This window comes from Mchenga conophoros, linkage group LG12 (assembly GCF_057382185.1).
Source record: "Mchenga conophoros isolate Kocher_MC1m ecotype Shallow Benthic linkage group LG12, M_conophoros_male_GT1.1, whole genome shotgun sequence".
Taxonomy (NCBI): domain Eukaryota; kingdom Metazoa; phylum Chordata; class Actinopteri; order Cichliformes; family Cichlidae; genus Mchenga; species Mchenga conophoros.
The window spans coordinates 25,475,435-25,597,330 of NC_140537.1; the positions used below are offsets into that span (position 1 = coordinate 25,475,435).

At 38.8% G+C, this 121,896-nt stretch overlaps 7 protein-coding genes across 9 annotated transcripts; 4 read left to right on the forward strand and 3 right to left on the reverse strand.

The window, feature by feature from the left end:
• The first annotated feature begins 1,768 nt into the window (after positions 1 to 1,768).
• Positions 1,769 to 8,429, forward strand: rnf180a (ring finger protein 180a). 2 transcript variants are annotated; one of them, XM_085294750.1, is made up of 4 exons: positions 1,769 to 2,929; positions 6,515 to 6,752; positions 7,654 to 7,779; positions 8,170 to 8,429. In XM_085294750.1, exons 1-4 carry the CDS (start codon positions 2,252 to 2,254, stop codon positions 8,373 to 8,375), a joined length of 1,248 nt encoding a protein of 415 aa, XP_085150876.1. In that variant the 5' UTR covers positions 1,769 to 2,251; the 3' UTR covers positions 8,376 to 8,429. The 2 variants fall into 2 exon arrangements, with proteins under 2 accessions (XP_085150876.1, XP_085150875.1); XM_085294749.1 differs by having other exon boundaries at positions 1,770 to 3,208.
• A 2,741-nt stretch (positions 8,430 to 11,170) lies between these two features.
• rgs7bpa (regulator of G protein signaling 7 binding protein a) lies at positions 11,171 to 18,382 on the forward strand. The gene is made up of 6 exons (XM_085294753.1): positions 11,171 to 12,078; positions 13,019 to 13,185; positions 15,955 to 16,085; positions 16,326 to 16,470; positions 17,122 to 17,192; positions 17,337 to 18,382. The coding sequence occupies exons 1-6, from the start codon at positions 11,929 to 11,931 to the stop codon at positions 17,426 to 17,428; spliced, it is 756 nt and encodes a 251-aa protein (XP_085150879.1). The 5' UTR covers positions 11,171 to 11,928; the 3' UTR covers positions 17,429 to 18,382.
• A 795-nt stretch (positions 18,383 to 19,177) lies between these two features.
• c7a (complement component 7a) lies at positions 19,178 to 26,039 on the reverse strand. The gene is made up of 18 exons (XM_085294752.1): positions 25,957 to 26,039; positions 25,693 to 25,754; positions 25,505 to 25,583; positions 25,137 to 25,278; positions 24,910 to 25,054; positions 24,700 to 24,838; positions 23,894 to 24,037; positions 23,562 to 23,805; positions 22,575 to 22,688; positions 22,305 to 22,471; positions 21,944 to 22,172; positions 21,398 to 21,569; positions 21,130 to 21,217; positions 20,476 to 20,608; positions 20,205 to 20,393; positions 19,946 to 20,045; positions 19,658 to 19,842; positions 19,178 to 19,568 (listed from the first exon to the last, which is right to left on the reverse strand). Exons 1-18 carry the CDS (start codon positions 25,960 to 25,962, stop codon positions 19,384 to 19,386), a joined length of 2,523 nt encoding a protein of 840 aa, XP_085150878.1. The 5' UTR covers positions 25,963 to 26,039; the 3' UTR covers positions 19,178 to 19,383.
• Positions 26,040 to 34,585: 8,546 nt separating this feature from the next.
• Positions 34,586 to 49,937, reverse strand: plcxd3 (phosphatidylinositol-specific phospholipase C, X domain containing 3). The gene is made up of 6 exons (XM_085294754.1): positions 49,649 to 49,937; positions 39,584 to 39,840; positions 39,152 to 39,325; positions 37,470 to 37,645; positions 36,903 to 37,004; positions 34,586 to 35,914 (listed from the first exon to the last, which is right to left on the reverse strand). The coding sequence occupies exons 1-6, from the start codon at positions 49,749 to 49,751 to the stop codon at positions 35,758 to 35,760; spliced, it is 969 nt and encodes a 322-aa protein (XP_085150880.1). The 5' UTR covers positions 49,752 to 49,937; the 3' UTR covers positions 34,586 to 35,757.
• A 3,020-nt stretch (positions 49,938 to 52,957) lies between these two features.
• oxct1a (3-oxoacid CoA transferase 1a) lies at positions 52,958 to 107,807 on the reverse strand. Its single transcript, XM_085294758.1, has 17 exons — positions 107,621 to 107,807; positions 106,498 to 106,606; positions 104,462 to 104,552; positions 101,645 to 101,780; positions 101,368 to 101,517; positions 100,782 to 100,888; positions 100,169 to 100,229; positions 87,983 to 88,090; positions 87,605 to 87,719; positions 87,073 to 87,167; positions 86,422 to 86,470; positions 85,951 to 86,023; positions 82,576 to 82,651; positions 70,127 to 70,216; positions 68,722 to 68,802; positions 54,228 to 54,329; positions 52,958 to 54,125 (listed from the first exon to the last, which is right to left on the reverse strand). Exons 1-17 carry the CDS (start codon positions 107,714 to 107,716, stop codon positions 54,090 to 54,092), a joined length of 1,575 nt encoding a protein of 524 aa, XP_085150884.1. The 5' UTR covers positions 107,717 to 107,807; the 3' UTR covers positions 52,958 to 54,089.
• Positions 107,808 to 109,729: 1,922 nt separating this feature from the next.
• Positions 109,730 to 116,126, forward strand: rimoc1 (rab7a interacting mon1-ccz1 complex subunit 1). Of its 2 annotated transcripts, none has more exons than XM_085294761.1 (6): positions 109,730 to 110,065; positions 110,770 to 110,879; positions 113,294 to 113,440; positions 113,848 to 113,979; positions 114,108 to 114,222; positions 114,324 to 115,036. In XM_085294761.1, exons 1-6 carry the CDS (start codon positions 109,972 to 109,974, stop codon positions 114,398 to 114,400), a joined length of 675 nt encoding a protein of 224 aa, XP_085150887.1. In that variant the 5' UTR covers positions 109,730 to 109,971; the 3' UTR covers positions 114,401 to 115,036. The 2 variants fall into 2 exon arrangements, with proteins under 2 accessions (XP_085150887.1, XP_085150886.1); XM_085294760.1 differs by lacking the exon at positions 114,324 to 115,036 and adding an exon at positions 115,043 to 116,126 and having other exon boundaries at positions 109,736 to 110,065.
• A 100-nt stretch (positions 116,127 to 116,226) lies between these two features.
• On the forward strand, positions 116,227 to 119,961 carry fbxo4 (F-box protein 4). The gene is made up of 7 exons (XM_085294759.1): positions 116,227 to 116,470; positions 117,222 to 117,493; positions 117,570 to 117,790; positions 118,130 to 118,205; positions 118,292 to 118,464; positions 118,572 to 118,777; positions 118,869 to 119,961. Exons 1-7 carry the CDS (start codon positions 116,315 to 116,317, stop codon positions 118,953 to 118,955), a joined length of 1,191 nt encoding a protein of 396 aa, XP_085150885.1. The 5' UTR covers positions 116,227 to 116,314; the 3' UTR covers positions 118,956 to 119,961.
• Positions 119,962 to 121,896: the final 1,935 nt, after the last annotated feature.

The window sequence follows — 121,896 nt, forward strand, 5'->3', positions numbered from 1 at the left end:
GGAGGCTGTGGGTGAGTGTCTGTTATGAGGTGATTGTATGAAAGATGAGTGAGTCTAAAAAACGTATTTAAAAAAATCTTAAAAGTTCTCATTGGAATTCCACACAGAGGCCCTAAGGCCAGGTGATAATTAAAAATTGAAAAAGAAAAGATATTTAGATGCAAAATGTCAATTTAGGAAAAGGGCCATGAAGTGAAAATTGCAAAAGCTAGAAATGACAAAAGCTTAAATGGACAACAAAATGTGTACAAACAGAGCACATAGTGGGCAATTTATATTTTCTCTATTTGTTGAAATACGTTTTTTCCTACAAATTACAATTACAATCCTAATTTGGGATAAGACTCATCCAACATCCCAGCCTGTGCCTCCAGGTGCCCCCCTCCTCCCCACCAAAGATAATACTCAACATGTTTGAAAAAACTCCAAAGTTCTGTTTTAAAAAAAACCTTGTTCTGCATTCTTTTTGTTGGATGGTTTCAGTTTTTAGACACTTAACTTTGACTTTAACTGCGAGAATCTGCTGTGTTGGTTATACTGGAGTTTAAAATCAAAATGGATGTATTGTTTTCCCATCCCTCTGAAGCTTCTGAAATACCAGTACAATGATTAGATTAGAAAGTCTCATGCTCTTTCTGTATAGTACTTCCAGTGTGTGTGGAAATCAGCTGACACGACACAGGTAAATATAGCCTTGTGTTAAATTTGAAGGGGGAGGGTATGCAAGGATGTTTTAAAACATATTACCACTTTCAACCAAAGAGTGGTGAATCAGAAAGAACAAAAAAGTAAATCAAACTAAAATTTGGGGTTGTCACTGTGCCATAAATGGCACTTGTTCTCTTCCTTTTTCAAGGTACTTGGCAGGTAGGTTGTACAAAGCATCTTTGAGTGCTTGCCGCTGTTCTTTTGTATAACATCTGACTTTTATTTGTCTCTTGATGTAATTCCAGATTGACTGCTTGGCATTGAGGGAGCCACTCAATTTTCTCAGAATGTCAGCGAAACCAAAATCTAAGTAACAGAAGTACTTATTAAAATGACAATTTTATCACAGACAGACACCTTTAAAGGGATAAACAATTAGACATGACAGTCACTGCAAAAATGATAAAAGCATGTAATAAAAGCTAAGTGCTGAAAAAAAACGAGGATAAATTTAGTGCTTTCATTTAACTGCTCTATAAGTGATGGATAAAAGATCAGATTGCCAGGAAATGATAAATACATTAAAGAGACAAGACACTAGACTGACGCAACAAACTGACAAAACAACTTGGCAAAAGATGAGAGGAAATGTCAAGAATACAATGAGAATGAAGGAATAGAAAACAGGTGAGGGAGGTGTGAAGAGCCACCTTCACAATGGGAAAGGGTGGAAAGGATGATTATTTTGATAAATACTAATATAAAACTTCATGTAATAACCTTTTTAATAGAACCTCAGTTATAAAGCAGGCTCTTTAAATTCCAGTAACCAAGAACTGATAAATTGTTGGGATTTTGTCTGATTGTTGGATTTTCCTCTGTATTATTGTCACATCTTTACCCTACAGTATAAAGCACCTTCAGGCAACTGTTGTTGTGATTTTTGCCTATATAAATAAAAATGCATTTAATTGAATGTTTTTCATGCAGATCTTTTTTGGATTCAGGAAAAATAAATTCTGCTATGCTAGACCACTGAAATGCTTTAACAAGGAAGCAGCAGCAGCAACACACACACACACACACACACACACACACACACACACACACACACACACACACACACACACACACACACACACACACACACACACACACACACTGTGCTGTGCTTATCAACCAGTAAGTGAAAAAAGCTGACACCACGGTTGTGGGCATGAGGGGAAAAAAGGTGGCTCTGGCTATTTCACTTGGTTTTTGTGAGTCTGCTGGTTCCATAGTGGTGTGCTTTCTATAGGTCATGAAGGACAATAGCAAGGCTGTTAACAGTGCACCTATTGCAGTGGGGCACACTATGGGGACTTTGTCTTTGTTAACAGAGTGGAATGCCCCAGTGGGCTAACAGGGGCAGGATAGAGAGCACCACTGCTCACCGCCTCTGCACTCGAACAGTCCCTGTAGCTCTTAAAAAGAGCTTCAATCTATACATCCAGAAGAAGTGGGAAAGAAGAGCAGGAAAAGGATGACAGGGGAAAAACCAGGCTAACTGGGTGAAGTTGCTTCAGATGTCTTCCACTGGTGGGCGAGGTGCTTCGAATGAGCCATGATGAGCTCCCATGTGGGAGCTTCTAGTGTAAATGTCTCGAACAGAGTTGGATGTAGCGAAGCTGAGGATGCTGGTGAGGAAACCAGTACTAATGAGACTCACACACCAAAAGTGGAGAGATCTAGGCAAAGGAGTGTAAATCCAGCAGGCGAGGGAAGGTCAAGCAATGTGCTGGTGAGACCTGCGCTGTCAGGTGGAAAAGCACGCAAAAAGACCTGCAGTGAGGACAACAAAGGAAGCTGGAGAGAGCAAAACCAAGACAGGGGCGAGGAGACAATAACTGCTGGAGATTTGGAAGGCAGAGAAAGAGGGAAAAGTATGGAAAGAAGAATGGCGGAAAGAGATGAAACACATGGAGATGAAGCACAGTATAGACAGAGAAGAGAAAGCATTGGAAGTTTGTCAAGTAATAATTCTGATCATCAGTTAAACAACATTTTGGAACTTGGAGAAGGATCGAGCAACTTGCAGAGAGGACACACCTGCTCTCGACTCCAGAGCACTGGCTGCAACTGGACCTTCACTTCCAGTTCAAACGCACTGTCCCGTCGGCCTGCTGCTCATACCAGGTCCATACCCCAGTCACCTCAGAGACCTTTATCCAGACCAGCAGCAGGAGACTTGCACCTCTACTCACTAAGTTCATTCAGGGAGCCAGATCCATTCTGGGTGGAGGTGAGACCAGGGTCAGCACCTGGGCGATCTTTGACCTTCTATGAGCTAAGAGGGGAGGGAGAGGATGAGGGTGATGAAGAGAACGTGGAGGATGGTGATGAAGGAGGCAGCGGGGTGGTAAGGGTGATGAGTCAAAGCGTGACCTCAGCAGTGGCACAACCTTGTGTTCCTTGTGAGAGGAGGATGAGTAAAAGGGAGAGGAACAGGATTAAAAGTCTGAGGAGGAGACAGCGAAGAAGGGAGAAATGGAGACAAAATCAACAGCAAGAGAGCAGACAGGTGACTGGCACTGCACACTGACATCACAGAGGTTTAAGTATCACCACGAGATGAGTCACAGAGGCAGTTATTAGATCACTAAATGATTTAGTAATTACTAGATCCAGTAATTAATACCCAGGATAATTTATTTTTTTTAATATGTAGTCTCTATGGACTTTAAGGATTAAAGACACACCAAATAACAAATGTTTTTAACTGAGTAAGTCCTGAGATTTATACTCAGGACTTACTCTTACTAAAGAAGTATTTATAGCACAACATGGCAGGTATATGTAGTAAAGAAAGAAAGAAACAGAGGCTGCATGCACATAATCACGTGGTACAAAACAACAGGTACAAACATTAGGCCTGTTTCTGTTTTGTTGTTGTTGGGGCTTTGTTTGTTTGGTTTTTTTGCACTGCATCTATTTTTCACTGTTTTTACTCATGGTACTTTATATTACAGCATACACGTGTGTGTGTGTGTCTGTTTGTTTCATCTAGACTCTGGCTCTCGAAAGCTATATCAGCAACCAGCTCATTTCAATAGCCATTGTGTGCGTGGTTTAAAGTGGGGTTACATCTGAATTAGTTGCATGATGAGGCTTGGGCAGAGAGCCCTTCAAAACCAACCAGACAAAAGAGCAGATTCCATTTTGATTGGCTGCTGCAGAGCTGCAGTCACGTTGGCAGACTGAAATTACTCTGACTGCTCTGTTACCAAAAGTCAAATTAGTTTCTTCGACACTTTCGTATGATCGATTTCCTAATCCTTTGTCCTCCTACAGACTGTGCTGTTTTTAGTTAAGATATTCCTATCTGTTATTCATTGGACTTGGTGTGTAAATAAACTGGGTCATGCAACAGGACCTTAGCACACCAGCAAATCTGCTAGCATGGCTGAAAAAGAAAGGAAGAAAGTCCAGACCTACTCCCAAATAAAATGCTGTCGTGGGACCTGTGCATGAACAAATGCCTGCAAATCTGAGTGAACTGTAGCAACGCTGTAAAAAAGAATGGCTCAGATTTCCCCCACAATGATCTGAGAGACTGATAAAATCATACAGAAAGCCATTATTTAAACTTACTGCCGCTAATAATAGTTCTGCAAACTACTGAATGATAGGGTATGCTTGGTTTTTCATACGCTGTGTCTCCATTGCTGTATAGGCTTGATAAATAGATAACGATACTGTAGCATATAATGTGTTGTCGTTCATCTGAAGCTGATAGACTCTAGCAAAAACCAAATGATTTCTTCTTTTTTTTTTATTATGTCCTAATAATAAAAAAAAATAACGGATTTTCAAATAGGTTTGAAGGCGGGTGCATTTTGGTGTACACTGGATGAAGCCAGCTAGCTTCTTCCTTCTGCTTCCATTTATCCTAAGCTAAGCCAATCATCACCTTGCTCCTGCTCCACACCTAGCACACCCTTATATATTGATGTTCTCAGCTAACTTTCAGGAAAAAGGCATTTTTTCCTTAGACTGATAAAGACATTGAAAACCCAACATATATTCAATATGTTTTTAAACAATTACTTTTGTTACCCAGTACCCATTTCTTGCTCATTTATCATGTTGAAGCTTTATTTCCATTTATCAGCTCTGTGAAAATTGAATTTCAGAAATTTTGCACTTATTCTCGATTGGGAGAATATAAAAACCTAGAACACACGCTGCTATTGGGCACACTGGTCAAATACCCTGGTTTAGATTTTGGATTTTCACAATAAGTTTTATCAATATTTTGTACAATACAGAATGTTTTACATTTTTTTAATCCCCTTTTTAAACTGTCTTAACTTACTGCATTCATGTTGCTGCCTTCTTGGTTTGTGCTGGCTTGTTTGAATTTGTTTGTGAGAAAAGTGTCGTAGGACAAAGCTAGAGGAGATGCTGTTGTATAAAAACAAACCACAGGATGTGATTTCATCCTGAGTAATGCAGAGACGTTTAGTGTTGGCTTGTTTCCAGCTGCTGGAAAAAAGCTAAAATGTGGTTTTAGCTGCTGTTCTGCAGAAACGCATTTTGTGAAGGAAATGCAAATTGTTTGTGGTGCAGCAGCGCTATCAAATAGAGCTTCACTCAGTTATAGGTTTATCTATAAATTAGCAGTTTTTTTTAGTCTAAACTTTGGTTCTGTATGTCATAGAGCACACTCTTATTCATTTATATACCAGTATATGATTGTAACCTAGACAAAACTGGCATGTCACCATACATGTTGCCAGGAGAGCCTCAGCATCTATGCTTACTTAGACACCCTGTGCTCTGTGTTCTCTCCTCTCTTTAATGACACACCTTGGGAGGATGGGCTGATGTGACTGGGAAGTCCCTGGAGCTCCCCCAGGGTGAGAAAATAGTAATTACTTTGGAAACACCCCCAGGATTCTTTTTAAACAGTGAAGCTTCAATTCTCAGGGGTCTGCCAACACAACACGTGTTTGAGGAGGCGGTGGGTGACTTGGAAAGCCCTAGCTACTATTTTAAAAAAAGAGCTTTTGTTACATCATGGAGTTATAGCTGGAATTTGGAACCATAAAAAGTGAGTGATGAGGATAAATTAACTGTTGAGGAGAAAAGAGGAAGTAAGGAAAGAGTGTAGCAGATGCTCTGCATGATGAAAGAGAATACTAACCAGATCCAAAACCCACCTTCTGTTTTTATCCAATAGAGGTTAAGAGGGCTCATAGTAGGGCTTAACTGACAAACTGCAACAGATATAAAGTGACACATCCTAAGATGCACCTCTATTGGTTTTCCATGAAGTAATAGGAGTTTGAACTAATGCCTATGATGGGTCAGAATGCTCTCTCTAACAAACAATGTTTATGCTTTACAGTAAGATGTGTGAAAATGTAGGTAGGCAGACATTTCACTTGACTGAACTCACACCTGACACCCTCATGTCCTCACACATATTATTATGCTGTTTGGATGGGTGTCAAAGAGGGTTACATTCATCAAAAGAGAAAAGAAATTCAAATAGAAGAGAACTGTGAAAGAGGACATTTTCACTTATATTTAATGCTAACTGGTAGCATCTTGTAGTGATAATTTATACTTAACATCTCATACGTGAAGGGTCAAATCTCTGGATTGCTCTCTCTTATTGCTGTTATCCAATCCTAGGCAAGATACTAATATAACTGTCTCAGAGGTTAGTCCATATAGCCAAAACTGTGCAAAAATGGCTTTTATCATTCTAATATTGGAGCTTTAAATATGCACACATGCAAACATAAGCAGGTTTGTGGTCACACAAGAAAAGATATTTTTAACAATTAAAATGTTCTTTTCTACTTCTGTTTTTTCCCAGAGTTCAACAGGAAACCCATCCAGCAGCAGCAGTGAGGACGATGAGGCCCTGACTACCGGGGACAGAGAGGGCTACATCTGCGCTGTCTGCTTGGATGTGTACTTCAGTCCTTACATGTGCCACCCGTGCAATCACATCTTCTGTGAGCCCTGTCTTAGGACGCTGGCTAAGAACAGCCCCACTAATACCCCCTGCCCCCTGTGCAGAACAATCATCACACATGTTTTCTTCCAAAAAGGTGAGATGATGAGCAAGGACCACTTACTGTATAATCACTTAATCAAACTTCCTCAGCACTAAAGACTGAATAAAGCAAAAAACAACTTCATGTAAAAATCTGACATTAAGGACAAACGATTTCAGCTATATTTTTATTCCTGTGTTGGCTGCTACACAACATCTAAGCTGCAGATTGTTCAGAGGGCCCAGCTGCAGATGTCCCACAGGGAGCAGAGTAGACCTAAGTTCAGCTTTGACCAGATGAGTCACTTAGACTGAGAAGACAAAATCAAACACAGTCTGAGCACTTTGATTCCGTGCTTTCTAATGGAAATAAGAAGTAGTATTCCCCGTGGGTGGAAATGAACTGTAATAATAGGAGCAGATGTTTTAGGGTTTCTTTAAACCAGTAAAAAGTGGAACCCTAAAGCTGTAGGGAAACCTTTTCACCACAATGTTAAGCAGTATAATAGTAGTTATTACTGTAATAATATATGTATTGTGTATATTTCTGTGGTGTGTGCTAACAAATGTATTTTGTCACCTTGGGATAATTTATTAGATACAATTTTGGTTTGATTTTGGTCAAATTTATGAATCACTGAAAAACTTTTATTATTCATCCCAGCCTATTTCTAGATGTCTATAGTAGCATGGATTAGATGGTGAGGAGGACTGTAGAAACACTGAGGGCTCTTGTTAATGATTAGATGACAAGATTAGACTGTCGTGTTGATTACCAGAGCCAAGGTCACAGAACAAGGAGATAATCAGAGAAGCAAGTGACGCTATATGTGCTGTTAGTGAATGTGTTGAGTAAATCAAACATATCTAGCCAAGCTATGAAGAAGTGATTAAAATGGTCTGGTTTTTTTTATTGCATTAACTTTGTGTCTTTTTTAAAATATGTATTTATATAGAGCTAAACCAAACAGCAAGAACATTCTTTCCAAAGGAATACCTTTCCCGGAAACAGAACTTTCAGAAAGCAAGCTGTGCAAAGTGGCCTCTCCCGAGCTGCAGAAAACTCTTCCGCATCTTTGGAGGCAAGTTTTTAATTCCCTCTAAAGTGGGGTCATATTTAAGCAACGTCATCTGCAACAACAGCAAAACTATATAAAGATAAAGCATAGCTAGTATTTTATGAAGCTGCACTTAAAGAGCGCTGTTGTTTTGTGACTTTTGACAATATGACGCGTGTATGCTGTGCTACCTATTTATCGTAATTGTACCTCAAGGCCTCACAGAAGACTAAAAATAATCCTGTGCACTTTTCATTTGTATGAATTTGTAAATGTCTTCAATAGCAGCTCTAGTTGTATCAAAATCTGTCGTCTAACATTTATCAAAACACTGAGGTTATGTGTGTTAATTACCCCAGAGGAAATTGTTGCTTTTTTAACTACACAAAATGACTTATTTCTCATTTAAACCAGGCTTCCAGAGGCAGTCGAGTCCTATTGCTAGACGCCAGTTCCCCCACGGAGAAGGCTACCCTCTGGACACCATGGATTTCGAGGATGACACTCGTGGCTGGCGATTTGACATGGACATGGTCATCATCTACATCTACTCAGTGAACTGGGTTATTGGGTTCTTCATATTCTGCTTTCTTTGCTATTTCTTCTTCCCCTCTTTTTGATGCCCTGGCAGCAATTTTGGGGTAACATAGAAATAAGGTAAGGCTGAAGATAAATTTGGGGTGGGTGGGGGTAAAGGGGAGTGAGGACATAACATAAACATGATGCAGCGAGCATGCAAAGGGGGGTCAACTTAAGTTGTAAGGTTTAATGAAAACGCAGTGAGTGAATTTCAAGCAGGTGAGGAGGTGTAGTAGAGGAAAACCATCAGTGTGCTAGCTTCACATCTCTAATAAATCACTGAAATAAGGAAAATCCAGTGTTCTCAGTTTTGTGTCTCAACAACACGAACAGCATGTTAATATAACATGTTAGGCTGCAGTGTTTCAACATGATCCCATTACACTTTTCAATGCCTAAACTTTTGTTTAACAGCACAGCCACTTGAACTGTTCCCAGTGTGATTACTTTTCTAATGTCCAAGGACATATTAATTTCAATGTGAAATTTTTAATTACCAACTTCCATCCACTGCAGACACTTCATTTTTAAGATGTGTTACTGTTGATTAAACATATTGTAATGCAGCAAACACTCAATGCAAAATAAGTTTAAATTGCATCCTTGTTGTATTCCTGTAAGTGGAATTAACCAAAATAATGAGCAGATCTTAGTTAAAAGAAAACAGACTGATGAGGGTCTAATAAGACTGTAGAGGTTGGATATCGCAATAAGAAAAACGAAACGAAACGTTAGAAAAACACACAAAAAAAAATGTGCTTTAAGGTATGGGAACATTCATTTGTGGTTTCATGAATGCTTTCCCCAACATATTACTAATGCTAATAATGCTTATACCTGATGGGGGCACCATGATGGTGGTGCAGTGCTCAGTACTGCTGGTTCTGGTTTTAAATGGTCTGGTCAGGTGAGGACTTTCTGTTTAGTTTGCATGTTTTTCCTGTTTCCCTTCATGCTCCCTCCCTTCTCTCTGGTTTTCCTTCCACAGATTTGGATGTTAGGTTACTGGTGAGTCTATATTGGCTACATGCATGTTTAGTTTAACTTATTACAATTTATATGAAATAACATTTAAACTTCATACAGGTTTGTAGATGCAACAAATTTTTATTTAAGACATTTTAGGTCATTTTTATTTTTTGCCAAAGAATTCACACATCTCACACATCTTACACATTTCAAACTTTTAGTTTGGGATATAAAAAACTCCTTTATTTGAACTTTTTCTACAAGTTTCCATTATTTCTATAGCAGCTTCATATAAAGTATGCCCCAGGCTTTTAATCTCAGTGTGGATGCATTGCTCACAGCTCTAAAACTAGACATTAGTCAGTGCCGCTTAGCTTGCTGTAAATGATGGTTTAAGAAAATCTGTGTTTATTACATACTTCTGGTCCACTTTCCCCATACATTTCAATTTTAAATTATTTAGATCAACTTACATTGCATAAGGCTCAGAGACAAGTGTTTTTAGCTGGTTTCAGAGCTGCTAAGAAGTTGATTGCCACAAGATGGAAACTTCAAATGCTCATTTGGCAGCAATGGCTGCTCACTTTCATGGATGTGCTTATCTTAAACTCTCCATAGCCTAAATCTGTGGAGCTAAAGAAGGTGTAGTTAAACTTTGGGCCCAAGCTGTGGAGAATCTTAAATCTTTACTGAACTGATTGCTTCATTGGTCTCTGCTCTCTAGCCGTTCATCTCCCATTTTTTGTCTTGCCTCCTTTTGGACAAGTTTTTTTTTTTTTTTTTTTTTTTTTTTTTTTTTTACATTTTTTGTGTGTGGCTGTTATGGTTCTCTTTGGTTGTTTGTTTTTTGCTGAACTTTTACTGTAGTTGTTCATACTACTGATATGTTTATGGGTTTTTGTTTGTCTGAAAACATTGATCACAAAAACTTACTTTAAACTAATTGTCACTATACAGTAAATATCACAAACTAATTCTCTGCCTTGCCTTTTTTGTGCCACTAATATATGTGATTGCGTCTTCAACTCCACACGCAAGTCTTCCTTTGTGTTCATGGTAATGCATGTCAGGAAGAGCACTCCATACACATTCACTGATTTATTCACAATATCTGCTGCAAACTTTTCTATTTGTGGTTGTGAAAAGCAAGGAGAGAAAAGCACTCATCAACAGCCAGTAATTGATTCTGGCACTCTTATAGTAAAGCGGTGCCCATGCTGAAATAACGTATTTCCTGGATGATCTTTTGTGGTGTAATCAGACACACACACACACAAAACGTTTATTGATCAGTTACACATCTATATACTCATAATATATATAGTAAAAAAATAGTTTGTCTTTGTGCATTTTTAACTTTAATGTATATCTCAACCCCAACTGTGTTTTAGGGTCTGATGATAAAACTGCATTTTTATTAGTCGAAACGAAGCTAAATCTTGAACTATCCAAAATGTAAAATAAACGATACACTATCTACAAGCTGAACGTGCACTTTTTTCCAGTTAAGTAACGGTAATATAGCTATAGCCCACCCTTTTCATTCTTTATGTTAATTATATTCTTGTAAAGGTAGACGGACACACATGTAACAACAGAAACTTAAGCACTTGTTAAGTTAACCTGCATGTGAGTATAAACGCAGTAATAATTTGTGATATTAAAAACTAAAGAGAATCACTTTAGGCTCATTTTTAACGGAAGTGTTCAATTCATTCTTTTTTGTCTCCACTCGGTACTTGTGGTGGAGGTAAAGTGGCCAGTGACCTCAATTTCATACGTACAGGAGTTGATATGTCAGCATGGGGGAGGAGGGGGGTTGAGTTGATGGGCCCTATTAGTATTCGCGTCCTTTGGGTGCGCAGTGTTGCCAGCCACGTCAGGCCTGTAGCAACTGTTCTTCTACTGCCTCTCCAAGGTTAGATATAGGCCCTTCCTAATAGCTGGAAACACTCAAGGAAACAGACTGGGAGCCGACTTGAGACCGCGAGAGCAGGAATTAAGTTTTTCGACGTTTTCCGGCACAGTTGTACGCTGTGAAATTGTCGCCGTGGACACTGGCCGTGTTATTTCGTCTTAATAGGAGGTTGTATAGCTAAGAAAAGACTGTTACCGTCCGTCTTATTGGTGCTTAATGGAAACGCGCAATCATAAAAAATGGTTGCATTTGGAGAATATCCGTGAATGCGATCGTTCCCTCTTGACATCGGTGCGTCAGAAAAGACACCTCAGCTAGCTGGAGTCCGGGTTGGGTGTGAAGTCTTCACTGTGCACCGTGTGCTGCTGGAGTGAAGGTGACTTGCGCCCCGTCGCAGTCAAGGCAATGCGGAGAGGAGTCACGGGCTCTCATCCGGTACTTTACCTGCGCTCTAGGGCTCTTCTTGGGAAAAAATTGCTACCTTTCCCACATTAGGGGGAAAGAACGTAAGACATAGAGCAATAATAGCGTTCGAGTTTCAACACAGCCAATAGCTGGCGAAGGTGAGCTGAGCGTAAATCGAGGAGAGAATAAGGTGAACAGTAAGGTGCAGGGTGGTAAGGCAGGAAGAGAGAAAGTGGTGGAGTTTGGGGGGATAAGACCAAATCGTTCTGTCTTAGGGCTGTTTTAATAGTGGATGTGTATGCATGAGTTCTGCATCGAATGGGCGCAAAAATCGCCCCAGATCCGCCGGGAACATCTTCCAGATCGGCAAGCCTCCTTATCGAGACTCACAAAGGAGGGAGAGCACCGAAAGTACCCGCAAAGCCCAGCGCGCCGTGGCCGACTGCAGAATGGTAGGTTTGCGGCACGTTAGTGCCTGCATGGTGCCTCTGATAAGGAGTGCTGTGCTATTATCGCAACCTTTCTTTGTTTAAGGATGTTCCAATACCCCGTGCATGCACGCCGCACAGGCGACAGCTCTTAATAGCTGCAAAAAAAAAGAAAAAAAAAAGATTCTAACCCGGTCTAGCAGCCTAAAAATAGCTTTATGCATTTGCATTGCTTTGTCGGCAGTGAAGCCAAACAGAACACCTCGGCGTGCAGATTGACTGTGTGATTTGCATTTAAAGTGTGGAAAGCTGCTGGTGATTTGGAATGATTTCAGCATTGCCCGAATGACAAGATTACCCATGGTGGAGTGCATGATCTTGGCACATATGTGCTTTGACAGAAGCTGACAGGAATGATAAAGCCTACTTCACCCTTTCATACATCAGTGATCGTCATGGAGCCTCGCTGTTCGTTTACAGGACTACAGCAGGATGCTATGCAGGAGGTGCACAAAAAGAGCAGAATACTTGTGCCCCAAGCTCAAATTTCGTGGTTGTGCAGACAACCAAATTTAGCATGATGGAAAACCAACCAATTCAACAATCAGCTGGTTTATCGTGCAGTCTTACTTTGCGGGCTGTGCTTCACTTTCCGCGTTTTTCGCAAGGATCGGTGACTGCACATGTGCAAGGCTGCAATTTTCGAAATGAAGCACATGACAGTCTAACTGCACATGGAGCATTATTTGTCCCCATTAGTCTTTTTTTTTTGGCGGGGGGGGGGGGGGGGGGGGGCTGTAAAATGCTGCTCAGCATTTCCTTCTTGGCTGACGCGTTTTCATGTTGACAGGTCGGACTGAGGATAAAGACTATCCTGCAATTTATTTGTGTGATGCTTACTTGTCTGGTTCGTTAGGTAATAACTTTTTGTGTCTGTGTGACTTATTATCTCACTGTAATGCAGATCGTCCAAGAATTCAATACACTTGTGGCTCTGTACCGTGAGCTGGTCATCTCAATTGGCGAGATCACTGTCGACTGTCCTTCGTTACGGGCCGAAATGCTGAGGACCCGAACCAAAGGCTGCGAAATGGCGCGAGCGGCACACCATAGTCTCTCCTTGATATCGGGGTGAGTTGGCACAGACGCTGTCCGTGGTCCTGAAAATGAAGAGCCATCAGTGGCTGAACGCTCTGCAACACTGCAGCGCCGGAAGTTAAAAAAAAGTAGCTAATTTTACCAAAGTAAACCTGCACAAGTATCAACATTTGAGCTGCTGAATATTTTTTTTGTGTGTGTTTTTATAAGAATGTTCTTTCGATAGGCCATCTAATGCTTGTCCCATTAAAGGACTGATTTTTTTTTTTCGTGGTGGGCAAAGTATGTGGGAAAACAGAACATGAGATCAGCTTTTAAAAATCATGACATTTCTAATTTGTTAGAAGGAGAGCTTTACCAGGAAGCAATCACAACAACATACTGTAACTGATCACTTCCCATTAGCTGACCTAAAACGTTAATGCACAAAGTGGAGGGAAAGTGGAATGCTTCCCGGGACTAATATCTGAGATAATAGTATCAATAATGTGGAGCCAATGACGTTTTTTTTTTCTTCTTTTTCTTGTAATTTATTGAGAGAATGGCTTCTTCAGTACAGATTTTTTTTAAGAATCGGAATCCTTGGGAGTTTTTTTTCTTTTGCTCATCAAAAACAAATGATATCACAATGAAACAGTAAATTAAAGTGGTTGGATCCAAAGTTTGTTCACTGTTTAGTGATTCTGAGTAGATTTTCATGTTAAATTAGATTTCAAGTGGTTTGTTTGTGATGAAAGCTTTGATTCAAGATACAGGAAAACAGCTGTTTTAGGAGCCTAAAAGGACTGCTGTTTTGGCCCACAATATCTCCTCTACAATAGCGCCAGTAGAAGAAGGGCAAAGGGAGGCTTGGGATTTTAACATCCTCAGTGAGGCTAAGATGCCAGCCAACTTGGCACACTCAAACTTACTTAAATAACAATCGGACAGACTGAAGCCAGTGGTGAGAGAGATTTGGAGGACGTCTGCAGTGCCAGCTGCTTGCCAAAGCCTGGGTGCTGCTGGAACAATAACAGCATCATGATTTATCTTGCAGAAGGGGCATATTCCTACCACTGGACATACTGTATATTTAAACCACGAGAGATCCTTTTCTATTAGAAATTATTTGTCACCATATTTTTTACAAGGTCCAGTTTTAAAAAGTGTTAAGCTGAATTCTTTTCTATTTTAATTCACTCTAGTGGGGTTTTAAAACTACATGTTTGATGCGTGACACTGAATATGTTCAGTGCACATCTCCCATCGTGCACATGCATGAATCATGAATGTAACTTTATTTGAATAGGAGCATTTAGTTGCTTTAAATAATAATATACCTTAATGCAGCAGGGCAGTGGTGGAAAATGAACCATTTCACTGTTGTTTTTCAACTGCATGGCTCATAATTATACACCTAAATACAGTTATACCTGTATCTGCAGAAAAAAGACTATTAGCCATTGAAACTGTGCTCTTAAATGTTCCAGCTTCTGCTGCTAAATGGAGATGGTGCAGTAGCTTTAGAGAGAACTCTTAAATTCTCACTGATAACAGCATCTGCATCATTGCCATTATTATCACCAGCACATATTCTAAAAACTCCTTCCCTAAAAGCTCTCTCGGCCATCTAAGTGTCTGTCTCCGCTACTAGAGACAGAGCTTGAATTAAACCAGTTCATTCCCCTTTAATAAAATAAACCCAGTGTGTCAGAATGGTTTGAATGATGCGAGGTCCCTCCGATGTGCAGGGGGAAAGCTGATTAGAGGGATAGCACTGGTGACAGCTGTGCTTGAGCAACAGTAAAGCGGCACTGTGACAAAACGGTGATGGCAAGGAGAAGCTTGCTGTTGGAAGAGGTGAATTCTAGAGCATGATTTGTGTGAGAAAGATTTGTACCAAGTTTCACGCCTTTTATCGCTGTCACTTTCCCATGTGATATTACACCCACTGGATATCACCTGCTGTTTCCCTTTGAAAACCCGATTAATATAGTTGTGAAGCTACTGCGATGTCTCATAAAAGCTAATGATCAGCTCCGGTTGAATGAAAAATATTGTGACGGGCTTTTGTGTTGCTTGAATCTCTTCAGTGCATTTTATTTATATATTCTCAGGGAGTTAAGTAAGCACTACATATAGACGCTTGCACAATCACAGAGACAGCAGCAATTTGAACTTTGCTGTAAAAAACATGGATAAGAAGCACAGTATGTTTATTATCATTGCAGACTCTATAGGCTTACTTTAAGCTTTGATTAGGAAACACTCTGCTCAAACATTTTAATGCATATTTGAGTTCATAAACCTCTCTGGCCTTAAAACCTGGTATTAAGAATTTGCTGTTATTCTTCAGGTTACAGATTTTCTGTAATCACGCACAGAAAATACCACGAGTATCACCAGGTCCAGCCCTCATTTATTCACTTAAGTAAAGATATTTCCAAGTAAAAGCATGTGACTCGCATTTGTCACAGATGTGACACAGATGTGCACCCTCAAATTACAAGAACAGGCAGTGCATAAGTTACCAATGTAGGTGATCATATTTCTTCAACAGATATTGCATTTACAGTTTAAATGAGTCAAACAAATTAGACATGTCAGTAACACATCCTTAGAGTGGAATATATTTTTCTTCGTTTTAACTTTTTGGTTTAGTACTAATATTTATTTAAGCTGCTGCTGGTTTCAGACTCAAGATTAGCACATACACGGATGAATTAACAACTACTGTAATGCTCATAGAGACTTGCAGAGACTATTTTGTCTACCAAGTTCCACCTGGCTGGTAAGCTTTGTTCTCTTCATGTGCCATTTCAGGCCAGAGGACGGGGAAATCCACCCTGAGATCTGTAGGCTCTTCATCCAGCTGCAGTGCTGTCTGGAGATGTACATCACAGAGATGCTCAAATCTGTGTGCTTGCTGGGATCGCTGCAGCTCCACAGGAAAGGTTAATACACAGACAAGCCTCATGGATAGTTTATAGATAGTATGCTTTGTTTTGTTTTTAATTTTTTTTAAAGAAACATGTGGACAAATGGGATTTTGTATCTCTAACGTCACCGTCATTCCAGTAATGCCATCACTAAACCGATCAGTAAACTCAAATAACTGTGTACAAATGACATAAATAATTTAGGTCAGTATCTAGTGAGGAAACACGATTAAGGGATTTCTCTGTGTGCTTTAGGTAACGACTCGTGTGGCCCTCCCGGCTTAGATGGTAAAACGGAGGAAAGCTCAGACATCCCCATTCTGGAGGACACCTCTTCCTCCCCCACTGACTGTCCTCAGCTCTGCTGGCTGGTGGCCACTGACATAGAAAACATAGAAAAGTAGGTAAACAAAGTGTGTTCTGTTGTGTCCTTCGGGATGTACGTAGGTGCTGTGTCTGCACTTGCGTTTTTATTATGATTTAACAAATATTTCACATATATTTTGGTGGGTAATCTGTTACATTTCCTATAAGAACATAATGCAAAGTATCGTATCACATTAAATTGCATTTTAATACACTGGGAATACATGTTGTATTATAAGATTCATTGGGATGTTTATATTTTTTTATCAGCTAAGGCTTTCTTGAAATTACATTTATGTAGTTTGTGTGGGTCTATAGTTTTACCTCACAGTTGGATTTAAGATTTGAGTTTACAAAACAATAGAAGTATACCAAAAATAATCAGATATTTGTGTCAAAGCTTCAACATTTCAAAACAAAAAGTATACACACTTATTTTACTACTACTACTTATTTTTCTAGACACCGTGTGTGTTTACGACTCCTGCTATGAAATACATTATGAAATAAATTGAAATACAGTCCCTAGGTTAACATTAAGTTAAGAGTTCGAGTTAGGGAGGAAAGTCTCCAGAAAATCCAATAATGGAAACCTGATTTTGTGCTTTTCTGAATGCGAGTATGTACTGCATATATTATGGATACTTTATGTACACAACATAAAAAGCCATTTGCCTTACTGCAGGGATATGAGGGAGATGAAGAACCTTCTCAGTAAACTCAGGGAGACAATGCCTTTACCACTGAAGAACCAAGGTGAGAAAGAAAATGCAAAAAGCAGTAACACTTTCAGAATTATTCATTGTGAAGCAGAGGTACTGGTTTAAGTGGACTGCATCGTAGCTCAAATGAGGAAAAATGCATGACTTGGCTGTGGTGTCTGTGTGTTCTTTCGCCCAGATGACAGCAGTTTGCTGAACCTGACTCCCTACCCACTAGTCCGACAGAGGAAGAGGCGGTTCTTTGGGCTCTGTTGCCTGGTAACCAGCTAAGGGCCCCGCCTTTGTGGGTAGGAGGCGGCAACAAAGACACCATTACCCACTGTCCTTCACCACTTGTGTCTCCCACCAATCTATTACTGCCATTTTCAAATAAATTGTCTCTTTCTCTTTTTTTTAACGGCTGCCCATTTTATAATTTTATTTTGTAATACGAAGAAGAATTGTAACTGCAGTGTAATGAAAACAAAAGTCATGAACATATATTTTAAGATATTTTGCAACAGATTTTCCCCTTTTTTGGTAAACGAAGTGCGATATCTGCTTGTCTGATGTAAAAGGGAATGAGAGTTTGTCTGAAATGATAATATCAATGTTCTGTTACTTCCACAAGCCTGAGTGAATGATGTGGATTTATGTTTTTATTTTTTTTAAAAAAAGGGAATCTAAATGTCCATTTTGTCAGAAATAATGTGATAAATTATGAACAGATGCCATTCACACATCTGAGGACGGCTCTTGCAATGACAAAGTTTTACTGTCGTTTGTCTAAGCTGAAATGACAGGTTTGTGAAGAATACGTTTGTGTATTACAGTCTCCGTTTTCTGTTCCTTGCTGTTTTTCTTCTCAATGTACTTAATTTAGTCTTCCATAAAACAAGAACCTGTACCCAACTTAAACTTTCCAGCTTCAAAATGGAATAGAAGATACAATAGTCAAAAGAAAACTTCTTTGCACACAATATCTATCTATAAATCGAGACATTAGACTTGTATATACACATACTCTTTACGCAATGCTCTCTGAATTATTTTCAAGGTTGCAGGTGGTTAGTAAAGAAGCTGTTGGTATAAGCAGAGAGCATCTCTCTCTCTTGGGCAGTCAAGCAGACAGAGCGCAGCTTATTAAATATAGTGATCACTGTTTATGGCAAGCTGAAGGTACAGTAGTCAAAGCTGATATAGGTCATTTTACATTGTTAATAAAACTTTTGTTATTGAAACTCATCCACCAGTGTTTGTCATTGTCTTGCATGAACTGAAATGTCCACCGGGTGGAGACAAACAATCAACAGAGACAAACTTGTCTAGCACGTTCTGGTAAAGCTCAAACAGTAAAATTACACTGAATTAATTAGATAAATTGACTGTGTTAAATGCAAATTAGGTGGTTTGCATTCAAAGAACAAACATGTATGCCATTATTTGTGCTTTTTTTTCTCTGTCCTTCTTTCATAGATAGATAGATAGATAGATAGATAGATAGATAGATAGATAGATAGATAGATAGATAGGAATTTTTTTTTTTTACCACATCTCACCCAAAAACCATCAATTTGTATGCATTATCCCTTCAAGAATGGCAGCTCAGATGCACTTTTAACACCTTTCCCCCACCTATCAGTCTTTGTGATCAACATCTCAAACCTAGAAAATCATTCTGCTGACCATAAGTATTTCTTGAATTGATGATAAAACATTAAGTAGTTGGTGTCTTCACAGCTATTCACGGACAGGTTCAGACACACATGCAGACGTGCATTCACACTGTGCGAGGGCTGCAAGCCAGAGGCAGGAATAGACTGTCAGCAGGGGTTTGCTTCGCAGGATGAGCTTTGTCGGGTTTAGTAAGCACAAGACATCTTTTGTGAGAAGCCCTACACTTTCTCGAGCCTGAAAAACAGATTTCCAAACATTACCTCTCAAACCCAACCAACAGTCCATTATGCTATGTTTGTCTGTGAGAATATTACATATCTCTTGGTCTCAATATTAGTAATACAAAAGAAGAAAGATCAAACATGACTGATGTGCTTTTTATTTATTGTTAATACAGTATTGTTCTATTTTTACGCATGCAAAAAATGTGCCTTTAAAGTGTGCTAAATCTTAGCATAAAAAAAACAAAAAACATTGGCTACACAAAAAAATTTGTGGAATATTTCAAAGTGGGATAATAAAAGAAGACCAATAAGAGAGGTCAGTCAATCAGCTCCTGCCCTGAATGCTCAGGAGGTGCAGGGCTGGATACTGACAACAAACACTTTTTCTCCCTTACATCGCCGAAGTCCTGCTTCACATTCACTCATGGTCTGTGTGGCCGCAGTCTCATCCTCTCCAACACGGACACACACGTTATACCCAGGGTTCGCACAATCTGCAGAGTCCTTACAGCGACAGTCATTGGCTTGATCTGAGAAAATCGTGTGAAGACAAACAGCATGAATTACTACAAACTGCTGTACATTATAATAGATCATTTGTCACTTCACATGTTCATACCATCGCAGTTCTCCCACATGTGGCAGCCGGTGCAACCTGTTGTATCACGCTGTGGCCAAATGCAGGTGCTGTCCTCTGCTGTCATATATTTCTTCCCCATACATTGCAATGCATTCATTTTGCACACATCCAGAAGGACCGATTTTCTACCTACAGCAGCTGTGGCACACAACTTCAAAGATGAACTGGCCGGTGGGCACAAAGCACAAAAAACACAGTAAATCAGTATCATTAGCCAGTTTGCCAAAACTGACATGACCAAATTATTTATTAGCAGAATAAACATACCCACACTCAATAGGCATTTTGCAAACACATTTTCCTCTGGAAGGCTTCTCCCACAGTTTACACTGCACTCCAGGAGCAATGCTTGGTTCTGGTGCGCTGTCTGTGGAATACACAGAAATCACTGTTCCACATTGTCTACTGATTCTCTACACTGAATGACTAAATATAGAGCTCATCATATTTCATTTTGTTACATAGCAGTCCAGGACAGTCCTTTAGCAGAGAGCTAAAGGATTATAAAGCTTGATGTAAAATTTACCTTGGATGCACCTGACGTCTGCTGGGTTTGGTGAAAAATCCAGACTGGGATTGCAAATAGCCGTGGCTTCGCCTGTTAGCCGTTTACCCGCTGGGCAGGAGAATGTTACTAACTCTCCTATGCCATAGGTCTCCTTTAAAGGAGAGGCTATGACACCATCTGCAAGGAGTCCAATCTGGCAACTTGTAACTTGAAGAAAATGTGTAATTTTACAATGTGACACAGCAATTCATCATTATGATACACTAAATGTTAAACTTTATTTACTCACCTGTGCACAATCCAGGCCGGGCAGACCAGGTTTGATCAGCAGTGCACTCTATGGTGCTGTGACCAACAAGATAAAAACCTTCAGTGCAGGTGTATTCAACTTTACTACCCACAAGATAAATGTCCTTTGGATCCTGTGACACATGTAATAAAGATAAGATCATCAAGTTCAACTTCTTAGCTTTGATGTGGGTATGTAACTCAGCTCGGTTCAGTTTTATTTATGTTCACAACAAGGGTTGCCTCAAGGCACTTTATAAGACAGTACCACTTGTAGTTCCCCTATGAGGAACAAGTGGCAGCAGGAAGAGCAGCCATTTGCCAAAAATGGTTGGAGGATGAGCACAGAGGAGAACATAGAGACACAAGGACAAAACACATCTCTATTATGGGGAAGAGAAGATATAAAATTCAGCAAAATATTTAAAGATAACTAATAAACTCAGTAACATTGAGGCAGACTCTCTTTCACTTAGATAGGAGATACTAGAGCTTCAGTTTCAAGTCTCTTCCCGTAACTCTTTTTCTAACACTGTACTGTGACTTTGTGCAAAACACTGTTCAAGCACTACAAAAGTAGCAGTTAGTCTGGTTAATAAATACTAAATGTTTGTAATCATTTGTTCCACACCATGGTGAAAATTTCTATTTTTACCAGAATGTAGCCATTGATCAGAGCAGGTGGGGTTCCACACTTCTGACTTGCTGGGAGAGTATAGTCGAAGCACTGAGGCTCCATAGTTCTGTAGAAAAAGTATGTGTTGCATAACTACATATTGATGAAAATCAGTTTGACACTTTCTCTTACTGGTAACTCAATGCAATGAACACAGTGCTTGTTACAAATATGTCACTAAATTCACGCAGCACAAACAAACAAACAAAAAACTCATAAAACCCACAAAACAAACTTAAGCTCTCACCTTAAGTATTGCAGCTCTTCATCTTCGCAGTCGGACGTCTCAGCTGGTTCTCCGATACAGTGCTGTCCCCCATTCTGAGGGTAGGGGTTAGAGCAGGAACGACTACGAGACCTTCGGCCCCCAGAGCACGATGACCAGGCAGACCAACAGGTCCAGCTACCATGGATCACTCCTTAATGACCAGAAATGGAAAATAAGAAATAGAAAGAAATTAAGGACAATAATAAAGTCTGTCTGATATTAGCCTCGATTAAATCCTACCCCCACCCATGATAGTGACTTAACCCAATTTAACAGTTTGTTAATTTCCTTGTTTTCATCCTGAAAGTAAGCCTGACACCAATCTCACATCTGCCAGCCCCACAGGGCTATTTTGGCATTTCTAAGCATAATCACAACACAAAAGCTAAAAGCTAAAAGGAAAAAGAACACTTGTTTTTTAAAGGGGGTTTTCACTGCAATGTGCCCCTTTTAGACTTTAAAAGTAACATTGGTGAGCTTAAAAAACTACAGTAATAAAGATCCTGTATGAAAGACAATACACACCCTGCTGCCCTTCTGCTTCAGTTCCTTGCTCACAGGCTGGTCCTGACGTGTTAGGCTTGCAGATGCACTTACATTCATCTCCATCCATGACAACCATTCCATTGTTCCTGCATGGCCGGCAGTGGCAAGGGGCACTTTCAGCAAGGTACTGATCTATGGCCCTGCGAAGGTAGAGCTTCTTCAAACCAGGACACTGAACCTCCTTCACCAGCTCTGACAGCGGCCGCAGCTGGAGAAACAATAGTAAAATAAAAGCGATGCAAGGTTGCATTAAGTGATAAGATGAAATCCATATAAGATTCATTAAACATTATGATCTTGCTTTTTAACATACAAATAGCTTATTTTACGTTCTCTTTACCTTTTGTTTTATGACCTTTGGAAACGACCTAACAGACTCTGCCCAGTTTGAGTACATTTCCCAGTTTCTCTCTGGATTATCTAGGTTCATCATATTCAGCGCTGCAATATGTGAGACACCTCCTCCCTCCACATCCACTTTTTTCAGATTATTGCTCCTCCTGGTTCCTATTTTTAAAGGTTTGAAGAGATAGTGGATGGCAGAAAAACTTATAGAGGTAAAGTGCTTTTATAGGTACTGGTATCTGTAAAATTATCATCCAAATTGTACCTGTGCCTGATGAGTGAGTGCTCTGGCCTCGCTTACACTTCACTGTGGTGATGGGGAATATGAGAATCCAGCGTTTAGTCCTTGAACATTCGTCATACTGCTCACTTTCGCTGACTTGAAAACAAAGGAAAACGTAAAGTCAGTGTCAGAAAAGTGAGGCAGGACTAAAGCAGGGCTTTATGGCAGCATTTTTATCAGCCAGATGTTTTACTTGGCATTGGAAAAATACTACCACTACAGCTGTGTGATATAGTTAAATCCAGCTGCAATTACAACTTGGATTTTTTTAAAAATAATATCGGACCACCTTATGTTATAAGGAAAATACATATTAATACATACATACATACATACATACATACATACATATATATACATACATACATACATATATATATATATATACATATATATATATATATATACATACATACATACATATATATATATATACACATATATATATATATATATATATATATATATATATATATATATATATATATATATATATATATATATATATATGTAAATTATATATACATATATATATATGTAAATTATATATACATATATATATGTAAATTATATATACATATATATATATGTAAATTATATATACATATATATATATGTAAATTATATATAATTTACATATATATATGTATTATATATATATATATATATATATATATATATATATATATATATATATATATATATATATATATATATATATATGTAAATTATATATATATTATAAATAATTTAATTACATTACAAACTGATTACATTTAAAAACACATTTTAGAAATTTTTGAGCATTTTTAGTCAAATGCATTTTTAAAAAATGTATATTACAACTATTACAAGCAATAGACACATGCAGTGGCTTGTTGTTTAGCACCTTAAAATACTGGGTAGAATTAACCACTAAGACCATATTTTTAAATTCTTCCATTACACTAGTGTTTTATGAATCCTTACCCATATTGTTTTCAGTTTCTTCATCAATTGTGGCAATAACTTTGAAGGAGCCTCCTAAGCTTCCAGCAGACAGGTAGTGCGTTCCAAACCTTTCCAAAATCTTCCTGTAGGCCGAGTAGTCATAGACAGATGGCAGTTTGACCAGTGCCTTCCAAAACGCCTCGGATATCGGGATGTACCGAGGAGCGTTAGTCTGGAACTGAGCTACCTCGATGTCATTCTTTAAAACTAAAAGCTTTTTGGTCTGTAAGAAGAGGAAAAAAAGGTTCCGTTTCAACATGAGATGACTTGTCAAAGGCATTTTTTATTTAAAGTGTTAGGTTTCTACTCACTTGAGTCTTGTCGTGTTGTTCATGAAAATCATAGTTGCGATATCCCGTGGTAGTCCCGGTTACTGTCTGCCTCTTGACAATATCCTTTGCATAGTGCCATTTGCTGGTGTACATCTCATCACTGAAGTCATTCTGGACTTTAACCTGGAATCGGGACAGGGGTTACAATGTCTGGTTTCCTCTAGTTTAGAGATATGAAATGCTCACCTGGACAACTTAACTAGATTTAGGGGAAGACCCTACAGGTGAATAAGATGAAACAGGTGAATTTTTTGTGTTTACAGAAATCTTATGTTAAAATGAGTCATACAAATGAGTCACTGTATGTCTAAAAATGAGCATAAATCTGAACTTTGAATAAAAACAGGTTTAAAATTATTGTTTCAATGTGTTGACATATATATTTACACTTTGTTAGTTTGTTTTTCCAGAGAGGACTTTGGACATCTCTTTTCAATCCACAAATCAGAAAACACCATCAGCAGCAAGACAAACTCTAACGAGCTGATTAACTTTATAAAGAGAAGATGATGAGATGTTGCAGATGATGTGAATGTATGTCAAGTTGAGGGCACCAAATGTGAGTCAATGGCCAAATGCCTAATGCAACAAAAAAAAGAGCAAAAGGCAGCAAGCCAATGGTAATAATGTGTGATTGAATAGATTAAAAAAGTAGAATAGGTAGAAAATATTGCTATATTCACTCCTTAACTCTAGAATACAAATCCAAGGGGTACTTTAAAAGAAATTGTGACCAAAGAAGTATCAGTATGAACTACAGTTCAAGTTCTTCCACAGGTACCAACCAAAAAGCTGTACTGAAGAGTACTAAGGGGCAGTCGATAAACAGAATTGTGAACGCCGCTGAAGATGGTGCGGCACTGGCCACCAAAGCTCTTAGTATTGATGACACTTTCTCTGCTCTTTCCTGACACAGCGTCAACCCTACAGAAACATAGATTAATGTCTCAATGAATCATAAAAAATAAACATCTAGATCAAGACTTTTCTTTTACCCGAGTCCTAGGATCTCAATGTTCGGCGGAGGAACTGAGTTTGAACAAACAATGTATTCTGAAATGTCGCAGTTACTCTCATCAAGTCCATCTTCCTCACAGTCCTGATCTCCGTTACACACCAGAGACTGGCTAACACACTTCCCTGCAAGTCAAAAGACAGATAGATAGTTATTGTTTAACCACTTCAGTAGGATTAAGGAAGTGCGGGCAGTTTCGATTCCTACCCGATCGACAGCGAAACCTGTTTCCACATCCGTCCTCTATAGGGCAGCCTTGTGTGGTTTCACAGGGCCTCGTCTCGCTTCGCTCTCCATAGCAACGGTTTCCACCGAACTGAGCGTAGACAACCATGGATCGGGTTCTTGTCTGTAGCATCCACAGGATGACAAAGAAATATTTATATAAAGTAATAATAATTTAATTAATGGCAAAATATCTTCACAAGTTTTAAAAATAACATAATCTTGAGTATTTCTGATGGTGAAAAATCTTTATTATGAATACACTTTCTTGTACTGTACTGTATACAGTACGTGAAAATGCATGCAAATTTGTATGGGTAAGAAATTAGTTACCAATGAATCTCCCTGACCTGTAATTTGGTGCAGCTATCACATTCTGACCAACTGCCAAAAGGACCCCACTGGCAATGAACTTCCTGGTTACACATTCTTGAAAATGACGTTTAAATCAACATAACACGATATAAATGACAACGTATAAAGTTCAACAAGCACAATATATTTATGCTTTAAAGCACAAAACGAAAACCAGATTTACCCCTTGGCAGTGAACAGGAAGAGGAGCCATGGTAAGACTCTTGCACAGAGTTGTGCAACTTTCTGAGGAGGAAAATGAAAACACAAAAAAGCACAGCAAAGAAAAGAAAGTTAAAGAAAGCAAAACAAAAGAAAAGCTTTGGTAATAGCAGTCACCCACGGAAATATCACAGCAATGACAATACAAACTTACTCTTACTGAAATCACATCAGTGACATATTTTACAGAAAACTGAAAAATGTATCCATGCAAAAATCTACTTGCCTTCATGTTGAGAGAAGCACAGCAACAGATGGATAATGAGCAAGATTTCTATGTTTCGTTCTTCCTAGGGAGTCCAGCTGTTGTAAATACAACACATGGAGCTTATCAGATTTCAAGGGAAAATTTATGAGCATGTGTGTGTTTGAGAGAGAGAGAGAGGAATGTCTTCCTGTCCATATTGTGAAAGAGGCAAGAAAATAATATGTTGGAAGTTCATGCCAAAAAGTTCTTCCAGAGAAGTCATTTTGAAACTGAACAAAGCTTCCTCTACTAAGAATGACCTTTCTCACAACAGATGCTTTTACTCATCAGTGGAGGAAAAACAAGGGTTTAATACAAACCGTCTTCAGAAAACCACCAAGTTACATAATAGTTCCACATTACCACAAGATTAATTAACCATTGCTTAGTCTTCCTTTAAGAAAATGCTTCATTACTTAAGGCAACACATATTAATTAATGAAACAATGATGAATTACAGTTTTGTGCCATTCAGAATTATTTAGTCATTAATCGTTTAATTAATGCCTGAGAATTTAGATTTATTCGTTGATATTTATGAAACACTGATTGACCAGTCACCCAATAATATAGCATCACCCTTTTGTGTTGTATTACGATTTACAGCAGCATTGATTAATGACTTATTGATTTATTTATCAACTGTTCCTTAGTTACTAACCACGCTTCAGTGTTTCTCCTTGTAAACTGTTATCTAAATGACTACTATCATTTTTAACTTATTCAGATGAGTGATTTTTTTGCATCTACAGCTCTGAAACAGTAAAAACAGACATACAGTAGTGATGCATACTGAGATGTGATTTATCCCACCAAACACTGGAGGGCAACAGAGATTTAAGAACTGTTTCCTCTTGGGTTAAATTTGATTCAAGCAAATTTGTGACTGTTTCTGATCTCCACAGTATTTATCACCTTTGAGGAAAACTGCAACACAGCCATTCTGCTTGAGCTCGATTATATCTTATATCTTCATATCTTAATATTCCTGGCATATATGCATGGTAAGGGAGACAGAGAGAGGTTGGGTGATGTCCATCACAGTCAGCTCTGCAGCTTCAAGGAGACATATCTCACGGCCAAACTTGAGATTTTCTGCTGTTTATGAAAAGCTGTTCCTATATGTGTCAAGGTTCTCACTAATGATGAATATATATTTGCTGTCTCAGGCAATCACGGCTTCATATTCATCACATAGTGGCAGCTCAATAGCAAAAACTGAGTGCTGCATCGAAATGCTTTTTAGCAGTCGCAGGGCAGGCGAGGTTGTGTTGCTGTGCATTGATTCCTGCTGCCTATCAATTCTAGCAATAACCAACCCACATTACAATTTAAGGTTGTCAAATGAACGCATAGTGTGATTGAAACTGAGGTAAAATGACAGGAAAGGGAAAGACATGTTGGAGATGAGAATATAGCAATAGCAGAGGAATAAAGCAGAAAAAAAAAGCTTGAGCAAACACTTAGTGCCCAAAATCTCAGCCCTTTATCCACTCAAAAGCTCCCCCAAGGTAACCTCCTTATTTAGAAGTCATTTTCCAGGTGCAGCAATTTTAGAACAAAGTAGAAATTGTGTGATATTTACCTACTGAAGTCAGGACCACTAAGTCCTGATTGCTGTTTCTCTGTTGTGAGGCCTCCCTGCATTTCCACGTGCATACTGCAAAGCCACAGGCAGGGAGAGCAGCAGCAACAGGACAAAGCAGAGCAGGCAGCGGTGACACAGATGATATGTTTTACGGAGCCTTGTATTACTTTATCTGCAATAGCATTACAGATTATTAGCCATGTGTAATAATGCCCGATCATTAGGTACTGTTACAGATGAAATGTTGTCATTTAAAACACACTGTGGGATCTTTGTGTGTAAAGGGATACTTAAACTAAGTTTCCTTTTTGGAATAAGTCTCGATTCTCTGTTCAGGCAGGGAAACACAATTTTACTGTTATTTGATCAGAGTGATCTGCTCTTTCATCATCAGTTTCATTTCAGCCACTTGTTTCTTGTTGTACTACTGTCTGGACATTATCTTATACCGCAGCAGTTCTAATTCTGCTTTAGACATCAAATTTCTTCTGATCCGTTTGACACCTGGTCCCAGCAGATTCGCAAACCTCTTCCACATCACTTGTGATGTCGGTCTGATGTCAAAAGCAATTTGTTCCAGCAGCTCACCAGTATCCATTCTGCAAATGTATCCGAGATATTTAAGATTTTGTCTCTATGATTGCACCTGGTCAGTATCCAAAGAAGCTAGTGTGTGTTTTTGTTTGTGTTTGTCAGTCAAGAAGTCACAAGTATTCCTCTACATATTTGAACTTTTCCTCTAGATCCTAAAACTGGTTGCTATGGAGGAGTTTACATCAGTTTTAAAAAAAACAAACACCCTCATACAACCTTGGTAATTATTTCATTTAAAAATCTAATAATGTTTTTTTTAATCTGCATGTCTATGCAAATACCATACCTACAGAACTATGCAAAATGTCTTACCCTCAATTAATGCTTTATTAATTACATGTGATGAACTGATCTTTATTATATATTTTCCCTGTCATTTGAAATTTATATTTATTTATGAAACAAGTCTATAGGACTACCTTATTTCATCTGATCGGTATTGAAAAAAAGAAACATCCAGTCTAAGAGTAATGTTGAAAAACTAGTCCATGCTTTTGTCATTCTTAGGATGTAGTTTTAAGATGAAGGTGATGGTTGTGGCTAGCAAAGGTGAAACATCCATTACAAATGCTGCTATAGCCTCACTATCTGAATTTTGCCAACTCTATGCATAGAAGGTTACTGCAGATGTGGGCTGGATTTAAACTGACCACCCAAGATTTTTATTTTTCACGCACAAGAAGGTGAAATTATATTGGGTAATTATGTAGTAATAACCATTAAAGGAAATATATAATTAGGAGAATACTTTAGTCTGAGCGTGTCACCTCAGTTTATGACATAAACTCAAGGCAATCACACTGAAGTCATGCATATCTTTCCCCTGGACTTCAATAATGGATGTAAAAGTAATTTCCAGTATTTCTGAAATGACCACCTAATGCTAAATGACTCAGCTACTGTACAGCAGCAAGCCAAATCCCAGCACCTCAGGCTAGAATAACATTTGGCTCAGACAATATGCCACCAGACCATGCCCTCCTTCATTAGTTCTGCTTGTGTGGTTTTCATGATGTTCAGAGAGCCATCTTTGACCGCCATCTGCCCTGGAAGTTTGGCTTGCCAGAGACGTTAGTAAGCTGCACACACAGGGTGTATCAGTCAATGAATATGCAGCTTTTATCCATACTCATCTCCAGATGAATGTCCAAATTGTGTTACAAACATATTTAAGTATACTACAAGATTTTGAATGGTCAAAAAACCCCAAATCATCCATAATTATTTCTATTTAAAAGAATTAGGCCCACTATACATGTGCTGGAGCTTCCTAGCCTGGTGCTTTAGTGACTAAAGGGGTCATCAGATAAATCCAAGGACATGTGCGGTAATAAGAAACTGAACACCATCCATCCATCCATCATCCATCCATCATCCATTCATCCATCCATCCATCCATCCATCCATCTAATGTTAACCAGAATTGTTAAATACAAATAAAGATGGAGGAAAAAGGCAAACACCCTATAGTATATGGGTTGTCTGCTGATGTGGCATATTTATATGCAGACTGTTTAAAAATGAGTTGTGACTAAAAAGGTCATAAACCACCAGTGGCCACGGACCAACTCTCTCTCTCTTTCTCATGCCCCCTCTCTTGGTTGTCACAAGACTTTTAAGAAAGCTTTGCTTCCTCTGTCTCATTTCAAAGGTCATTAAGTTCTCTCTCTGTCCATCCAACCATCTGTCTGGGGAAGAGTTTGGTCACACCCTCCACAGGTCACCATCTATCAGAGGGCTAACACCAAGAGACACACAGTCATTCAGACTTACATTCTCATCTACAGCACAGCTAATTTAGAACCACCAGTTAACCTAACATACCTGCCTTTGGGCTGTGAGAGGGAGCAGGCCCCGGCTGGCCAGTGGATTCAAACCCAGGGCCTCCTTGCTGTGAGGCAACAGTACTAATTACCGTCCCGCCATTGCCCCAGTGTTGAACTTGTTCTTTACTCCGTTGCATGTTTTACACTGTAGGGTGAAGTGCATCTCAGCCTCACCCATAAACGATTGACCACATATTCTGTTTCCTTTTTTCAGCTGTGAAAACCGAGTTAGGATACATGTCTGCTTTTATCTCTGAGGCTAGAAATATATCTTCCAATTCCTAATTCCTTGCGTTTTTAGGACAAGGAAAAATTGTGTTTAGTTTGTTTGTAGCATTCCAATTACTTTTCTTCATTCTTTATTTCCTCTTCATGCCTGAGAGAACAGTTTCCATTCAAAGGATTTACTATACATTACCATATATATATATATATATATATATATATATATATATATATATATATATATATATATATATATATATATATATATATATATATACATACATACATATGCCTCAGAGAAACAGCAATCAGGACTTCAGAACTAGAAACAAGAGTGGCTGGTAAAATTATTCTTCCTCCTCCACACATTTCAAACTTTTCTGAAACTGTGCATTTCACTGCTGCCCCTCTTTAAACTGTCTGAATGCCATCATCTCTACCTCCTACACCTCTACCTCCTCTTCATCTGTCTATTTGCTTGTGCGTGCGTGACAGAAAAAAAAAAAGACAGACAGACCCAAACATGCACACATTTTTAAGCACAACAACACATTGGCATTTTTATCATTTCTTCGGGGGAAAATGACTGCAGCAATAACATCCAAGACTATTTCCGTTCATTTTTTTTCTTGGCATGTCATCCATCAGTCCATTAACATGGTTTAGAAAACAAATAAAAAGCACACTACAAGAACATTTAAAGAATCCTCATATCACATAGAAAGGAATATAAACAGAGAAAGGGAAGTAGCTGTGCCATTCCTTCCCAAAACTACTGTAATGTGCAATCAAAGCACTTAATATCCATTCATTGAGCTAGTCTGTGGCTATCAAAACCACTCTGCTATTGCACACCGCAGCTTCCAAAGAAGGTTGATGACTGCTCACAGCAGTGAGTGCACTCAGTCAATTAACCTCTGTTAATAAGAGTAAAACAGCATTAACATGAGAACTGCATCAAAACTAACCTTTTTTAAGCGAATAACTACATGCTTAAAAACATTAACCTAACAAAAAAAGATTGTAATAACTAATAAGTGCATCATATTAGTCATCATATTAGATACTCTCGAAGGTGCACAGATGCAGGGGGCTACTCTCCACCTGAGTTATCTTTATTTCCTCTTCATGAGCAACGCCTTACTGCAGAATGGCAGATGCTGAATTACAAAACACAGTCTCAGTAAGGTCACCCTGGGTGCCGCTGCCCACCCACCTCCATCCACATCACCCTGGAAACAGGATGATTTTAAGATGCTCCTCTGCACAAATCGAGTAAAAAAATGCAGCTATGCTGGCTTAAAAGCTGAAAATCTACATTAGATCTAGAGTACCGCCATTTAGTGATTGAATTAGATTAGAATTTTATTATAATGGCCATAATAATGATTTTGTTTTTCAGTCAAGCAATTAAGCAACCAAGCAACCACTAACCACTCAACAAGCCAGACACTCCTGAGGAAATGATACTTCACTTAATAGGCATAGAAGCTTTATTTGATCTGCCATTTTCCACTTAGAACAGAGTCACTTTGAACAAAGGTTTCCGAGTTTTACAACAGCAAAGGACTCTTCACATCAGAACATAAAGGCAGTGACAACAGTTTGGACCAGGAGAGACACAAATGTCCTTACAACACGGTTTGCAAGCATTTTAAAGTCTGCTCATTTGTGTGGGTTCATTCATGATCTGCATGGGCTAGTAAGAGTGCAACCTTTAAAAAATAAATTAATTTAGACATTTGTCTTAAAGGGAAGGAACATTTCCAGCTGAGATGCACGCATGCTCCTAACAACAATATGCAGAAAATAATCAAATTTATGCACAAACCTCATGGACCCTCTAGGTGTACAGAAAACAGTATAGTATGTAGAAGATTTCAGTTCATGCAAAAAAAAGTAAAGTGTAAAATAAATATGACAAACGCGGGCGGTGTGGTAGTTCACTAAAACGAAGAAAATGTTGTTAGTGACGATATAATAATCTAAATATCTTACAATTTATCGGCAGTATACTATTTGCAGTTACAGTATGTAGAAACTCTCCACGATATAAAACATTTTAACATGAAACCACATCTTTAAACTCTAAAACTTGAACTCATTTTCACATTGAAGCATAATAATACAAACATGACTTTCTAGCTGAAACTCAGTCACTCACATGAAACTTTTAGAAATGGCACAGATACGCACGAGACACATACATTCACCAATCCAAAGAGTAAAGTTTTCTGTTTTTGGCTTTACATTACTGAACTTCTTAACACTGTCCTGGCAGAATACATTCTCTACAGAAAATACCACACAGACCATGAGGTGTGTGGATATTTGACTAGTGTGTGTGTGTGTGTGTGTGTGTGTGTGTGTGTGTGTGTGTTTTCCATGCATAAAACCTTGCAACAAAAGATGTCTTTTTGAATCTCATTTCTTTGTACTTTTCCATCTTGATTTAAACCCGGGAAGCGAAAGAATGACATGCACCAAATATAAATAAGAAATTAATGTATTGCCCTAACATTGATACAGCAGAAATTGAGGGATTCATAAGCATGAGCGATAAGAAGATGCTAAAGAGTTGCACATATATCTCAACTGAATATTTCTTGTATTATTTTCCTAGTGATAAAACATCATTGCCAAATCAGGACCCCTGACTCTAAATTATGATTTTTTTTTTATTTTTTAAATACAATAAGTCTCTGAGTGGCTGTGAAGCAGTCACCTAGTATTATGAAATACATGATATAGTGATGGAGCTCAGGGTGACTCATTCATATATGTATATATATATATATATATATATATATATATATATATATATATATATATATATATATATATATTAGGGGTGCAACAATACTCGTATCGATATTGAACCGTTCGATACGGTGCTTTCGGTTCGGTACGCATATGTATCGAACAATGCAAAATTTGTAATTTATTTTATCAACTTTCCTTCTGACGATGCTGTCTGTGTTGAGCACTCAGTGGATCTGCGCTCGACAGTGCAGCCTAGGCGGAATACTCGAACGCAGATTCACTGAGCGCAGGGCAAGCTAGCGAGACAGAAGTTAAGCTCTCCTTGCAACATGGCAAAGTGAACCTTCCCCACCCTCATTCAGATCTGGCGTTTGGAACTATTTTGGTTTTCATGTGACGTATGACCCTGAAGGTAAGCGCGTCATGGACTAAAGTAAAACAGTATGTTGGATGTGCCACAATGCTCAATTACATGGGTGGGAGCTAGTGTGTTAGCGCAGTTAGCTCGTTAACGTGTTGGCCGTCCAGCCCCACGCACGGGGCGATCCGCGGTAGCTCGTTAACGGAGATTTTCTGTGTTGTGGCGTTAACGTCATTTCAACGAGATTAACGCTGACAGCACTAGTGGGAACACAACGAATATGACTGCACATTTACGCCGACATCATCCTAGTGCAAAGACAAGTGGAAGCAGACAAAAACAACAAGCACGCATGCTACAAACTTTACCCAAGTCATTTAGACAGCCGTTAGCACATGATTCTCCTTATGGGGACCTGATATGTTTAATATGCTGCTGAGAGTATAGCCCAGAAGAAGCTTATAGTATAGCTTTTATTTTGGAAAGAGCCATTTCTCTGTAATAAACTCTCTTTTCCAAAGATGAGTAATTCCTCAATCAGATACAGGGCTCGCAAAATCGACGACGTCCCGACCAAATAAGACAGGTCAGGGTGAAGAAGTGACAGCCAAAGAAAAGCTTACCACAAAACGGAAAAGTTATGACAAATCAGACTATAAGGCAAAAATAAAGTGCAGCTTTATGGTTTCATGGACAAAAGAATTTCTGTGGCTGCAATATGACGAGCTAAATAACCAGGGCTGCACATAAGTGGTCCGCAGGTGCGCATTCGCTGTCAAAATAAAAAACGTGCACAAGATAAGAAGTTGCAACGCGTGTTTGCGTACATAAGATTTTCAGGAGGAGGACAGACATTTGTTTAGAACTCTTAAAGATGTCGAAGAAGCTCCTTTAAGCAATTACTGTGATGTTCCTCCACCTCCAAAGAAATGTCAGGAGTCCGAACCACAAAAGAAGCGGAAAAGTATTTGCAGGAGGTGAGCTGGCTTCAAACAAATGATGGACGCACAGAGATGTGGTGCGGAATGTGCCGTGAAAATTTAATCAATGACAAATTAAAAAGGCATGAACATTTTTTTTTGTATCGAAAAAATATCGAACCGTGACACCAAAGTATCGAACTGAACCGTGAATTTTGTGTATCGTTGCACCCCTAATATATATATATATATATATATATATATATGCAGACATATATCTGCAGATACATGCAGACTGGGGGCAAGCAATGAGCAAAGGAAATGCAGACGGTGGCACCCAGATATACTGTATTTTTATACTTGGCTATCACGACTCAACACCCACGACAGAATGCAAAAAAAAAAAAGTCACACTGAATGCCTTCTCATTAGAAATGTCTTGCTTCATCAACTTCATTTCCAACAGTGAGAACTGATGCTTGTCTTGCAATATGAATCAAACAGATAATGTGAAAATTACTGTTTTAGTGCTCATGCACAAGAGACCGCTGTGTATCCATCTTACATGATTAGAACACTTGTCGGCCAGCCAAGCTGCACTCTCACTCTCTCTTGCAATATGGTTTTGAATTACTGCATGAATCATTTTAATCTATCGATAAATAGTTTTAGAGTACACAGGTGTCTAATAAACGCCATTGCTGCAAGCTGGCTTCAGTGGAGACTTACTGGGTGAAAATCCCACGAGGGAATACAGTTTCAAAAAGAAATGGGAATGATTCGTTTTTGTCTATGTATTGAATAAACACATTGGAACAACACTTTTTAATCACACTCTGCATTCAAGCTGCTGGAGGCGTTTTCAAAAACACCCGCAGTGATCTGACCAAAGATGCATATTGTTAAAAACAAAAGAGAGAGAATTCACTTGGACAGATTTGCCAAACAAGACATACAACTGCTAGCTACTTACACCGGCCTAAAGTTTGAGATACACAGACTTATTATAAACAGCCTCTGAAAAAACTGTCACTGTCACTAGAATACCACGATTGATGTACCAATACATTTAGCAGACGGTTGATATGCTCTGAGGAACCTACCCGTGATGAAGTGGTAAGCCTGAAAACAGTGCATTTGATCAGTGGACAAAGCAGGGATTTTTACAGCACAGGGAGTAAAGAAAATAAACATTTTACCTGAAAAAACAAACAAAATAATCAAAAATCTTTTGGATCCCCTAAAACTGGACACAAACAAAACAAAACCTCACTCTCAAAGTGCTCCAACCGAACATCAGCGTTATGTCTACCAGTCTCAACTTGAAATTCCTCAATCTCCTTTTTCCATTTGACCGCTCATCTCACTATAGCCCTAAATAAAGTGAAAGGAGCCGTTTAGCTCCCCCTCCTGAAATAAATGCCAAAGAGAAAAGAGTGAGCACAGACGCAACCACTAGTATCAGTGGTGGTGACTGCACTCCTTGACGCCTGCTGCGGGTTCTCAGGTCGCATCGTCGTCTTCGTCATCCAGGTGATAATTGAGGGTGATGACGGCGCTGATGAATTCTCCAAGCTCCACGAAATCAGCTGTGATGATGTTAATGCCGCTCTCCCCGGGTCTTTGAGATCTGATCCACTGCATCATACCTGGTAAAGCCCTGGGATAAATGAAAAGAAAAAGCATGTTAGTGGAAAGAGTGCAAGGGGAAAAAAATGATGTCAAAAAAAGGAAGAGAGGAAGGGATGATTCACAGTTGGTTAAACACAGAGAGGGGCGTGCTGAGATAAAAGATCCCTGTGATGCTGCATGTGATGTCTGCGAGCCAGACACCAGCTGCGTGAAGGACACTCTGAACATGCCGGACATGTTCACGTGAGCTGAGCAACAAAGAAGAGCAGCTTTCTGCATAAAAATTAAAAATAAAATCTACGCGTTGTCTCCTCGTTGTTTGCTTTCTTGTTATGCTGAGTCCAACGCTGGCAGTCTATGTGCAAAACGCTTGGATGGGATTCTGAAGGATGCCTACATCAAAGTAACTAAATGCCTGGTGAGAGAGGCTGATAGTGGAATTATCAAATGAATAATTCATGCCAGGAAAATTGATGCTTTTGCTGTTGATGCTTTTAACAAACTGGGGACATTAAGAGGGAATGAAACACAGACAAAGCTAAGGGTAAATTAATATAATTTAAAAAAAAGTTGTGTACCATAACTGAAAAGAGGAGACATAACGTGAGGAAAAATTGCCTCTGGTTTATGGCAGTTGTTCCAGACAAAAAAAAGATGAAAGAAAAACAATAACTCGAATTAGGCCAGTGTCAAATGCCTGGGGATACCTGTAGAAACCACCATGCCTTTGGTTGTAGTTACAAAATGCCACAATGACTCACATTTGACTCCTAAAGTGTGTATCTGTCAGGGTACACACGCTTGTGATTTTTTTGTTGCGAGCTGTTATGGCTAAATCACTTCTGTGGGCTCTGGTGCCTGAGGTGTTTCCATAACTCTGGTCACAAAACTGAGCGTCTGTGTATGTGTGGAAGAAGACTGTGTGCCACCACTGGTGGTAACAATGCATTTTTTGCTAGGCCTAGCATAATAGCGATCATGAGCACAAAAACATGCACATAAATGAGCATGCACACCTTTCTGTAATTGTCTCTCTCAGTCCACTAGCCACACCCTTCATCACAGTGCTGGCTTTTGGTGTCAGAACCACCTGGGAGACAAAGAATGTCCCCTTCCTCCTGCAAGAGAAACGTTGAGGGTTTACATGTTATCTTTGCTGTAACTTTCTTCCTTTTTAATAGTCACCATAATATATTTGCTTTACAGAAGTGCTACTTCTTATATAATTCACTGCTTTACCTTTGAATTAATTACTTTGCATTAACTGCAATTAATCTTTTTAAAGCCTGCTTACTTGTAGCAGCATGCTGATGAAATCAGTAAGTTAAGCAAAGGAGCCAAAAGCAAGTCAAATTATTTGTACAGACCTCTAAGCACTGCAATATATCTACATCATGATAAAAAAGATCCATTGTGTTTAATCCTTATGGCTCATTTGCAAAGTTACAAAACATAAAACCAAGTTAATGAAACATGGATCATTAATTAAAGTGATTAAAAAAATTTATGCGGGGAACACAACAGATTTTATCTGATTTCTTCCTCTGTGTAGCAGACACTGGATTCATGAATATGAAATGTACCTGCGGTCAGTGATAGATGCCTGCAGAAACTGAATCAGCTTCTCCGGGTCAGTGGTGTTGGCCCAGGGAGAAGGCATCATCTGGCCTGGCCACAGGAAGGGCACCTCCAGGGCCATGGGATGGTGGTAGAAGACAAGCACCTGGTACTCCTTCTCCCATAGATACTGAAGACTCACCTGAGTGAGGGAGGGAGGTGTTCATAGTAGCAAGAGGTTATAAACTGAGGAACATAAAACAACCTGAACAGGTAGCTGATTTATTGACAGCTTAGTTCTGAATTAATTCTGAATGAATGAATTTCTCTCAGAGTGATGCATCTTCAATATTTAGTACTGACTTATCACAGAAGGTGTCAGATGTGTTATTTTTGAAGTCAGTGGCTCAATAAAACACCAACAGAGAGCTGTAAGTGAACCAAACTACATATAAAATCTATTTTAAGTGAATTGCATTGACTCTAACGTGATGATACATTTCTGAAAGCATTTTTGCAGACGTAAAAACAGTGAGACTGTCTCCCACAAGTTGCATTCTTACAAATACATGCTTATGTGTATAGCTGGACATCAGCAGCACATTTTGTTGGCTACATCCGATGAAAGAAATGCTGGATAGCAATATTAATTAATCGTAAGCAACCGGTAACAGCAATGAGCTAGATGATCCTCAGGGAGTGTCAATTACAGCAAAAATACACCTTTTCATCAGAATCCCAAGACGCATACACTTCACATCTTCTTTTCCAGCTGATTATTTGAGCTGATTTATTTTTTTGAAAAATGGGCTTGCAGCTGAATATTAGTTCTTAAAATAGACCAAACAAGTGCTGGAAAACAGTGCTGAAGTGGATTAACTTTGAATAGCAAAGCAAATGTGGGCTATAGAGATGACAAGGGAATGGCAGATAAACTTACAGTCTCAGGTCTCCGTCTACAAAATTAAACACTGAGGAGAAGCTCATTGTTTTCTCAGAACCTACTAGTCACTCTTGGCCTTTTTGCCCTCTTTTTCTTTCACTCAGCTGCTGCACCTGACAGGAAGGTGCTCATCTTAGAGTGGTGTCAGCGATTGTGGTAGTTCATGAATTGTAGGGCTAACTGGTACTGCTTATTTTAGGTTATTCAGTTACAGGGGAGGGTGGGAGATGAAGATGGGCCGCAATTGGATGGGAGAAAAGACAAAAAAAACCCTGAAAAACCTTCAAAGAGCAAAGTCTCATCTTAGGGAGACTTTTCTACTTGTCTCCTAAGCAAATGGGCATGGCGCGATATGGCAGCCTCGCTTCTGTCAGTCTGCCCCAGGGCAGCTGTGGCTACAACCGTAGCATGCCTCCACCAGTGTGTGAATGCGAGAGTGAATGAATAGTGGCATTGTAAAGCGCTTTGGGTGCCTTGAAAAGCGCTGTATAAATCCAATCCATTATTATTATTATTATTATTATTATTCTGAGTGAAAAAATGAACTATGATTAGAGATGTAATAACCATAATTCTACATCGGTACTGATCAAAACACAAAATCACTGTTGTGCGGTGCTGAGAAAACAATAATTGCTTGAGGTCTTTTGAACTCAGCTAAATAAGATGTTCTTGGTAAGACGAAAGAAGCATCAGAAAAATGTTCAGCTGCTCCTACTTCACGTACCCCTCCTCCTCCCTGTTAAAAGTTAAGTGTATTTATACCTCCTGAGCAAAAACAACAGGGCAGAGCTTCTCTCCAAACACCTCCTTTAGCATGGTCACCAGTTTTTCATGGTGCAGGTTCTGCATGCCGTAGAAGTGGTTGAAATCCAGGAAGACCACCTCTCTGGCATGAGCTGACAGAAAACTGCTGATCTGCTCTAGGCCTTCTCTGACCTAAAAAAAAACAACAACAAAAAAAACAAAATATGCACATTATTAAAATCTTTAGTGATGATATTAAATGTAGACATACAGACTGTGAACTGTGTACTTCAAATCTCTGAAGGACCTTGTATAATTAGGCTCTCAGTCTACACTCAAATATAAATATGTTGCCACACACACAGAGATGGTTAGATATCACTTAGCAACCACAAGCATTGCTAAACAGTCATCACATCAAAAACCATCAAAACTCTACTCTTTTCTAACCGTGGCACTGAAGAGCCCGTGGGCGAAGTACAGCTCATTTTCAGGGTCACGGGGCTTGGTGGAGATGCGCAGGTCAAAGAACCGGATCCCAGCCTCCAGTTGGCTCGTGAAGTTCATAGTCTGTGTAGCCAACCACTTCCTCATTAGCTTCTTGGCCACCGTGCCAAAAACAGAAACGAAGTTCTGCACCGTCTCTGGCTGCTCGGGGCCCACTGGAGACGCCTCATCGATGTAAAAACTGAAGGAATCGTGGGATCCTGGGGGAAACACAAACATGAGTCTGCATACTGACTACTGCAGGTGTCGTTTCTGGTGGGAGACGACTGAAAGTTGAGGTCATTACTGAGAAATAGCCCAAAACCAAGGTAACAAAACTAACTACACGAAAAACAGCATCCAAGGTTGCAAATCATGAACTCGGACAGCTTGAAGAAGAAAATATATATATACATATATATACATACATACACACATCCATCTTACTTATACTCTAATAGTTCAAAGTTAAATCCAGTTATGTCCCTGTCAGAATCCCAAGGAAATCAGATTCCTGATGGTCATTCTCTAATAAAGTTTTATCGTTTACATATTATCCTTTTCCGATAAAACTGAGTTTTGGTGTAAATTAAAGGCAAAATAAAGAATCAAGAAAAATTAACAAATTTACAACCTGGAAGACAACTATTTTATCCACTCTGGATATGAAGACTTTAAACTAAGCTTTAAACTAGGATAGACCTCTAACTGTGAAATGCCTGGTTTTGGATTCCTGCTTAAATTCAGACACACTTGCTTAACAAGTGAACCTGCCATTAAATTGCTTCCACACAACTACGCTTCTCACCAATATCTCTGAATGATCAAAATTTAAAGATCTATGTCTTCTGTCAGAGTTTTCCCGACAAGCTCTGGAACCGTATCTGAAAAGATACATGCTGTGAAATTTTCCAAATGTCATCTTTGGAGCCTTGGGGATCACAATCATTTTGGAGTGGCAGCAAAAATCTTAGATACAGACATCTACAAGCCTCAGGAAATAAAACAAGTCACAGGCAGTGGAATCTGTGAAAAACCTCTAAAAGCATATTTATTTTGTTATTAACAGTGATACAGTTGATGTTTTCTTAGTTGTATTAAAATTGAAATGGTGAAAAAAATACATTTGTGTAAGCCAGTCTGTACACTGAATGGTGATTCCTTTGTGACATTTAACTATTTCCTTGAGACAAACTCAGGATCAGCTGTAAAATAGACCTGAAGGTTGTGTGTTCTGCTTGAGCAGTTAACATCTCCTGCTCCTCTCATAATCACTGAGACTTCTTCATTATCCCCTTTACATTTCACATCCTCACCTTCTACCACCACCACCCCTCTGACACAGAGCCTGAACTGACCTTCAGCTATCTATATAGCGGTGCTAGGTCTTCACAGTCAGCACAGCGAATGACCATAAGCTGAGTAGACAGCTGAATCCTGGGGCAGGGCAGCAGTCGCATCACTACTGGCTAAGCCGCACCACCAGGGTCACAGCGTAGCAGAGCATGACCTTAACCGACTCCAACAGCTGCCTCTGCAGAAAATCTTTGCTTTTTAGGGCTCAAAGTTGCGCAACAACAAATCATAATCATCGCAAAATTATTTTCATTATCCAGTCATTCAGTCAATGTTGAAAACTACGCTACTGCTGATGCCTTTAGGGCGCTTGTTACTGAAATGACCCTTGCAGTGTGGTGGAAAAAGTCAAACAATTTAAGTAATTTATTTAAGCCCCCATCTTGACATCTTTTTTTGGCATATTTGTCATGCTTACATGTTTCAGATAATTAAATAATTGTAATATTACACAACAATAACCTGAGTTAATACAATAAGCTGTCTTTAAATAATGATTTCATCTATCACGGGGTAGAAGCAACCCCTACCTACATGGCCCCATGTGAAAAAAGTAATTGCCCCCTAAACGTAATAACTGGCGATGCCACCCTTGGTAGCAAGAAATTTGATCAGCCACTTGTGATAATAGACAATGACTCTTTCACATGACTGTATGGTTGGTTTCTGAACATGAAACCAGGGTCATGCCAAACATATCAGTTAGATTTAAATCCAGATTTTGACTAGGCCAAAGTTGGTTTTTGAGCCTTTGAAAGAAGTGTGTACATTATTGTACTTTATTGAGCCCCGTGGGGAAATTGCTCTCTGCATTTAACCCATTCACTCAGTGAAGCAGTGGGCAGCCATTGGGCGCCCGGGGAGCAGTGTGTAGGGACGGTACCTTGCTCAGGGGTACCTCAGGGTAGCTGTTAAGGGGAATCGAACCCCCGACCTTCCGATCATGGGGCAACCACTCTACCTACTGAGCTATCCCTGCCCTGAGAGGTGGACTTGCTGGTGTGTTTCAGATCAGTTCAATTCAATGCAATACTTTATGGTCCCGCAAGGAGAAATTAGTTAAGCAGCAAAGGCAACAATACGAATAAACAAAACGATAATAAATTGTCCTGCTCCACAACCAAGCTGGACATTCTCCTTCTGGATTTTTCTGGCAAAGAGCATAAACACTGACCATAACTGAGTCTTTACATGCTGTTCTGGGTTCTTTGTGACCACTGGATGAGTTGTTGATGACCTCTTGGAGTAATTTAGGCTGGCCAGTCTTGGGAAAGTTTACAACTATTACAACTTAATTTTGTCTAATTAACATCTGTTTGATAAATATGAATAACAGAAGAAGAAGACATTTAGGAAAGGGGGCAAATACCTCTTCACAATGTATACAAGTAAAAATAAGTAAGCAAATCTTCACATATGAGATGTTTGAAAAGGTAAGTTTGGCCTTCTTTAATTAAAAAGAAAAAAAAATCACTGAAACAATTAATTTACACTTGAAGTGGCTGCTGCCCTTTAACCAATAACCTGAATAATTGTTTCAGTTTTGCAACACACACTTCTAATAGCTACACACCCATCAAGCTGCATAGGCCACTCTCCTTGAGATACGCGTTGTTCTGTTTGGGGAAAGAAGAACAGTTATAAGATATAAATTAAATCTAACAGTCCCCAAGGATCTAGCAACAAACTATATTTTATTAGTTTTTAATGAAAGCCTAGCACCTGAGGGAAACTAATGAGGTTTGTTTTGCATTGCTAACAAATACTTCTATAAATATGTATGACAAAAAGCCCATGGTTGATGCCATGTTGCAGAGAGAAACAATCTCACAGGAAAAGCTGAGACAGTATCAACCCTGGAGGGCCAAATCTTTTGCCAAATGTGCAGAACATCTGTGAGAATTTGCAGAAATGTGAGAACTTCACTCCAATACTATTATGATGCCTGAGCCCTGAATGTGATTAATTATTGTTTATGCTCCACCTTGATGGTCTGCCATTTCTCAAGGGAAAAACATTCATTTGGAAATGTGTGGAAGCATTTCAGTTTTTGAAACATACAATCCACACAATTAGTTTTCATTCTCACAAAAACAAACAACAGCAGCTCAGAACTGAGTCATTTCAAACTTGTCTACAGAGACAAAAAAACTTCTCCTTTCAAAGTGTAAGATTTTAAACTTCTTATACTTCTCATTTTAGCTTTAGAAGCAAATACAACATAACAGGTTGTGACTGGGGTGGATTGTCTTATATAGTTTATCATTTATGTTCCATAGATTGGTACTGGTGACATTCGGAGCAGTATTAATCACCTGCAGTTTCCAGGTCTTGGGATGTGCACATTTCGTGCCAGTTCCTGATTTTTCCAGTTACCAGGCTTTACACTGATCCTCTGTAAATGTTATCAAGAACTTGACACAGGAATTCAGCCCACTTAAGTTTGCTTAAGAAGTACAGCTGTTTCTTAGCTTTTACCAGAGTGCAAATGTGCGGTGACTGTGATACTTCTATCGAGTGTCATGATGAATGAAAAAAAAGCAGCAGGTAAATCAATAAAAAGACCACTGACCGGATAATCTTTGTCACCAAATGCAGACAGTAAATTACAATAATATACAAATGCGCAAAATCTTCATGCTACTGCCATGAGAATGAACATTCCTCTCTGTATTTAAAATATGCAATTACTGGGAAAGGCATTAATGGGGAATAGAGTCCAGTGTTTGATATGAATTACCTACCGCAAACAATATCCAAACAAACTACTGTCAAGCTGTTTGATCACTTTAACTTTGATAAAATTGAAGATGTGTACACAGAAAAAACTAAAGCACCCTGAAAAAAAACATATCCCAGAATAATACAAGTAGATGTCACTTGTGTAGCACTTTCATTGGAAAGCAAACTCAGGGAACTCTTTTCTCCGACATGTAAATATCAGCCGCACACAAGAAGAAGAGTCTCAAACTGCAAAGAGAGAAGATGAACAAGAGTGCCACAGAGACAACAAAAAAGACTTAAACAAGGTGAAACAGAGTGATGATGATGACAATGTTGATGACAGTGGTGCTGGGTGCTGCTACTGTTACCTTAGAGAATTGACCTTTGTTAACTGAGTCATTCTGACTGAATGAGAGCAGAGCATTCAGAGAGAACCACTGGTGGTTTGTGCCCTTTTTCATTACAAAACATTACCACTCTCCACCCTTTTTAGATCTATTTTAGGATGCTGAGTAGAGGAAAGAGGAGAAGAGAAGAAAAAAAATGAGAAGAGAATGAAAACTGACAGGATGGAGATGAGCTAAATGTTACTACAAGATAGATATAGGCTTCTGACTCTACATAATTTTGTCATTTACACTTCTTTTTTTTTTTACAGTAATTCTGCAAGTGTTACTCTTTGCATCTATTTTTCAAACTCTCCAGTTCCTTTTCTCCTGTCTTAACACTTTATTTTCTCCATCTTGTTTGAGCATTAGTGTGCACACTGTATTTCTGATGAGGCTGAATTATTTGACTTTGAGACTATGTGACTATTAAGATAAGTGTCTCTGCTGGAAATGCAATTATCTGCAAATGGTGGGAAAACGAGCCAGTGGAGAATTCCACACTGAACCATTTCTTTTGGATTCTACAATATTTTTTTTAATTTTCTTTAAGCAACTTATAAAAGTGAAAACTCCACAAATATATGATGTTGGCTAATGAGTGGCTAATTATGAGTATCATGCATCAGCATAATACAATACTGCAAACGAGGGAATTTTTTGCAAAACTACTAACTGTAAAATCCTCATGAGCTCCAAACAAGCAAGATGCACACAATATCTTTGGCAAAACAAAATTTCACTCAGATTAAGGAGGGTCTTGATTCACAGATAAAGAGCCATGGCAGGAAATAGCTCTAAGATGGGCATTCTCTCTCTCTCTCTCTCTCTCTCTCTCTCTCTAACAAAGACCCCCCTTTTGCTTTTGTATTGCACATTATATCCTGTTTTTCAGTGGCTTTGAGTTGACTGACTCCCCCTCTTCAAACATCCGCACTACCAGTGTTTATCTTGGCATCTAATACCATTCATCCATCTTGCTCTATAGGGGTTTAAGTGGCGTCAAAGTGATCTAATCAGGGGACTAATGGCCTTTTACAGCTAAAAGTCCAGGGCAAGCCTTTTTCTCTATCCAGAGGGAACCACTGAAACTCAAGATGCCTCTTCTTACAGTGGATTGGTTGTTATTTCTCGCAAGACTATCTTAACCTAATACCACTGCCTTCACCCATCCCCCTTGGTAATTCATGCTATTCATTGCTTACCTAAAGCCTTGAGCTGTTACTCAGGAGGTGAAGAATGGCTCCCCTGAGCCTGAAAATGTAGTATAGAGAAGTGTAAATCAGCCTTCTTCCCCGGTATTAAAATAATCAATATTATCTGCATGGAATGGAATGGGACGGCACGGTGTTATAGTGCTTAGTACTTTTGCCTCACAGCAAGGGAGGACACAGGGAGGACAAGATTGCATGTCCTCCCTGTGTTTGAGTGGGTTTTCTCCAGGCTGCCTCCCACAGTCCAAAGACGTTAGGTTAATTGGTGATTTGAAACCGGCCATGGGTGTGAAGTAAATAAAGTACTTAAAAAGTGTGTTGACCAAATTATCACAATAGAATGATGCACCATTTAATCATTGTACTCTGAAATAAGAAATAAACAGTAAAAAAAACCTAAAAGTTGAGATTGCATCGCTTTCTAAAGTAACTGAGAAAGTCTATGTAAATGGGTTACAGCTGCTAGTTCTAAAGTCTTTGTTTAAGGCAAAAATAATATAAATAATAAATGTATAATGTATATAAATTGCATGCTAGCAGTCTATTTTGCAGTTCTTCTGATTCATAATCGCTGAATATTAATTAATGTAGCTTTAACGATCCAGAACGATATGGTTTCACTCACCAGTTCAATTTATTAAGACAATACATTTGAATATTTTAGGTGCTTAAATAAACCCATAAAAAGCATTTCATAATAAGTGACTAATACTGTGTTGCCACTATAGTGCTGATTCATTTAGTTGTCATGCACACCTGCACGACACAGATATTGTACATGCCAGTGAGCACATAGTTCAAATTATACACCTACCACCACACAAAGTACTGAAAATCCATTTAATTACTATGGTAGTAAAAACGTGACAGATCTTCCCTTCCCCCTCTTAAGCTCGTTTCATGGTGACAGAGAAAGAAATTCACAGTATCTCTGGTGGCACACCTTTCTGCTGACCGTCTTGCTGAGAGGAATGCCAGCCAGTCTGCAGCCCTCACCTGGCAGATTTAACAGTAGCCACAGGAAAAGAGTCAAACACTAATCAGCCTGGGTAAAACAAGAAAGGTAGCTGCTCCCTCTCCCTCACCATCTCTCCCTTCAATGACCCAAATATTTAATATTCTACTACGTCTTTCTTTCCTCTCCTGCACAGCCCTTCAACCTAGTTCCAATTAGTATAGGCACAAGCCATTTGACTTTTATAGATGCGATATGTCGACACAGCCGGAGGCCAAAGTGGCATGTAGGGACAATGCAGAAAGCTGAGTCATGCCTAAGTGCTACCATGTTCTTAGGTCTCAAACAACGTAGTCTGCAGTGGATTAGCAGGATTAAGAAAATGAGAGCATGTATTATTCTCACATAATTAATCAAACAGCCACAACGCAACTGTGCTCAGTCATGAGTCATAGCATAAAACAAACAAACAAACAAACAAATTAGAAATGTGCAGTTATTCCAAATAAACTGGACAAGAGCTGTCCCAGTGTCATCCAGTTAAAAACATCTAAATCTGACTCCCTCAGATAACACCCTTCCTCAGTACTATTGTTATATACTGTAATTCTAGAATGAAAGAAAAAGCTCTGTGCACAGCTCATTTCTTTTTTCTGGACAAATCTTCTCCAGGTTTCACAACCACACTGAGTCAGCTCTCCTTTAAGTGTCAAATGATTCACATGTGTTTTTGAACTCGGTAAATCATGCAATTTCAATTCAGCTGGGCCTGCTAAGTTTGACAAAATTGATCATTCCTCTATTTCAGATTGTCTCGACCATGTTGTTGGCATTCAGGATCAGACTTTGCAGTGTTTTGCCCCTTACCTGGAAGAGCAAAACGTTAAGGAATACTTTCCTTTGCAACCATCTCTCAGGATAAAGAAATGCTGTGTTTTTTTCAACCCTCATTTCTTACTCTGGCTGCTCTGAGAACATACACCTGATATTTTGTCCAAGATTCATAGAATACAACATCGTTTATTAAATATGTTGGAGGCTCCTTATGCATGGGAATACGTTGCACAGCAAAATTCATTGGATGACACTTTACAGTGCAGATGGACAGAACAAAAATTGTGTCTGTGTCCAAAACTTTATGGATCTAGCCGTGCAATCTCATTAAGTGTCTCTAAATGAAAACAGATTTTTATCTGTTAATATCTCTCATATTTAAATACTGTAAATAACCTGTATTTAAGTTCACTTGACAGAGGTAGGTGACATTGCTAAGTTTACCGTCACTGGATCAGTCTCATTGTAATTTTTTGAATTGTCCATCAATCACACAAAGTAACAAGAAATAGCAGGAATTTAAAATGAGTGAACAACCACAGTCAGCATCATATGTACTGTAGCATATAAACTGCTTTCATAACAAGATTTTGCAGGTTGAACCACTCAAATGTAACAGGTAAGCACATGCAATCTGTTACACATCTGTTATACAGCTGTTGTAGCCATCAAACACCTGCTACTTTGAGTATCTTTAATGTGCTATATGCACAAATAATTTGGCAGCATTAGCTCATTAACCAGTTACTTGAAGCACAGCAAATGCTGTTAAAACATTATATATATATTAAAAAAATCCGACAGTAATGAATCTGCCACCTCAGTACCCTAAAATAAACTGTCAATCATTCAGATGGTTATGTGTGCTAACAGCTAGACTGTGAAGTTTTCTGGCAACAGCGGAGTAGCAGCCATCACATTATCCTACACTGTAAAGTACTACTTTTCCCTGGATATTTCAAGCTCTGCGGTAGGTGAATTGCTATTTTGAAAAAGTGAGCACAGAAAAATAAACTAAGAAACAGGCAGCAGCGGTTGTATAATAAGTTTTGTACAGCAGCATTTTCCAGTAACATCCTGGAAATAATATTCTTCCAATTAAGTGGAGCTATGAGACTTGTTTGAGGAAATGAATCGCCCATCCTTTTTGTTTCTTGTCTGTCCCAGTTTTATTCCTGCTTGAACAAAGGCTTAATGCTGCGTTCAATGATGAGACAAAAGAATGTGATATGAGATGCACACTTTTGAAAGAACTCGGACGTACACTCCAATAGGAACACATGGTTGTTGCTATAATGAGCTTGGATAGAAATCCTGTGTGTTCTGGAGTTTCTTGGCAAATATGTGCAGGCAAACACAAGAAAGTGCAAAGATTTGGTGGATGTTTACAGAATCTGTATCCAAATGAAGGATAAACTGAGCTATCCTCAGCTGAGCTGCAGGCCACAGAACCAATGAGAGATATTAATGCCTAATTAAAAGGGACAGAGCATGTTCCCATGCTGTCTTGGCATGGATGAACTGTGATTCCGCACAGCACATGATTCAGCAAAATTACAAGCATAGATTATGCATACTATGTTGTTCCAGTCCTTATTTGTATTCCATTACATCTAATTTGACTGCATGTGTCTTGGCATCCTTAAAAGCTGTGATCATATTTGGTCATATGCCGTGCCCTGGACATCAACCACTAATCCATCTGCATGTGAAATGCAATGTTGCACATGCCAACCAATAAACACCTCAGGTATTGGGAGTTCAGCAAGAAAAAGACAGAGAGCGGAAGAGTGAAAGTGAGACAGAAAGGAGGGGGAAAGGGAATGAAGCACAAAGGATTAGAAATTCACAAGAATGAAGAATCGAATCGCTTTGTGTGGAGGTGTGATAATCGCTAGGCAGTGAATATGGATTTAACTGGCTGCTAATAAGACATTCTATCAGTCAGATCAGTGGTGGGCTATACAACCAGCATTTCCCATTTGAATGGAGTTAAAAAGACCGGCACACTGATTGGATAAAGGTCCGACAGCACATTTTCAATGGGATGCGCTGTGATCACCTGAGTGTGCAGACGGCACCCATCCCACTCCGTCTCCCTGTGGCCACCACCCCAGCATAAAAGCACAAACAGAGCAGCGTGGCTCATCTATTCTGAACCTATAGAGTGGTTCTAGATGACCCTTTTCTTTATTATCATTATTTTCTAAGTGCATACTTACTCGGCCGGAGAACGAACACGACAGCTGGGTATTTTGATAACCGTTAGACAGGTGATCGCAACACAAGCAACTGAACTATTATAAATACATAGTACTTCTTTGGTTGCGCAACAGGTCTTACCCTTTGTTCCAACGAGGTGCAACGAAAGTGACGGTTGTATTAAATGCACAATTCAAGTTTAGGAAGCGGTAAAACACAAATCTGAAACTGTCAATTTGTGCATTTCTAATCTACTAGAAAAGCTGTACGCAATGCGCGAGGTTAAAAAGACACGGGCATCCTCCTCATCCGATTACACTTGGACAAGGTCTTAAAAAAAAAAAAAAAAAACACTTACCGGGAATAGCCAGGTTGGTGAGCGGGATAGTGTGCATGCTCTGCGGTAAACTTGCCATCCAGTCTGCGAACCGCAGGTCGCTTCTCCCGTGAGACGAAGCCATGCTTCCACCTTGCACAACGCTCCGTTCTCCCTGACCGGTGCCTGCGCCAACCTGGAGCGCGCGCTCTCTCTTTCTCTCTACACACAGACACACTCGCGCCCTGCCTCACTTTCTCTCAGCATCCCTATCTCACGCACACACACAGACACAACTGCGCGACCGAGAAGTCAGCCCCCCCAGCAGCACACATAGGCGTGTTGCACATTTATGAAAATGCGGTTGGATGGATCTAAATATGGCAACATTCGGTGGTTAGTCGCCCAATAGTAACATAGCCTAAACGCCGCAATGGGTATGTTTCAGTACTAGTCACTTACAAAATAAAAGGCAACATATAATCATCTCATGTTTTTAGCATTAATGCACAGAGCATGAATGCTAGACTACACAAACCCATAAGGTTGCCAGAATACCCCCACATGAGAGCAGCATGTTAAATATTTTGGAACCACATAGTTGGATATGAATAGCCTATGTAAAAAGGTCTGCCAAGCTGATTCCATAATTCAAGACATGCTTTTACTGAGGTTAGAACATTTTGGACATTTAAAGCCATCTTTTTAGAGGACTGGATATGTGCATTATCCAAAAAGGTTCAGTTAGTGTAGGGTTTTAACATAAGATGGTCACAGATTAAATTCTAATTCCTAGTTAACCTATGTCTGAGCTAAGGTCATGCACTTGAATCACTGAAAGCTATATGAAAATGACCCATTCTGCATAATCAGTGTGATTACAATCAGCTGGCTGGCCAGCTTAACACGAGTCATTCAGAAAATAGGTTGTAATGGTATAAAGATGGAGAATATACAAAACCTTTTCTTTCATGGTCTGTATCATGTCCAGACACTCCACGGAATTTATTACCTAAATGACAGCAAAGTAGATGACTGACTTCTCTGCCAAAATCAGGTTTTTTTGTTGTTGTCGTTTTCCCATCTGGTTGTGTTTTCTACAATTATGTGTTTGGAGGAGTGTCACGAGAGGAACGGTTTATCAAACCATTGCCAGCAAAAGCACAGAAAAAAGATCAATATTGTCATAAATACTGTGCATAATCACTAATCACTGCCATGTCTCCCAATATAAACATAGGTCTCTCAAATAATAGGCTTTGCCTTGGTTGACCTTAAACCCAGTGTTCAAATGAACAATATACATATTTAAAAAGAAAAAAAGGGATCTGAATTGCCATCATATAAAATAAAATGTCTAATTCATGACAGCTGTTAATGTCAGAGTCAGCTTTCAACAATATTTCGGGTTGGTTGCCACAAACCGGGTTGGTTGCCACAAACCTGAACCTTAAAAAAGGACTTCTGTCCCTTTAATGATGATGCCGTCATTCACCTCCTACATCGTTCCCTTGCTCACCTGGAGACCGCTGGAAGCACTGTGAGAATCATGTTCTTTGATTTCTCCAGTGCCTTCAACACCATTCTTCCCTCGGTTCTAAAGGACAAGCTGGTGAACTCTGGAGTGGACCATCACCTCACTACCTGGATCCTGGACTACCTCACCGACCGACCACAGTATGTGAGGACTCAGGGCTGTGTGTCGGACAGGGTCGTCTGCAGTACGGGGGCCCCACAGGGAACGGTTCTGGCTCCGTTCCTCTTCACCATCTACACTGCAGACTTCTCCCACAATTCCACCCAGTGCTTCCTGCAGAAGTTCTCTGATGACTCTGCAATAGTCGGCCTCATCACTGATGGGGACGACAAGGAGTACAGAGGTCTGACCCAAGACTTTGTGGACTGGTGCCAGCTGAACTACCTCCAGATCAACGCCAGTAAAACCAAGGAACTGGTGGTAGACTTCCGCAGGCACAAGCATTCTCCACTGCAACCACTGAACATCCAAGGTATGGACATTGAGGCTGTGGACAGCTACAGGTACCTTGGTGTTCATCTGAACAATAGACTGGACTGGACTCATAACTCAGACGCCCTCTACAGGAAAGGGCAGAGCAGGCTGTACCTGCTGCGGAGACTCAGGTCGTTTGGAGTGGAGGGCCCACTCCTGAAGAAATTCTATGACTCTGTTGTGGCTTCTGCTATCTTTTATGGCGTGGTCTGCTGGGGCGGCAGCATCTCTGCTGGGGACAGGAAGAGACTGAACAGGGTGATCCGAAGGGCCAGCTCTGTTCTAGGATGCCCTCTGGACCCAGTGGAGGTGGTGAGTGACAGGAGAACGGCGGCTAAGCTGTCATCCCTGATGGACAACATCTCCCACCCCATGCAGCAGACTGTGACAGCACTGAGCAGCTCCTTCAGTGGGAGACTGCGGCACCCACGGTGTGGGACGGAGAGATTTCGCAGGTCTTTCCTCCCCACTGCTGTCAGACTCCATAATAAAGACTTTAACTGATCAAGCACACACATCCATACATATGCAATAACACTAAGTGCAATAATCCTTTCTGTCATCGTTGTATTTTTACTCAGTTGTATATAGTATTTGTATTTGTATTCTATTTTTATCTTATTGTATATTTATTTTATTTTATTCTACTGTATATAGTATTTTATTTTATTCTATTCTGTACAGTTGTGTACTGTATTTATTCTTATTGTATTCTAATTTTTGCCTCATAACTTTTGCACTGTCCACTTCCTGCTGTGACAAAACAAATTTCCCACGTGTGGGACTAATAAAGGTTATCTTATCTTATCTTTAACTAAATCTTGAAAACCCATTTTAATATCCCCTTTTGAAAACCTCAAACGCAAGGTCATCCATTTGTATTTTTCAGAAACATGTTCCTACTAAAACCCGCTGCGTTCTTCAAATTCCCTCTTCAGTGAATTCAAGTACAAGTATGAGAACTAGGTTACAAAATGTAGGCTTATGGAGTATTGCTTTGGTCTGACTCATGAAGGAGTGTGCTGGATTAACATCAACAGCCGGTGGCTGGAGCCCCTGTCACTTTCTTCCATTTTTCTGCTTGATGATCCAACCCAGTTGATCTCCTTGAACCCAAAAGCCTACTGGCTGAATTCGCAGGTTATGTAACGGGCCTCTGGTTATGCCAGCACCTCTCTGCCCGAGTGGAAAAATCAAATCGAGAATGTAAACATTAAGCCCACCATCCATACACACAAAGCTTTAACCTGTAGTGCGTCAAAAACTCTCGATGAGCTAAATCACTTGAAAACACATCTGCTGGTTTCAAGATTCTTATTCAAAAAGAAAGAAAAACGTAGTTTGCTTCACTCTGCACGCCAGCTTGTATTTTATTTTACACACAATTGCATCTGAACAGCAAATGTCTCTGTAAAAATTATTAAGGCTTCATGTTTTCTGGTTGAAATATCTGACAAGCCCACCTGCTTCAAAACACCTGAAGTTGAGAAAAATAGACAAGTCTACATTACGGCAGAGGTTGATAGTAAAATAATGGCTCATCATCTTCATTATTAAAAAAAAAAAAAAGACAAAACATATTCAACACTGGAAGCCTCATCTACGAACTTTTTTTTCCGTTTCATGTCACAGCACAATTTAAAACAACTCCATACATATTTGTTCTACGATAAATGAATACTCACTTGACCTATAGGACATTGGTTTTCATTCATTACATTTCAGTGAGACACAGGCATGCCTTTCAGCTTATCAATCATATTCAAGTTACAGTTGGATAATATGTAGTCGTTCAACCAAATAATAAATGGTGTCGCATATTCCACTGTTGTTCCTTCACCAATGAAGCAGGCGGGAGAGGTCTGGAGCTGATATAAAAAGTTGCAATGTTTCATATTATATATTGTGATTCTTGAATTACTGCTTGTTTCCACTTAACTGCACACCGATTGCTACTTTTAACATCTACTGTTATAGTGTCGAGAGCCAAAACACTGGAAATTGTCTCACGGTTCAAATATTTGACCTTTCTTATTTATTTCCCAGAAAATCTGATTCAAAAGAGTTTTTGCATCATTTCTTGTAAAAATAATAGTAAAGTTGGAAAAACAAAATAATATCAATATTTTTAAAGCAATTTTCAAACTGATGATTGCGTAAAAGACTCGCGTAAGTAAAAAAAAAAAAATTAATAACTTAAATGTGTAATAGGTAACAATGCAATTTTCTTCATTCCTTCTAAGAGCACGAAAATAACAGTGTAAAGGGACTTCTGTTAATCAAATTTAGTTAATAATACAGAGGTAAATATTTGACAGCTGCATGCTGATTGCCAAGAAAACATTGGCTGAACCAGGTATGTTTTTTAAAAGCTTATTTGACCCATTTCAGGCTGTTAAATAACCTGATGTTTATCACAGAGAAATGAAGTGACAAACCAAAAACACATCTCTGAGGCCAGTGGAAGCTCCTCTAAATTTGCTGCATAGGCTTCAGGTTGGGAGACACCTAGAAAAAATTAGACAGAGGACAAGTAGAAGTTTCATGTTTAATAAACCCAAGTCCAAAAACACTTCATAGTGCTAGTAGCCTAACTGTTACATTACTCACCTCAAAATCTGTGCCAGTGCATCCCTTGATATCTTCGGGAGTAAGTCCCTCCCATATTTCTACCAGGGTCAGACCTTTTGTCTTATCGACATCAAACACAGCCTGGCAAAAAAAACGAGAGAAAGAGGATAGAAATGAGCGAGAGGAATAAGGGGGGTAAGGGAAAAAGATGGGACATTTAGAGGGAGAGAGATGAGAGAGGGTGATGAGACAAACACAAAACAGGCAGAATGAGCACTTCTGTGATAGACAGGTTTGAGCCTTATGGCGTCCGGTCACTGGGTCACAGTCAAGGATGTGGGGTCCTCATTTATCAAAAAGGACCCAGAAGAGACAACCTCCAGAAAAACACATCAGTGCCACAGGCAGAGGGCCAGAGTACCACTTTAGTGTCATCCATTCAACAGATGACAAAATAGCTGCAATTATTGGTGACACATCTAGGAAAGGCCTCAGAGAGCGGTCCTCAGCTATCTGAAGCTGGACTACTACAAAGCAGTAAGCAGTTTTATTTTAATTGGTGCATCATTTTTAACAGATTACTGTGTTATTGATTAAAATATGAATTTTGCTATAACGTTCAAAATAGTGGTTGCTGTGATGATTTTACATTGTACTTATGCACACTTGTCTACATTTAGGAATTTGTGAATGTGCACTTTGAGAATTTGTGAATAGACACATAAAAATTGATAAACAGACTCCAGGCTTCGAAACAAGCCAACACAATTTGCGCACACAGTGCACTCATAAATGAGGCCCTTGGAGATGTCAATATCTGATTGTAATGAAATACAGTAACAGCCAAAGGCATTGGCCCTGCAAAACAGAACCGAAAATAACCATGTTAAATCCCATCAAACTTACATGCCGAAGGGAAAAATACAGTAAATGTGAATATTTAAAGAAAATTTGACTAATGTTCTGTCTACCGAAAAGTAGCCAAAAGAAGACCCATTAATAGCTTTCCTTCTTTTATAAGCCAAAACCCTTTTCACACATGCACTGTAGCCAAGTTTCCAGACACTGCTCATAACAGGTGCATGCCACAAAGCTAATGAGAGTGGACATTAGCCAGTCTTTAACCTTCCAGCAAGCACAAGTCTGGATGATGTCGGATTACTGTGATGTGTAAGATCTCACCACTAGGTATCAATAGATTGTAGTCAAGTGAATTCTGTTTTCTTACCCCTCCTGTTCATCTGTCAGACAAATATGTGTCCATGTCTAAAACACATGTTAAACTTTGTCAAAGTAGTCTGATAGAAGTCTATGAGTCAATAAAAATCACTTATATCCTATAAGAGCGATACTCAGGTGAGTTGTTGAGGATATCCTGAACTTTTTTGTTGTTATTGAAAGTGGATCTAACATAGTTGGACTTGGACACTTTGTGCATAAACTCTCATTCTATATTTGGATGTATTCAAACTGGTTACTAGAGGTGAAGTGTGATTTTAAGGACCCTCAAGCCTACATAATAATAGCTTTTAACCAGGTAGTAATTTTACTTAGCAGGTTCATTGTCAGATATCTGGAGATGGAAAAGTCAAATGTCTAATCTGCTGACCAAAAGTATGACAATCAGGAATAAATCAGCATATTTATGTTTGTGTTAAAGACCTGACTTCGTTTCTGGACATGAGGTTTGAGTTTGGGAGGAACAGGTGGAAATGAGGTCAGAGAGAAAAGAATGGTGGAGGAGGCAAATTAAGAAGAGAAGAAAGACATAAATAGAGAGAAAGAGATGTACAAATGCTAAATGGTACAGTTAAAAAGAGCTATTTATAAGGTCTACCACATATGTGGCCGTATGTAGCCCATCTACATGTTTTTAAGATGGTGAGGCAACATGGTGGCTTCCACAATCTGGCGCCCACTCCTGTGTATTTTTAATAGATTAATTTATTCGTTTATGAGAAGGCATTGGTTTGTTGGAAGATATAATTACACACTAAACAATGTATATTAATGAGTAAATTTTTTTTAATTAAACAACCTAACAAAAACATATTACTGTTCTTGCTATTCTATTCTTAAGCTTTTAGGCTAACTTCATATACTTGTGCATTCTTTTGTGTGTACTACAAGCTATTTTATAAAATGTGTCAAATTTGTCTTTTCAAATTGAATGTGACATTATCGTCAGTTAGCAGACTGCAACTTCTCAACACATGTCTAAGATGACAGCTTAAGTAGGGGTTCGTACTGTACCGTTTATATGATAGCTATTAAAAACTGATGCAGGGCAAAATGCCATTATCCTATGCCACTATTTATGCAAACAACGCAAAAATACTTTATATAGACACGCACACTCTTCGAGGCTGGCCCTGTTACTTCCCTAAGCAGGGCCTGACAGACTAAGTCATATTCACATTCAGGCTAAGCCTGTCAGGACTCTCAGCTCATTAGAACTATACACACAGTAACAGGGCAGGAGGAAGATATCTCACTCCAGTATTAGCAAGACAGATGGAATGTCACAAGGAACAGGGGTCTATGGATAACACAGACACTGACATGTATCTCTAATTGTGACACATGTCGCTAGTGATTAGGGCAAATTAAAAAATTGTCAAAATGTGCCAAAGGGTATAATATAAGATGCAGCACTAATGTACTCGTATGATAGGTGCTGCGCTATGTCAATGTGAAACTCCCTGTTTGCTTTACAATGCAAAAAAGCTTGCCACATAATGGCTTGGGTAAGCACATTTTAAAATGAACTAGGAGCTGATTTCATTTATAATAGCCACACTATACTAATGAATAACCAACCGTGCCTCCATTTGCAAAGCAGCCTTTTGTTATAAAAATGTTGAGTCACCTTTCTTCACAGTCTTCAAAGCCAGCACCATCATTAACCAGATTGATGCAAGTTAGTCATTAAGAAGCCGGTAGTCTTCCCCATGTGCTGTCTGGCGAGACGTGGGCTGAATGTCATGCAACAACACTAAGGCACACTCTCTCGGTCAGCTTAACGTTTTAGACAAATACAAGAGAAAAGGAGGAGAAATTAGCACCTGACCTTCCAACAAATAAACAACAGCTTATCCAGCATCCTGTCAATATACTGCAGCAATTACAAGAAGTAGCTTTTGAGATGTTTTCAGACAAAAGCTCACAGGAGGACCATAAAAGAATTTCAATTTGGTTGCTGAAAAATAATTGCCATCACTGGTATTGCTGTCATTAGGTAATGCCAAAGGTAATGATTTTATGCTCCCATTAAATGATTGAATAATTCAGGAGTCATTGTGTTTCATTGGTAAATGAATGGGCAATTATTGTTTTTTTACTTCCTCATTTTTAAAGAAGGATTTAACTGATAAGATGAGAAAAATACTCAAAGCTAGTGTGGAGACCTTTGTCATGGCAGCATGTAAAGCAACAGTGGGAACAGAGGTGATAAGAATTACTCACACAAAATCATTGCAATAAACTCCTGTAAGTCAACTAACTGTTAAATGAAGCAAAGTAGTAAAGAGTGAAGAAGTGGCAACATGGGGTACAAAAATGATTCCAGCAGCAGAGACACAGCTTGAGGCAATCGATTTCCTACCACACTTAGCTTTAAATCATAACATCACTATTTAGGACAACACTTGAATTGCTATCCCTCCTGGACATGTTGAGCCAAGGAGGATGCTGTGTTTGTGTGAATATATGTGCTAGGTCAGCATGTGTCTGTGCGCGGAGTGTATTTGGTTTTAAAGGTTTTAGTTTCTGCTCTTATTTTAAAAACAATTTGGAGCAGAATCATGCATGAAAAGAAATCAATGGACAATAAAGTACAGATGAGCATTATCGGCTTTATTAAAGATACTATGCATTACTTATGTCCATATCTTCTATCGCCTCTTGTGATCGTCAGATTTTCTTACAGTCCACAAACAGGATTATAAAATCTTCTGGGCTAAAAAAAAAAAGAAAAGAAAAGAAAGAAAGTCCACCTTTTTACTGGTTGGATGCGGTATTTAATTTACCCAACCAATGGTTACAGCTTACATTCAGGTCTGTAAGTATTTGGACAGTGGTATAATATATAATTTTGCAAATTCTGAGTAAACTGCAGAATTTACTTCACAGGGTTTAAAAAATATTTTATGAACTATTTAGGAATAGTCCTCCAGACATTGGAGTGACAATCAGTTTCATGGCCAGTTCTCTCCTTAGATAAACACTCTTGAGGATGTAGGTGCATCATTTTCTCTAATGCAAACTCTAATGCATTTTCTCTCAAGCAATGCTTCCATAAATATGAATAGAGAAGATTTATGACAAGTTGCACAATCACAAGCAGGAAGGCCAGATTAGACTTTACCAATAAATATCGAAGAGAGTCTGCACAGTTCTGAAAAAACAAATAAATCTTTGAAGAGATTAAATTTAGATTATCTCACACCATTCTGGTAGGAAGAGAAAAGTATTCAGAGGGTTAGGAACAGCTCATGATCTGAAGCTGTCAAACATTATCTGTCAATTATAGTGGAGGCAATGTTATGGCATGAGCATGTATGGCTGCCAGTGGAAGTGTTAGTTGGTGAGGTGAATGCTGACAGAAGTAGCGGGATGAATTCTGAAGTGCACAGGGCTATATTCTCTGCTCACATTCAGCCAAATGCTCCATAACCCATAGCCCTGGTGATTCACAGGCAGTGTTGGGGAGTAACGGAATACAGGTACCGCTGTTACGTATTTAAAATACAAAATATGAGTAACTGTATTCCGTTACAGTTACCGTTTTAAAAGGTGGTATTTAGAATACAGTTACTTTGTTGAAATACAGTGGGGCAAAAAAGTATTTAGTCAGCCACCGATTGTGCAAGTTCCCCCACTTAAAATGATGACAGAGGTCAGTAATTTGCACCAGAGGTACACTTCAACTGTGAGAGACAGAATGTGAAAAAAAAAATCCATGAATTCACATGGTAGGATTTGTAAAGAATTTATTCGTAAATCAGGGTGGAAAATAAGTATTTGGTCACCTCAAACAAGGAAAATCTCTGGCTCTCACAGACCTGTAACGTCTTCTGTAAGAAGCTTTTCTGTCCCCCACTCGTTACCTGTATGAATGGCACCTGTTTGAACTCATCTGTATAAAAGACACCTGTCCACAGCCTCAAACAGTCAGACTCCAAACTCCGCCATGGCCAAGACCAAAGAGCTTTCAAAGGACACCAGGAAAAGTATTGTAGACCTGCACCAGACTGGGAAGAGTGAATCTACAATAGGCAAGCAGCTTGGTGTGAAAAAAATCAACTGTGGGAGCAATCATCAGAAAATGGAAGACATACAAGACCACTGATAATCTCCCTCGATCTGGGGCTCCACGCAAGATCTCATCCCGTGGGGTCAAAATGATCATGAGAACGGTGAGCAAAGATCCCAGAACCACACGGGGGGACCTGGTGAATGACCTGCAGAGAGCTGGGACCAAAGTAACAAAGGTCACCATCAGTAACACACTACAACGGCAGGGAATCAAATCCCGCAGTGCCAGACGTGTTCCGCTGCTGAAGCCAGTGCATGTCCAGGCCCGTCTGAAGTTTGCCAGAGAGCACATGGATGATACAGCAGAGGATTGGGAGAATGTCATGTGGTCAGATGAAGCCAAAGTAGAACTTTTTGGTATAAACTCAACTCGTCGTGTTTGGAGGAAGAAGAATACTGAGTTGCATCCCAAGAACACCATACCTACTGTGAAGCATGGGGGTGGAAACATCATGCTATGGGGCTGTTTTTCTGCCAAGGGGACAGGACGACTGATCCGTGTTAAGGACAGAATGAATGGGGCCATGTATCGTGAGATTTTGAGCCAAAACCTCCTTCCATCAGTGAGAACTTTGAAGATGAAACGAGGCTGGGTCTTCCAATATGACAATGATCCAAAACACACCGCCCGGGCAACAAAGGAGTGGCTCCGTAAGAAGCATTTGAAAGTCCTGGAGTGGCCTAGCCAGTCTCCAGACCTCAACCCCATAGAAAATCTGTGGCGGGAGTTGAAAGTCCGTGTTGCTCGGCGACAGCCCCAAAACATCACTGCTCTCGAGAAGATCTGCATGGAGGAATGGGCCAAAATACCAGCTACTGTGTGTGCAAACCTGGTAAAGACCTATAGTAAACGTTTGACCTCTGTTATTGCCAACAAAGGTTATGTTACAAAGTATTGAGTTGTATTTTTGTTATTGACCAAATACTTATTTTCCACCCTGATTTACGAATAAATTCTTGACAAATCCTACCATGTGGATTCATGGATTTTTTTTTCACATTCTGTCTCTCACAGTTGAAGTGTACCTCTGGTGCAAATTACTGACCTCTGTCATCATTTTAGGTGGGGGAACTTGCACAATCGGTGGCTGACTAAATACTTTTTTGCCCCACTGTAAATGGATTACACGGCGGTACTTTCCTGTTTCATATTGTGGCGGGTCAGGACTGTTTGGTTTTGTTTGACAGCTACGTTCTGTTGTTCCAGGCGGCAGCGTTACGGTTGCCATGGTTACAGGGTGACGCTCTCTCTCTCTCTCTGTGTTTCCTGGGTGAGAGAGAGCTTTTTGTTGTTGTTGTTGTTGTTGTGCTAAGCTAACAGGCAGAATGCTACAGGTATAGCTCTAAAGAATGTAGCCTCATGGGCAGTGTAGTCCGTGCTGCAGGGAGAATGGACTGCCACACTCTATATGTTTCTGTGAGCGCGAGGAGGGAGAAAAAGGCAAGTGGAAAAGTCGGAGCTGTCACCGAGCAGAAACGGGAGCTGGAAGCATGTAAATATAATAATAACCACTGCAGCCAAGAAGAGTGCCTGACGAGCCCAGTTGTAAGTAAGCTATTAAGACTCGACTTACGCTGTGTTCGTGTTTATCTCCGAAACAATAAGTTCCGTTGGAGCAGCCTTTCAACGCCTCTCTTTGCCTCTCGCAAGCAAAGCTGACCCAGACAACAAAGTAAAGCTATTTTTCGGCTACGAGCCGACAGGGACCCCGCCGTATTAGTCAGAGGTTCCTTTACTACGGTTCGGAGCCGTGGACCTTCAGTAATAGTAATAAATCACACAACAATAGTACAAATATGTAGTTGTAAAAAGCATGATAATATATTAGGTAATTCAAAGTATTCAGAATACGTTACAGAATACATTTTGGGGCATGTATTCTGTAATCTGTAATGGAATACATTTTAAAAGTAACCTTCCCAACACTGTTCACAGGGTAAATGCAATATGACCCGAACCTAAAAGAGGATAGAGAGACCCACAAACAAGTAGCAACAGAAAGAGGCGGCAGTAAAGGTCTAGAATTTGTTGAAGTTGACAAGTTCTAGACTTCAGGAAGTCGTCAGCTGTGAAAGTTTTTATACAAGTACTATATTAAAAACAATCCTTATATTTATAATTATATTAATTTTTTGAAATATCTTTGAGTCTCTAAACATGAGGAACTACATATACAATTGGTGTTTGCTGTTTTTAACCATTGTTATTATTATGGAGAACAATGGCAGCAGAGCAGACTATTGACCTACTTTTACAACTATTGCTGGTGAAATTATAACTTGTGAAAAAGCAAGTTTGATTATGCTGAAAATTACACCAGGAAGAAGAAACTGGTCTGGAAGACTACCAGGCATGATAGCATAACTGGTCTGGTTGATCTTCTCTGCTCTGTGTGTGGTGGAGTAAAACAGGTGCATAAATAGATGCACATAAACTCACACACCTAGACTAAAACAGAGAGCAGAGGAGAAAACTAGTGCTGATGCAAATAAAAAAGTTCTATTGCTGGAAGTAAAATAAATAAAATCCCTGTTGTGTATCTTCTCTCCCTTCACCAATATTCCCGAAGATAAGAGATAGAACTGTTGCATCTATGTAGTTCTCTCTACGGCACACAGTATGTGTTAGGGCAGGTGGATGGTGATACATCAACCATGTGCAATGCTAAAAGTTTTTATCCCAGATACATGGGAAAAGCAAAAGAACCAACAACAGCACAAATATAAATTAGGTCTACATTCCTGGATGTTTCAAATATTTTTTTAAACTGCTCCCAACACAGCTAACAACTAGGCTCTGCCTAATGCAGTACCATGCTGAAGCCTTCACAAGCATCTTCTAACTTGTAGCTAAGGAAGGACACCAACATCAGTTGACAGGCACAGAATACTAGATAATTCCCAGAGTACGCAAATGTTATATTGCTCAAACTTGACCACACAACATGGACAAAATTAATGCATTTGATTCAAGAGGTTTCCTTTATCTGAAAGTCACACCAAGATCACATGTTCAAATTCAAATTCAAATTCAAATTCAAATTTTATTTGTCACACACACACAACCATACACAGTATGACATGGGGGTGAAATGCTTGTAGCTGTACAATGCCCGACCATTAAATGACAGAAGAAAAGTTTTACAATATTTACAATTTACTACAAAAATTTACAAATTAACTTAGGAATTTACAGTAAAGAATGTGCAAATAGCAGATGAGATTATAAAGATAAGGATTATAAATTATAGGAATTATAGGATTATAGGAAATGTGTGGTGGTGCGTGTGGTGACGTGTGTGAGAGTCCAGTCTTATAGTGACGTGTTTGGGAGAGTCCAGTCCTACACCTGGTTCAGGGCCCGAATAGCCTGGGGGAAGAAGCTCCTCCTCATTCTCTCTGTTTTGGCCTTAAGGGAGCGGAAGCGCTTCCCAGACCTCAACAGTGAGAAGAGTCCATTGTTGGGATGGGAGAGGTCCATCATAATCTTCCTAGCTTTGGACTTGCACCGCTTGGTGTAGATGGACAGCAGGTCAGGGAGCTCTGATTGAATGATGCGTTCTGCCGAGCGCACCACCCTTTGCAGATCTCGTCTGTCCTGCTTGGTGCTGTTCCCAAACCAGGTGCAGATGTTTGACGTCAGGACGCTCTCGATGGTGCAGGAGTAGAAGTTCTTGAGCACCTTCAGTGGCAGATGGAAGTCTCTAAGTCTTCTGAGGAAGAAGAGACGCTGACGGGCTTTCTTAACCAGGGTGTTGATGTGACAGGACCATGACAGGTCCTGAGTGATGTGGACACCCAGGTATCGGAAACTGTCCACTCTCTCCACTGGCGTGCCACTGATGATGAGGGGTTTGTAATTCCTCGCCTGCTTTGTAGTGAAGTCCACGATCAGCTCCTTAGTCTTGCTGACGTTTGTGCACGATGTGCACGATAATGGATGCCCTTTAATATACTAACTCATGCAATCTGCCTCTAATGTAGGATGTTCCACTTCCCTATATGCACCTCGAAGAGACAAGAACCACGGAGGTCTATAGACGAGTTTAGTGAGAAGAAACACAGGTATAGACTAGAGATGGACCGACCCGATACTGACGTAAATTACTGGATCGGATATCGGAGAGAAATAAAAAAAATGTAATCCCATCCATTAAATATCAAAAAAGCACCTCACAAAACTTGCGACACGGCGTAACTCTCCTCCTAACCGTAGCACGTCGGAGCAGTGTGCTCACGTGATAGAGCGGCTGTGTGTATTTGTAGCCTCGCTACCAATCCGGCATTTCATCTCCGAGGAAGTGATCCCAGAGAGAAGCAAAGCAAGTGTGTAAGTTCATCTCTGAATGTTTATAAAGCATTCCCGCGTTAAGCTGAACAACCGATATATGGAGCGACTGCCTCTTCTCTCCCCCTCCGTCTCCTGCTGCTACTTCAATCATGAAACTGATCAGTGATCAGCTGATCGGCTTTTCTATTGCGAGTCCATCGCTCTTGTTTGTTTATCTCCCACTTTGCACCAGAAAGAGGAAACCAGCGGCTGAATAACAGCAGCACATTTAACCTTGATAATCTGTTGTTAGAATTTATTAAATATTACTTTCTAGACCAGGATCCTTTTCTACGCAGCTGATGGCTGGTAACTGTGCAGGGGCGGATCTAGCAAAGTTTAGCCAGGGGGGCCGATAGGGCATGAACAGGGAGAAGGGGGCACAAAGGCATACTTTTCTTTCTTATTCTCATTAAAAATGTCTAGCTTTAATAAATAATTATCTGAATCTTACACCCAAAGTTTTAATCTGATGTAAAATGAATAGAAGTCCATTACTGTATACAGCCTGTACATACTTATAGTTATAGAATATTCACAACATACTTCATACCGTGTACATTATAACATACCATAATAGACCCATTTCTGTAATATACTTACATATCTATACTATTGCTAATATATATTGTAATATATCTATATCACTAAAGCACTTCTGGATGGATGCAAACTGCATTTCGTTGCCCTGTACCTGTGCATGTGCAATGACAATAAAGTTGAATTCTATTCTATTCTATTCTATTCTATTCTATTCTATTCTCTATAGTAACTATTAAGTCTAACATACCCTAGTAAGCTATAGTACTTTTTCCTTTGGGAAGGTACCATCTGTGCAGTCTGCAGTTTTGTTGAAGAAAGATGTTGAATCTATTTAATTATTCTTGAAAAATAATTTATTTCTGTGCATTTTTTCCCCCACACTGCATCGAATTAAAGTTGATCACGTCGATTAAGCATCATGAGGTGGTGGGTGGGGGGGTGGTTCCCTTTTTTCTTTTTTTCTTTTTTCTTTTTTGCTGGGAGTTTTAGAGCCCTATTAGTTAGGTTGCTTACTCTTTAAAATACCAGAATAGGGAGGATGGAGTAGGTTTAAGTTTATTAGATTGATCAGTATTGCTGAACTATGAAATATTTTGGGTGCAGTGCATTTTTTTTTCATACAGATATAACAGAATAGCTTTAGTGTTTTTTTGGGGTTTTTTTTAATTTTTTATTTTTAACTTGAGTATGAACTTATACAAAAAGCAGCAAGATATTAAAAAACAGTTTTATTGATTAAAAAACACACTATATCGGATTCCTATCGGTATCAGCTGATATCCAAATTTATGATATCGGTATCGGACATAAAAAAGTGGTATCGTGCCATCTCTAGTATAGACATCCTTCAAGATGTACAAATACCACACCTTGCAATGTGGGACACATTTTAAGGTCACTTAAGACTGATGTTCATTTGGTAGTTGCAGCACCTCCATCCTCACATCATCACTAATCTCACCCTCTCACAATCTGTTAGCATGTAGGCATAAGGAAAGTTGAGTTACTTTGGTATTATTTGGTCCATAAAACATAAAAAAGGAAAATTATATATAAACTTTGCTTTCATGGTTTCAGCATGGCCAAAATGTTCCATGAAATAATAATAATAATAATGGATTGGATTTATATAGCGCTTTTCAAGGCACCCAAAGCGCTTTACAATACCACTATTCATTCACTCTCGCATTCACACACTGGTGGAGGCAAGCTACGGTTGTAGCCACAGCTGCCCTGGGGCAGACTGACAGAAGTGAGGCTGCCATATCGCGCCATCGGCCCCTCTGGCCAACACCAGAAATCTAGAGATGAGGCTTGTAGAAATCTATAACATGAAGTTACACACCTCATCTACTCTAGTCTGATCTTATCAATGTGAACTCAAACAAGCCAGACTCATTTTATTTTCTTCCGTCTCAAAAGAGACAATGACGTATATAAATGTGCTGATATATGTGTGTCAAATAGGAAGGAAGTTGAGCACTGGCTGCAATTTTGCTAAGAGGAATGGATGAATGCCACCATATATTGTTTTCTTTCATTCTATTTCTGAGAATATAATACAAGAGTACTTATGTACAGAGTGAAAGAGAGAGCGGCATAAGTTAAAATGAGGAGGATGAAAAGAAGGAGGTGGTACCAGGGCTAGTGGGTCAATACAAAGAGCTTTAACCTTTATAAATGTTGACAGAAATCTGCTTGCTGAGAAATGTTGTGCAATCACAACAGCAGCCAGTCGAGCAGAAAAGAACTGGGGGTGGAAGCACGGACACACTGTCTGACTTTGCCCCTGACAGGTCATGTTTTCAATGAACAACCTCTAAAGGCAGTAACCACCAGAGGGTAACACGGAACTGACCGGAGTACATGAGGACACAAACTGCATCAACACCAAGCTCTTCTACTTACTGGAATCCCTCACTGTGCTTTTCTTCCTCAACTGCCACAGACCTTTTTCCTACTCAGCATTTATGCCACTTCCTTTCTCCTTTTTACATTCCTTTGAACTGTCATCCGTTCCTAAATTCTGTGATATCTCTATCAGATAAGCAAACGTTTTCAAATCCTTTCATCACGCACACGCCAGAGAACATAAACTATAATTAACATAATCACGTAAGAACCAACACACTCAAAAGCAAGCTCAGAGACTTATACCTCAGCTCTAATGGAAGTTTGAAATCTACCCAAGAAAATATTCCAGAAAATGACAATGGCACAATGAAGTTAACCTTTGATCTTTTGAATGTGAAATTCCATGACAACATCATCTTATCCTATTAGACACTGTGTGTAATTTGGCATAATTGGCATATTAATTGAGAAATTAACTTAACCTTTGACCTCGCAATTTAAAATCAGTTCACATCTGAGTCCATGTGAACAATTGTGCCAAAATTAAAGAAATTCCCTCCAAATGTTTCTGAAACATCATGCTCAGGAGAGTAACGCTGACCGACAGATCGATGGGCATGCTAAAAACTAATGCTTCTGTCTCAGCCTGTCGCAATAAAAGGCTGCTGATGCAGCTCAATGGCTTCCACCATCAGTTGTAGAGACCAATAGGTTCTTTGGTGCATGAGTCTGTCAGTGGAACCTGAAGAGCCTACGGACAAGAACCAGATGTCTTTGTTCTGACTGTGTGCCACCCTTTAAGCATAAGACAGGGTGCAAAACATTCAGCTGCATCAAACATTAACAGACAAGGATGAAGATTAATTAAAGATTAATTGAATTTAAAGGGAAACCCAAGCCCAAGAATGAAAATCATAAAACCATAACAAATTAAATGTTTAAAAAAAAAAAAAAAAAATCACGTGATTGCTTATGAAAATCAATAGACTGAATTAGGGTTAAATGAACAAATTCAATTTCCATCTACTAGTGTCACTCTCTTTTATCATAGCAATGTATCTGCTGCTTCTGTTTGCTCATTTTTGAATTGTGTTCTTGTGCTTAACAAATTCATTAAACTACCACCAAACGTAAGGTTTATGCCACAGCTGCCCTAAATTAACAGGAAGGTAATTACCCAAATCCTTTTTTATGATTCTGTAAAAGTTAATGATATCTTTAATGCTAAAAGATTAGTATTATTGTTATCCATGAACTTTCTAATTTACTGTTTTACAAAAAGCTTACAAAAAACAGTAAAGCACATAATTATTTTTTGATTGATATGCCAAATTACAACAATTTACTGAAAAGAAAAAAAAAGTTTTAGCGGTTAATGTTATGCTTGATTCATTTTTGACTTCTCACTGGAGTCTAGTGTGCCAGCTCAATTTTGGGTATAAAATGTGGATTCAGTTTCTTATAGGCCTAATATATAATAGTATAATTTAATTTTTTTTAAAAATAGGCTTTGGGTAACATTTGTGTTTTCTTGTTTTTATGTTAAGCACATTTTCCAAGATCATGCAACGCATATAGCTTGTGCTTTGCGGCACAGCTTTAGTCCTTTGGTATTAGTTAGTTAGTGTGTGTGTGTTAGTGTGATGTAATGCACAGTGTAGGCACTTGTGTTTTATTCGTTAAGGACTTCTGTGTACCCCTCGTTGTTACTAATACTAATTAGCTGTGGTAGAAAAGGAATTGAAATCACTGCCTGCCAAAATGATAATCACTTATCAATGGTGAATAGTTAAATTTCATCAACACTCAGCTTCTCCTGGGAGAAGATCTTCTAGTTTACGTGTGCTTTGTGGACTTTTGTGCAATATTATTTTTTTCATTATTGCTAATGACACAAAATGTGATTCCAACCTGTGTCTGCAACACTATTTACACATAGTACATTTCTGTTCAGTCAGACATTGTATTTGACATCAGTAGAGGTGGACCTTCTTTTTACTCTGAGTAACAAGCGTGGCGTTTACAGTTGTACCTCATGACATCATCTAACAAATAGATTCTGAAATAAATCTGTGTTCAGCTGCAGTCGAGCAGGGGATTTAGATGGATTTTTGTGGGTTGACCATTCTGTGGCATTAAAAAATGAATTTTACATTATTCTATTAACATTAAAATAAATTCAAATCACAGGTATCTAATTCATATAATGCAGTATATTCCAAAACCCCAATTTTTAGAAGATATACTAAAAAACTAGTTCTACAAAACACTCTCATGTCCCCCATGTAAATCCTTTCTAGGCCAGGAGTCCTGTTCAGTCATAGCTTACTCACTTGCACCGTCTATGTAGCAAACCTTAGTAAGCAGTCGAAGTTTATGACGAACAGCTCAATCATCCATTCATCTATCCATCCACTATTCACATTTGCATCCATGGAGGCACATCTGCATCTATTATGTACATATAGAAACAAAAAGATAAAAGTGCACCTTTTCTGTGATGATCCGATCCACACATTGTTTCCCTGTCAAAGGCAGGCTGCACTTGTCCAGTATCTTGTGTTTTCCTCCCTAAAAAGAACAGGACAACATCATTGCCTTCATTTAGTATCTGGATGTTTTTGGAAGGGATCTTTTATGTTGTACATATATGTGTATATTCAGTGTTTCAGCTGGGTATGTATATTGATCCTAAAGGACATCCAGCACAAATACAGTGTGTGCCTCAGTTTCTCCATCAGACATCTTCAAGGAAAAGGAGGGAGAGAGAAAGAAAGAAGGAGAGAGGGAGAGAAAGAGAGAGAGAAGCCTCCAACGATGTCTAAGAGGCATACATCACACACCCTCTCTCACTCTCCCACTCCCCTTCCCCATCATGAATGAAAGCAGCCTTCAGGGCAGTAAATTTATGCTCACCTGCTGCACCATCTGGACTTTAGCTGGGCGCCAGACAGAGTCCCATTAGCAAAAAACAGCATGCTTTTGTAAATGCAGAATGTTACATTGCCCTTGCATCACATTGGTTTGGACTTTCTAAAAGTAAACCAATTCAGCTGGATTGCGTACTGCAAGTGCCAGAACCCCTGTGGGATTAGTCATCTCTTGCTGCAGTCCCGGTCTAACTATCAGCTCGTCTCAAAACACTAAGCCCAATTCTAGACTTGTATTTAAATTAACTGAAGATGAGCAAACAGGAGGTGGATTGTGTGCCTCACTAGAATGAGCCAGCCCTCTCTAGTAAAAGGATATTAAGCAATCCATTAGCAGAATTATCCTTAATCAGCCCTAGCACTCACATTCATTACTGTAGGAAGCAGATACAAGTAACGCTGGTGAAGATATAAACACGGGAAAAGGACGCTGTTAATTTAATTTCACTCACAGAAAGGAAACAAGTCTCTTGAGTGACTCGTAAAGGCAATGTTAGCTAGAAAAACCACAATAAGAGTTCATGCTAACACACCCTTAAGGCCTCAATGGTCGCTTCTATCACCTCCGCAACCTCGTCTCACAGTCACTTTAAGCCACTGCAGTATTCTCCTGAATGATAGGTGTCGCCACTCGGACAATACATAAGCGCTGATATAGGAGGAAAATAAGTCAAAACCAGAAGTCAAGGGGGGGGGGGGTTGCAAGTTTTTAAACTGTTAAACTGTTCTCCCTCTGTATATCTGTATATCGCTGAGCTTAAATTGGCGGTAAAAAGTGTCACGATCATACACTCGTGTCTTCAATCCAGCTCCTACTGCCAAAACGCAACACGCCAAGTTACACAAATCTAGAGGTGCACAGGCGGCTGACAAACCACAAAGATTGTGTCACACGACACGCGATTTGACTTAAAAATCACTGCGTGACACAGCGAGCATATTGGCCCAACTACATGTTTACACACCTTAGCTGAATGCTCCATGGTGACCACCACCTTAGTTCCAGCGCTTGCCACCAAATCCATGGCTCCTCCCATTCCTTTCACCATCTTACCCTGAGAATAGAAGAGAAACAAACAGACTTTAGTTATTCCATCTAATCTTGGACAGAATGATATTTTCACTTGACTGATTTTTCACAACATTAGCTAGAGAGTATAGTACAAAATTATAGTCGGTCTAATCCCTAGTTAGGATTACCAAAACATTTTACATTTAAGCTTAATTGACAATAGACCATAAAACAGCTACACATACGTTGAAAAAAAAAGAAAAAAAGGGAGAGAGAGAAAGACCATTTAGCTACATTTATCTATAGGATCACACCAGTTAGTGGCACCAATGTGTTTTATGCTGCATTCCATTTGAAGTGGGAAGCCAGAAACCCTTGATTCTGAGTTTGAAGTTTCAAATTCAAAAAAGCCCCGCAAACCCTGACTTTGCAATTCAAGATGGCAGAAACTGAGAAGTAAAACCTGCAATCTGTACTACTACTGTTGTGTATTTGTGACTCTGTAAATAAGTCATAAACAAAGTACTAACACGCTCCATCTATAAATGTGCTGCATTGGTGTTTGTAAGTGCGAAAACCCTAACATTATAGTATATTGCTAGTGATGGATAAATGGCTCTACCTTCCAAGGGCGCAAAACAAAGCCTGTCTTTTCTTGCGTTCTTGACTACTACTATTGGAACGCATACCTGACTTCCAACGTAAAAGTAATGCAGCATTAGAGAAAAAGAAACAAAAGAAAAAGAAACACCAGCAGAGTACTCCAAGCCACCTTTTCTGATAGTCCCACCTACGGCATGTGTGTCCCCAGAACTCCATTTTGTATAGACTGAATCACAAAGTAAAAATAATTCTACCTTTAATAATGATGCTTCACATTTATTGAGAAAACCCAAACAAGTGCCACAAGAAAACATTGACCATTTCTTAAGCCTTTTCAGTCACGGCATAAGTAACGTTGAAAGCAGTATCAATCTGTTGAAGTGACAGCATTTTAAAATTCAGACACGGGTCACATTTATGTTAATGTTTCTAACAGTTTCATTCACACATTGCCATTTACTGACGCAATGAGTTCTTGGTATAATGCAGTGCAGATCTCTGCTGGGGAACCACGCCAAAATCTAAGGTCTGAAACCTCTAGTCACAGGCTGGTGTGCAGGTTACCTAACAAACCTCTGCCTGAGGACTGCAAATTCCATACCTGGGTTTAGAGTTGGAGGTCTGACACGTGCAGAGAACTAAGGGGCAGAGAAGGGATTAAGTATTTTAGGATTTTGCACAAGATAAAGGATTCCAGTGTGACCCTTTGAAGATATATAGGGGCTAGTTGTGCTGTAGTAATGTACTGAAAGACAGAGCAACAACAGGATTACAATGTTCTGAAGTCAGAACCAGCATAAGAATTATTCTGGTGCAGTGAATGGAGGATTCTCTCAAGACAGAATGTCTCATTAGTAGTACAGGTAAAGACTTGTGCTGTTAAAATAATTCAGCCATAACGACTCATGACCGGTCTGTTATTTTCAACAGAAAAACACAATGACAACTGCAAGGAATGTAAGCAATGCAGAGAGCAGGAAGAAAAAGCATTCTGCATTAGAACTGCACTAAACATAACTGAATGATTCTGTGCAGGAATCCAGTGTACTGAAGCTTTGTCATGTCACAATGGATATTTTCTTCAATAACAAATAAAACCAAAACCGTTTTCTTTTCTTTCTTTCTTTTTTTTTAAAAGGTGGGAAAGAAAAATGCTAAAAAAAGGAATCTGAGATCCGCCAGCCGGGGAAAAAAAAACTGTCTTCAAGTTAAACATTGGCCACAATAAGGAAGGTTTCCGAATAAGGAAGGTTGATGTGCACATATGGCCGCAGGGTGACGGCTCAATAACTGAATTAGAATCCCATTTCCTCATCAATCATGTGTAGAGCGTGGTTTGCTTTTTGCTCAATAACCGGAGGGTATGTATGCCAAGGGTGACACATTGTAAGGATACTGTTTGCCTGTGGGAAAGGCCAGCTGGGGAGAGAAGATATTAACTGAGAACAGAAAGGAGGTTTGGGAGACAGGAGGTGGGTTAGAATATTGGATATTGAAGAGGCAGCATTTAATTTCATTTACTTGTTTGTCGTCCAATTGAAAGTGCCTGCTGTAACAGCATATCAATACCCCCAAATAAACTACCAATATCAGGTTTAATACAACTGTATCCATTTTGACTTTTAATCTCCAAACTGTCTCACCAGCTTTTTTCCTTCAGCGTTTTTATTTATTACACAGACACTTGAGATTAAACAGTGTTGTTTTTCATATAATCAATGTTAATGCACTTTATGACAGCCAGTGGGCTTAGGTGATGGGTACACAGGCCTAAGGGGATAAGACTGTCTGACCTGCTAAATGCAAGTTGTGATTTACAGCTACCATCCAGAACTAGACATCTGCTAATGTACTCCATTTAACAACATAGGCTGTTAATCGAAAGGGTGTGTCTTTTGAGATCATAACCACACAAGTATTAACATTCTAGTATGGTTTTGATTAGTAAAAATCAAGACAATGACTCCGGAGGAAATTATAAAATGGAAAAATCAATTTTTTATTTTGCTATGGGGCAGTACATTTATCCCTAACTGCGAAAATGATTTGATGTATTTTCTTGTAACCAAAAATGTAGCAGAGGATCAACAGCTTTCTGTGGAAGTAGTCAAATGTGTCACAAATGATTGTAAGTAAGTAAAGTTTATTTATTAAGCGCTTTTCATAGACAGGTAGTCGCAAAGCGTTGTACACAAAGATTAAAATAAACAGTACGATAAATAGCAAAATGTGACCTTGTTGTATATAAATTGTGCAAGAAAATAAGATTTGATGTGGAAAATTAAAGAAAGGTTGATGCTCTGTTTGTCAGTGACCTATGTTGCTAGGAGGATTGGCATTTACTTCCCTCTCATTCACAGCTTTGCACGAGGTTATCTGAGCCTACTTTGATCTAAACTGCTGCATGCAGCAAAACTCAAAATTAACATGATCTGTAAGAGTGTAAAAAAAAAAATCAAATTAATGGAGAGTTATGATGGGAAAAGCAAATCTATTCCACCCAGAAGGCTGTATTATCAAGGCATGTTGAACCTTGTGTCATGAGGCTGGCTCTTTTACTTACTTAGCACATTCACCATGTTAACAGGGGTCAGCCCAACCTTGTCTGGAACAGGTTTTCCTTAGAATTCAGTTAAAACTTGCCTCTGAAGTTCGACATTACATTAATATATATGCGTTAGGTTGACTTATGTTCCGGTAAACTGCCTAACCTTTGAGTGGCACTCGAATGTTGAACTCTCACAATAACTTGCCTCTCAATGTTAGACGTCTTAAAGACTTGTGTTTTGCAAAATCAACGCTATGAAGATGACAAAGCTACACACAGCATTGAGCCTCTGACCAGCAGATGCTGTAAAGCATACTTTCAGAACAACACCCATGGAAATATCCTCTTTTTAAGCAGCCAACAAGAGCAGAGTAATTTAGTCATTTAATTAACAAAGCTTTAATGATATTAACCTTGTTGGTCTGACTGAGGCTGGTTCCTTTTAAATTTCCTCACCACTCTTACTGTGTCCATTTGTCTGCTATAATCGTAGCACCACAGGGCCACTAGGACACTTAAAAGTATGTCAGGAAACAATTCAGTAGCAGAAACACACAAAAACACGAAACATCTCTCTTCTAAACAATGTTCAGCTCCCAAAAACCCTACAGCTGTACAACTGTATATAGAAGAGAACAACAAATTCTACATAAATGAACATAAGGAACAGACTGTGTTAGGTTTGAGATTTTTAGTAGTTCTACATTAATGGCCTAGTTCAACTGTAGATGTTATTCATCATATAAAATCCAGGCAAAATAAAAGCTACAGCAGCCAGTCAGCCTGGTTCCAAATAACACACAAGATCAGAATGTTAAATAACATGAATCTTCCTGATTGGATGTGTACAGTCATTGAGGTTGATAAAAAATTAAACAGCCAATCAAAACTGACAACTAATGTCACATGTAGGGTGATAACCAGAGACTGGTTTGAATCTAAATGTGTAAGAAAATAAAATAGACAGGAAACATGGAGAAAACCTGCCATTCATTTCCATTGCTGCATAATACTGTTTGCCCTATATGAACAAACTGACAACTCACTTGCAAGTAAGTTACAAATCTACCAGTAAGCACACATGCAGTATTTACTGTATAGTGTAGCTGAACCCGACATATTGATTTGTTTCATCCCTCAAAAGGTTTGTTGTGCGTTTCTCAAGTTACATTCAGCATGAAAAGTTTGAGAACTTCAATCCAACAACAGATGGCAGGTTATTTATCTTGTTCTTCCCAGTGCAGTGGGAACAGGCTTTACGGGAGTAGGTGGGCTAATTCATTCATTCATTTAATAATTTACTTAACAAAAGACCTGGTAAAAATATTCTAACACGAGATAGCACACAGACTCACGAAAACCATCTCACAACTATAACAATGAGTGATTAATGGTGGGGTGGAGGGTGTGGGGCTGCCGGGAGCAGTATAACTGGTGCAGAAACCTGATAAGACCTCTTAAGTTGAAGCTTTGCTAAGATGACACCTATCACAATATGTAAAAGCATAGACAATGACAGTCTATCTCACTAAACCACCGTTCAAAGTGAGCCCCAGGTGCCAGAGGACTAAGACTATTGCTGTTTAGACCAAGTATGGAACAGTTTGAAATGGCTATATATTCTATTCTAAAAAAAAACTAAATAAAAAACAAAACGAAATATAATTTAATTGTACATGTAGAATGACAACAAAGGGCTATTGTATTCTATAACATTTTTACACTGTGATTTGCTGTACATTCAAAACTGTTGGTCCATCTCTCCAGGAACATGGGACAGCAGGGCATGGGACAACCTAGTACTTAATGTCATCTGTCCTGTGAAGACATTAGATTCTTCCCAAAACAGGTGTAAAAATATTACATAGTAATATTATTTTTCAACTTTGAATGATGAATTGAAAATTAATTTTAATTCTTTTTATTTTAACTCCTTATTTTTTCACTCTTTAAATGCCATTATGTTTAGATATCTCCACTGTTTTTTTATAGAAAAAAACAACAACAAATAATGTCTAAAAACTTTATTTCAAGGAGTGTTTGACTATTATTTTATTCTTTTTATTAGGCCCGGCATCAACGATTGGCAGCAACACTGATTTGAATGCATTCTTATTTTTTTCTACAGTGTCCGATATTTACAAAAACTCAACCCAACACCAACGGCTGTAAAAGTACTGTATAGTAATACTTTAAATGATAGTCTTCTAAAACTGCTTCAGCTTGAAATATAAATATAAAATATTAATTATAGCCTTTGGATTATAGCTGTATAAAGAAGAGGGACTCCAGCTGAGCTAGAGCACAGTTTGCAAATGTACAGACTGAGGTCTTTGAATCTAAGCTTCCCACATGGTGCTGCCAGCTCTTCTTTTTTTGTCCGTGCAAAAATCACTGCCCTTACATTTGCTGATGAGAGGGGCTCATCATAGCACCACCCTACAGATTTGAATTAATTAATTAATTTTTTGACCTGCAAAAACTGTCCAAAATGAGCACTGTGATGACCCACTCCACCCTGCCGTCCTTTTGGCCTCTTTGTGTGGCATGTCTCGTTTGCAGGCATTGGAGGGATGGAGTGGTTCATTCCCAATTAATGACACTGGCAACACCTGGGCCCGGTGTGCCAGTGCTCTATAAAAGCTTTCAGAGCTCAGTTGCTGGGTGGCGTTTTCCCCTGAGACATCCCTCTGGATTTTGCTTGCATTTGGTTTGGTTTTGCAAACAAACAAACTTTGCATACACAATCCTTCCAACCATGCACTCATCTACACCACTGATTGTACTGACTACACACGCCATGGTTTGTATAAGGTTTCTTTTTTTGGTTTTATTTATTTAAAATAAATAGATTTTGGACAATCCGGGTTTTTGCCATGGCTGTGTGATCCGGTTTGTGACAAGCATCCCTACATAAGCCTGCAGTTCCTCTGTGTCCATAAGCCACTAAGTGTTTCCCATGCAGGTTTGTGATGGCCACAATTTGCTGCAAGATTTCATCCATCAGCAGCAGTGCATAGCTAGTGGCAGGGTGTGTGTGTCCCAGGATCAAAACTCATCAGAACATGTATCTAGTGCCTAATGTAACTTTTTAGATACCATTTGTTACTTTTCAAATTCTATATTTATTAAGTTATGCAGGCTTGTTTGCACAACAAGGCTAAATAATTACATAAACTTTTCTGAATCTAAATAGTGGACTTTGGTAGAATTAAAAAATAAGCGTAGTGCAGGTCTATGATGATTTTTAGTGCTACTATCATCTAGTTTTTATAGTCTGTCTTGGTTAAGTCCCAAATACTCCTGATTTTGAACTGTTGTAGTCCTGTTTTAATTCCAGATCAGTTCTTGGTCTGGTTGAATTGGGGTTTAGTCCCTGTGTCTTGATACAGCCCTGACTTTGTTCTGCCTTGCTGCTTAATTAAAAAAATAGTTTAAGGTGTCATGCATATGTGATATATATATTTTTTTCTATATGAAGTCATTCTTTTTTGAACAAAACTCAAAACAGAGCCTAATAATCTTTCAGTCATTTCTACCCTCACTTAATTTCCTTTCGCTGCTCAGCTGTCACACAGTGGCTCAGCTATGCTACAATCCCTCCATATTGTGGCCAATCACATGCGAGGATATAGGATAATATCATTATGTGAAAAACCGAGAGGGTGAGAAACGCGACAGTCAAGTGGAGCATGCGTCTGTCCTCTCAGTAAGTGAGTGAGACAGTAGACAGCAGTGAGGAGGGCTGTGCGAAAGCAAAGACACATAAATATACCTGACACCCGTAAACGAAGCAGCATCTGGCTGCAGTTTAAAGACTTTTTTGTCTCGGTCTTGGTCTCGTCTTGGTCTCGGATTAGGCGGTCTTGACTACAAGTCTATAGAGAAGTTCACCCTGTGACTTCAACCATCTCCTCTCTTCTCTCACTTTCAGGTGAGTCCCCAGAGGAGGATGAGGCGCCATCTTTACACTCATAAATCGCCTCCTGTGTGCTGTAAAGTCTTGCATCTCCAAAACGCCTGTACTTCTAACAATGCAGTGCAACTGCATAGTCTACCTGAGGAAGAACCACATTAAATTCCAATTATTGTTTTATTTTATTTGCTGCTGAGATATCTTTGAAGATCTGAAAGGTTACTCATCATTTATTATTACTGAATTACTTTATAACACAGAGTGTGGCCTTCTAAGGGAAAAGACTTGAAGGTGAACATCACACACATGCACACACACACTCACACAATTATCCAACATCAATAGCTTCGCGCATTTATCATTTTAGCAGAAAACAGAAAAATGTAAAATTTTGGTACATGCCTTGGATAACAAAAAGAAGCGCCACCTGGGAGACAAATATAAAAACTAAAAACTGAGGGTTAGGTTATCTTAAAAGAATGAATTAGTTGATGTCATGATAAATGTGTGATAAAAAAAATGCATTTTCAAAGATTTTCAATGGGGCATTTTTTGGCCTTAGGATAAAATGTGGAGGTTTTTGCATCGCTTAGGATTTTTCAGCTAATTTAAGGAACTGGGATGACAATTTTATAATAACATTTTTTTTAAATGAATATCCTCTGGCAAATATGAGCCATACTAATTCAGCAAAGCCAAAATAGCATGAAAATAAAAAACGCAATGACACAAAAACCCCAGGATCATCTAAGGGTTAAGGCACGCTTGCATTTTTTTGTGTTGCCATGGCTACAGCATACAATTTTCTCATTTGTTGTGCGAGTGTTCGCTTTCTAGTCAGTGGCAGAAACACCACAGAAAATGACCCCCTTCACAATCCAAGAGTTCCCACTTACCAACTGGCTTCCTTTCTCTCCCTTCCAGTTCTCTGACAATCTCCACTGTCTGATACAAACGGCTCTCTATTTAATAACATAGCAACAGACTGCCACAAGCCTTCGTTACCCAGACAACTAATGACAAGAATCAGAGAGATGGAACTGACAGCAAGACAATGCACAGCGTGTTCAAAGCAACCGAAAAACACAACTGTTTACAGTGTATAATTGGTAAATATGCTCCAATCCACTATAAGTAATGCAATTTATTTCACTGTAAAGCTGAAATTTTAAGCAGAGAAGCCCAAGTAAAGTAAAACTTAAAAAATATATACACAAGAAGACACAGAGAGATTACAAATATCCATTAGGACATTTTTAACTTATAAGCCTTCAGTCATGTCTAAAAAGCGCTATACAAATGCAGGCCATTTATATGTCTAAGTTAAATTGTTGTTATAAATATATAAAAAAGAAAAATCTTCTTAAGCAGCTTCATTAAAGCTGCCACCAGATCTTATGAGCACTTAGGAAAGTAACTGCATTTTAATAGTAAGTAGTTTGTAATATTGCTGCACTTAGCTGCACTTATACTGAGCCTCTGGGGTTTTGGAATATATGTCTGAGGCAGCGGCTGTTTTCTCCATTTAAGCTCAACAATGATCAATTCTAATTCTGTTCTGTAAAATACAAACTTCAATGAACAAACAAAGGAAAGGATAAATCATAATCATAGGCTTTTAATAGACTCATAGTTAGTAACAAATAAAATGAATATTTAAAAAAAAATAGATAAATACAATTAAAACTTCACTTCTGACACAAGGTTCTTTTCCTACGCTGCCATTGGTTCCTTAAATTAAAAAAAGAGTTTAAAAATATCTCTGTCAAACAACCATCTTAGTTACTGTAACAAGATCGTAGTGTTCCAGACAAAATCACAATAACAAAATTACACATTTATCATTCTACCAAAGCACCTATTTTCAATATGAAGACGCAACATAACCTACCATCACTTGAGTGGGCACGTTTTTAGTAAAATAAACATATGTAGCATCACAATAAACATGAAACTGTAACTTACTCTAAACCTTATTACTCTTTCTTGAACTTATTCACATACTCAGAGAGATACAATTTATCACTTTGAGTGAGAATTCTTCTTCAACTCTATACTTATAATAATAATAATAACAGCCAAAGTTGTGCATAATAAAAAAAAATCTAATAAAAAAAATTGTTTCTCTTGCCTTATCAATTAAAAGCTATATCAATTAAACTATTTAATTTAAAAAATCCAATTAATCTTCACACTGCAGTAAAACCCAGAAAAAAACTTTCTGCAAATACTAACAGCTTTTTTGTGAGTGATTTAACTTTAAAATGTTTTTGTTGACCAGATAAATGTTTATGCTTTCGTTAACCTTTATACGATTGCCTTGAAGTGCTTGTTTATTCATTTCAGTTTTAAAGGAACGAGTAAAACTAACGACAGAGTTTGGTCAAAATAACATTGGAAAAAATAAGTAAATAAAAGAGAGACATGATTCTCAGAATGGGCTCACTGAGTGCAGCATGGTTAAGACCTTGGAGAAGCTTACAGCTGCCGTGAATACTCAGAATAACACCTCTGAGCGTATATTGGGTTACATCAAGGAGAGGTCTGCTCAGAGCAACACCTCTGCGCGAAAGCTGGATTACATCGTGGAACAGCTCACTGCAGTCGTGAGTTCTCAGAATCGGCTCTCTGAGCACAAGAATGATAAGACCACGGAGCGCAAGTTTGATAACATCATGGAGAAGCTCGCGGTTCTCCAACAGGAGATTGCGAGACCAGTGTCGGAGTGTTAAAGAACAGCTTTGAAATTCTCATGAGCTGCTCGCATAAAAGAAAAATCAACAACATCAACATCATAATGCTGATATCCCCTCGGCGCCAGCTATGGGCTCAAGGCTGGAGCCGAACGAAAACTCCCTGATAACGACTGTGTTTGACTGTTCTTCCCACTCTATGCAAGGCCACCTGGGTTGGCTGGTAGACTTTACTTAGCCTGATAGGGCGAAGGACACTGTCTCAGCTGAACTATGGACACGCACACACATACACTTACACTGATAAGCACTCACTCATCCCCCCTCCCCTTCCAATGCCTTCGATGCTTGTTGCCTCCTGGGAACACGAGGCGGGTCTGGGCCCGCGCTGGAGAGTCGGCGCAGTGGCAGGATGGCTGCTGTGTTGCCTGGGATTACTCCTTATCCCCTACCCAACCCTGTTGCTGGTCACGTGCTCTATAATGTTGTACTGTGGACATTTATGTGCTTTCTGTGCAGAGGAGTTTTTTTGTTTCCTGTTCTCATACTGTCCTCCTATAGCCCAGCATGAGTAGAGGTCTCTTTTTTTCCACTTGTACTTTCCCATTGTAGTGTACATTTCAGTGTTTTTTCTGTAATGCAACCGTTCTCTGACTTGTAACCCCATGTGATGTCTGTGTCGTGTGTGTAAGGTTGGGGGGCGGGTTCATTCCACTGCAGGGCAACCTGCCACTGCATGTGGCGAATAAAATTTGAACTTGAACTTGATTCTCATTTTGAAACCTGGAAGGATGTGCATATAACAAGAAGTATTTTGTGTATCTCCTGTGAAAGACCTCTCCATGTAGGACAACTTGATAAAGCTCTCGCAGCCAAAGATAAAATAGCACAACAAGTCCGAATCCTGTATTCTATTACCCCTTTTCACTTCATCTATTGTTTTTCCAGATGTTTCAGCCTGAGTGGAGATGTAAAAGCGTTTCAAAGCCCTCAACTGGAAAATGTTCATCTGCATTTTGCATATTAAAAGCATTTGAAATCAACATAATCTCACTGAGAGTACTGCATCCCCAACTCCTACGTAAAACATTTCCAATTTCACGCTATGCACCCATCTTTAGATAGTGAATAATTTTCATTATTACAAAGGGTTGCAAATGTAATTCTCGTCATCCATCCTTTCTAAAGAGGGGATAATGAAGATTGAAGCGTAGGTGAGGACAGAAGTATGTGTGCCAATGTTCCGCATTGTTTCGCTTTTCAAAATGTCCAGAATTACACAAGAGAACAAAATAAATAAATTCTTTGTCTATGAGCAGCTCCACTGCAGGGCTTCAAAATCTGCATAGCATACTTAATCAAGCACTGGTTAATTAGCAATTACCATGGACAAACAAGTATGAGTGAAGTGGTCAAAATTAAATTAAGTTGCAAAATTTACAAATCACCATCAACAACAGTATTCTATTCACCAAGCTGTTATGCAGTCATTTACACTGTTCAAAACAATTAAAGGAATACTCAAATGGACATCGGCTGTTGATGAATGAAATATTGAAACTCAAAATCTTTACTGATATACGTTGTTTTAGTTTGAAATGATGTAACAATGGTTAGTGGAAACCAAAGCCATCAACCCTTTGAGGGCTAGACTAAAGAGGAAAAACTAAAAAAGGAAATAACACAAGAAATTGCATGGTAAAATTGCATGTCTCCAAGACTGTGCCCGTTTCTAGTTTGTCGCTTAGAGGAGATGTGTCTATAAAATGATGTACATGCTGAAACAACTCTGCACGTACACGTCAGCACTTCAGTGCAAAAAGACAAAACAAAACAAAAAAAAACTCTGTGGCCAGGGGGCATTCTGGTTGAGGACTCCCACATGGCAAAGAGGCTTTTAATGGGTTCTTGACATTAGTAATCATTCCCAAGGTCTGAGGCCACTGTGGTCTTAGTACCAACTGACCTGATGTAATATCTAATAATAATGTTGTACACCCATTATGCTGCAGCACTCACAAACAAGAGAGTGAAAGGCATTTCCTCGACAGTGCAGTCTAGGCGGAGTAGTCGAACACATATCCACTGAGCTCTCAACACAGACAGCATCGTCAGAAGAACAGTTGATAAAGTAAATTAAAAATTTTGTATTGTTCGATACATATGCGTACCGAACTGAAACCACTATATCGAACGGTTCAATATTGATACAAGTATCGTTGCAAGTATTCTGAAAGAGAATTCGTAGTAGTTACATGTTTGAACTAATATTACAACAAGTAATTATTTATATAGTGATGGATTATTCAGTGTTTTAGATCTTGAAAGCCAGATAAAGACAAAGAATGAGTATGAATATGTACTATACTGACAGAAGGATGTATGTATACAGTTAGAATAATGTAACAATAAAACCGTACCACAACTTTTACATTATCAAACACCCACCTGACACAAACTCAATAAATAAAAATAATTAAATAAAATTACAAAAATATCAGTAAACCCTATCAGCAAACCCTCAACAAATTAAACATTTGGAGCACGCTCATTATACTGCTGTGCTGAACCACAGCAGGTGCTGAAGAAACAACAAATGTGGAAAAAAGTTAACAGCTGTGGGCAATCAAAAGCAAACTTACTGGGATCATCCAGTTGGCTAGATCTCCATGTTTTGACACCTGCATGGCGCCCAGCATTGTCAGGTTGATGTGACCCCTGATGAGAATGACACAACAGAAGAAGACAGCTGTCAACTCCAGAATCACTTCCACTTATGAACTCACAAATCCGCCCATCAGATATAAAATAAAACACAACAGTACTGCTAGAGTGACTCCATTTTTGTGACAAGACACCATACAAGCGTATCAGACTGATTCTCACATTAAATGCCTTCACAATAATAATCTTCCCATCTCAGCCTTTTTTTGATAGCAGTACTTGTCATAGATAAAAGGTCTGTTCCAATGTTTTATTCACATCTTTTTAAACAAACACTTATCTGCTATAGCAGGGGTCGGCAAACCTGGACACGCGTGCCACAGCTGGCACGCAAAGGGTTAACTGATGGCACGACCATAGCTGGACTGGCCATCGGGCATACCGGTGATGGTGACTTTTTGTTTTCATTGGCCGATGTTTTTGTTGTTGTTTTTGTAACGGTATAAACAATGAAAGGTGGTGGACTGGCCGGATGCTGGTTGATGTGTAGAAATAACTCAGTTGTTTGGTGGTGACTATGGCGGAGCTTTTACAGAAGCCAGCAGGTGGATGAGGGAAAGGGGAGACAGGAGGAGGAGAGATCCGAGGCGGCTGCCGGTCCGAGTGTCAGGTGAACTGAACTTCAGGTAAGAAGTTATGACCTGCAGTCTATCTGAGTCAGATATAAGCCAAGTTTAGGTGGAGTTTATTTTCGTTATACTGACTTTTTACAGTTAGTTACAATAACTCGTACTAACTAGCATGACCGAGTTTCTATACAGCCAATGGCTGGGTGGGTGCTATGATGTTACTGATAGTGAACTTTATTTCATTCATAAGGTTAGTTAGTAGAGTTGCCAACTGTCCCGTAAAAAGCGGAATCGTCTCGTATTCAGAGAAAATATTACGGGTTTCGTACTTCGCATTTGTCCCGTACTTCAGCTAGAATGAAAAAAAAGACACAAAGCTTTAGTTATTTGTGTTAAACAACAGCAGCACGTTTAAGCTTGATCAGCTGTTGTTAGAATTTATTTAATATTAATTTCTAGTATCAGCTGATGTTTGCTAGAGCCACAGCTGTAAAAGCTGCTGGTCATGATATCGGCTTGGATATGTGGTGAGAGGGAAACATGAAGATGAAACCAGGAGATGTCCTTACTGAATCATCAGAGCTGAACAGGTGATGGAGAAACAGGTTTACCTTTAGGTGACATGAATGAGTTGAAGGGAAGTTATGAACTGTTTCTGAGAGACAAATAACACCAGGATCCTTTTCCAAGCAGCTGACAGCTGGTAACTGTGCAGGGGCGGATCTAGCAAAGTTTTGCCAGGGGGCCAGGTAGGGCATTAGCAAGGAAAGGGGGGCACAAAGAAATACTTTCTTATTCTCATTTAAAATGTCTAGCTTTTAAAAAATTATTATCTGAATCTTAGAACCAAAGTTTTTATCTGACGTAAAATGTATAGAAATCATACATATACCAACAAGACAGTGTACATAACTGTCACAACAGTGTTTGGTTTCATTCAAAGGCTTTATGGCTTTAATACCTGGTGGGCCGGTCTCTAGTCAAAATGCCCGGGCTGATTTTTTGTCCCAGTCCAGCCCTGGGCACGACACGCAGTGAATTAATCTGAGAAGGTGCATTAAAAAAATAAATGGCTGGGCCAGCGGTGCACATCACAAATTAACTTTCATACACACATTAGTTGTGCTGCTTCTTAATGACGGTATCTTAGCTAACAACCCCAACTATCAGATTCAACTTGTAATTGGCTAAAAATAACTTAGCTTACCGGTGAGAGGGACACTGCTAGCTGGTAGTTTTTTCAAGCAACGTTGAAATTTCTACATTCCGACACTTTAAATTCTTCAGGAGCTGTTTGCCCAGCGCAGCATCAGCACCACGGAAATACAATGATACATCCGTAGACTCACACTCTGTGGGGATCAAAGTTTGCAGAACGACGAATGCAGCTGGAATCCATAGCTGTGCGTGTTCACTGAGCTTGCATTTTCACCTGCTGGACATCACTACCTGACAAGTTTAACTTTCTTCAGAATATTGCAGAGGCCTTATTGACAGTGTTTGGTTCTACATGTCTGTGTGAGCAGATTTTCTCTCACACGAAGAGTGTCCTCAGGTAGCCGTCTGAACGCTGGACACTCGGAGACCTGTGTCTCTGAGTGGGAGACCAGAGATCACATTAACATGTGTATCTCTGTATTAACAAACATGCCATATTGGCCCAGTTTATTTTTCTTATCATTGTTGTGAGGAGACCATAAATAGCATTTGCATTTTCTGTTGTACAGTTCATTTGCTGTTATGGAGTTCTTGTTATGGATAAAAAGTGTCTTTTTTTTGTTTCAAAATAGCTGATAACTATTTGCTGATAGCTGCCAACATCTGCGAACAAATATAATTCTATAAAGTTGGTCTATATAGTGTGTAACTGTTAGTATAGAGCGTTATTAAATTTATTGCTAATGCAATTATATGGCACACTGACTTCTGAGGAAATTTTAGATGGCACTCATCATCAGAAAGGTTGCCGACCCCTGTGCTAGAGGTACCACTATAATCCACTATATTAGCAAATTAAGTTTTACTTGTCTCTTTATGTGTGATACTTTCTTCACTAGAAGCAATCTCTGCTTCAGAATAAGGAGTTTAAAGTCCAAAGTAAAGTCCTGCAACAGGCAGTTAGGGGTATCACTAGGATGTCTACAGCTGCACGGATTAGTGCTGCTGCCTACTGTATAATCATAAAGCACTTTAATCCTTTTTGTTTCTGCAAAAGAATGTAGCAGCTCATGGTGGGTGTTGGCCACACACAAACACATACAGACTAAGAAGTGATAAAGTCTAAATGCCCAAGTGTAACATAATAAGTGTGGTGTCTGAGGTAATGTGGCTCACAGCACACCATATGTTGAGTAATTCTTTCCCAGCATATCTGCACAATAGCAGACACACTCACACATGGACAAATTTAGCGTTGTTCCATTCGGTACCTGCCAGTGTGACAGGACAGTATTATTTATGAGCAATATTGAATTCTTGCTGGGAGGACAAAAAGAATTGATACCGCAGGGAGTCTGGGTGGGCAATCACAGTGAGCTGGCAAATCAATAAGAACCGAAGACCTTGGGAATATTTGGAAGGCTGCTGTGTAGTTGTACTGATGACAGTGTTGTCCAGCATTGTGAGTCATGGTTTTGGCCTCTAGTTACAGGTGTTTGGTGCAGGTGATAAGCAAATATGAAATTATGACGACTCTAAAATTCAGTAAATAATAGATGGACTTACCCTCGGATCATAGCAAATGAGTCATCACTGGAAAAATACGCTGCCCCAGGGAGCACAGTGACAGTCTCCTTCCCTGCAGAAAAGCAACACAAAGCATTGCAATTCATTTATCATAGCAGTGAATTTAACACTCAACACATCAAAAAGCAACGCACTTTAGAGATGAACATGAAGACAGTAAATAACAAAGAAAAACATACAACAATGGCATTAAAAAAAATTAATGGAAGGCTGAATTCGAGAGGGAAAAACGATGCTGGATAACTGGACACTTGTCAAATGTCAACAAACAAGTATTATCTGAGTAAGTTTGTGCCAAGCATGAAGCAGGCAGGGAAAAAATGGTAAAATAAAATGCTTATTTTCCCTAATATTTTACCAGACCAGTTTTCATACTTAACTCTCTTAAATAAATTACCTAATTTTGTCAGAGGACGTGGGAAATTAGATGTTCATTAGGATAACCCTTACCAGCATTAATCAGGTCTGCGTCTACTGCATCCTCAGTGGGGTAGGGACCCTATAAAAAAAGAAATAAAAGGTAAAAAGAAAAAAATGCACACATGCAGGCAGGACACATGTCACTCAGCCTGACTGGCCATGGTCTTTGAAGAAAGAGGCACAATCACATTTCTCCGATTAGATGAGGCATCGATTTTCTCTGCTTTCAACAAAGAGAGCAATCTTTTGAGACTGAGGAGGTGGAGAGATCGGTACCTTTTTGAAACTGGCAGTCATAAATATAACATTGACAAATAAGAAATTACCATAGGCGCCTACATTCTGTCAACACAACTGATTGGAGAGCCACTCTATAGCAGCGGCAGCCTTTGTTAAAAGGCTCAGCTGGCAAATAATGAGAAAGAAAAATGGACGAAAAAAAGCGTCAAATTGCTACAATCTCTTACGTAACAATCGAAACACATTTCAAATGAGGGCCCCAACTAGGAATGATGCTGGTTAAATAAATGGCTATTCAGTTTGAAACATGCTTACTGCCACTTCAAAAAAAACGTCTCTGCAAAGAATGAAGAAATATGTAGCTCGTTAGCTTGTTTAGTCAAGATTCAAAGCGCTGAAACCTGAGGGAAGGCAAAAAAAACTAAAACGTAGGTGTCTTACCAGCCCCAGAATCCCATTTTCACTCTGGAGGTGTACAGTGATGTCTGGTTTTATAAAGTTGCTGGCCAGCATGGGGATACCAATACCAAGGTTAGCTTGTATTATTCTTTGTTAAAGACAGTAGCTTCGATATTTGTATTTCTGACAGGGGAAAAAGGTGTTAAGATTAACAAATGCATGCATTGTTTAAACAGTCACTAAACAGTCATGTTAAGTCCAAAAAACACTGAATGGTTAATCACAGATCAGTCGATCAAAAACTAAAGATGATTTCACAAGGAAGGGCAGAAGCTGTCACGATAAAATGTAACTAAAGACCACAGGGAGAAAAAAAAAAAAAAAGCATAGCACATTATGTGCATCATTTATTATGCAACTTGATGATAAAGGAAGCCAAGGTAAAGCATTCTTCTGTGGCAGCTGGATACTTTTTGGTTTGGTTTTCCTGGTGGGCGTTAAAAGTAGGCCACTGCTTCACAAATGTATATGATTTTTTTATCCTCTCACTGCTTGCATTTCCATCAAAGGATACCATACATGCCATCCTCAAATTCCAGAGCAGCCCTGCGAATGATCCTCTCTCGAACAATGTCAGATTCCTTCTTTGGCTTGGGCTTCTCTTCTTGGCTTTTCCTTACTGTGCGTTTCTGGAAACATATGGAAATATAATATAATCTTGAAAAGTTCATTCTGGTTGAGTAACACGACACATGAATAAAACAACAAAGGCTATTTCTGAACAGTGAAAGAAATGCGAAAAGGCTTGGGAAAGGTTCATCTCTACAGTTCTATCACTGCAGGATTGATCTTTTTTCTTTTTCCATTACAATTTCATAATCCAGAATGCTTTGCATGCCTTCCAAATGTAATGTGTCTACTTCTCTGAACTCTTTAATGTATCATTTTGTACCTCAATCCTTTTTTCACAACTGGCGCCCTGGACAACCCTGTTGACATAGATGCTGGGTATGTGGATATCCTCTGCAGCAAAAGCCCCGACATCCACCACCTCTTCCACCTACACAGAGACACAGAGTGATGAGCTCTGACTTCACTTGCAAGGTGTCCCATGATCCTTGAGATTAAAGTTCGGATAAAGAAACCATGCACAGATGGAATTACACCACCAGAAAATAACCTTTGCCTACCAAGCTATGAAATTCAAAAGGTGAAATGATAAAAATCCAGTAGATATTTTCGCACTCTGCAGGCAAATCTGAAGATTTCTTCTTGATTTTTGGGTTACTATACAATTTCTTAAGGCTTTAAAAATGCAAGTACTGTAAATAAATGTAAAAACAAATGAGACAATTTAAGTTTGTTACTAATATAATTCATAATTGAGCTTCAAACATCAGTGGCGTTAATGCTGAAGAAAACATTTGTCCTAATATGGCCTCAGAGGTTTTGAAATTATTCTACTATCATGTCTTTCACAGGGAAGAGACAGTAAATATTTGTGGAAAAGTTGCATTTATTCTTCTAGCAACTCCACTGAGCCCAGTGAAAGCTGTCTGTGTACCCAAAGTCAGCTTGGCTAACAGAAAATAGGAATCGTCTGACACACCAAGCCCAGGGGATGCAGCTTGATCCTAAGATCAAAAGCAGCGAGAGTAGGGGTGTATGGAGGAGATTGTATTCATGCTGTGGGTATGCTGGCCAAACTAAAAATAGAGGTCAAAAGGAACCTTTTCACCATTACGTGGAAAACAATGGTTAGTTCCAAAAACTTTTTTCCAAGGGTTAAATTTCAGATCAGTTTATTCTGATAATATGGAATAAACCATCTCGATCATTGTCGTACTTAACATGACAGCAATATAAAAATCGTGTACATGTAGCAGGCAGTATATTGCTGACTGTGACAGAAAGTGCACCACCTTTATTTAGAAAGTGTACAGCAGCAGAAGAGGAGTATACATCTGGGATTCTTTCTGTCTGACTAACAAGACAGTGATGGAAATGGCTATTGATTTCAAAAGAGTTGGGTCATCATGACTAGGATAGGAACCTAACAACAAACCCGCTTCCTCCTCCTTGCTATAAACTGAGCCTGCAGTTACACAGGTGTTCAGGGAGACTTGTACGGCATGTGTGGGATCCATTAAGCCTTGCTGCCCATGCAGGTCTTCTCTAGGTCTTTTTGCAGTATCCATATTTACAGTAGGCTGTAGCATTAAACACTACAGTCCTAGAGATTTCAAATAAAGGACTCAAACAAAGCTGGGACTGACAAAAAGCCTTTTTTTGAGAACCAATTTTCCTTTATCAAATAGATGAGACTTCAATGGGACGGATGTGCTGTTTCTTTCTTCCAGGAGATTCTTCAAGTGGTTGAAATAATACAATTAAAATGAAAAATGGAAAAAAATAAAAGTGTTCCCACACCTCTGGGAACCAAAGACGACTCAGCCGTGACAACATAATTCTCGCCCTCATTTCTACTTTTCAGTGCTTTACTCCTGTGTAGTTCAGAGTGTAACCTGCTCATTCTATTTACATGAGGGGCAAGCAGCCGTTCAGAGCAAATTGAATTGAATCTTTCCTTATCTCTATTTCCTCCCTCAGCACTCAGCCCTGACTGAGAGGAGTCAATGGCTGAGAGTGGATCCCATCTTAGCGTTGTCATGGATACACAGGCTTTGGTCTCTCATGAGCTAGGGCCACTCAGGACCATAAAGTGATTTTAGACTCTTTTGCTGGTTCTACTCTGGTTTATGGTAAATCTCTGATGCTCCAGAGTGGAAACGAGGCCATGCAAGATGAGACTGATGCAGCAGTCCCACACACTCACCCACATCTTTCTCTGGGGGCTTGATCTGTCTTGGTGAGAAGCATGATTTTCTTAGACATCTTCATTAAGCAAGATTGTGCTTGTCATGTTATTAAAAAAAAATGTTTTAGTCTTATGACAAGGGAAACCTGGGGGAGGAGGATTACAACAAATATCTGGGGTGTAAATTTCTAAGAATTTTAAGATGCATATGAAAACAACATCAATCCCTTAATTAGAAAAGTATATACAATTGTAAGACCCTGAAAAACAAAAAACGAAAAACAAACAAACACAGAATTCACACCCAAGAGGCTGGATTTCCTCATATTGTTTCATTGGTCTCACACATGCAAACAAACCATGTATTCAGCTCCATTTTCAATTACCCTCCCAAAGCTAAGTCAAAGCACAATAACAAGCTCATACAATTTAAATGTGCTGTGTACATAAAAAAAAAAAGCCTCTCTTCTTTTCATCTATGTGATGTGTCCCGGCTACACCACTGCTCAGATGTAGTTCAGACAGAAGGTTCAACGGATGTGAAAGGATAAAGCACTAAAATAAAATAATACACACACACACACACACAGACACAAACACACACACAATGAGCAGGTGCGTAACACTAGCAAGCAGGCACACATGGACAGACATTGATATTCCCGTATCTGTAGAACGATTTTCACATCAATGAGAGCGGAGCGAGGCATGAAGTGAGCTGGCAGGAGGATAGAGGGAATCAAAGTGCCCTCTGGGGACGTGGCAAGCGTTTTTTCATGAGTTTGTGCTTTTTTAGGCTGTGAGCTTTGTCAAATCTCGTTAATCTCACACTGATCAGTGTGCAGTGCTATCAAATTCCTAGAATAAACCATAAACGGTGATGTGGTGCACACCCCTCGCTCTTCATTCACTAAACGACACTTGAAATACTATGCCAAGCTAATGAAATATGATAAACATTTAAAAAGAATAACAAAAATAAAATAGATGGATCACATTTTTAAGTTGATTGAACAAAAAGTACTGCAAGATAAACTAAATATAACAGAAATGATTTTACGTTATATCGTTTTAGTGGTTACAATAGTTGCAGCAAGTGAAAATATGTGCACAGTATTAAAAAAAAGGTTACACAATAATAGGTCCGAGACGCTACAATGTTCATCACACCCTTGATTACAAAGGCACTGAGTGGAATAAACAAAGAGCACTGGTAATTGCCCCTTTTTAATAGCCTAAGTGATGAGTGCACAAGTACAGCTGCATTACCACTCCTCAGTGTACACACACAGCATGGTCCAATTTCTCCATTTAGAATACCATAAGAGTGCAGACAACACTCCCTTCTGTACTTAACACATCAGATACCTGTTGCTGCTATCGTGGAAATTTTATACTACTGAAATAAAAATCATTAAATAAATAAAAACAAACAACAGATACTATCGTATATCCTATACTACTGAAATAACTTGTAAATAAATGGAAATTCCTTATATTGTGCCATTTTTATAGAAATTGTTATGCAAATACAAATTCTTATATACGAGTTACAACAACAGCATCTACAGACATCTACAGCAGAGACAGTAATTCCGCTGTGTAGTGATATACTGTTGTTTAGTTGTTCCCCACATAGTGAAAACTTACATTTGGAGTCAGTATTTTTGCCAACTGAACACACCTTGTGAATATTGTCTTAAAGCTGCGTCCAAACTGGAAGCAATGCTCGTACTGATGGCTGATCGCTTGCAGACATTCCAGGCTCCTGTTGCCTAGGTAACACTTAAATGTTTTTATTATCGGGTCGTACATCAATCAACAGTATCCTGCGTTGTCACCTGGAAGTTGAGGGAAATTCATCTGGGTGGGTAACACCCACTTTGCTTAGCCAGTGGTTATTCACCCTGCAGTCACTGAATATCATTCACTTTTTATGGTCTTCCAGTGTGACTCTAGCTTAAGACTGGTTCCAAAGGTGAATTTTGATTGCATGGTTATCCTTTCTTAAATCTCAACTTGACTTCCATTTTAAAGATAATGACTCGATTTAATGTGTTATTATGTTTTGGGGAGTTTTTTGTGGCAGAACTTGCTAATATATGTAGCAAAACTATAGATAAATCACTATAGTTACACAGTAAACTGGAATTATCAGTGTCATTTCAGCCAGAGTTCTAAATATTACACTCAAAGAAGTCACCAAGACTTTCTAAACATGGGATTTGTGGCAGCTGGAGAAAATTCTGCAGTATATGCTCCTTCTGCACCAGGGAGCAGCTGCACCCCTCTGTGACCCACAGTGCTCTCATGCACTGCGAGACCTTGAGGGAGAAGATTCTAAAATTGAATGTCTAATGTTATTTTAAGAAAAAGACAGATCAGAGATTTCGGTGTAGCATGTGTTTGTTAACTAGTTAGCATACAGGCTACTGTATACCTAACTAACTTCCCCAATCAAATGGCTTATCAAAACAACTAAAAACTAATTTGGCATTAAATTTTTTTATTTCGTTACATCTCTTTATTTTATTTAGGGATGCAAGAACTGAAACGTGACAGTCAAAAGGTCAAGGGAAAGAAGGTGTGGCTACAGGCAACCGGCAACAGGGCATGATGATGACAGTGACGCCACACTCTCATTACTGTGTTTATTTATAGCCTCTCAATCTTCCTCCTATTGTGCACTTGGCCACGCATGGTTTCCACTTTCAGGGCAAAGCTCCGGCTATATCCCCTGACCTAGTGCACTGACATCACGAGCAATCTGTTTCTCCTCCGTGGAAGCTTGCCTTGCCTGTGACAGATTTTATGCTATCCAGGAAATGGCAGATAGCCAGCCAATGTAAACCTTGACAACATTACAGAACTAAAAATACATTTTTCAGATGCCACACATTGCTCACCAAAGCACCTTGTATCATTTGGAATGGATTTCTGCACTCACAGCTCAAATGGCAATGTTTACATTTCAACTAACACATAAGCCTTCTTGCAATGTGCTTCAGATTCAGATGACGGGCAGTTGCGAGGAAACTTTAAACTTACAGTCAGACATTCGGTTTCTGCATATGTTCAGCAAATCTGTCTTCTATCACACTTTCACAGTGTCTCCCTCTGCTTTTACATTCAACCAGTTCATCAGACCCTATTGACTGTCAATCAGTAAAGTATATTATAGACTGTCAGTGACATTTTCTGATGCATTTATATAAGCCATGAAAAATGTCAGCAATGTTCTTGAAGTAATGTTTATGTCAAGCAGACCTACTCCTAGAAATGTCAATGCCAGCCTTTAAAATGAGGCATGATGTATTCTCTTATGTTCAGGAGAAAACTTCAAAATTGGAACAATAACAAAAAACTAAACAAAAGACACTGCTGGCCAGCTGCTATTGAGCTGTGTGCAATATGTTTTGAGATATCAGTTCAAAACAAGTATGACTACAACAATCTACATTAAAGATTTTTAGTCAATTAGCATTCAAATAACACATTTCACCTTGTGGCAAATGTATATTCTAAATCCCCATAAGCTGTGCAAAATGGGAATATAAAGAATAAACTGCACATCTTTGCACATAAAATTCAATTCATGAACCTCCTTAGGCAGGAAATGATGGAGAAAACAAGTGGTTTCTAATTACTAGAGAACAGTAGCTTGAGTAATGATGTCAGTGGAGGGCACAAGTCAAGAACAAGACTAGAAAACTCAACAAGGCATTAGAAGTTATGCAAAATAGCTAAAAGGAATGTTGCCTGTATCAAGTAATCGAAATTTCAACAGTTACTAAAGGAGACAGAAGGCATTCTGATCTACAGAAGACCACAGCAGCGGCTTAAGATAATACCCATCATGCATCCATCGATCAATCTTTTTCCACTTATCCAATTCAGTGTTGTGAGAGAGGGGGACCTGGAGCCTATCCTAGTTGTCATTTAGGCGAAAAGGCAGGTTACACCAGCAAGTCCCCAGTCTATTGCAATAATCCCTATCATTTCAAGGAAAAACACAGTAGTAAACTAAAACTGACACCTTGCAGCTTTGTAACTCTCCAAAAACAGTAAAGCTGCAGTTTACAACCATGTTTGTCTAGAGCCTCCAGTAAATAAAACAAATCACTTTATCATTTAATTATAAAAGATATATTGATCATATCACAAATATGAGGCATATTTTTGAGTTATGGCCAAAGACATTTTATAATCAGTGACTTTTACCTTTAACCAACGAATTCTATACCAATCACCCTCGAATCCAAGTGAACGATTTCCTGAATTAATTGTATTCACAACAACAGCCAGACATGAGGTCACAGTGACCTTAATCTCTGACCTTTAACCGCCAATTCATCTTCATTCCAAGGGAATATTTGTGCCAAGTAATTTAACAGATATAGTGTTTACAAAAAAAGGGAAGGATAATCACAAAAAATCTAATTATCCAGCCAATACAAAACATGTTCCCAAACTATGATTGAAACTAAATTCCTTTTTTAATTAAAAGGTAAATTTCAAAGAGTAAAACAATATACACAAACAATGTTTAAACCCTTAGTTATTGCAATTTTTGTTTCAGCAAACATCCAGTGGGAGGCTGACCTGGAAATCTGAGCATGGGGGTTATTTATTACCAATTAGACTTCTTGCCTGGCTAAAAAACAAAAAAACAAAACACACTTTCAAATACCTTAATTTAATTCATGCATGATTGGATTGCTGTGCGTGCATAATAACACCCACACAACTACACTGCGCTGCTACAAGAAAACATCTGAGTCATTTACTGTGACTGATGATCGAACAACTGCAGAAACCACTGCTTGATTCAGTCTCTGGTGCACTGAATCCCACAATGCACTGGGGCCTTTCACTGTACCTGTGATAAGGGAATAACCGGACCAGCTGGACACCCTGGAACACAGAACAGCAGAGTTTGGTTGCCTAGCAACCATGGAAGGAGCCAGTGATGATAATGGTAATTTTTCTTTTTTGTGTGTGTAATTTGCTTTTGTGTTATCTTGTTTACTGGCACCCTTCCAATCTCCAGGATTATAAATTCCATTAAAAAAAGTAGACGGCATAAACTGGCACATAAACTACAATCGTCGGTCAACGATCAGCGTGGAGCACTAATGTTAGCTATGTGTGAGACGGAGTTACAATAATGTGAACCATTAAAGAATATAACAAGATGTTAATCAATTTATCTCCAAGATGCGTGAAATGAACTCAGCCGGGTACCACCGCGGGATTATTGATATATACCAGGAGATCATTTGAACTTGCTTTCCATAACTGCCGTTAATTTCTAAAAAATAAAAAAAATTGAGCCTCAGTAAATTTGACTTTGATGACTTTGATTCCTGACAGTATGTAAATAGTTCAAAGAGATGCTTTTAATGAAAGCTATAATTTTATGTGCATATTAAGTATAGATATTCCAGATACTTCAGGTTTCTTCTTTTAGTCTGCGAGTTAAACGCCGTTCAATCCCTTTCAAGCACAGGAAAGAAAATTAAAGAAGAACGGGTTAGCTAAACAAAACTTTATTCAACAATTTAATGGACATAAGCTTTTTGCTGAAGAAGAAAGTCGCCTATGCTTATGAAACTCATTTTGAAACACTTAACTGTGTGGATGTTCTAGTAACTAATTAAAGCCAATGACCAGAATCACATTAATAAGATTTGGGTTTTAGTCTGGCTATGATTACTGGACTTAATTTCACAGATGATTAAGTATTTTCAAGACTTAAACTAATATAATCTAGCTTTCATTTAATAAAACAATCTAGTTGTTTAGGTATAGCTACAACTGCCAGAGTGTGGAAATTATTTCCCTGAAGTTCCCCGGGTTTTGCCAAGCTCTTGACTGCATTTTTGCCCTTTTTCATCAGTAATTGCTTAACAGTTTGGTCTTTCTATACACCAATAAGCCACAACATTAAAACAACTGACAAGATGACAGAAATAACACTGATAACCAGTGTAATATGATGACAATCCCACTCCCCCTGCGCCAGCAGGAGGCCCCATACAGACAAGACACTCCCATGCACCACAGAAACTGCTTGGGAAATACAGAAAGAAGACTACAGAGAGCTCAGAGTTTTGACACAGCCTCCATACGCACATATCTGATCAAACATCTGTGGCAATTTCTAGAATAAGCCTAATCCCAAAAAGTCCCACCTCGTAACCCATAGTTTCACTGTCATACACCCCTAGATCCCCTGTGTCCATGCACCAGAGCTTAGAGCTATGGGGGCAAGGCCCTTCACAGTATTAGGTGGGTAGTTTTATTATTAGGTAGCTCAGTGGAAAAATACAGTAGTTGATGTGCAACACAAGCTTGGTGAAATGGCGTGAGCTAAAAAGCTGACCAAGTTAAATGAATGGCTTGAGAAACGCCTCACTCTGTCTGCTCCTTACACCAAGACAACAGGGTCAATATTGATTCCAAAAATCACCAGATTTATGATCAAATATGTCCTGAATCCTGAGGAGAAATGTATTGGCATAAGACAAGTAATTAGTCTCTATGCCAATATGCACTATGCAAGACAAAAAGGCTCTTAATAGGGCCAATCACTTTATAGTCCTCAATAAATTGTCATAATGTTAATATGTTACCTCCACTGCCATAAAAAATGGACCATAAAACTGGCCATCTGACAAATTACTGTGATAGAACGAAGCAGTCAGAGAACCATAATGGGATTTTAAGTTAGACATTTATTTAACATAAGGAACCTGTTATTATTTATCACTCTGCACACTCATTTTAAAGTGGGTGAGCAGAAATGAGGAAGGGGACTCACTTTAGGTCAGTGTCATTATTATATTATAAAAAATTTAAAAAAGAAAGAAAATCAAGTGAATCAAATGGTTAAACAAAGCAGGACTAGACTCAGATTCAAAACATGTAAATTCTATTTGATATCATTTATCAGACCACATCACAAATTACAATGAATGCCTCTTAGATTAAAAAAAAAAAGTTGATATGTGGATGACTCGTTTTGTAATTAGAGCACAATATGAAAAAGGAGTAAAGTAGAAAAAACTTCAAAGACTAGTCTGAAACTGGCAGTTGTTTGACACAGTCTAGTTGTACTACTGGCAGGCAACGTCAAATTCCATTTAAAAAAAAGATTAATTAAGTTCAGATGCAGATGCGCAGTTTTCTGTCCTAAAGCAAAATTATTTGTGTCAGATTGGAGAAAGCACTTTAGGAGAGGTTAATTGACTGACATCAGTTCTTTACCTAAATAGAACACTTCAAATGACATTTCTTTAGCTTACCCATATATGTCAAGTACTCTGCTGAAGAGTAAAATATTAATAATTTAGAATAATCCCATTCTAAACATTAAGAGTAAACTTTTTTTTTAAATTTCTCAATTCATGACAATTAGCAGATGCCATTCATGTTCATAACTGTTTTCAGATCTTGCAATGTGAAGTACATCCTGCAAGCTTATGTTGTGATCCAAATCCCACATTCAATTTTTCACGTTGATCAACCTGTCTTTCATCCAATGCCTGCTACTCATCACTATAGGTAAGCAAAAAGGTTGGTAAAAATGTCACAAATGTATCTTATGGAAAACACTTCTATTGTAGCCTGGCCCTATAATTGCCAACAACAGCAGCTTCATACATGACTCGGGTGATTCTAGGCTCAAAATGATAGTCGCAATATTCGGTTCAACCAATTATACTTAGATCTTAGCATTGTGATTATTATTATTTAAATTATTATTAAATCCAATAGCTGTAGTAAATTTCTTAGTGGTAATAGGCCATCACAAACATGTTTCAATAAGTAAACCAGTCATACCAGTCAATCCGTAAGTCAAGAGTGCGACCCTTTAAAAACCAGAAAATCCCCATGGGTCACACTCAATCTAAACTCTTCACTCTAATCAAAATACAAGAGAAAGTGATTTTTCTTTCCAAAACAAACAATAAAAGTTGTTTGCTATACATTGCTAATATTACCCAGTAATATCCAAAGTGTTAAGGCCAATGTTTGACCCAACTACTTTTTATATAACTAAAAAAATGTATATAAATAAGAAAAGACCATACTTGTAATTTCAAACTAAATATCTGTTATTACTGCGGCCCATCTGCAGTACTTCTGTTGCCCAACAGGGGGCTTCAGCTCGGAATTTTATATAAATAAAATTGAATTGAGTTGAACTGAACATCGGTAATTACTGCATTATACCAATTGTCAAGAATTAACTGATATTTACACAATATTAGGTCATTATTCCATCAGTTCATTTACCATCATATATCCAGATTTTGGTCACCGCATCTACTCTTCTGGGTGAATAATAGGGCACCCAAAGCCAGGCTCTGCATTGGATTGAACATGCCTAAAGCATGACATCTTGAGATGCATGAACAATCTTAACTCTACCACTGGATTTCTACCTTTCATATTTGTGATTCTATTCTTTCAGTCACTACATGCAGCACATGCCCACAGGTGACAGCAGAAACAGAGATAAACCTGTAAAACCTGTAAAACGTCAGCTGTGCCTGCGCCCTCAGCTCTCTCTTTACTTTAACAAACCATTACAACATCTACACTACTGCAGACACAACCCGCTTGTCAATCTCCTGCTCCACTCTAGCCTCACTCCCCAACTCCTTCCCAACCTGGAGCAGGTAGTTGGCTGCTTTTCATCAGATGTTGCAGGAAAGCTTAACGGCCAGAGTGTTTCTGAACAGCATTACTCATAAATGGATAGTAAATGGTTCAAATGAAATGGGTTCTTTATTATCAATACTCAAAGGTTTGGCTGGTCACTGAAATTTGGTCTGCAATGGTAAATAGAACACATAACAGCTCCATAGTGATAAAAATGTACCCCTATGTTTTCAGACATTTCTAATCAACAGCAGATTAAATCTCCGGTCCAGCAACAATGGAATAATTGAAAATGCACTCTTTTCTAGCAATTTATTTTCAGAAAGTGCCAGTTTTTTCATGGTTTTTCACACAGTTTTTCTCCCTGCTGCTCTCTGAAGCAAGCCATGTCTATATGCGAGGTGTGAAGCTGTGTGTTAGATAGGCGGAGAAAGAGACAAACGCACATACACATGGAGGGAAGAGATACGCAATAACATTTTTCTAAACGGTTAAATGCTAGACAGGTGGGTAACCAGACAGAATTCAATTTCACTTCAGTTTTATTCACAGCAAAATTCATCTCAGGGCACCTTGAAGACCGTACCATATTATACAGGGAAACTACGTATGTCACAGACAACCCAGAAATAGGTGGACACACTCTGATGCTCGTCACATAGCTCTAAAAACTGCATTTATTTTTAATGCCAGGACTCTAAGAATATCCCCTGTTCAAGTGGACAATTTCAGTTCACAAACATACACACATAACCTTTTACCTCTATTATACATTTTTAGTTGTTTTGTTTCTACCCAACACAACATGAAGCATTTTCTGCTGGCGAAACTTATTTCAGTGGTCTTCAGCAACATTAGATTTTAAATAAATTATTGACCTAAGCACTAGATTTTAAATAACCAATATACTGTAAACTAATAACACTGTGATTACATAACACTTAAACTGATTTAGAATTTAATTAAATACATCTGATCTAAACTGGCTTCTCTCTCATATTGGCTGTTATCCTCCCCACTCTCCTCCCCTCATCTTACTGGTTAACTCTTCCCGGCCCCGTTTGTACCTCAAGAGCACTTGGCTAGTTTCAAACTATTTTCTAATAACCTGCTAAGTTGATTCTAGTGAAGAGTTAATACTGCCATTAACTTATAGTTCTGGTTTTTACTGACCAGGCTCCTGACATGCATACTATTAATAGCACGTTGAAGAATTGTGCCTCTGACACTGACAGCACACACAGAGAAAGACAGTGAGCGAGAGGGACAGTGAGAAAGGGAGAACCAGAAATATTTTATGCCATATCAAATTTTTTCCTTTTCTAAATGTTGTTTTTGTTTATCTATTTTTATTTTATTTTATTTGTTATTGTTGATTTGTGAATAGCCCAAAAGGGTTTGAGAGTCTTAATTTGGACAGTGTTTACTCATCACTGTGTTTGATGGTTGATTTGTACAACTTATTTACAAGTTTACCTTTTTCAGCTAGTGGGCCTAGAAAATGAAAACTTAAACAATGGATGCAGTAAAACAATAAAGTAAAACTTATGTGTATATTCCACTCACATCCAATCCACTAGTGGAAATGTTTGAAGAGGAAGTTTGCACATGCTTTAAAAAGCATGTGACTGTGATGTTGCAGTTACATACCTCAACTATTGTGGTTTTGGCTGCCTTGCACATGGGCTGGTTGAAGTTCCTAGCTGTTTTCCTAACACAAACCAAGACATACATATTGAATAAAATGTAGTGGCAGCAAATATAATATATAAACCAGAAAGTGATTTCAAAATCTCTCAATGTGGTGTCCATTATGTTATATCCTGTTTAGACTCAGAGTACCAGAGGACACTGCTCTCTTGTGGTGAAGAATTTTACTACATTCAATTTGGACATGCACTGGATTGGTTCAATGTTACTCATGTAGGGACCTATGCATAACCTAAACTTTGCTATAACTAAAAACAATATCTAAACACAAGAGTAAATTGAGAGCATTATTTAGATTTTTCTAACTTTTGCAGCATCAATGCATATAATTGAACAGAGCTATATTAGTAGTAATGAGTGATAATCCCAGTGCAGTTCAAAAATATTCTGTCTGAATAATTAAAGACGACGTATGCGCCAAAGTAGATCTGCAGGCTGAGAGCAAACAAGAGCTGACAAAGTTAATAAAGGCTTAAAATGCACTATGGTTTCATATGTTCAAATATCTCAAACTTAACACAACTTTAACACAACAATCCATGTCATTAATTACCTGAAAACAATGTTCCCGGCCTTGTCAGCTTTCCAAGCTTTGATCAGTGCAAAATCTCCAGTGATGGCTTTCTCCATGACGTAGTGCCTGCCACCAAACTCCCTCACCTGTGTACAACCAGGTGAGAAGTTACTTACAGGATGAACTAAACAGTGAGCTGTTTTAAAGTTCTGTTTTTAATTTTAGACTTGGTCTTTGTAGTTGTCTAAACTTTGTCATGCTATAGATTCTGTGGCATTTAAATAAATCTGCAATGGCTACTATTCAGGGTTACACATTACACCACCTGTGTGAAATCTCCAAAATATTTTTTACACTTAAAATATCAATTTTGACGAGGCTCTTTTCCTCAGTCACAAGACATGTGTCGCATGCCAGTACCTAATGGAGATTTATTCAACTCACTGTGTAATTTACTGTATAAAGAAACTGGATTTCAGTGCTGCTGTGCACTACAACAGATCAGACCAGAGCTCTTGGGAATCTGTGCATTATGAGGACAATTCAAGGCTACTATCATGTAACCCGCGAAGTTCAGCTACAGCACTTAATTCCAAAACTACAACAGGGATTACAGCACTCTCACCTCTCTCTTTTCACTGGCAATGGCAATGCTACCATCTTTGTTGTACTTGATAGGAGAGCCACCCTCTTGGATAAGAGTACCATAGCCAGTAGCAGTGAAGAAGGCTGGAACCCCAGCTCCCCCTGCCCTGATTCTCTCTGCAAGAGTACCCTGTGGGGGGAAAAAGTGACAGATTATGAGAGGCGTACAAGAGAAATCCAGATACATGTCCACAGCATGTTTGTTAAAAACTGTATAAGCCTTGTCACTTGACTTTTTTTTTTTTTTTTAAACCAACCTGAGGCGTTAGTTCCACTTCCAGCTCCCCTGACAGATACTGTCGCTCAAATTCTGCATTCTCTCCAACATATGAGGAGATCATCCTCTTGATCTGCTTAGTCTGGAGCAGCAGGCCCAGGCCAAAGTTATCCACTCTAAGGAAAACACACACAGCACTAACTTACTAAGCTTTGTTTTGTTTATTAAATTAACTTAAGCAGTTTTTTATAAATATAAGCTGATCTAAAGGGTACACACAAGTGTCTTGTTGTGTTTTATTTTACATTTCATGTTATTATATTTCAAATGAATACATTTTCATTTTTTATTTGACATTAAAGCACTTTTCTGTCAATACTCATTTATTTCTAGCAACTATGCTTCTTTTTCCTCATAAGAAACTATCAACGTCCTATCTTCCTGCAATTTCCACCATTTCTTATTATTAACGTAAACGCTTAGAGAGGTTATTCAAGGTTGTAACTCAGTCAAGCTGAAACGGATATGGCTCCCTTTTCTGATCTTAAGACAAAGCAAAGACAGTCACAGTCCAGCTGTGGCCTATTCACAGCCATAATCACAGTACATTTGATCAAACACAGCTGCTGAGCCTGGGGTTGCCACTGAGTCAGATTTTTCTGAGCATGTCTTTGTTTATTGTCTGTCAAAACCGCACGGAATAATTGTGCTTGAAAGAAGCTGTGAAGCTCACACTGGTCCGAAGTGTGTCTTACACCTGCTGCACATAGGGTGTCACGTATTTAGACCACCATACCTGGACAAATCCTCATGACTCAACAGTTGTGAATACATTTTTCTAGCCTTCTTTGACAAACATAAATTGCCGAGTCCCTCAAGCAACTGTTTGATCAGCTATGAGAGGACTGGCTTTTTGTGGCTTTAAAGCTCTTTCATACCAAACAAGAAAAACAGATGGCAATCGAATCAAGTTAGTTTCAATCTGTCCAAACTGTATTTTTGCAACACAAAACACTTTAAACATGTGCTTTATGTTAATGCACAGGCAACTAAAAACTCACTTACACTGCTCTAATCTCTAACTACCACTGCTTTGTTCTCTAATTGTAACTCTAATCTCGGGTTATCTTAAAGTATATAAAGGCCATGCCTTATCAGAATGCAAAAACAGATAACTGCAAAGTGCACTTTCACATGCACACAAACCACTGGTGATGCAACACACAATGGAAACACTAAAGAAAGGTTTTGGCACTATTAACTCGTGTTAATGTTTTGTGTGTGAAGCTGGTGTGTATGGAATGATGTTTGAGGACTATAAGCTCTTCAGGCAAATACTCAGTGCTCATTCATGAGAGCAGATTCCAGCAGTGATCTTGAGCACAAGTGTCACTGCCTTTTATACAGAATCTATTTGGTTTGTGTCAAATTCTGAAGCAGCTGATTACACAGTACGTATAAAGCTGCAAGGGAAGGCGGTTCTGTAACAGCCCAATAATCTCCTTTTGTACAGCTGAATCCTTCTCAACTCATCGAGGGCATAAAGGGCCAGCTGTGTCAGTTTCATGAGAAGTGAAATATGAGGGTCTCGTTCCTCTCACCCAAAAGCAGTGAGACAAAACACTTATGTGTTCTATATTGCTACAAAAGTCAAAAGATTAAAGATTTATCCTTGATTAGGGATCACTTTAAAGAATAAAGTGACACAACACAACCAATATTTCTGCATGTTAACTTCTTACACTTTCTTTCCACTGCTGCCAAAATAAGGTTAGCAATGCCTAGTTGTCAAATAGTAAATCTAGTTTTCATTCAAAAAATAGTTCGTTCACACTGCTTTACAAGCAAACACACTTATGCAGTACTGTCATTTAAAAAAAAAAGGAGTCTTTATTACAGTACTTGATTGCCTGCCACTGATATAATTAATTTTCCCAAGGGGTAATATGAGAAACTGGGACTGTTGTGCAGGGCCGAACCATAAAAGCTGAACTCAATTCTGTTCAATATTAACTTTATCTCTTGATATGCTTCCTGGTGCAGCCCAGATCCAGTTTCTCATGTGGCCCCTTGGGAAAATTGATTTCCCACCCATGACTGGGATATATGATCACCAAGAAGGCTTTATTATAAAATGATCATACGAAAACATACACATGTAATTCTTACCCTTTAATAGTTTTGTATGTGGCATAAATACAAAGACACAAAAGGGTAAGAATTACTCAAGTTTCACTATTTCTGCATAAGCACTACAATTAAATGTTTACTGGATTGTGACACGCCAGGTTTTGATTACAAAAGAAAGCTGCAATTTTCTTTTTCCTTTTTTCTATCAACAGTATTAGAATTTTATTTGAGTTAAAAGACTGAACGCAACCTTCAGTTAGTTCTTGCTACTGTACAAAAGGACAAAACGTATAATAAAGGTAATTAAGGTCATCAGCTGACTGTTATGTGTACACTGAATCTGCACTGAGACCAAATACAAACATCACACACAAGATCACCTGACCACACACACCTCTTCCTTGTACCTTATCCAATGACTTATCTACTAGCCTCTGGGCATCTCGCTAGCACAACACTGCCTGTCTGGCGTTACAGTCATAAGGTTGCCAATGCTGCAATTAGACACCATCACAGGCTCAAATCAAGACAAAGAAACACTACTATTCAAGACAATAAGCAAAACGTTCAAGTTCATATGCAAGGATGTGGTTTGGTTAAAAGATTTAAACCAAAGTAATAATTCTAATGTTTTTGTTTTTATTTAATTCTACCAAAACAACCCAACAACAATGAATGGTACTATTCTAAAACAGCACGTACAAATCATGTACACTTCCACACATACCCTGCATTGTTACTGACTGCAGTGATGCTCTTAACGCCAGTCTTCAGTAAACTGTTGATGAGATTCTCCGGAATTCCGCATAATCCAAAGCCTGAGGTGGAATACAAAAAAGTAAGCGTTGCAAACAAGAATCACTGTGAGAAAAGAAAAACGATACACATTTAAACACTACTTTAAATAAAACTGCCAAAAGTATGTATCAGTGTATTTACGTTGTAAGTAAATGTTATGACTTTGTGTTTTATCTTCACTTGTTCAGCTGATGTCTGTGCATTTACTGCCATCGCTAATTTCCTTATATTTTGCTAGGAAACAATAAGAAATGTCTAATCCAGTTAATTGGCTTAAAGCATAAAAAACATTTCTCTGAAAATGCTCAGAGAAATGAAAACGAATGAAAAAGCAGCCGATGTCCAAAGAAAACTTTAAAAGACCTTCAGAAAGCCTGGAGAACAATTGATTAAGACCAGTTACAAAATTACAATTAAGTGCTGTATGCTTAAGTGGTTAAGTGTTAACCAGATATTTTAGGCCAATTCGTTCATAGCAATGTGAGAATTAGGTTGTGATTTGAACTGTGATTCAGTGCTCTCCTCATGGACTTTGGATCAAAGTCCAAAGATACCCCGGCCTTTGATGACACAGTTGAGCTACATGGTGTGAAGGAATTTTATTCGCAAACATATATTTAAGACATTTTAAGATCATATAAGGACCTTAAAATGTCTTAAATACACATTTATATCTAAGGATTAGGGACATGCCAGATTTGGACAGTAAACTAATACAAAAACAATGATCTTGTTAACTATGTCAAACCACACAGAAAAACCAAAGTGCAATCAGCTTGGATCAAGTCCAGGTATTTCTAGACTTGTTTAGAAATATTCTTATATTGCACTGAGGGAAGGTTCATCTGCTTTTCTCTTAGACAGAAGTGCGTCACAATGGAAAACATTTAACAATGTCACTGTGAACAGGACTATAAATAAGATCAGTGGATTGCACTCAGTGTGTGGATGATACTCAACCAGCATTCTACAGACAGTTTGGAATCACTTCATTGCAAATTAGACATTACATTTATTCTAATGAATTCACCTGCCACTTTCTTACGTGCATGCGTTCAACCGCTCATTAACACAAATATCTAATCAGCCAATCAAATGTCAGCTGCTAAGTGCATTTAGGATGACACACTGAAGTTCAAACCAAGAATCAGCCTGGGTAAGAACGGTGATTTAAGTGATTTTGAATGCATGGTTGTTGGTGCCAGACAGGTTGATCTGAGTAATTTAGAAACGGCTGATCTACCATCTACCAGTATTGTTCCACACAACCATCTCTAGGGTTTAAAGAAAATATCCATTGGTTGCCCAGTGGTTCAACAAAAGCTGGATAACAGAAGACTGAAAAAACATTCTCTAGTCTGATGAGTCTCCTAACAATTGGATGGTAGAGTCAGAAAAAAAGATAACCATGGATCTATCCTGTGTATTAACAGCTCAGGCTGGTGGTGGTATAATATTGTGGAAAATATTATCTTGACACATTTTAGGGCCCTTGGTATACCAACAGTGCACCATTTAAATGCCACAAGATACAGGAATATTATTGTTGTTGACTGTGTCCACCCCTTTACGACCACAGGTCTTCTGATAGCTGCTTCCAGCATGAGAACAAACAATGTCACAAAGTTCAAATGACCTATAACTGCGTTCTTGAACATGACAATGAGTACTCATCACTGTAACCAAATAGCCTCCACAGTTAGTAGAGCACTTTTGGGATGTGATGGAATGAGAGATTTGCATCACGGATGTGGAGCATGTTTTTGTTTCCAGCACCTTGATGAGTCTATGCCATGAAGAAAAATGAAGCTATAAGAAACAGTAATACCAAGGTGTACCTCATAGCATCCAGTGAGTGTATGTAAATATAAAGCATAACATACTGTTAGGTGAACAAAATCATCATAAACCAAGAAGTCCTATCTGACATTGTTACAACATGTTTGTGAAAGTACTATACATTACCTCCCACAAGAATGGTAGCTCCATTATGGATATCTTTAACTGCTTCTACAGGATCCGAGTAGAACTTTGAATTTTTCTGACTTGATGTGGAAAAGTAAGAGCCACAGGTCTGTAGAAAGCACAAGAGCATGAAATACAGCAAATTTGCATTCATAAAAAATGCTGTTTCCGCAACACCAAAACAAACAAACATGTAAATTCTAAATAGAAGCACAAAAAAATAAAGGCTTAAAACCTAATGACCTGCTTGCACAGTTCAAATCCAATTTATTCTGTAGAAGAAAGGAAAAGTAAACCTAACTGCTGAACAAATCCTGCAACAAATGCAGGCGAGATTATGATAGCGCACAGCCAAGAGCCAAAAACCAACAGTCAGCAGAGGATTCAGGTTTAAAATCATGTGTTTAAAACCCTGTGTCAGGCCAATGCGAGCTGCTGTCTTTTGTAAATTCTCATATCTCAGACAGTAGTTAAACGCAAGTTCAACCATGAAGGGCAGTTAAAATCTAAGCTATCACGCAGATTGCTGCAATCACACTGTGTGGGTGATAATTAACTAGCATTCAAGAGAAAGCTTAAGTTCACAATGTTCTTGTCATTACACACAAATACATTGTTACAAATAATCTTTTTTATTAGTTAACAAAACGAGCTTCACATTTAACGACTCTATAATATTGGAACATGTTTTTGAAAGTTTTCCGCACTGAATAAAACGTGTGGCAGGTGTTTAGACCTAAATCTATGATTACTTGGTGTTGAGTTACGCGCACTTGTGATCATCCAACTACACATACCTTAGTCAGATCAAATAACCTGATTCGCTTTATTCATGCATTTCTAGATCTTAGCAGCAGTTTTTGAAAGGATTGGCAAATGTGTTGTATTGCGCGTATCCGCAAGGTTGTGCGCCCTGCAGGCTGAGGTCAGCCCACAATAACACATAAACGCAAACTGAAACAGTATAAACGACGCGAAGCTTGGTTCATAGTTTCATTCCAAATGTAACCAATACTTTAATGACAGTTGAATTATTATATTTTACTACTGTCGTCTCTTTTTTTGCAGCAACATCATCTCAACACTCCTACAACAGGTGTAACGTCGCTGTTGTTATACTGACCTTGCTCAATTGGTGGATGGCGAAGTTTATTTTGGTTCTGTGGTGGGTTTTCAAGAGTATATTTTCCGCTCTGCACAAAGCTTTGAGGGCCGCCATGATTTGGAGCTACAAACTTGGGGTGGGCGGAGATGCAGGGTGAGCGCTGACTGGATCTTTAACCGAGCTAGCTGAGGGTCACAAAATATGGCTACACGCAAGCCCAGCTCGGCGACACGACGCTATTGGCTGTTTTCAAAGAGGATGAAAGGAGAAGCTCTTCTTCGTTATCTTTCCCCCACCTGGTAAGCTAGGCATGTTTTAGTGCATTGCCGCCTACTGTTGGTGTTGTAGCGTCATAGCGTTTGAGAAAGCCCAATACTACCCTTGTTCTCTTGTTCTTTTTTAGTAGGGCTATACTGTATTCAAAGGTCCACGAAGAAAACATTAATTTCCCTGACACAGCTTGCAATGCATGAGAGCAATTTCCAATCTCTGTTTCCCCACTGCATCCCATTATCACATTGATGATTCAGCCTCTCACTAAGGATGCAGTGGCACAGCATCCTGCCAAATGGCACATGCAAATCTACATTTTCTACCTAATCTTATCCACGCCATCAGTGCTTTCAACCCCAACATCTGCTAGCACACAAAGACAGTTTCACATTTGATTAAATTTATTTTATTTATATCGAAACCATATTTCAAAACAGGAATTGCCTCCTGGTGTTTAATATTGAAAGGTAAAAACCCTACAATAATGCAGAACAACCCCAACAACTCACAAAAGACGACGTGCTATGAGCAAGTACTTTGGCGACATTGGGAAGGAAAAACTCCCTTTTAACAGGAAGAAACCTCCAGCAGAATCAGGCTCAGGGAGGGGCAGCCATCAGGGTTGGGGCTGAGGGGAAGGAGACAAGACAAAAGACATGCTGTGGAAGAGAGACGGAGATTAACAATAGCTCATAATTAAATGCACAGTGGTGTTGAGAAGGCATTCTCTTTTTTTTTTCATTAGAATTTTGACATAGAAAAAAAAAATCATGATGCATTAAAACCCAATTCTTCTGAATTTGGAAAGCCTATATCGACTCTTTAGAAACTTCCAGAACTCAACTGCCAAAAAGGCTAGGCCTTTTAATTTGATAAAACTTTAGTGTTTAATTTGCACAAAGCAACCTAATTGCAGCTACCTACATTTCCACCAGGAGAATTTTTTTTCTGAAGCTTTCAACAACCCTATTGATCATTTGCTACCAAATATCAATATCAAATCTGTATGATCAGGTAAAGGGGAGTCTGGAGAGGTGGAGGTGCGTGCTAGAGGAAAGAGTAATGAAAGTCAGTAGATGCAAGACTGAATACGTGTGTGAATGAGAGAAAAGCATATACAAGAGATGGAGCCAATTGTAGACAAAGTTAGAGAGGAAAGGTGAGATGAGATGGTCTCGACACATGCGGAGGGATAGTGGATATACTGGCTAAAGGATTCTGACTATGGAGCTGTCAAACAGGAAGAAAAGAGAAAGACCACAGACAAGGTTTATGGATGTAGTGAAAGAGGACATGCAGTGGGTTGGTGTGACAGCAGAGAATTGGAGATAGGGATTGAAATGGATGATGAAGATCCACTGTGGTGACCCAGCTCAAAAAAGAATTTAGTTATTAGTTATTTCCCCTTCTGCCCCATGAAAACACAATGTTGAGGAGGCACAAGGCAGATGTCCTACACCAGTTTGCAACACACTTCTTGCAATACCTGAATTTTTCCCAGTCTGCCTCATGTTGCACAGAATTTCCCCTTCTATTTTCCTCATTTAATTTGTATCCACAGGTTCCAGCAATATGCCCCCTCCAACAAACAGAAATCTGTAGCTCATCCCTACATTTCTCATATCTTTCCTCTGCATGCATCCCTGACATTTCAAGCAAAAACCCACAGATCATTTTTTTCATCCGTCCTTTGAAATTTATCTTTCCACTTTGTGTAGAAACGGTTTCTGGCATAGGACTCATTGCACTGGACTAAATAACTAAAAACTCACTAACCCCCCCCCCCCCCCTTTTTTTTTTTTTTATTCTAACCGGCTACCAACAGTTTGTTTCCTACTGTCTGAGTTATTATTTTCCAAAGTCGCCTCAGCTGACGTCTAACTTTATAGCACGCACGCTCCCTTCAGCTGTCAGCACCACCACACTATCTAAAAGTACACGTATGTTTACAGGTTAAAGTTAACGTTTTTGCAAACGCAGGGACGACTTACTGATATAATCCTATGGCCGTGCGCGTGCATGCACAGAAACGGAAATTGAAAATTCTTTGAACACGTGAGTAAAATCCGTGGCTCCCGTGACTGGTACTTTTAGTCATGGCCGACGACTACAGACGACAAGGTTTCGAGTTGGAGAGAAGAATATTTGAGTTAGACATCAAGTGTTCGAGTCTCAGAGCTGAAAAGCAAGGTACCGATTACACTGTTTATTTGTTTGCCTTTCGGCAATTCATTTAGTACGTGGCAAACAGTCTTGGTTAAGGAATCGACTAGCAAGCAAGCAATCAAGCTAACTTCCAGCGTACGTTAGCTTGCAACCATGACAACAGCTGCTGTCTAATGAAATATTGCATTTTGGCAAAAAACAAAACAAAACAACCTTTCTGAACACATCAGTGCATATGCAGTTAGTTGATTATAATTAGTGGTTAGCAACGTTGCAGGAGAATGTACATAACTCGCGGAGTTATGTTTGTATTTCACTAGGGTTTTTGAGTTAACTGCTAACGTTAGCTAAAATGCAGTATTGTTGACATATGTGAAGGTATGACACATGATGGCTGGTAATGCTAGCTAAACGACTGTCATCAATAAAGCAACGAAGCATCTACCTTGTCCTTATTGCATGTTAAATGGTGTCGTTAACTTTTTTACTTTAACTTGTATCTGAACCTCAAACGCCACCGTGTTAGTGCGCATTTTTGGCCTTATGTTTATCTGTGAATGCTCGCATGGGCTAGTCAGCTTATGTTTTATGCTAAAATATTTTTTTTCCTGTCATGAGTCGAATTGTGGATGATTATAAAGTCCCGATCAACAATCGCGATAACTCGGGATTTTTCATGAGTTTAGATTTGTACTTGGGTAATATGTTAACATATGGTTCTTCCGTAGATGATGACTATTTACAGAATGCATCTGCCATACTAGACAAGTTGAAAAGCTTTTACAGACAAGGAGGAGAGAGTAGCAACCTATCCAAGCTGCTGCAGGATTACACACAGGTACTTCCTTCCATCAAATTGTATTTACTCTCTTGCGTTTCAGTAAGTTATTTTATTAAGTAGTCAGTAACATGAGGGTTTTTTTTAAACTACTAGTGATTTTTGTCCCCAAAACCACAGAAAACAGGATAAAATACCCAACTAAGGTGCTCTGAACACAAGGAAATTTTTCTTACTTACACTGCTTAGCAGTATTAAACGCAAATATAAAATGTCTAAATCATCTTAGAAGGTGGAAGCAGAAAGTGACAGGTTTGCAGTAGGTTACTGTTGTATCTACATTTTAATAAAAACCCTGCATATCTTAAAGATGCTTTCAGTTGTTCCCATTTTCACAAGGGGTCACCACAGTTGGTTGCTCACACATATAGTTTTTACTTTTTTGCAACCCCAAGGGGATTTGTGTCTCCTCCCAAAATCAAACCAGGGATCTTTTATTTGTTAGATGGATGTGTAAACCACTACACTATGCAGCCACTAAAAATCGATCATCTCTACAAAGTAAAAACTGAACACATTCCAGTCTCTTTACTTTTACAGTTTAAGTTTAGCATTGTACACACATGTCCAGGGGATTGAATACCCATATTTGTTGGTTTAGTGTCTGTGTAACAGACTAAATTGTCATGTATAGCTAGAAGCAAGTTATAAAATGCAGCTGTACTATAAGGGAGTTTATATAAAAAAAAGTAAATCTGTCTGCACATCTATATTGACTCTGGCTTGAGTAAGTGAACATAGAGCAGGCAAAGGCTAGTTACATGTCAAGAATTGTAGCTAAGTTTGTAAAGTAGTGTAACATAAATGTTGTGTCACAGACATAATCACAAAATTCACCGTCTATTCAGTAATAAACGCTAAGAAATTTTCTATACTCTCTGAAAATAATTTCCTGTGAATTTTAGGGCTGCAACAATTCATCACCATAATCATTGCCATCGACTATAAAAATTTGTTGACGCAGAATTGTATTTTCTTAACTGTTGAGCACAGGCATACGGGTGACTTTGTCCAATAAAGAGGCTCATGCACCTGTCAAATGGCTAAAGTCAGGACAGAGAACATCTTCAGCATGGTTATTAACAGCTGGGAACATCATCTCAAAGATCTCAAAGCTTTATTTGAACTTATGGATAGAAACTATTTTTAGTTTCCTACTTGCACATTTTTTCTTTGTTTAAATGCTACTAGCAAATTAATTTATATTACCTAATATTTTGATTTATTTCATTTTTATTCTGATGGTTCTATTGAGTAATGTTAAAAGAACCATTTGATTATTTTCAAATTCATATGTCATTATTTTTGCTGTGGGACAAGACAACAGGGTATTCATAGGTGGGCAGACTTGAGCAGGTAAGGTACTGGAGCCTAGAATAAGAGGTTTGCCTACAGGAAGTGTAGATAAGAGTTACTGAAATAATTGTTGACTAATCAAAGAAAAATGAGGCACATTAGTCTGCTATCAAAATAATTGTTATTTAGCAACTAATGTTGCTAACATAGTGTCTTCTATAATGAGTTCATTGAAAGGGCCGTCTTTGCAGTTGCTGCTGTCTTCTGTTTAGCTCTTATCTAAATTTTGACATAATTACAGAGCTCATATCAGGAAAACATGGAAACTTTGTCTGAAATGAAAACCCTCTAATTATGAGTGTTTTAGTTCTGTTCCTTTAACGATTTACAGCCTCTGTGTGACATTGTAATAATGTCTAATGCAAACTGGTCTAGATTAACTTTACTAAAGATATTCTGAAGCGTATTGCTTTAAAAATTTAGGAGTAAAATGTTTGCCATAAACTGTAAAACAAAACCTCTAACTCCATACCAACCCACAAGAGATGGTTCAGTTAGGGAAGAAGAAATGTTGAAGATGGTGGTTTTGTTTTACATTTGTTACAGTTGTATCAATGTGATTTTGGGGTGCTTTCCATTCTGCGTACTGTACTTCCTGCCATTCTCATCACTCTATCCTTCAGCCTTTAGCCTATATTTTCCCCTAAATGTATCTCTGAGGAGGTTCAAGAACCATCATACTAAAGCTTTTTGAAAGACAGAAAAAATATTTTTGAGTAGGCAGCTGATCTGATGGGACAGTAAAATCAGTGACTGCATTATTGGAAATTGCTTTACGTGATCTAAATTCAATTCAGTTTCATTTATGTTGTGCGTGCTTATGTTGTATTACAGCTCCAGATTAGATACAGATATCTCTAACCGTTGTTGTTGTCGTCCCCCCCCCTAAATAGTTTTCTTAATTGGTTTAAAGAAGGAGCAACAGCTGGCAGGTTTATTATAGGCCTTTATCCTATTTTGCAAAGTTATACATGGTGCAGGCAAAATGTTTAAGACAATTTTAACACATCATTCAGTTTTACTTTTTTTTGTAAATTATTTTATTTTTCATCATTTAGGTGATTCTAGACATCACTTTTTATGAAGAGAATAAACTGGTGGACCAGGAGTTCCCTGAGGACTGTTCACCATTTAAAATTCAGCAGCTTCTTCAAGATCTGACTGAACCTGAAGTTTTGGCTGCACGGCTTGCACCAGCACAAGAGGTTTGTGTTTGTCTCAAACCGATTTTGGTGTTGTCTTCTACTCCATTTTATGAATAGTGTACTTTGTATCAAATCACAAACTGTCATGTAGTCTGGTTATTACAATATAAGACTATAGAGGTTACTAGGACACAAACCCACAACCCAAAGGATATAAAAGAGGAGCAGACACTCTTTTTTTTTTTTTTTTTTTTTTTTGTGTCCATGTGTTTCTTTCTTGGTCTGGTTAACTATCCAGTAATTATCCTACTTTCAGTTGGACGTCAGTTCAACTTTAATTTTCCCTTTGATTTGTGGTTTCGCTACTCACACTTGGACACATGCTTTTAAAGTGCTTATGAAATAAATATGGATGAGGCATCATGGAGTGTCTGATATTGATATTCGTGTCTTTTGGTTTATGTTAGGTGCAGTCTGTGTTGGGTTTAGAGCTGTTAGAATGTCTCTACTGGAGACGTGGAGCTCTGCTGTATATGTACTGTCATACCCTTCATCAGCGAAAGCAGTGGATCAAGAAAAACAAGGAAACATTCCTTAAGGTAACAAACAATGCAGAGATCTAAGGAGTTTCATTCATTGTTAGCTGTACAACTTTACTTTGATTAAAACCAATAGTTTACCACTTTTTTATGTTTCTTTTTTAACATTAAAAACATTTTTGACCCAGTGTATTCAGGAAGGTGTGCGATACCTGATGCGGATGCTGCAGGTGAGAAACTCTGTAAAGCTCAATGATGGTGTGGTGCTACATGACACTGCTACAGCAAACATCTTATCTGAAGGTAAATGTGTTATTTATTATAGACGTGATAAATGAAGGAATACACTTGAACCCACAACCTCCACAGTTATGTGATCGGATGTTTGTGTTATATTGTGGTAGGGAGAAACCTGACAGCTTCGCTGGAATCTCTTCTGTCCTTGGAGACAAGAGTTTTGGCAAATAAATATAGTTACTGAGAATTACATCCCAGAGTAATCATTGGCAGGGATCATTAAATGTGGTTTGGGGGCTGAACTCCTTAGTAAAGGAGTTTTTTACTTCTAATTTGTTACCCATCTTTGAAAATCTTAGGAGAATTTAAAAAAAAAAAGCAGCTGACCTTCATTGAAGGTCAGCTGCTTTTTCTCTCATCCCAGAGGCTTTTCAATTCTAAAACCAAAAGGTGGAGAGTCCCATACGTAATAATGGGTACAGGTACAGAATTAGGTGTATAGATGTGAAAAAAGGCGTGGACCATTACCACCAGAAGTTTCAGGTGACACTTCGGAAAAAACTTGCCCCAAAAACTGGATATGGCTCACCTTGGCTTGTTTGATGATTCACATGATTAATAGTGGTCAGCAACCACCTCCTAAGGGACAACCCCCACTAGGGTTTAAATACCTGGGGCTCTACATACAGAAGCCAAACTGAAGAAGCCTCTGGGATGAGAGGTGAAAAGTCTTCAACAGAGTTAAAGAAATCCATCACTTTTTGTTTTTCTTCTTCTAATACTACAATGACCTGGATAACTGAAAACTGACACAGAAATTTTTTTAACAATCTGTTCTTTTGTCGCCAACTGGTCTTACTAACTACCGGTTTATCTTTTGGGTCAGGCATTTTCTCAGACACACACCTGTTGACAATGATGTACATTGGCGAAATGTGTTTCTGGGCAGTCAAGTACGAGGACTGCAGCGCTGACACTACGGAGCACAAAGAAGATCGCCTCCAGTTTCGGGACATTGGCACACAGATCCTCAACAAATATGTGCTTGCCTGTGAGGGCCCTCTCCAAGGGCAGGGCTGGAACACAGAGAATGCCAAGGAAATCCTCAGTATTTTACAGTGAAAAATATAGCTTCTCTGTTACAATTGCCCTCAGGAACAGATCAAAGTTCAATATTCAAATGTGTCAATCCCAAATAAAAATGGAGCCCATCGGATGGGGTGCAGTCTTGTGAAAGTTTATGGGGAAGGCACAGGGAGAGAGTGAATGTGAAGAAAGGAGATGCTGGAACAGTGTCTACAGGCAACCTAATCCTATGCCAAACAGCCCAGGCCAAAGCAGATGAATGAGAAGTTAGAGTATAAGACAAGCATTGTAATAGAAGGGCTGCACAAGAGGCTGTTGAATAATTATTTGCCCCTGGCCTGCTGAAAAAGCAGTGGCCACTCTGATTCCAGACTGTTGATTGGGGCATTTGTTTTGCTCTAAGAATGTGTCACAATAGCATTAATATTACTAAAGAGGTTATGAATAATAAAAAAGAAAAATTGACTTTTCATTTTAAGATTGTAACAAGTTTAAAGATAATACAGCTGGAAATGAGACATTGCACATTAACATTTATTTATTGTTTTGTTGCCATTTTGTTATGCTTTTAATATATATTAAAATAGCATATGCATTATTTGAATTTGTGTATAAAGTATACACACAGAAGGCAAAGAAAGGTGTTCGAACTGTTTGTCAGTGACGTATTAATGACCAATTCAAAGTATGTTCAGGTTTGTTCATACCAGCTTTGTAATGCACCACTTGTATTTTCATCTATTGCAACTTCCATTTTTCTGCAACTTGAATAACATTGATAGTGTAACTATTAATAGAGAAACTGTGTTGTTTGGGCAAAAAAATCTATCATTTTGTTTTTTAATGTCCTTGTTGACAATAAACGTGCTTTGTTTTAAGAAAAATTTCCTAGTTTGCCTTCCAGATTTTCTTTTACTACGTATTCCTGTTTTGTTTGATGATACTGCACTACAATACCCACAATGCTCCACTGCTATGAGGAAGTGACAGGAAAACATCGGTGTTGGCATTTCCTTGGTTCATAGTGTTTAGTTGTACACAGTAAATATTCGCATATGACACAAATTAAGACATGGCTGAAAAGATCCAGCAGCTGGAGTCTTTGGTGATCCGCAGCCTCAGGCGGTTTAGAGACCGCTATTTCCCTGATAAAGTTGTTGAAGCCGATTTGACCGTTGGAGACTCGGGAAAAGAAGAACAACAGTATGGATCTTTGGATACCTTACCGGTAAGTCGAATCATTCATAGGAGAATTCTGTGTACGTCTACCTATGTAGCCTATATGTCACTCATTCAGACAGGACAAGCCTAAAAGGATAGTGTTGCTCTCTTCAGGTTCTACACACACAGTCTGAAAGCTGTTTATAGAAAAAATGATAGATGCTCAGTCTAAGTGTCGCGTTCAACTTGTAGGCTTCCAAAGTAGTCGTAATTGCCTCCCGTCCCCGATTTGGCATGCCTCGACTGCACTATTCTGAGCAGGAACACTGCCATACTTTGAGTTCCTTTGACTTATCTTTGAAGTATATCAGCTGATTATAGAATTGCTTGTATTAGTGATTGTCCATTATCCCCTTCCAATCTGTATTTTTCCTACTTCTTAACCAAATACACATAATTGGTTTAACTAGGAATTTTAACCTCCTAAGACCCGAACTCTTCCACGGCATGCATTTGCAATTTCACTTTGATATTTGGACATATATTGGGCAGATATTGGGGCCCGATGAATGTAAAAACAAAGAATTACCAGATTTTTTTTTCTTTTTACCTTATTTTTGTTTTTAAGAAAAATAAGAGCCACATGAGGATATTTGTTTAAAATTTTGATAGAACAGTAGCAGTATAATGTCCTCCTAAGTGGATATCAGGCCCTTGTAGAGCACAATTGAGTATTTTGGTCTAGGAGGTTAATCTAGAAATATTTATTGTTGATCTAGGAAAATCAAAATAATTGTGCTCCGCCATTCCTCCCGAAGGTGGATGTACAGTTTCTGATCATGACCTTTCTGTCTCCTGCGGATCTCTGCCACCTTGGAGCCACAAGTCGTTACTGGAGGGCCATGGTTAGAGATCCATTACTGTGGAGATACTTCCTATTGCGGGATATGCCATACTGGCCCTCCATTGATCATGTGACCATACCCCATCCAGACTTGCTGGATGCACCGCTAATAAGTGAAGACGAGAGCCTGGATGATAGAGAAGAGGGAAATGAAGGAATAAAACTAAAATTTGACTACATGTCAGAGTGAGTATCCCCCTGTTATCCTGCATTACCGTCAGTTTCCTGGAAAAATTTCTGAGCAAACCTTGTGTATCAACAGATACCTGAAAGGTTGCCCATCCTCCAGACAGCAGTGGATTCCTACACGACCAGCATATGAGGTGGTGACCTCATTTTTTCAGTCCCTGGTACCCTCGTCTGAACCGCGTTACGCCATGTTTGGTCCTGGCATGGAGCAGCTGGATGTCTCTTTAGTCACAAGGCTTATGCATGCTCCAGATATACTTCCTGTGTCAGGCACTCCGCACAGACAGATAAATGGTAAGATAACACTGATCTAAGGATAAGCTTCTCATGGTATTTTTCTCATCATAATGCATAATATAGTGGCTGATTTTCCCTTTTAATCAATTGTAAATCATAGTTTGTCCTTTAGATAAAAGATAAAATTAGATAAAATGTGATTATTTTAAAGGTAACGTGTAATAATGATGTGTTACAGAAATTACATCAGTGCATTTTAATCACAGAATTAATCAACAGATAAGTTTACTTGCTATGTGTATTGTCTACCACTAGATGGCACTAGATCACTACATACACACAGCTTATCTACCCAAAGAATACAAACAAACATACGTAAACCTTTGTTTATTTCAGGTATTGGCTCGGGGATAAGTTACATGTTCAATAACCAACACAAATTTAACATCCTCACTCTGTATTCAACCAACAGGTGAGCACTTTGTTTGTTGCTGAATGAGTCACAGTTGTTTCTCATCCTTTTTGCAGTTATTAATCTTTGTGTTTTTGTGTCTGTAGGGCAGAGCGAGAAAGAGCCAGAGTGCAACAGGAGAGCATCAGCAATAAACTCTTTACCTTTGAAGGAAATGACGACTCAGGGGACCCAGTGTGCGTTCCTGCTCCTCAGGTTCAGCAGGTGTGCCAAGTGGTGGATGGGTTCATCTATGTTGCCAATGCAGAGCTTGAGAGAGGTAAAATAACACATCTTTTTTTGTAGTGTAGTACAATGACACATCATACTCAATGACTGATCAATGCAGAACATCTGCAGTAGGTTCATGGTTCATGTTGTGAATAGGTGGTGAGAAGTCTGAAGGAGTCCAGATTCGAGCTGTGCTAAACTGCAGTAGGGGTTCCACATCCAAACCTCTGCTGGTGCTCTCATGCATCTCAAGAGAGGAACCAGAAACAGTTCGGACTCCCAGCACCAGATCCATGTGTCGAACTCCCTGTGTTGACATGGCAAAGAGACTTGGCCTACCCCACCTGCCTAACCCCTGGATGGTAATTGCTTGATATTTGATCAGGTGAAAGCTTTTCCATCCAGAGTTCAGCTTGTGGAGCTTTTCAGCCTGTTTCTCTCTTTCATAAACAGGTACAGGATACAGTGGCAGAATCCCTGTCTGGGCTTTTGGATGGCATTTCCTGGCTGCTGAGATGTTCTGGAGTCAAACTCTACTAACACCTGCTGTTGCACGATGGATCAGAACTGCAGACATCGGTCTTTTTTTCTTTTTTTTGACACCAATACACACTAGGACATTTCCTGAGTCCTTCAGGTTCAGGACTGAAGGTTTGCCAATGCAGTTTAATTATATGGACTAGAAGCAAAAGAAAATATTGGGTAAATAGTGATCTTGGACACCTAAAAGACACTTTGGTATTATTTGCAGAAAGATCAATATGAAGGAGCTGTGCACTAACTCGACAAACTACTTTCATTTAACACTATTTTAAGAGCGATGCATAAATGAAGTTGCATTAATGGTTTTGTGGTGGATGAAGGAACAAAGCAACAGGAATGTACAGGCAGACAGACTTTATTTGCAAAATTGGGAAAAACATTCAAATCAAATTAATTACCACTTAATCATTTAAAACCATAAATGCTGCTTTAATTTAGGCATATCATGAGTGGCATAGTGAGTTACCACTTAGTCATGTGGCTGAATGCTTTAACATTTGATAAATGGTATTTTTAAGGCTTTTTTGTGATCTTAATGGAGTAAAATGACTTTGGTGTAAAGGTAATTTCTGTTAACTTCCTATAGAATTGTCCTATAGAAAATCTGCTTATGCAACTTTCATACAAAATATTTTGCCTACTGATCAAAGGTTTCTAGCCACCCAATTTACATCAGCAAATATTGGCATACCATTTATTTTGTTACTACTCAGACTCAAATTTTGTTAATTCTCCATAATGTAATGGCTTACACATTCGCTTAACTAGTGAAAGATCACTTGAAGTGACTCCTTGTGAATAATGGAGCACTAACAATAGCCTTACTTCATAAGAATATTTCTGTCAATGCAGCAATATATTTTTTTCATAAAAGCTGTATTTATTATTTTAATTGTTTACATCTTTTTTTGTTATTATTGCACATTTTGCTTTTCTTTTACATATAAGAATTGCCGGTGTTGTGATGAAAATCCTTCTTTTTCAAATGATAAATAAACTTTTTTGGGACAATTCTTATTAATCTCTAGGTCACATTTTGTCCTTAAATATTATGTAAGTGATGGCAAAATTGAATTTCTTTCTTGAATTGAATCATGACAGAATACCCTTTGGAAGCTAGGAGGTGCTACTGTAGCATTTCTTACTACTTTTGATTTTCATTTTGTTAGAATTGTAAATATCTTGACTTTTACCTGCTATCATGCCACTTTTAAGATTTCTGACAAACTAATAATGGATCCAGTTTTTAGTGACATACAGAACACAAGACAAATTTTTTCTCTTACCATAAAGTTTTCAATCCCAGAGATAGTTTGTATTATTACAGACAAATAGTTTAGATGGGCATCTCCTACAATGTCGATGGCAGCACACATATTGCTTATTTTGCTTATTTTGTGTCTGGTACACATGAAATGCATATATAATAGAATCTGCATTGACAACGTTGAGGTTTAAGCAGAAATTTCTAAAACTGAATTCCTTTAGAATTGCAGCACTTAAATCATCACGTCTCTCCATTAATGTGCTTAAGTTGTGCGCGCGTGTGTGTATTTTCTCTGAAAATTACCATTACTGTCATATTCCGTCTACCTGGTGATGACGTTCACACCTTCTGCTGGCAACAATAGGATCATTTTTCTGTCAGGTAAGGCCTGACAAGATAATGTGCTTCACTGATGCTCTTTTGTTCTAGTTAAGTCATGGACAAAAGTGCACCCCCCTACCCTTTTCTGCAGGCCTTCCGTCAAAAGTCTCAGTAGTCATTTTCATAGGCTTGCAGTGTTAGAATAAGGCTATGATTGGTGCAATTTGGGTGCATAAACCCTGGGGATCTGTTCTGAGGGCAGGTATGCAGGGAAAAACTTTCCACAATCCTTTGTTATTGCTCTGTGATCCTTGTGTTGCCTTATGGAGAGCTCTACCACAGACTGGCTCTATCAGTGTTCATGACTCAGTTTGCCGTTGCAATCTGAATGAACGAAGAGGCGAAGAAGCTTTTTTCTGGTGATGAACAACTTTTCTGTGAATGCAGGCGAAAGTAAACGATTGCTTTAGTTTGCTGTGCTTTTGCTGCCAAGATGTGTTGGATCTACTGTCGAAACTTGCTTGGAAAGGATATTTTCAAGGTTTGTTTACTCAAGCTGCAGACTGTGAACCATTAGTACACATCTCTGCATAATAGTTGGTTGGTGGGGGAGTGTTTTGGAAGAGTGAATGAGTACCAGACCTCCAGCTGCCTCTTGTCTTCTACAAGCACATGTGGCCTCGGGGATTCCATGTCATGAAGAAGAAGCCTCTACTGACTGACCCAAGACAGTTTACAGATGCAAGACAGACTCTGCAACACTACTAGGGCAGTTGAGACATACTACACGTGTGAAGAGTAAGATGTGAAGAGAGATAGATGCTGAATGTTTTGAAAATACTGTGCACAGAGAAAGGGGAAAAGTCATGCATGTAGAAATGGAGTCACAGTTGGGATTTAAGCTTGGTCAAATGCCAAGTAGAGAAGTGTGTCTTAGTGTGTGTCAGTTTTATAGTGTTTTATTATATCATAGTCTTAAAAAGGAAAAATGGTTGGAAGTAATTTAATTTCATGAATTGACAATTAGCTTATGTAACCTAGTGCAATTTAGTGTTCTGTGTTAACTGTGGCAGAATTGTGGACCACTTTTCTTTGCAGAATTGTTTTCATTCAACCACATTTGAGGGTTTTGAGCATGTATAGTCTGTTTAATGTCAGCCCAAAGCATCTCAAACAGATTCAAGTCCAGACTTTGACTAGACCACTCCAAAACCTTCCTTTTTATTTTTATTTTTTAAGCTATTCAGTAGTGGACTTGCTGGTGTGTTTCAGATCTTTGTGCTACTGCATATTGCAAGTGTTGTTGAGCTTTAGGACATGAGATGCTGGCAGGATATTCTCCTTCAGGAT

Coding starts and splice junctions, on each gene's coding strand:
- rnf180a (XM_085294749.1), top strand. CDS start 2,252: ATGATGAGCTCCCATGTGGGAGCTTCTAGTGTAAATGTCTCGAACAGA. Junction 6,753..7,653: donor ACATGTTTTCTTCCAAAAAG/GTGAGATGATGA, acceptor GTATTTATATAG/AGCTAAACCAAACAGCAAGA. Junction 7,780..8,169: donor ACTCTTCCGCATCTTTGGAG/GCAAGTTTTTAA, acceptor CATTTAAACCAG/GCTTCCAGAGGCAGTCGAGT.
- rgs7bpa (XM_085294753.1), top strand. CDS start 11,929: ATGAGTTCTGCATCGAATGGGCGCAAAAATCGCCCCAGATCCGCCGGG. Junction 12,079..13,018: donor CCGTGGCCGACTGCAGAATG/GTAGGTTTGCGG, acceptor ACTGTAATGCAG/ATCGTCCAAGAATTCAATAC. Junction 17,193..17,336: donor TTTACCACTGAAGAACCAAG/GTGAGAAAGAAA, acceptor TCTTTCGCCCAG/ATGACAGCAGTTTGCTGAAC.
- c7a (XM_085294752.1), bottom strand. Junction 25,584..25,692: donor TTCCTGTTCACTGCCAAGGG/GTAAATCTGGTT, acceptor GTCATTTTCAAG/AATGTGTAACCAGGAAGTTC. Junction 24,038..24,699: donor CTCTTCAGTACAGCTTTTTG/GTTGGTACCTGT, acceptor TCCCGATTCCAG/GTTAAAGTCCAGAATGACTT.
- plcxd3 (XM_085294754.1), bottom strand. CDS start 49,751: ATGGCTTCGTCTCACGGGAGAAGCGACCTGCGGTTCGCAGACTGGATG. Junction 39,841..49,648: donor CACCAACCTGGCTATTCCCG/GTAAGTGTTTTT, acceptor TGTTTCCCCCAG/GATCCCACGATTCCTTCAGT. Junction 37,646..39,151: donor CTGTTGTTTTTGCTCAGGAG/GTATAAATACAC, acceptor TCCCTCACTCAG/GTGAGTCTTCAGTATCTATG.
- oxct1a (XM_085294758.1), bottom strand. CDS start 107,716: ATGGCGGCCCTCAAAGCTTTGTGCAGAGCGGAAAATATACTCTTGAAA. Junction 86,024..86,421: donor CGCAGACCTGATTAATGCTG/GTAAGGGTTATC, acceptor GCTTTTCTGCAG/GGAAGGAGACTGTCACTGTG. Junction 82,652..85,950: donor TCATTTGCTATGATCCGAGG/GTAAGTCCATCT, acceptor CATTCTCATCAG/GGGTCACATCAACCTGACAA.
- rimoc1 (XM_085294760.1), top strand. CDS start 109,972: ATGGCCGACGACTACAGACGACAAGGTTTCGAGTTGGAGAGAAGAATA. Junction 110,066..110,769: donor TCTCAGAGCTGAAAAGCAAG/GTACCGATTACA, acceptor GTTCTTCCGTAG/ATGATGACTATTTACAGAAT. Junction 110,880..113,293: donor TGCTGCAGGATTACACACAG/GTACTTCCTTCC, acceptor TTCATCATTTAG/GTGATTCTAGACATCACTTT.
- fbxo4 (XM_085294759.1), top strand. CDS start 116,315: ATGGCTGAAAAGATCCAGCAGCTGGAGTCTTTGGTGATCCGCAGCCTC. Junction 118,206..118,291: donor ACTCTGTATTCAACCAACAG/GTGAGCACTTTG, acceptor TTGTGTCTGTAG/GGCAGAGCGAGAAAGAGCCA. Junction 118,465..118,571: donor CAATGCAGAGCTTGAGAGAG/GTAAAATAACAC, acceptor TGTTGTGAATAG/GTGGTGAGAAGTCTGAAGGA.